This window comes from Pseudoliparis swirei, chromosome 24, assembly GCF_029220125.1.
Source record: "Pseudoliparis swirei isolate HS2019 ecotype Mariana Trench chromosome 24, NWPU_hadal_v1, whole genome shotgun sequence".
Lineage (NCBI taxonomy): Eukaryota > Metazoa > Chordata > Actinopteri > Perciformes > Liparidae > Pseudoliparis > Pseudoliparis swirei.
The window spans coordinates 22707080-22828081 of NC_079411.1; the positions used below are offsets into that span (position 1 = coordinate 22707080).

Genomic DNA, 121002 nt, shown 5'->3' on the forward strand with positions numbered 1-121002 from the left:
TGGATCACAGCAGACAACACGCCTACCCGGCTGCTCTCTCCTCTGCCTTCTCCTTAGCCACACACCCAGACCCTCTGGTCGGGGTGGAGGTACAGGTTTACTCATCTCACCCACATGGTGTTTCTGTCCCTACCCGCTTCCACTCTTTATCCCACTGACTTTTGAGTTTCATGCGGTGACCGTTACTCATCCGGTCCAACTTCACATTGTTGTTCTCTACCGTCCCCGTGGTTCTGTGAGAGCTTTGTTTGACGAGCTAGACGTCCTCCTATCGAACCGGAACACGGCCCCCCGCTCATCCTTCTGGGTGACTTTAACATCCAGACAGAGAAGTCATGTGATCTCTTACTCTTATTGTCTTCCTTTAACCTCTCACTCAGTCCCTCCCCTCCTACTCACAAAGCCGGCAACCACCTTGACTACATTTTCACAAGAAACTGCTCTACCTCTAACCTCACTGTGACTCCTCTCCATGTCTCTGACCACTTCTTCATCTCTTACTCTCTCTCGCTCTCTGGTACTGACAACCCACCCATATCTACAGACTCTGCACCTGTACGCCGCAACATTCGCACCCTCTGTCCCTCCTCTCTTGCCTCCTCTGTCCTATCTGCTCTCCCCTCAACTGACTGCTTCTCACTCATGCAGCCTAACTCTGCCGCAGACACTCTCCTCTCTTCCCTGTCTTCATCTCTTGATTCTCTTTGTCCTTTTAAGACACGACCGGTTGAAATCCTCTCCGGCTCCGTGGTTGTCGGACTCGGTCGGCCGAGAGCCACCCTGCGGCGGAAAGAAAATGGCGGAAATCGAATCAAGCGGAAGACTTGCTCTTCTATCAATCATCAATCTCCTCTCCTTCTCTTCCTCTATCTCTGCAGCCAAAAGCTCGTTCTACCTGACCAAAATTCAGTCTTCCTTCTCTAACCCCAAAAACTATTCTCTATCTTTTCCAACCTCCTTGATCCCCTGTCCCCTCCTCCTTCCACCTTTTGCCGAGCCACTTTGTCGACTACTTTACAAACAAGATAGACGACATACGCTCCTCCTTTACAAATCCATCTTCTATCATCTCACCAACACTAACTTCTTCATCCCCTCTTCCTTTTCCCCTTGTCTCCCAATCAAGTTCTTAGCTTGGTGACCTCCGCCCGACCGACCACCTGCGCCTTGACCCCGGACCCCGTCTCCCATTCTCCAGGCTATTGCTCCTGACCTTCTGACCTTCCTCACCCATCTTATTAACAGCTCCTCTCAACTGGCTGTTTCCTAACTCTCTGAAGGAGGCGAGAGTCAACCCTCTCCTGAAGAAACCCACGCTCGACCGTCTGAAGTCAGCAACTACAGACAGTCTCTCTTCTTCCTTTTCTCTCCAAAACTCTGAGCGAGCTATCTTGAGCCAAGTGTCCTCCTATCTCCACAGTAACAACCTTCTTGACCCTCACCAGTCTGGATTCAAGGCCGGCCACTCGACAGAGACGGCCCTCCTTGCTGTCTCTGAGCAGCTTCACACTGCTAGAGCAGCCTCTCTCCTCTGTCCTTATCCTTCTCGACCTTTCTGCAGCATTTGACACGTGAACCACCAGATCCTGATCTCTCTCTTCAGGACCTGGGGATCTCAGGCACTGCACTCGCTCTTTTCTCTTCCTTCCTTTAAGACCGCAACTACCGGGTAACTTGGAGGATCTGTGTCTGATCCTTGTCCTCTCACTACTGGGGTTCCTCAAGGCTCCGTCCTGGGTCCTCCTCTTCTCTCTGTACACAAATTCTCTCGGCTCTGTCATTCGTTCGCATGGCTTCTCCTACCATAGCTATGCTGATGACACCCAACTGATCTTCTCGTTTCCACCGTCCGAAACACGGGTGGCACGAATCTCTGCCTGTCTGACTGACATCTCTCAGTGGATGTCTGCTCACCACCTGAAGATCAACCCTGACAAGACTGAGCTACTATTCCTTCCAGGGAAAGGCTCCCCACCCACGACCTGACTATCACCTTCAACAGCTCTGTGTTGGCCCCCCGGACTGCCAGGAACCTCGGGTGACACTCGACAGTCAACTCTCCTGACGGCCAACATCGCTGCGACGACGTTCTGTACATGCTGCACAACATCAGGAGAATACGTCCTCTTCTGACTCAGAAGGCGGGGCAGGTTCTGATCCAGGCTCTGGTCATTTCACGCCTCGACTACTGCAACTCCCTCCTGGCTGGTCTACCTGCTAAGGCCATCCGACCCCTGCAGCTCATCCAGAATGCAGCAGCTCGACTGGTCTTCAGCCTCCCGAAATTCACCCACACCACTCCGCCTCCGCTCTCTCCACTGGTTACCGTGGCTGCTCGCATCCGCTTCAAAACACTGGTCCTGGCACGTGCTCTAGACGGATCGGCCCGTCTACATCCGGGATATGGTCACACCGTACACCCGCACGCTTCCGCCGGCAACAGCCAATCGACTTGTGCCTCCTGCACCTCGAGCTAATCACTCAACCAGACTGTTTGCTGTCCTGGCTCCTCAGTGGTGGAACGAGCTCCCCACTGACATCAGGACAGCAGAAAGTCTCTACATCTTCCGTCGGAGACTGAAAACACACCTTTTCCGACTATATCTGGATTAAAACACAGATTAGCACTTCAGTGGCACTTAGATAGCACTTACTTATGGTACTTTTGTAGTTCGACTATGTTGAGGAAATGTTACTTCCTGTATTCTTGTTGTTCTTAGTTTGTACTCTAGGTTGAAATGCACTTATTGTAAGTCGCTTTGGATAAAAGCGTCTGCTAAATGACATGTAATGTAATGTAATAAAGGCCACTCCCTCTGTGTGTGGTGCTTTATCATCCGGATGTCCAGAATAGAGTATGGACTCGCCGCTGGCCAGTTTCACCTCTCCTGTCTGGAGCCATCTGGTTTCGCACAGACCGAGGATAGAGATCTTGTATCTCCTCATCTCACTTGCTATGACTGACGTTTTTCCTGCTGTGTACATGGTCCTGATGTTCCAGGTTGCAATGTTAGTGGGTTGCCTGGGAGATAGAAGATTCTGACGCACCCTCTCCGTATGGTTTTCGAAATGCATCTTCATTTCCTCTTCAGCCTGTATGGTTGGAGAGTCTTCATCTCCCAGGTTGGGGGGTTTCTTTTTCTTCATCAATGTTTCAGTAATCATTTTTATCCACTTCACAGGGGACTGGCCTATGAGCTTCACCAGTGCCCTATTAGCCAGCATTACCTGTTTCCACCTCTCACGACAAGGACGTTAGGGTGGACTTTGAGAGGCAAATGTGAACAGAGAATAGGGCAATGACGATCTCCATCAGTGACAACAAAGCCATCATCATATAGTTGAACAGCTGCAAGAAAATGTCTGTTTTTGTGATGATGCTATAATATTCAATGTAAAGCCAATAAACATGTAAACCAGTGATGAAATAATAAATGTGTCAAACAAAACATCGAAGCTTTGGGTTTTCAGTTTTCTGTTTGCAATGTGAAATGTGTGTAAGTTGTAAGTTGTGTGTAGTGGGAGTTTAAAATGTGCTGAATAAATAAATGTATATACCATCACTTTTATAATTACTGCAGTTATTTTGTTCAGGTATGAGGCACGCTGGTTCACTGTCACACTGTCATGACTGTCATGACCAACATTAGTTAGAATAGCTCAACCTTTGAGAGCTGCAATTTTTAAATGATGAACCAATCATGACCATTATAAACCAATAATATGATAAATATGTTTCTGAAATGAGCCATTTTGCCTAATTAGTACTTTTACTATTCATACAATAAGTAGATTTAGATGTTATTGCATTTGTACTTTTACAAACATTTGTAATGCAGGACTTGCATAAGTCTACGCTGTTGTATTGGTACTTTTACTGTTGAAGGATCGAAGTGCTTGATCATAAATAGCCCATTCATCGCGTTACCAAATGATGCATATGCGTCCAATATGAGGAGTGTCACCTTGAAACGTCCTTATTAGTGAGGCGGAAGGTGGAGGATGTAGTTGTGATCTATGAGAGACATCTGCTTTGTTCACAAAGTACTCAGTCGTTGGATAAATGCTCAGTTTAAAGTGAGAGGACATCGTGATGACGTGATGTTTTATTGGGGAACGGGGGATTTGTTTGGCTGCCAGGAAGAAGGCCACAGAAGCAAAGACTCCAGGAGTCACCTGACCCTCAATGTCACGGTAAGATGACGGTAGAGTACTGGCAACAGACGCCAATAATGTAGTTATTTTACTGTGCAGCTACTGTAATTGATTGGAACAGTATATTATCATATGGAATATAGTATGTTATAGTAGAATAACTCGGTTCACCAACGTGTTAGCATGTATTTACACAGGGTAATTAAGTCTGCTACTTTTGCGTTTAATTCCCCAAAACAAAAATACATTACAATATTGCTGAAGAATATTTTTAAGTATATGTTTATTCCTTATTTTTAAGTTTACAGATCTTCTGAAATGAATTTCTCCTTACATAACTAACACTCATTAAATAATATTAACTAACTTATAACTAAGTTGATACATTTATAAAAGGTTACGGTTAATATATATTATTTTATTTGTATACATTTTATTTATTCAAATCAATAATACATGTATGGTTTTCTTTGTCATTGGTGTAAACAATATTTGTAAAAAGATGTTTTACCTAAGACTATTCTATTACCTACATATTCAATAAAACTGCACACGTTTCAACAACATTTGAATGATTTATTTTATTTACACGATAATCTACTTCTGCCAAACATGCGGTGACAAAAGCGATGCAACACAACAACTATGACATTCTTAAAATGAGACATGTGACAAGGACACAGCGACACAGAGAGGACACAGCGTCCTGGCCGGCGGGGGGACCTCTCCCGATGCAGAAGCTGCAGTACAAACTTTGGCCAGTTTGGCGGACAGTTTGCCGGCCGTGCTCCGGTCTCTCTTTCGCTTTACTCCCTACACAAAAACAAACACGTTAGACTTTCCATCCGACGTGTGCCGATCAGAACAAGACTCTTCCAGTGACTTAGCTTCACACGCTCTAGTATTCTGGCGTTAACATGAGTTGTACATACGTAATTGTTGCAGGAGGTCCAGCCAGGGTGGCGCTGAGCGTGGAGGCGCTTCTCACCATCCGCCTGTTTGTAATATTTAGCCTGCTCCTCGTTGGACAGAGACTTCCACTGTGGCGAGAGGACAACATTAATGAGAGCGAACTCCACAAACTCCCACGATGCATTTGTGTCCTAACAGTTTGCATTAAGTGATCAAAAGTTGCTGTCAAGATGTGAAGATTTAGAGTCGGAGAAAAGAGTTTTCAAGCACATCTGCCGAGTCTTTTACCAAACTGTCATGACGGTCGTGTAGCATTGAGAGTCTCACAGAGCAAACACACGTACCTTCTGTCCGAGAATTCGGTTGATGCCGGCACTCCCGCTAGTCTTCATTTGGCCCGCGTAATTGGGCCTCTGCTCTCTCATAAACAACATGAAGGCGTTGGGTGGCTTCTTCACATAGGGCCCAGCGTCGTGCAGCTCCACACGCTTCCTCTTTCTGTGGGAATACAGAACAAAAGCAGAAGCACTTTAGGAAGAGACACTAAAGTGAGCAGAATGATACAAGACATGAGCGAAATGCATCTTTGTATGTGCCGTTGTTCCTTTAGACAGACGGATTGTATTATTCATGCAGGAATCTTGGTAGACAAATAACTGACACTTTAATCTAACAACAGCTGCAGAGAAATTAAATAAAAGGTGAACGTGGCCAAAACAGCAGAGCTCGCTTACTTTGTCGTCATGGAGGTCGGTGCAGCCAGTGAGGCGGTCGGTGCAGGAAGCATGTGCACCGTCTGTCCATCTGGCCTAGTTCATCGAAAGATTGTGTTTAAAGAAATAAGCACAAGCTCAATATCTGTGTACATGTGTGTGTGTGTGTGTGTATTCACGATGTGTGTTACTTACAGGTATCCCCAAAAGGGCAGGGTCTGGATCTGCTGTGCTGTCAGATAACTGTTATGCTAGAGACACAAACAACAGAGTAGCTGGTTAGAGAAGCTGCCACAGTGTCACCCGTCGATCAGAAGACGCCACTAAGGACGATCTTACTGGTCCTCCAGAGTATCTTACCTGTCCCTGCCTACCGAGCGCTGCCTGGTTGTACAGTGGACCCGACTGCACGACGGTCAGGGGTTCGAGGTCGACTGACTGGACGGACCCTGGATGCGACGGAGGTGAAGGTGGTGGTGGAGATGTAGGTGGTGATAGATCACCGATCATACCATGAAAGATCTCCAAAAGGTCGTCCAGGTCATCATTGTAGTCCCGAGTTGATAAACTCTGCAATTCAATTCATTGATTATACAAATAGTTCTAGATCGACATTTCATTTACGGAGGAATGCTTTCAGCTCTAAATGATATCTCTCCCTAACCTCTTCTCAGTATCTTACCTGTCCCTGGCTAGAGGGCTGGCTATAGGTCAGGGGGTCTAGGTCGACTGACTGTGGAGGTGGAGGTCGTGTTGGGTCACTAACCACATGCTCAATGGTGGTAAACATTGAGGGTCTGGCCAGTCTCAAACAGTCCATGTCGGAAGTCGTTTTTAATGTATTGTCCTAAAACTGTTGATCCTGTGGCAAATATTGAGAAGACTAATATTTACTTATTGCTATAATAATTATATAAATACATAAATAAATCACTATTTCTGGAGGGAAAGTTCCCAATGTAAAATACAATTATGTTTGCTCTACTTCCACTGTACTACAGTTTAAGGAAAGTACTGTACACTTGACTTCACTTCACAGCTACAGTTTCTACTAACTTTGCAGAGAAACGTTTTACACAACTTATTTAATTCTTGTATAAAACATGAAGCATTTTTAAAGAGTGAACAAAGATACACAACAATACATGGGAAGTTGTACATGTTTTTACCTGCACAGGAAGCTACATTTAAATACAGCTCACTTGTTTTATTCATAAACCATCAGTATAAAATATGATATAGAAGTTATTTTATAGTTATTGTACTGATAATACGTCTGAACATGAGTTTCTTTACTTGATGAAACAATTATTTGAGGTGAACAATTTGAGAACAAACTAGAGGAAATATGTTTCAGTCAAGTTTAAAAGATAATAAAAGCTAGCTAGCGACTTCGTGAGTGTTTAACTTGGACTCTGGGTGAAAACACACGCGAGCAACGAGCTAATCAGCAGTTTGATTTCTTACCTTATTGTTCGCTGAGTCTTCAGGTTGCTAGCTCGCTTCGTAGAGATGATTTTCTCCGAGGATAAAAATCGTTGTTCACAGCTGAAAGCCGGAGAAGCGAGTGAGACGTGTCACTTATTGGAACATCCATGATCTCTGAGGAGCTCTCAGAATGTTCCATTGGAACGTGTAGACTTGAACGGTCGCGAGGACACGCCTCGAGGCCACGCCTCTTTGTTGCCGGAAGTCACCTGACGGCGGCACGTAATTAGTATGAGATATGTTTAATATTATCATTATGAAATGGGTAACTGTTAGATGTTTGTAATATTAGGCTATGTATGGATTGCAACTATGACAATGCAGCATTCATTCATGTAAATCACAACCACAGCACTGTGTATATATATTAATAGAAAAGGTAACAAAATAGACCTTCAGTGTCTACAACTAAATCCATGAATCGTAAATCTGACAAAGTTGGCCTATGTTACTGGAGAACACATGAATGAGTTAATCTTTCCTCCTGTCTGCGAACTTAAAATTAAACAGCAATCACATGGACACCAGAATATTTCCAGGTTTACTCAAGATATTTTTATTTTCATTTCATCTCCACAACGGACTAGTCCGATGCATTATAATGAATATAACACAATATACACCTCCCCTGTGAACCTGCAAAAGCCACACAATAGTTATATTATAAACACAGATGTTATCCATGACCAAATGATAGGAACCTTCTGCATGAATTATATGTATTCAACATCTTATAATACAGAAAATACCACAGGATGCTATGGTATGGATTCTAGGCACCATTTAAGAACAGCAGATTGACTGTGATCTGAATATTTCCCTCAGCTGCTGCCAGACAGAGGGAAGGATAGTGCAGGACTGATGTATCGCAGGAATTACAGGAGATCTGTGGGCAGAGAGCCCAATGAACCTTCAAATGGAGAAACACCTGTGGCAGAGGAAGAGAGTGAGTCGGGTGAGCGTTCCAAGAAGTTGTATTTGAATCGGCAACACAACGTATGGCGGACTCCAGATCCTGATTCGCTCTCTCGTCTCTCCATTAGTCTGTAGATGGAAACCAGACGACAGATTGACAGTAGCTCCCAGAGCGAGGCAGAATGGTTTTTCAAACTTGTGAGATGAACCTTCTCTATGTGAACCTGGACTACCTGTCCGGCATCACAGAGGGGTTCTCCGGAGCTGACCTGACCGAGATCTGCCAGCGGGCCTGTAAGATGGCCATCCGTGAGGTCATCAAGGCCGAGCTCAAGGCTGAGCGTCAGAGGCAGAACAGACCAGACATCCTCATGGTCAGAATGCCAGGCTGTTACAGCGCTGCATACTTGCTTATTAACACCATGCTTTAATGTATTAAACACACACACACACACACACACACACACACACAGTGGACTGTTGCCACATGAGGTCCTCATAATGTTTGTCTATGCCTGCAGGATGAAGACATTGATCCAGTCACAGAGATCAGGAAGGACCACTTTGAAGAAGCGATGCAATTTGCTCATCGCTCTGTCAACATCATTTTTTCCGCCTCCTAGGTTCCCCTCTGCTACTGGTACCCGGTCTGAAGGTCAGGGGTCAGGCTCTGGGTCAGGGAGGCCAAATGTGAACAGTTAGTTAGGCCTTTGTATTCCTCTCGGAACATAGGCCATTGATGCATTGTTTCCACCCTCGTCGGTCCTGAGCCATCCTCTCCAGCTGTTTCCACGTCAGCCCCTTCTTCTTGAATTCCTGCTCTGTGCTCCTTCTCCAGGTGTTTTGGGGTCGTCCTCTACCCCGTTTGCCTTGTGGGTTCCATGTCAGTGCCTGTTTTGTTATTGCTGTTGTGTTTCTTCGTAGTGTGTGTCCAATCCAGCTCCATTTTCTCCTTAACAGCTGTATATCTACTGTTTCTTGTTTTGTGCATTCCCATAGGTTGATGTTGCTGATTGTGTTTGGCCAGAAGACTCCAAGGATGCGTCTTAGACAGTGGTTTATGAAGGTTTGTAGTTTGTTTGTGATGTTAGTGGTAGTTCTCCAGGTTTCGGAGCCATAGAGCAGCACGGTTTTAACATTGGAGTTGAAGATTTAAAGCTTCGTCTTGAGGGAGATGTTTTTACTTTTCCAAATTTTGTTTAAGATATTAAATGCTGTTCTTGCTTTCCCAATTCTCGTCTTCACGTCATCCTCTGTCCCACCATCAACAGCTATCACACTTCCCAGGTAGGTGAATTTGTCGACATCTTCCAGCGTCTGGTCCCCGATGGTTATTGGGTCCGTGTTCTTGGTGTTTATCCGCATTACTTTGGTTTTTGGTCCATTTATTTTGAGTCCAAGTCCAGCTGCCGTTTTTTCTAGCAGTTCGGATTTGTCCTGCATCTGTTGGTGGCTATGGGAGAGTAGTGCGATGTCATCCGCAAAGTCGAGGTCCTCCAGATGTTCTGTTAGACTCCACTGGATGCCAGTCTTTTTATTGTGGGTTGATTGTTGTGATTGATCTCTTGGACCCCATCCCGACGCGGCTGCTTAAAGACGTTTTGCCTTTAATTGGCAGCTCTCTATTAGATATTATCAATGTGTCTCTGCTAACAGGCCACGTACCACACTCCTTCAAAGTGGCTGTTATTAAACCTCTCCTGAAGAAGCCCACTCTGGATCCAGAGGTGTTGGCTAACTACAGACCGATCTCTAACCTCCCTTTCCTCTCCAAGATCCTTGAGAAAGTGGTCGCAAATCAGTTGTGTGACTTTCTACATCATAATTGTTTATTTGAGGAGTTTCAGTCAGGATTTAGAAAACACCACAGCACCGAGACAGCACTGGTGAAAATTACAAATGACCTCTTAATGGCAGCAGATAAAGGACTCCTCTCTGTCCTGGTCTTGTTAGACCTTAGTGCTGCATTCGACACCATTGACCATGACATCCTGTTACAGAGACTGGAGCAGTCGATTGGCATTTCAGGCACGGCACTAATTTGGTTTAAATCCTATTTTTCAGATCGATCTCAGTTTGTATTTGTAAACGATGACGCCTCGATAACCACTAACGTTAATCACGGAGTTCCACAAGGTTCTGTGCTTGGACCAATTTTATTTACCTTATACATGCTTCCTTTGGGCAATATTATCAGGAAACACTCCATAAACTTTCATTGCTATGCAGATGATACTCAACTATATCTTTCGATAAAACCAGAGGAAACCAACCAACTAAGTAAAATTCAAGGACGTCTTAAAGACATAAAAACATGGATGACCTGCAACTTCTTGATGTTAAACTCAGACAAAACCGAAGTAATTCTACTCGGCCCTGAGCACCTCAGAGATCAATTATCTGGTGATGTGGATTCTGTAGACGGCATTGCCCTGGCATCCAACACCACTGTAAAGAATCTTGGCGTTATCTTTGATCGGGACTTGTCCTTTAACTCCCACGTAAAGCAAATCTCAAGGACTGCATTCTTTCATCTACGTAATATTTCAAAAATCAGGCACATCTTGTCTCAAAAAGATGCAGACAAATTGGTTCACGCGTTCGTTACTTCGAGACTGGATTACTGCAACTCCTTATTATCAGGCTGCTCTAATAAGTCTCTTAGGTTCCTCCAGTTGATCCAGAATGCTGCAGCTCATGTTCTCACTAAAACTAAGAAAAGAGATAACATCACTCCTGCACTAGCTGCTCTGCACTGGCTCCCAGTAAAATCAAGAATCACTTTTAAAATTCTTCTCTTAACGTACAAAGCCTTGATTGGTGATGCACCATCATATCTTAAGGAGCTTGTAGTACCATATTGCCCCACTAGAGAGCTGCGCTCACTAAATGCGGGACTACTTGTTGTTCCTAGAGTCTTAAAAAGTAGAATGGGAGCCAGAGCCTTTAGTTATCAAGCTCCTCTTTTATGGAACCAGCTTCCACCTTCAGTCCGGGAGGCAGACACAGTCACCTCGTTTAAGAGTAGACTTAAGACTTTCCTCTTTGACAGAGCTTATAGTTAGGGCTGAATCAGGTTCACCTGGTCCAGCCCCTTGATATGCTGCTATAGGCTTATAGCTGCCGGGGGACGTTTTAGGATGCACTGAGCACTTATCTCCTCTTTTTATTTTTTATTTTTTATTTCCCCCCCCCCCCCTCTCCTTAGGGATGAATTTTCATCTCTCAATCACACGTTACTAACTCTGCTTTCTCCCCGGAGTCCTTTTGACTTCACGTCTCATGGGGTCATTGGACCCTATGAGATGACATAGATCCTATCTGCTGATGGATCATCGAGGTCTGGGTCGTGGAATTCCTGCTACCGACCACGCCACTGCCCTGTTGAGACTCCGCCCACTCCTCCTCTCTACCTCTATCTGCCTGATGGATCGTGGAGGTCTCCATCGTGGAATATGCCTACTATGAACTATTCATACACTCTGTCATATTCATTGAATGTATTTTAACTCTAAATCTGTCCTTCTGTACACATGACATCTATTGCATCTGTCCATCCTGGAGAGGGATCCTCCTCTGTTGCTCTCCTGAAGGTTTCTTCCCTTTTTTCCCCCCTGAAGGGTTATTTGAGAGTTTTTCCTGATCCGATGTGAGGTTTTGGGGCAGGGATGTCTATGTGTACAGATTGTAAAGCACTCCGAGACAAATTTGTAATTTGTGAAATTGGGCTATACAAATAAACTGAATTGAATTGAATTGTACCATGATCCAGTCAATGCACAGAAGGAAGAGGAAAGGGGAAAGCAGGCAGCCCTGTTTCACGCCAGTGAGTACTTTGAATTTTTCTTGTGCGCATCCCTGGAAGAGTACGTTGCATTGCATGTCCCAGTACATGTTCTTCATGATGTTGGTATACTTTGGGGGGATTCCATAGTGTGCCATGAGTTTCCATAGCATTTCACGGTCTACACTGTCCAATGCCTTTGCAAAGTCTATGAAATTGACATGAACAGGTGTTCGCCATTCTATAGACTGCTCAATGATGATCCTGAGGCTAGCAATTTGGTCGGTGCACGATCTTTTATTTCTGAAACCAGCTTGGTTTTCTCTCAGTTCATCATCAATCTCCTTACGCAGTCTCTCCAAGATTATGCGGCTGAACACTTTGCCTGGTGTTGATAGCAACATGATCCCTCGGTAGCTGTTGCAATCCCTGAGGTTTCCTTTCTTTGGTATGACAGCAATGAGCCCGTCCTTCCAGTCTGTTGGTATGTTTCCTTCTTCCAACCATATGGTCTTTATTAGCTGGTGGAGCATGGTGGTTGAGGCGTCGAGATCTGCTTGGAGAGCCTCTGATGGGATGTCATCAGGCCCTGCTGCTTTACCACGTCGCAATTCCTTGATGGCCTTCCTCACCTCAGATCTTGTTGGGGGGCCGCAGTTGATGTCCAGCGTGTGTGTGGCTGGTGGGATCTCTGTTGAGCAGCTCCTAAAAGTGTTCTGTCCACCTTCGATGTTGTTCTTCTTTGGTGGTGAGGAGTCGTCCCTGTTTGTCCCTGATCTGGGTGTTTGTCTGTCTAAACTTACCAGCTAGTTTCTTGGTGGTCATGTAGAGTTCTTTGATGTTGTTTTTTCCAGCTGCTTCCTCTGCTTCCCGTGCCAAATTCTCAATGTAATTCCGCTTGTCACATTTTGCACTTTTCTTCTCTTCTTTATTTGCTGTTTCATATTCTTTGTGAGCTGCTGCCTGTTTTGCTCGGGTTTTGCTTTTGTTTAGTGTGTCTTTTTTTGTCCTCCTTTCTTCAATTTTCTTCAGTGTGATTGTTGACAACCAAGGTTTATGGTTTGTTGCTTTTCTCACCACTACTTCTAGGCACGCCTCCTTCCATATGTTTTTCAGGTTGCTCCAGTGCTCTTCCACTGATTTGTGCTGTTCTTCTTGCAGGGCTTGGAACCTGTTCTGTAAGGTGGTTTGGTACAGTTCAGTTATTCCTATGTCCTGGAAGAGCTGGGTGTTGAACTTTGTTCTTGTGTTGGTGGGGTTGTTGCATCGCTTCAGCTTGAGCTGGAGTTTTGCAGCCAGTAGGTGGTGGTCTGACCCAGCGTCTGCCCCCCTCTTCACACGGACATCTAGGAGAGAGCGCCTGAACTTCCTGTTTATGCATATGTGGTCGATTTGATTTTCGGTAGTGTGATCAGGTGACATCCAGGTGGCTTTGTGGAAGGGTTTATGTGGAAAGACTGTCCCTCCTATGACCAGATTGTAGTCAGCACAGGTGTCTGCAAATCTCTCGCCGTTTTCATTCATGCAGCCGATTCCATGTTTCCCCATCACCAGTTGGTGTCCACCGTTGTTGTTTCCCACCTTTGCGTTCATGTCGCCCATGAGTATAGTGATGTCTTTTTCTTTCCTGGCCTGGAGTAGCTGTTGTAGTTGGTTATAGAAAATGTCTTTCGTTTCCTCCTCTGTGTTGTTGGTGGGTGCATAACACTGTATGAGTTGTAGGTTGATTCTTTTATGGGTAGTTTTGAATCTTGCTGTAATAAGCCTGGAATTAATGGGCTCCCAGCTGATGAGGGCCCTCTGTGCTTCTTTGGAGAGCATAAAGGCCACTCCCTCTGTGTGTGGTGCTTTATCATCCGGATGTCCAGAATAGAGTATGGACTCGCCGCTGGCCAGTTTCACCTCTCCTGTCTGGAGCCATCTGGTTTCGCACAGACCGAGGATAGAGATCTTGTATCTCCTCATCTCACTTGCTATGACTGACGTTTTTCCTGCTGTGTACATGGTCCTGATGTTCCAGGTTGCAATGTTAGTGGGTTGCCTGGGAGATAGAAGATTCTGACGCACCCTCTCCGTATGGTTTTCGAAATGCATCTTCATTTCCTCTTCAGCCTGTATGGTTGGAGAGTCTTCATCTCCCAGGTTGTGGGGTTTCTTTTTCTTCATCAATGTTTCAGTAATCATTTTTATCCACTTCACAGGGGATTGGCCTATGAGCTTCACCAGTGCCCTATTAGCCAGCATTACCTGTTTCCACCTCTCACGACAAGGACGTTAGGGTTGGACTTTGAGAGGCAAATGTGAACAGAGAGGAGGGCAATGATGATCTCTATCAGTGACAACAAAGCCATCATCATATAGTTGAACAGCTGCAAGAACATGTCTGTTTTTTGTGATGATGCTATAATATTCAATGTAAAGCCAATAAACATGTAAACCAGTGATGAAATAATAAATGTGTCAAACAAAACATCGAAGCTTTGGGTTTTCAGTTTTCTGTTTGCAATGTGAAATGTGTGTAAGTTGTAAGTTGTGTGTAGTGGGAGTTTAAAATGTGCTGAATAAATAAATGTATATACCATCACTTTTATAATTACTGCAGTTATTTTGTTCAGGTATGAGGCACGCTGGTTCACTGTCACACTGTCATGACTGTCATGACCAACATTAGTTAGAATAGCTCAACCTTTGACAGCTGCAATTTTTAAATGATGAACCAATCATGACCAATATTTATAAACCAATAATATGATAAATATGTTTCTGAAATGAGCCATTTTGCCTAATTAGTACTTTTACTATTCATACAATAAGTAGATTTAGATTTGATTGCATTTGTACTTTTACAAACATTTGTAATGCAGGACTTGCATAAGTCTACGCTGTTGTATTGGTACTTTTACTGTTGAAGGATCGAAGTGCTTGATCATAAATAGCCCATTCATCCCGTTACCAAATGATGCATATGCGTCCAATATGAGGAGTGTCACCTTGAAACGTCCTTATAAGTGAGGCGGAAGGTGGAGGATGTAGTTGTGATCTATGAGAGACATCTGCTTTGTTCACAAAGTACTCAGTCGTTGGATAAATGCTCAGTTTAAAGTGAGAGGACATCGTGATGACGTGATGTTTTATTGGGGAACGGGGGATTTGTTTGGCTGCCAGGAAGAAGGCCACAGAAGCAAAGACTCCAGGAGTCACCTGACCCTCAATGTCACGGTAAGATGACGGTAGAGTACTGGCAACAGACGCCAATAATGTAGTTATTTTACTGTGCAGCTACTGTAATTGATTGGAACAGTATATTATCATATGGAATATAGTATGTTATAGTAGAATAACTCGGTTCACCAACGTGTTAGCATGTATTTACACAGGGTAATTAAGTCTGCTACTTTTGCGTTTAATTCCCCAAAACAAAAATACATTACAATATTGCTGAAGAATATTTTTAAGTATATGTTTATTCCTTATTTTTAAGTTTACAGATCTTCTGAAATGAATTTCTCCTTACATAACTAACACTCATTAAATAATATTAACTAACTTATAACTAAGTTGATACATTTATAAAAGGTTACGGTTAATATATATTATTTTATTTGTATACATTTTATTTATTCAAATCAATAATACATGTATGGTTTTCTTTGTCATTGGTGTAAACAATATTTGTAAAAAGATGTTTTACCTAAGACTATTCTATTACCTACATATTCAATAAAACTGCACACGTTTCAACAACATTTGAATGATTTATTTTATTTACACGATAATCTACTTCTGCCAAACATGCGGTGACAAAAGTGATGCAACACAACAACTATGATATTCTTAAAATGAGACATGTGACAAGGACACAGCGACACAGAGAGGACACAGCGTCCTGGCAGTAAGGGGACCTCTCCCGATGCAGAAGCTGCAGTACAAACTTTGGCCAGTTTGGCGGACAGTTTGCCGGCCGTGCTCCGGTCTCTCTTTCGCTTTACTCCCTACACAAAAACAAACACGTTAGACTTTCCATCCGACGTGTGCCGATCAGAACAAGACTCTTCCAGTGACTTAGCTTCACACGCTCTAGTATTCTGGCGTTAACATGAGTTGTACATACGTAATTGTTGCAGGAGGTCCAGCCAGGGTGGCGCTGAGCGTGGAGGCGCTTCTCACCATCCGCCTGTTTGTAATATTTAGCCTGCTCCTCGTTGGACAGAGACTTCCACTGTGGCGAGAGGACAACATTAATGAGAGCGAACTCCACAAACTCCCACGATGCATTTGTGTCCTAACAGTTTGCATTAAGTGATCAAAAGTTGCTGTCAAGATGTGAAGATTTAGAGTCAGAGGAAAGAGTTTTCAAGCACATCTGCCGAGTCTTTTACCAAACTGTCACGACGGTCGTGTAGCATTGAGAGTCTCACAGAGCAAACACACGTACCTTCTGTCCGAGAATTCGGTTGATGCCGGCACTCCCGCTAGTCTTCATTTGGCCCGCGTAATTGGGCCTCTGCTCTCTCATAAACAACATGAAGGCGTTGGGTGGCTTCTTCACATAGGGCCCAGCGTCGTGCAGCTCCACACGCTTCCTCTTTCTGTGGGAATACAGAACAAAAGCAGAAGCACTTTAGGAAGAGACACTAAAGTGAGCAGAATGATACAAGACATGAGCGAAATGCATCTTTGTCTGTGCCGTTGTTCATTTAGACAGACGGATTGTATTATTCATGCAGGAATCTTGGTAGACAAATAACTGACACTTTAATCTAACAACAGCTGCAGAGAAATTAAATAAAAGGTGAACGTGGCCAAAACAGCAGAGCTCGCTTACTTTGTCGTCATGGAGGTCGGTGCAGTCAGTGAGGCGGTCGGTGCATGAAGCATGTGCACCGTCTGTCCATCTGGCCTAGTTCATCGAAAGATTGTGTTTAAAGAAATAAGCACAAGCTCAATATCTGTGTACATGTGTGTGTGTGTGTGTGTATTCACGATGTGTGTTACTTACAGGTATCCCCAAAAGGGCAGGGTCTGGATCTGCTGTGCTGTCAGATAACTGTTATGCTAGAGACACAAACAACAGAGTAGCTGGTTAGAGAAGCTGCCACAGTGTCACCCGTCGATCAGAAGACGCCACTAAGGACGATCTTACTGGTCCTCCAGAGTATCTTACCTGTCCCTGGCTACCGAGCGCTGCCTGGTTGTACAGTGGACCCGACTGCACGACGGTCAGGGGTTCGAGGTCGACTGATTGGACGGACCCTGGATGCGACGGAGGTGAAGGTGGTGGTGGAGATGTAGGTGGTGATAGATCACCGATCATACCATGAAAGATCTCCAAAAGGTCGTCCAGGTCATCATTGTAGTCCCGAGTTGATAAACTCTGCAATTCAATTCATTGATTATACAAATAGTTCTAGATCGACATTTCATTTACGGAGCAATGCTTTCAGCTCTAAATGATATCTCTCCTAACCTCTTCTCAGTATCTTACCTGTCCCTGGCTAGAGGGCTGGCTATAGGTCAGGGGGTCTAGGTCGACTGACTGTGGAGGTGGAGGTCGTGTTGGGTCACTAACCACATGCTCAATGGTGGTAAACATTGAGGGTCTGGCCAGTCTCAAACAGTCCATGTCGGAAGTCGTATTTAATGTATTGTCCTAAAACTGTTGATCCTGTGGCAAATATTGAGAAGACTAATATTTACTTATTGCTATAATAATTATATAAATACATAAATAAATCACTATTTCTGGAGGGAAAGTTCCCAATGTAAAATACAATTATGTTTGCTCTACTTCCACTATACTACAGTTTAAGGAAAGTACTGTACACTTGACTTCACTTCACAGCTACAGTTTCTACTAACTTTGCAGAGAAACGTTTTACACAACTTATTTAATTCTTGTATAAAACATGAAGCATTTTTAAAGAGTGAACAAAGATACACAACAATACATGGGAAGTTGTACATGTTTTTACCTGCACAGGAAGCTACATTTAAATACAGCTCACTTGATTTATTCATAAACCATCAGTATAAAATATGATATAGAAGTTATTTTATAGTTATTGTACTGATAATACGTCTGAACATGAGTTTCTTTACTTGATGAAACAATTATTTGAGGTGAACAATTTGAGAACAAACTAGAGGAAATATGTTTCAGTCAAGTTTAAAAGATAATAAAAGCTAGCTAGCGACTTCGTGAGTGTTTAACTTGGACTCTGGGTGAAAACACACGCGAGCAACGAGCTAATCAGCAGTTTGATTTCTTACCTTATTGTTCGCTGAGTCTTCAGGTTGCTAGCTCGTAGAGATGATTTTCTCCGAGGATAAAAATCGTTGTTCACAGCTGAAAGCCGGAGAAGCGAGTGAGACGTGTCACTTATTGGAACATCCATGATCTCTTAGGAGCTCTCAGAATGTTCCATTGGAACGTGTAGACTTGAACGGTCGCGAGGACACGCCTCGAGGCCACGCCTCTTTGTTGCCGGAAGTCACCTGACGGCGGCACGTAATTAGTATGAGATATGTTTAATATTCTCATTATGAAATGGGTAACTGTTAGATGTTTGTAATATTAGGCTATGTATGGATTGCAACTATGACAATGCAGCATTCATTCATGTAAATCACAACCACAGCACTGTGTATATATATTAATAGAAAAGGTAACAAAATAGATCTTCAGTGTCTACAACTAAATCCATGAATCGTAAATCTGACAAAGTTGGCCTATGTTACTGGAGAACACATGAATGAGTTAATCTTTCCTCCTGTCTGCGAACTTAAAATTAAACAGCAATCACATGGACACCAGAATATTTCCAGGTTTACTCAAGATATTTTTATTTTCATTTCATCTCCACAACGGACTAGTCCGATGCATTATAATGAATATAACACAATATACACCTCCACTGTGAACCTGCAAAAGCCACACAATAGTTATATTATAAACACAGATGTTATCCATGACCAAATGATAGGAACCTTCTGCATGAATTATATGTATTCAACATCTTATAATACAGAAAATACCACAGGATGCTATGGTATGGATTCTAGGCACCATTTAAGAACAGCAGATTGACTGTGATCTGAATATTTCCCTCAGCTGCTGCCAGACAGAGGGAGGGATAGTGCAGGACTGATGTATCGCAGGAGTTACAGGAGATCTGTGGGCAGAGAGCCCAATGAACCTTCAAATGGAGAAACACCTGTGGCAGAGGAAGAGAGTGAGTCGGGTGAGCGTTCCAAGAAGTTGTATTTGAATCGGCAACACAACGTATGGCGGACTCCAGATCCTGATTCGCTCTCTCGTCTCTCCATTAGTCTGTAGATGGAAACCAGACGACAGATTGACAGTAGCTCCCAGAGCGAGGCAGAATGGTTTTTCAAACTTGTGAGATGAACCTTCTCTATGTGAACCTGGACTACCTGTCCGGCATCACAGAGGGGTTCTCCGGAGCTGACCTGACCGAGATCTGCCAGCGGGCCTGTAAGATGGCCATCCGTGAGGTCATCAAGGCCGAGCTCAAGGCTGAGCGTCAGAGGCAGAACAGACCAGACATCCTCATGGTCAGAATACCAGGCTGTTACAGCGCTGCATACTTGCTTATTAACACCATGCTTTAATGTATTAACCACACACACACACACACACACACACACACACACACACAGTGGACTGTTGCCACATGAGGTCCTCATAATGTTTGTCTATGCCTGCAGGATGAAGACATTGATCCAGTCACAGAGCTCAGGAAGGACCACTTTGAAGAAGCGATGCAATTTTCTCATCGCTCTGTCAGTGACGCCAACATCATTTTTCCCGCCTCCTAGGTTCCCCTCTGCTACTGGTACCCGGTCTGAAGGTCAAGGGTCAGGCTCTGGGTCAGGGAAGCCAAATGTGAACAGAGAATAGGACAATGACGATCTCTATCAGTGACAACAAAACCATCATCATATAGTTGAAGAGCTGCAAGAACATGTCTGTTTTTGTGATGATGCTATAATATTCAATGTAAAGCCAATAAACATGTAAACCAGTGATGAAATAATAAATGTGTCAAACAAAACATCGAAGCTTTGGGTTTTCAGTTTTCTGTTTGCAATGTGAAATGTGTGTAAGTTGTAAGTTGTGTGTAGTGGGAGTTTAAAATGTGCTGAATAAATAAATGTATATACCATCACTTTTATAATTACTGCAGTTATTTTGTTCAGGTATGAGGCACGCTGGTTCACTGTCACACTGTCATGACTCACTGGGACATTTACATATAACCATTGTTGATGTTATTTAACACAACTAGAACTTGACCGAGTCTCAATTTGAGGTACTAATACACCCCAACACAATACATCTAAAATAGGATCCCAATGCATCACAAATTTGATCTTTTAGTATTGTGAAAGCAATGCATCCTTTTTGTGATTTAACTGTGGAACTTCTTTTGTTTACTAAAAGACAATTGAGGCAAAGCACATCTGATACCTTCATGGCCACGTAGGGTTTGGGGCTTTGGTGCAGTTTCCCAATTGAATATATAGCTAAACACTCGTGCTTTTGTATAGTTAAAATGATTCAATATTTTCAACTGAATAAGTATGTTTAGTAAACACTTAATTATCGGAAACAACACTCGCGGAACCTTTGTCATTTGGCCATATGGGAGGTGTTTCCCTCAAGGACCGCCAGGCTGTTTATTTCCGGTGAAAGGCGGAAGTGGCATCAAGGGTTTTGTGGAGGTGACCGAATGGCAGGCAGCAGATTCCCCTTGGAAATATCAGATTCGAGCCGCAGACTAAACATATTCATTTCTCCGTAACAGAGTCTCAACATCGTCGCTGCCATGGGAGCTCACCTGGTCAGACGGTACATCACCGAGTCGGACACCGAGCCGGACCCGAAGAGGAAATACGAGTTCGACCCTCACTTTGGGTTCCCGGAGAGGAACGAGCGAGGTCTGTCAACCTGCAGAGTGTTTGTCACCAGCTCGAGTGGAGCACGTTTCGCTTTCAGCCCCGCTGTGTTTGAACTGTCAAACGTCCGCAGCTGTAATGCAGCGGCTGGTTAGCTCACGAGCTAACGTCAGCTGACGCTAGCTGTCAGGAGGAGTTAGTCTGCGGCCGACCTGCTCTGTATATTTACCTTTTGCACCTTATTTAAACCGAGGGCTCTAACTGGTTCTTGTATAGCCAACATTGTTGTAATGTCATGTTGTTAAAAGAGTTGTTGGTGCCTCTTCAGTCGCTGTTAACGTGTGGCCTTTTGAGACTTTACAGCTATTTACAATCTGCCTCCAGACATTCGCAATTATTTATATTTATTAGAGAGGAAACAACCTGATTTGTAGCACATTTTGCAGAAAAACAACCATGTGTTTGTAGTTAGTAATACACGCTATATGTGTATATAACAGTGATGGCTTGTGTCATATTGAACTGTAAGGCGTATTGCTGTAGTATATTGAGGCATTGTGCAGAATAAATGTCAAGGTTAAAGTTGAACTCTACCTGAAAACCACTATTCACATTCATTATATCTTCATCTCTAAATCATCGGCAATGAAGAAAAGCTGTCGTACATAAATATTTTCCTTTATCGTCCCATAGGAATCTGTAGGCCAGTGGCTCAACCGTCTCCTTCTGTGATAGGGACTTAACAGACATTTAATTAAATTCTAAAATCTTAAATATTGCCACTTTAAACACAAATTACCTTATATATAGGATTGAATAGATAGGCGCCATTGTCACAATACCCAATTCAGCTATTTGATTCAGTATTGGCCAGATATCGGTATTGATGCATCCCTCACAAGTTACTTGTGGATATCATAATATAGTATTTATTTTTCAGAGATGGTAGCTAGCCAGGAGCAGATGAACTTGGCCCAGCTGCCTTTGGAGCAGAGGGACTACTGTGCCCAGCACCTCCTGAAGTTCATGAAGTGCAAGAGGGACAACTGGCCCAACTTCCTGTCCTGCAAGCATGAGAGACACGACTGGGACTTCTGCGAACACCAGGAGTGAGTATTTACATGAGATATATCTTATGTTGGATGAACTCTCCTAGACCATAAACCAGCGTCGCATAGAAATTAAATGGGCGGCGAATAGAAATAGACGCTTACCGGCGAAGAGACGCCCAGCGCCTCCTCGCGCTGCCAGTGTTTGTAGCATCGTATTTACGGCGCTCCAATTGCAAATAATATCCAAAAAGTGAACGTGGCGTTTGACTTGGCGGTTATTGCAACACTCCTTTGTAGGAAATATGACCCTAAATACATTCAATTAGGAGTCATGTATATTAGCCATTACAGCTCACTGGCATTAGGCATGTTTACCCGCCCAGTTTATTTTATATCGTTATTCATTTGGGACGATGTTTCTAAAAATGTAGAACCAAAGATTGTGATGCTTTCAGCAGACCCACTTCATTGGTTTAAATGTTCGTACGGTCACATGTGCAGTTGCTAATTCAAGACCTGCAACATCTGACATGTAACCCACACACTGTTTGTAATTAGTGTATTTGTCACTATATCTTTAAAAAAGCTACCCTTAAATCTAGTGGCCAAAAGAAAAGCTCAAGCTCGTTAACTGGCTGGTTTACTCTGTATCGTAGGTTTTTGTCGGTTACAGTATGTTTCAATATTCTCCCACGGTCCAGTCAGTAGTTCTCTAGCTCACACAACCTCACCCAGCAGATGGATTTGTTGTAGGCATTTCAAAAGTACCCATCTTTGTGGGGTTAAGATATTCTACGTGTGCATAAACTGAGTAGCTAGATGGTTATTTTTTTATGTTAATACTCCATATAAACCTCCAAAGGAACATCGATGTACCTCATAACATTGTTTCTCACAATGTAATCACTGTTGACTTGCTCAAGATCGTTAATTTCATATCTGACAACTTCACTTTAATCCTGTGATAATAAATATATATATCCACCTGTGTTTTTCTGCCTCCAGCTACGTGATGCGTATGAAGGAGTACGAGAGAGAGAGGAGGCTCCAGCTGAGGAAAAAGAGAATTGAGAATCAGGCTGAAGCTGCATAATCGTTGCATCCTCTGATATGACTTCTCTGTATATATGTGCTGCTGTTCACATTAAACAATATTGTTTAAGCTCTACATCAGTCAGTCTTATTAATGGAAAATCCTCTGGGTAACTTCACCGAAAATATTTCTGTGATCTTCATTTTGAATGTTTGGTCAAAGACTTCTACCCTGCGACAAAATATTGTATAATTGTATGAGTCTGAAATGTGTTTCGGGTTATTTTTTTCAATGGTTGCTGAATTATTGTCTCACAAACTGCCCCCAAATTCTATAAATGTGTAGTTTGCTAACACATTTAGATGAAGTGCTCATTTAAACATTCAAGCCTGTAATATTTAATGTCATGATTGGTGACACAAAACAATACATCCTCGTACAAAGCTGCAATATTTCCGGGCAGGAGAGGTGGCCACAAAGTCTTTCAACACACACACACACACGGATGAAATCAACAACAGAGGGCACCGACAGTCTGGTTGACCTTTTATTGATAAATGACTCCAGGCATTAACACAATGACATGCTGTCAGGATTTCAAATTAAGTTGCAGATTCAGCTTTAAAAAACAATAGTATGTTTATACTCATAGTATCGCATCACCCAGCAACTTCTGATTGAAAGGAGCCATTTATCCAACTAGTCTAATCTCTAGTCTTCAAATGGAGACACTGAGATACGTGTGCATTCATTCTAAATGCTCATAAGCCATTGTCTTCACACACATTCTCCACACACTAAATGCAACAAACGGTCAGTTTCCTGTGGAGATCAACCACTTCAGCTAACAAAAGGTATGCATGGCTCCTAAAAATAACTTGAGCAGGTACTCAACCAAAGCAAAATCCAAATGTTAAATAGCAAAGGCGCTTTAATCTTTACTACTGACCAGCACTTTCTCAATTTAGTGCCAATGAACCACATGGTCACTAACGAGATGGTCATGACAATAATTAGGCATCCTTTGTCACACGTGCTAGATTTAACCAGACTAGATTCCCCTGTCACAAAGTGTCTCAGAGAACATGGCAAGGAGGAAGTCCACTCAAGTTATACTTAAAACCAACACGATTTAATAAACTACAGATCAGCGGTGGATGTAGAGCATGAACGCGTGTCGGTAGGCTGCAGCACAGAGAAGATGCCGCAGTGTGGATGTTGGGAACTGGGGGAGAGGGGGAGACAACGAGGATGTGGATCAGCTTTTATAGCCCGGGAGGCTCAGCTGAGCCTCATCGAGCTAACGAGGAGTCGTCAGCTTGATGAAGCTCAGCTGAGCCTCATCGAGACGACTACTCGTCAGCCAACCGCTGCCTGTTGGCCAGCAGCCTCCGAGACAGTGGGAGGGGCTTCACGTAGTTCAATATGTCCAGATAAGTCATGATATAGTATGTTAAAAAAAGTATGTTGACAAAAGCCATCGTTCTGTAGGTCATAAATTTTTTTTTAAAGACACAAAAGCTATAAAGTCATATTGTAGTTGGAAAAAAAAAAACATTTATTAGAGAATTTCCATGTGGCTAATTACTAAAGTTAAAAGTCTGAACAGTAGACTGAGCACTTCCGTCGGCCCTTTGTAGGATGGGCTCTTTTGAAGAATAAAACTTCAATAACAGATATTGTTTTAGCTCTACAACCCTCAGTCCCATTAATGTCAGACAAACCTGATGCCTGATGGATCATCGAGGTCAGGATCGTGGAATATTTCTACCACCAACTATGCCATTGCCCTATTGAGACTCCGCCCACTCCTCCTCTCTACCTCCATCTGCCTGATGGATCGTGGAGGTCTCCATTGTGGAATATGCCTACTATGAACTATTCATACACTCTCATATTCATTGAATGTGTTTTAACTCTAATCTGTCCTTCTGTACACATGACATCTATTGCATCTGTCCATCCTGGAGAGGGATCCTCCTCTGTTGCTCTCCTGAAGGTTTCTTCCCTTTTTTCCTAGCTGAAACCAATATCTTCATTTCAACCCTGGATGAGCTTGTAAAGTATCATGTCATTTCCCCCCATTGTTCTTGTACAAATCTCACATATTTCTGGAGTGGTGGTCACAAAGTCTGACAATTAACAATACCGGAGCACGTTTGGTTTACCTTTTTATTTCATTATAAATTACTTCAGACATCAACAAAATGACATGCTGTCACTATTTCAAATTTAGATGAATGGATATAAAAACTAAACCATTGAAACGGTCAGATGCAGATTCAGCCTCAAAACCACAGTATTCGATGGCAGAGTGGTGGGACATCTTAACCTTTATGTACAATTTGTCATTCAGTAGTTTGAAGGGGCAGCTCAAGCACACACAAGTCGATTAATATATGGGAGATGAAAAAAAAGATATGGGAGATGAAAAAAAAGAAAGAACTTGCACTCAATTTGATCAATATTAAAGGGATCGCAGACAGGAGGACAGGAGGGGAAAGGGGACACGGTTAGCTTCAGCCAGCCAGATTCTGTGTCGAGTTTGGAGGGTCGAAAAACAACAAACTCATTTAGGGGGGGGGGGGGTCCTACGAGCAGGGAGAGCTGAATGGGCGAGGGAGGGAGCATTCGAGTTCTTTAAAGGATGAAGGGCAGGATGGGCGAGCGGAGTGGAGGGTAGTCGCGGAACTCCTTCAGGTAGCTGCGGTGCTTCCCCTTCGCCCACACGGTCATCTGGATGAAACCCACCAAGAAGAAGAAGGCCACTGGCAGGCACTGGGTCATCAGTGTGAAGCCAAACCAGGCGCCCAGCTGGGGGAGGGGGGAGAGGAGGAGGGGCATTACATACAAATTCAGACCACAAGAGGGCAGCAGCTGGGAGTTTAACTCACAACAAAGTACAACACATTTTTAAGAGACCTGTGAAATACTTTTTTTTCTTTCTTCTAATTCTGTGTTAAAGATTTAACTTTTTTTATTTTTATTCTAGGTTTTAAGCACATTGTCAAAAGAAAAAGGGTCTTATCATGTGGTGGATACATAACATGTCATCAATTCATACGGAAATATTCAGAATTAAATGAATACTAATGAATTTGTTCAAAAACAAAAACTTTCAATTATTTTGAAAAATATGTATGCATGTATGTCATCAAAAAGTCATAAAAATATTATTAAATAAGTATTGAGTCAAATTATACTATGTAAGGAAGTATGTCATTAACAGTCAAACTATAGTTTGTCTTACAAACATACTGTATTATGACACAAAATTCATAATACAGTATTTTTTTAAAGTAATTAAAGTGTATATAGTGTTTTATAAAAAATCCTATTCGAGTATGTCTTAAAAGAATCACAAAAGTCCTAGTGTGGTGTTCTCTTATTAATAGTTATGAAGGAGCACTAATAAAATTGTAGTTTAGTACGTCGTAAACTACAACTACCGCCTTGCGGTCAGTTTTGATCTATTTCTGTCCAAAGTGTCATCACTTCATAGATGCATCATTTAAGACATTTGTTCAAAAATTATATATAGTATATAAGTTCTTCATGTCACCTCATAGGTGTAGTTGGGGCAGGAGACCAGCAGGAAGATCCAGGTGAAGGGGTTCTTGGTTGGATAGGGAATCTTTCTGGTCTTAGACCCTGGATGAAGGAAGAAAGAGAAAGGGGCGTGTCAAAGACATTTTATTTACTTTAAACCATCTACTCCCTACGTTTACATGTCGGACTCATTACCAAACCAAACAATTCCAAATTAACCTTAAATGCGAAGCAAACCAATGAAATAAATCCGAATGTAGCTCCTTTAGTCGCAAATATTTACCGTTTGTGGTTCACGAGTCATGTGCAGACCACCCGAGAACTACATTACCACATCAAATATAGTGTATACTCTATGTATGTGTGTGTGCGTGTGTGTTTACCTGGTGGACGGAGGTTCCGAAGAGCAATGTGGATGGAAAAGTTGCCGATCTGACAGAACTAAGAAAGAAAAGAGAGTGTAGCGCAAAAGAAAATGGACATTTTAAATCAGGGCTCGTCTCTGAAAAAATATAATCTTATTGTACACTTCTGAGGATGACAAAGAGTTATACAAAATACAATACAAATTATGAAAATTACGTGTTTCTCTCTTATTTATGAATCAAATCAAGTGATGCACGATAATTGACAGCGTCGAGTGACACGGTGGAGCTATTCTTACCAGGAATATGACGAGGGCGAGTCGGATCTGCTGCTCGCCGTAGGCTGCAACGAGAAACAAGCAACACGAGCGATGATGAACAAGAGCTCCACGGACACGCTGGTAAACGAGAGGATGGAGCATGCACACTCACCGGGCGGCGTGTACAGTGGGTGGTTGACGTAATAGGCCATCCACGCTGCAAAGCCCCAGTAGTAGGTGCAGTTCTGCAACAGGAACAGTGTCACTTCATACCATTCAAAGGTTTGGGGTCACCCCGACAATTTAGTGTTTTTCCATTAAAACTGACTCTTTTATTTATCAAATGAATAGAAAATATAGTCAAGATGTTGACAAGGTTAGAAATAATGAATTTTATTTGAAATATTACATTTGTTCTTCAAACTTGCCGCTCAAAGGAAGACCAGTTGTGTAGCTTCTCTCACCAGCATAACTGTTTTCAGCTGTGCTAACATAGACCCTCCGTTAGTCTTCTAAGGCGATCAACACAATGTACCTTTAGAACATTGGAGATGGGCCTCTATACACCTATGTAGATATTTCATTAAAAACCAGACGTTGCCACCTAGAATAGTCATTTACCACATTAACAGTGCTTAGAGAGTATTTGGATTAATTTAATGTTATGTTCATTGAAAAAAAAGGGAGATTTCCAAGTGACAGAAAGTCATTGGACACAGGTACAATCACTGCAGTTAAAAAGTCACTTCGGGAAAACATACAAACACAAGAAAAACAGCTCGTATCGCTCCGTGTTGGCTCAGTTAAGGCTTTTATAATTACATTTAATCAACATTTTAATTTATAATAAAAATTCCTCAACACGGCATGGAAAGTGGGAACATCACGAGTCACGCACACACATATGACTTGCACTCGTTTATCTGGGAAGCTTGAGCAAGATTATTTTTCATCTTTGCTTTTTTACTATAACTGCACCCCGGCTGGGCTGCAGAGACGAGTACAGTAGCTCGAGGGAGAGAAGTTTTTACATATTCTGTACATATAGAATTCCCGTGCCACTTTGAGACACACTTCTTTAAATCACAAACTGAACAGTTAGTCGTTCATCTTTTACTCCATGAAAAAAACGACATGGCGCCTTAATGCGAGGAAGAATAGTCCAGCGCTTGAGCGGTGGAGTGCGTCTCACCTTGAAGATGTTGCGTAGCGGCATGGTGCCGTGAGAGAAGCGATGGACGAACAGCGTCTCCAGCAGCCTCTTCAGGAAGTGGAACGAGTGACACATGCAGGCGAGGCTGGAGGGAAAAAGCACAAACGCTCGCGTCAGCGCTTCTGTAGGTACAAAGCAGCGGCTCATCATCTCGCCCAAAAGCCACGGCGAGATATTCAGGGTCAGGTCCACATTGAAATGGAACGAGCAGCGTTAAAGGAGAAAACGAGAGAGTTAAGATGAGAAGAACTTCCCTCATCCGGTGTCTGTAACTGGAAGCAGGCGATTTGCTTCGCTGAGCTTCAGACTGGAAACCTTTGTTTTCCACTACTTTATAGTTCTACACCACGACATTTATTTGAAAATCATAGATACTCATTACTTTGCATATTCAGACTTTTCATTGAAAAACAAAACATCTACTTCTTATCAAGTCATTTTTATTCATTTCCCTAAATAAAACAAAAAGAGCTCGTGCAGCAACTTGCCTCAGCCTCATGTGTGCGGTGACATCTTGTGATTAAGTACCATTAGAAGCGGCTGTAGAGGAGACAAGTCGACTTTAACACATTTAATATGTAACTGCTAAGTTTCTAAAAGGGCTGCAAATAGGAATCACACAAGTTAACAGAAGCAAAGGTTTTTTGTGTGTGAATTAATGCATTCCTTTAATGAAACCGGTCTGGTAGCAAGAGCCTTGCTGATGTCTGTTTGACAGTGAGAGAGAAGAGCAGGAAGAGGATGGACCTCAGTGGCTTCAAAGACATTCAGTCCAGGGGCTCTGCTGGTTGCCACGTGGTCAGGTCCCCAGAGCGGTATCCATCTTCTATCATCCCACACGTCACAACGTGTCGCGCTATTCCTCAAAGTCGAGGCGTGTCTGACTTCGAGAGGACACGCCGGCCGTCTCGAGAAGGCTCGAACTAGCGCAACGAGTGTGACGGCGTGTTGGAGACACTCACTGTACGACCCAGTGTTTACTGGTGGTGAAGTCATATTTGGGCGCGTAGATGAAGGGAACTCGGAAGTAGAACATCAGATAGAGGACGAGTGGACCCATATACTCGGTCAGGAAGACCTGAAGAAGTAGGACAGGGAAAATTAGAGCCTCGACAGCCACACTAGAGCCATGTTGTTCTTTTGCTCTGATATATATAGATATATATACATATATTGATACATATATATATACACATATATATATATACATATACACACACATATATACATATATATATACACATATGTATATATATACATATATATATATATACATATATATAAACATACACACACATATAGATATATACATATATATATATACATATGTATATATATATATGTATATACATATATATATGTATACATACACACACATGTATGTATATATATACATACACACATAATATATACATATACAAATCGTCCCTCGCCTTGTGCCGTCTCTCTCCTACCTGCCCCACCCTCACACACACTTTTTACCCAGTGGGAAATCTCAATATAGCTGCTCTTGATCCCACTTGTAATCTCGTCTGGACTGTTGGACTGACCGCTCGTCGGCGTACTCACTGTGACCCAGCTGATCTGGGCTCCGAGGTCCCTGAAGTAGAAGGTTGCCGTGGTTCCCACAGGGAGATGCTGCAGGACATCCTCATCCTTCAGGGACTTCCCCTCTGAAACACACGTGCGTTTACTTCATGAGATGTGCAGTCCATTACGAGTTGCTTGGCGAGGGAAGCAGTACAACGGTCACTTCATATGTATGCTGATAGACACACTGTGGGTGACTTACTGGGGTCGAGGCGAATGGACTGTCTGGCTGGGTACCACTGAGGGTCTGAAAGGGATAAATACGTCACGGACTTCTCAGGACAGGACATGAAGTTTGTGTTTGAGTGTGCAGCTTGAAGAGAGACGGTACTCACGGCTCCTGTGGAACATGGACTTGATCTCTCCGATAGTGGCATTTGGCTCGACCTACAAAAAATGACACCACAATATATGAGCGGCGAGACACACACACACACACACAGTGTTACATTCATGATGGTGATTAGCGGTAAATTTAGCTCACATACCCATTGGACGTGGTTTAATAACAGCTGGTACAAGGGGTTTAAGAAGCGCGCGCGCGCACACACACACACACACACACACACACACACACACGCACGCACGCACGCACGCACGCACGCACGCACGCACGCACGCACGCACGCACACACACACACACACACACACACACACGAGCAGTGAAAGCGAGTCGAGTAACTTAAAGTCATCGAATATCTGATGACACGGCTTCATCTGCTTGAGTGGCAGCAGTTTACTCACACATACTTCTCTTGTAGTCTAAGAACGGTTTAAAAAGGACCTCTTCTTGATTTATTTGAACTGTTGTGCATCTGAGCTGTTCGTCTACAGGCAGGAGGAAGTTAAATAGTTTGTCGTTCACCTCTGAGGATTCAGCTCAGTGTTTTTAGGGATGCATGTGTGAGGCTACTGACCTTGCGCATGATGTGATTGATCCACATTCAAATGTATTTGTCATTAGAAGATTCAGTTTATGAATAAATCAGTCACAGCAGGCTTGATTAGGTTTTTTTGTACCTTACTTAAAAAATATATATTCCAATGCGGTTCATGCCGTGAGGGACGCAGATCGTTCATTGAGAAAATCAAATAAACAGCGGGATTGCATCAGTCTGATACTGGTTCAGATGTTGGAACAGGACAAGTTGAAATGATGCAACCTTAATTAGTCATTAATCATGCGTTTGTACCTTTAATATGATCATTTACTTTATAATACGACTAAAACTGCCTGTCTCTACACTTTCACTGTTTAAAGTAAATTTCAGCATTTCTTTTAAAGTATGTTGGACTTCCATAAAAAATAAACTGTTTTAGTTTAGTTTTGCTCGTCATGCGTTTGTTGCGCTCCAACAGAATTTGAATTATTGAATTATCCCTGATGACTCAGAGACCGTGTCTTAAACACTGATGTTTAGATTTGTGAATGCAATTCATTAAGCTTAAAAGAAGCGACTATTATCCCTTCCTTCGGTATTTTTTAAGTGACTGTCACTCATATAAACGTTTGAAGTCGCTGCAAATTATTGAACTATAATTAATGGAAAACGAAAAGTCCTTTTCTGGAAGGAAAACAAACTCATTCCTACCATCTGCACACAACGCAGTTAAAGCATCTCAGCCAGACACATCAACTTCCTCTCTGACATTTAAGACGTTGGTGACGGGCTTCCCCAAACATTTTTGCAGTAAGCCGAGATTTCCCCGCTGGCCTGGAATGGCAGAGCCGAGACGCTTTCGTGAAATGTCCACCTGTGTGATGTCACACCGTCCAGGCAAAGGTGTGACAGAGGAGGAGAGTGACGGGCACACAAAAGCATATTCTTACTCGTTTGGCCGTGTGAAAGCCAAGACGGCTCTGAACAAACTAATAAAGGCCGTTAACCTTCGGCCAGTTCGTGTCCATAACGTGAATTTGCAAATTACGACCGGGTGCTTAAACCTTTGAACTGCACTTAGGAACGTGAGTCACAAGGCGAGACGCAGGACATTTTTCAAGTTGCATGTTTGGTGGACAGCGCTGGGTTTGTCCGTCATAAACTAAAGCCAAGAGATATATCACTGTTGAGTATTAAGGCCGAGGCAGTGCTGGACTATTTTAGCAACTCTGGCAGGGTTCTTACACATTTTGACCGATGGATTTCTAGGACTTTTCCATGACTTTAAACCAAATGTCCATGACCAAACTAAAATCTCGGTAAAAACATGACAAATTTAGAACATTTTGTGTATTGAGAACGTACGCCGGCTTATATTTTGAGCGTCTTTCTTTAAAAAACATATTCATTATTTCAAACTCGGTGTAAATGAACATGTGATCAGAACACATTTCCATGACTTTTCCAAAACTTTTACGATGTAAGTTTTTTCCATGACTTTTCCAGGCCTGGAAATGACCATTTAAAAATTCCATGACTTTTCCAGGTTTTCCATGACCGTACGAACCCCGTCTGGTACATTCTGTGAGGAAAAGTTGCTCAGACATCACGTGACCCCTCTGAAGCGGCCTGCAGAGGTCTACTGCTGCTGCTGTAATAGACATGGCGTCTATTCACGGGGTCCAGAGGACCACAGGCCATTTTCAGCAGGGTGACATCACTGAGAAACAACCCTCTGCTGCTGCCCCCTCTTTGCACAGGCTTTATTCGGATGGAGATCACTGAGTCTGTCCTTTAAACTCTGACATGATGCAGGACTTGAGTTATATATCCAACTCAGTCTGTTAGTTCAGCTCCGTCAGCCTAATTAATAAATTAGTCCCCCAAAGGGGCCCCTCTCCAGATCCAGACCTATATCTGGCGAACCTGTGAAACTTCCTCTCCATCAGGTCGTCTGCCTGCTATCGCCATGGAAACTCTGTAAATATACCTGACCAATGAGCTTAAACGTCAAAATACAACAGGGATACTCTTAAATTCCAACTGACAGCACGACCAAAATCCATTGTTCAGTTTCATGCTGGCTTTTTCTAACTGGGATGGAAAAGTTGTTGTCGTATCACATCGGTAAAAATACAACATTTAAGCGTCACATTATACAAAAGATTGGTTCAACCGAGATGAGAATACATCTAGTGATGTTAAATATCCTGAAACCATCACGGGGAAAGGGAAAAAAGGAAAGGTCTCTTCTGTTATTTCCAAAACAGATAATTAAATATCATTTACATAAAGAGGAATTAGAGTAGTGCTACGAGGGACTCCGACAAAAACATACAGGCTGTATGTTGCATTCATACAAGCAGTGTATACATTAAAGTGAAATTAATTGAACTTCAGAGATGGAAGTACCTCATATCGGTTTCTACAACAACCTTATTGATTCTAGGCACATGAGCTCCTCCTCTTCCTCCTCATCATCATCAAACTCAAACACACTCAGAACAATCCAATAAATCAAAGGACGGCTGACAAGGGATTTGAAATGACTCCAAATCAAAAATAAACTACACGCGACACACTAATCCGCCGCAGATGTATGATGTATCCGACCTATTCTGCTCCGATAGATCTCGTTTCACAATATCGATATATTATCGATATACGGCCCTGATGTAAAGTGAAGCACCAGGAACATCGCGGGGGACTTTTCATCGCCACACACACCGGCGAGGCCGGAGGTTACGTCTGTGTCGTTATGCCTTGCGCAAGGTGAACTTCAGTAGACTAACGTTGATTATATTGTCTATGTGTGCGCTCCAAAAACCCTTCACGACCCAGAATAGAGAGCACAGCGGCGTCGTCTCCAGTGTGTGCGTCTCATGTACACGCCCACTGACCGACGGCGAGCGATACAGCAGCTCCACGATGTTCTGGAAAACTCAAATACACACAGGCTTTATTTATTTTTTTACTGTAAAATAGGACCGGACACACTGCACCTGCTGCATTTAGTAAACAAGACAGATGCCACACTTACATGTTCTCGTACTGGAATTCTAAAAAAACGTTTGCAGATGTAAAAAAAACATTAAAAAAAAAAGAAAACTGAAACTAAAATGTAAACTGATACAAACGCATGAAAATAAAATGAAGAGTTCTCACCTTGTCCAGGAAGCAGAGCTTGTCCTTGGTCTTGGCGTCCAGTATCTCCACCTCAAAGAAAACAACAGCCTTTTTAGCTTTTTTAGCAGGTTTGCGTTTGACCGGGGCTTGAGCCGGCCCCGGGGCCACCGCCTCTCCCGCCGCGTTTGCCGGCTTCTTGGTGCTGGTGGCCTCCAGTGCGAGGGCATCCATGTCCACAGTCCGCCTCCTGCACTCCGTTTATCTTTTTCTCCCCCACCTTAACTCTTCCTCTCAGTTCTCTCGTCACTCGTCACCTCTCAGCTGTCGATCCGAGATCCCCAGAGAGGAGAGGAGAAGCACTCAGCTGTGGAAATAAATCCGTCTCTCCCCTGCTCCTCCACCCCTCCCTCCTGTATCTCATTCTCTCGTTCTCACCTCCCTCTTCGCCCCTCTCATTCCTTCACTTCTGGTGCGTCGCTTTATTTAACTGGGAGCGTGGACATGTCCCACACGCGTGTGCACAGTTGCATACACAGGAATGCCAATAGCCGACGGTCTGGTGTTACATCTCTTGGATTTGAAACACAACTCCTCCATAGATTTTTTAAAAAAGGGCACTCGATGACCCGAGACACCTCTCAACCCCGGGCTAAGTGGAAAGACGGAAAAGAGGTATTGTGAAAGTAGAAACCCCCCTTTCAGAGTGTGTCCCCCCGTCTTGCTCTCCACAGCTAAATATAAATGTCTACTGCTAATTCTGCACGACCAACCCTTTCCCGACAGACCCCACCGGTCTACGCCTATGTGATGATGTCACCGGCTCACTTTTTAAGACACTTTGCCGTACTGTCCAGACCCAATGTACATCACACACCTTGAATCAGACCCTTAAATGGACCAGTTCAGGGTCTCGCGCACAAACACCAAACCCCACGTTTTACAGAGTGTGGACCTTACATCCAAACTGAGAAGGCAGATTTCTCAGTCACTCACGCGGGGAGTCACCTTTTCCTGCCTCCAAGGGGAGACAACACTCCGGATTCAGAGGGCTTAGTCGGGGGCATTCCCCTCGGTGAAGCCCACCCACGCTTCCGCTCTCTGATGACACTCGACGGAATCAAGTTTCCATCATGAAAGACACATCGTCACAAGTGGCAACATGGAAGTTTAGGCTAGTTTGGGATATTATTTTAGACACATCTCACAAATCGGAGACGAAAAGTCAGATTGGAGCTCTGCGGGGATTTGGTTTTTGATGCCCACAGATTCAGCATATTTCTTTATTTGTGCATTTACATTTTTACACAGGGCAACTTGCCTTTCTACAACTTGAATCAGAGCTTTTTAAATGAATGAATTGAGCCGCCTTGCTACTGTACAAACTAAACAGTCATGTGTGTTTAAACTAAGTAAGACACATGACACTGCAGTGGAGACTTCGGGGGAATAGCCCCATTATAGCCTTCCCTCTGGCAAGCATACCCTCAGCCACTGTACCTCCCCCCACCTCATCTATATAGAGCTTCTGTCTGGCAGTGACTTTCTGTCCTGGCAGGGCACTCTGGGGTGAGGGCGAAGCGGGGAGAAATACACTTTAATCATGGTGGACTTCTGCTTTTATTTGCCCGTACCTCCTTTCGCAAGGTAAGAGACCATTTCAAGTCCAGATAGTGATGGACAGTCAGCTCTCTGGTGACTGACCACCTGATTAATGACACACATGGAAAACATTTAAAGTTTGATGCATGTCCCAGGATACTGTGGATAACAAACAACTCTTAATGTTCGTTAAAATATTTCTGACTTTAGATTGATATTTGGTGTCAATAATCAAATCCACTGTGAGTGAATCTATAAACTTAACACCTGTGTGAATGAAAACACGACACACCGTTGTCATTAAAGTAAACATGTGTAATGACGACAGTGTTTTCCACCCTTCACAGCTTGCAACAGCCTCATCTGTGACGACAGGAGGAAGGAGAACCAGAGCAGCCACTGGTCGGGTCAGTTTCTGCCACTTCAGATCCTGTCTGGTGGGTTTTGGTGCATTTAGAGAAGATTTCAGTGGCTTTGGACACCTGCCTCGTGACTGTTAAACGACTGAAACAGACCTGTCTTAAGAGTATGGATGTTTCTGAAGTTAAACAAAAAGAATATTTATGAATTTGCATTCCAAGTAAGTTTAACAGTTCGTGCACGCTTGACTGTTCTCCTGCATTATTGGGTAATAAGATAAGAAGCGCCATGCCTCATTCCAGCCACAGATGGCGGTGATGGCAAACATTATCCTGAACAGACGACTCTGTGTTCAGCGTACATCGAAAACTCAACGAATACAGAGCCCACGTCTCCTTCGTCGTAAACGCGGCGGCAGCTTGACCTTCATGTAAGATATCAACCGGCAGCACCGCTAACGTCCGTGCAGGAGAGGCCGCAACCCCCCGGGCATGGCAACCCGCGCATGACAGGCGGCGTCGCTACAGTATGCGACCCTCGCCGCTCATGTTTAAAGCTCAAACGTGTGAGTTCATCCTGACGGAAAGCACAGAACAGTTCCGAATTGGTCTGATTAATGAAACTCCGGACCCATGAATCGCTCCATTGATGTTTTAGAGGTTCACGCACACTACTTACCTCGTAGTGCTTCATCTTGGCAGTTAGCACCCTCTTCCTTAATACCCCGGATGAGTAGGTCCGTTTTGCAGCCAATCAAAACTGGCGACACTATCAGGGACGTAGCCAATGAGATTTGAGCAGATGGAGCGGTCGCAGCTACCCAACCTTCTTATGGAGAGGCTATGATGCTAAGTTAATTAGATGTATTGCTCTTTGAGTAGCAGCTCCAAGCGTGTGTATGCAGGTTTATTAATCCAACCAGCAACGGCAGAGCGAGGCACACTTCTCCTAAACTGTAGAGAAAATATGTTCTCAATCTGCTGACTTTTCACAATTTAATTAGCAGACTAAATGCTATTATTTTTCCAATTTATTTTTGCAGTCTTACTTTTGCAGTCACTGCACAATATCTAATCTCTTTATTTTGCTTTTTCTTGTGTACATGCATGTATGTGTAGATTATGTTTTCCTTGTGTAATAAAGTGTATTTCAAAAATACAGTTTGCCATTTATTTATTTTTAACTTATTTATTTATTTTTGGATTGTTTCTAGTTTCACTAAACCAAAAAAACGCGCCAAAACATCGTAAATGACAAAAAGGGGAAGAAAGAAAAGAAAGACATAAGTAAAAGATTTAAAGTAAATGTATGTTAATTAATAGTATGGTGTCACTTTTAATCTCAAACCAAAGGCAACAGTTATTCTCGGGGAAACGTTCATGCTTGTATATTAGTCAGGCACACTTACCCGTCATTTTCTTATGTCATTATTGTCTCAAGTCTTGTGGTCCAATATACTTGTATTGGGACATGTGTCAGAAAATAATTTTCATTGATGATTGCAAATGCAAGGGGCATGATTAGGAATTATGGCTTTTCCAAATGAATATCATGGAAGCTACACCTTAAAAAGCCACTGTTTCTGTAGGTTTGTGGAAGTGTTCCTACCTGCAGAGATCATTTGGCAACGCCTCTCACCTCCCTGAAAAGCCGGTTTTGCTTTACTTGTCAAGCAGAGACTGAGCTGCACTTTTTTTTAAATGTGAACACTGATAATGACGGCACATTGTTACCTGCCCCAACAAATCTCAAAGTCAGAGCATATCTAAGTACGTTGTACATTGAATCTGAAATGCTGCCTTCAAGTGCCACTCGTACTCTTGTCACGCAAAATCGTGTTTCATGAAATGAAGCAAATCAATGGGAATGTAGTCCAATAAAACCATTTTCAACATGTCTGAACGTATTAGCCATTTTGAGCTGTCAATGTGTTATCTCCTGTCTTGAGTGTTCATTTGGTGATGTTATGTCTGACTAGTTGCATTAATTAGATGAGCGCATGCAATACAAGTGTCCAAATATGCTCAAATATGTTGAAAAATCTAGAGATGCACACACAGGGACTCCAAGACTACATAGACCTACATAGCACAGCAGTGTCAGATTTAGCATACTCAGCTGTTTGTAATTCCATCAGATATGGCAGCTACTTGTTCTGTACATCCTGTTGTGAGCAGGTAAGATAAGGTAAAGTGCCACAATATAACATGTTCTTATGACAGGGATCCATGATGGGGATATGTTTTAATTATTATTATTTATTTATTTTCTATTGTTGTGGTGTATCCATTGGTTACAGGGCTGCTTGTGATATAGTCTGTCATCTCGGTAAAGTCCGTGGAACATGGAATTGTTGATGTACTTGTACTTTACTTGAGTATTTTCAATTTAGGTTACTACTGTTTATTTTTTCTTATTTTCAGGGAGAAATATTGTACATTTTCACATTTATATAGTTCTGAATTACTTTAAACTATAAATTAATAATTTACAATAATAAACACATGATCAATTTAGAATACAAATTAAAGTTTGAAGTTTAAAACAGTCACTTCCAACCTGTTTGAACTTGTAACTCAATAAAGGTGGGGCAGTCCCGAGAGGGATTTAAACTCTAAACTTTGCAAATAGTTAAACTACCAAACTGTGTTTGAACAGTTACAACTAGCTAAAACTCCATCAGCTATAACGGTATTAATCTATTTATGTCCTATTAAAAATAAAATATTAAGCAGAGGGGCGTAACAGTATATCTATACGTTTACTCAAGTAGAATTTTGACTGATTAGTTTTTTACGTGTAATGGAGTATTTTCACACTGTAGTATTGGTACTTTTACAAGATCTGAAAACTTCTTCCACCAATGTTCATAGTCATAGAGCCTTAAATAGGCAAGCGAGTTTTGGGAGACTGATAAGGCATGGTATGTTACTGTGCATGATAATGTCCGACAGTCCCTGAAGGCAGCCCGACGTACCGTCCTGGTGGGCGTGTCGCAGCTTTACTGTCACAGCTGAGCTTGTTCTGGTTGTTTATGGAAAACTCTGGAAGTTTCCACGCAGTTTATAAAGAAACTACTCGAGTCCATCGCTTGAGTCGATCCAGAGGACTGAGGACGCGCTGCCGGAGTTCACGAACAGCCTTCGCGTTTACTAAACAAGCCACTAGATGGTGAAAATGGGGAGAAACTACTACGACATTTTGGGCATTAAGAAAGGAGCGTCCGAGGACGACATTAAGAAAGCTTATCGTAAACAGGCGCTGCGCTTTCATCCCGACAAAAACAAGTCAGCGGGAGCCGAGGACAAATTCAAAGAAATCGCCGAGGCTTACGACGTGCTGAGCGACGAAAAGAAAAAGGACATTTACGACCGTTTTGGAGAAGAAGGTAAGATTTTTTTTTTTTTGACGATTCATTTGACAGCGCCGTTAAAGGCTCGACTCTGCCAGTCAAGCGTATGTCAAGGTGCGCACGCAGAACAGGCAACAGCGTCTTTACGCACGGACCAAGCAGTCACCCTCGGTGTAATCGTGTCATGGCGCCTGGTTTCTGAGCCAGGGGAGAAAGGCGTTGCTCTGCCCGCGGGAGTTCCACATTTCATGTTTGCACAAGAACTGACGCAGTGTAACGTCAGTTGAGCATAAAAAAAACATGAAGTCGGGAGAGGACTTTGACTGTTGGAGTGTGACGTCAGAAAGGGGGCGTGGATTAGCGCGCAGTGCAGCCCGTAGGAATGTTTCTATGGTGTTGTCAGTGTTGCTTTTGGTCCGTGGAAACTAGAGAGGTCGGGCAGTGTGACAGAAATACTTTATCTTTATAGTTCTTACCTGATTAGTAACCTTGGTAACTTTAGGGATGACGTAGGCTCCTATATTAATGTAAGAAACCCTGTTGTATCAATGTCCGACAAACTGCAATAGAGTATTGATCTTGATCATCATTTACAACTTGAGATAATAAGGTCTGGGTTCATTGTTATTTTTAGTGTATGTTTACTATATGTGGGTGCACATATTGTTGGCAAAAATCCTTATTCACAAACAAAGACCTGTAAATATCCAGTGGTGGACTCTGGCTAATATGTACAATATCTACTTGATGTAGATGAATTTACAGAGCACCTCACAGAACACTCTGCTGCCTGTGTTGTCAGTCTTTCAGTTTGCAGATAAAAACTGAGAAATAAATCTGAATATCTAATGAGCAATTTCTGAAAAAATAATCCCCCCTTGTGCTTGTTATGAGTGTTTCGTTACTTTGGTTGTGATCTCACGCTTTATGTTGTAATAAATGTATTAATTGAGTTTTTCTCACTCAGGTCTGAAAGGCGGAGGAGGCCCCCCAGGTAACAATGGTGGTTGTCCTGGCAACTTCAGCTACAGCTTCCAGGGCGACCCTCATGTCATTTTCTCACAGTTCTTCGGTGGACGTAACCCCTTCGAACAGTTATTTGGAGGCCGCAATGGAGGCATGGATGAGCAGATGGACACCGACGACCCTTTTGCTCGCTTCGGGATGGGGGGAATGGGTGGGTTCCCTCGTGCCTTCAGCTCCGGTATGGGAGGAATGGGCCCTCACAGTAGCGTCGTGAAGAAGCCGCAAGACCCCCCCGTGGTTCACGACCTCCACGTGACCTTGGAGGAAGTTCTGTCCGGTTGCTTAAAGAAGATGAAGATCTCGCGCAAGAGGTTGAACCCCGATGGGCGAACAATAAAGATGGAGGATAAGATCCTGGAGGTGCAGATCAAGAAAGGGTGGAAAGAGGGCACGAAGATCACGTTTCCCAAAGAGGGCGACGAGACTCCCACCAACATTCCGGCGGACGTGGTCTTTGTGTTGAAGGACAAGTCTCATCATAAATTCAAACGCGACGGCTCGAACATCGTTTACACTGCCACCGTTTCACTCAGAGATGTAAGTTAAGATTACACGTAAGAACAATTTAGTCAACTATTGTTCTTAAACACTTTACGCAGTCAAATAAAGTTCCGATAATGATCTTAATTCCATCATTTTTCTCTTTTCTCTGTTATTCCCCCCCCCCCCCCCCTCCTGTCCCATCAGGCCTTGTGTGGCTGTACGATCAACGCGCCCACCCTGGACGGCAGAACGGTGACCGTGTCAACGACGGACGTCGTGCAGCCGGGCATGAAGAGGCGCATCAATGGCGAGGGGCTGCCTTACCCGAAACGCCCCGATCGCCGAGGCGACCTGCTGGTGGAGTTTGAGGTCCGGTTCCCAGAGCGGCTCAGCCAGAGCGCCCGGGACACCATCGCTCAGGTGCTGCCGCGATACTAAACGAGGCCAACGGACATCCCGGACCGACGAATTGACTCTAAGCTGCCAACGTCTTCAGTCATCGCGTCGCCGTTCACGTGGCCTTATAAACCAACGACAGAGGATAGACTTGTGAGACGGATGAATGTCAACTATAATAATAGTGTAAAGATTTTTGAGAATGACTGTAGCATTTCATAGGGTAAAATGTAAATACGACCAATGGTGTTTGATACTGAATATGATTATATTTTGATGGAAATAAGTACAAATCGCACTGTATTATATTGTATAAAATGTATGCATATATTCTTTTGTTGGTATTAAAGAATTTTATGAATACATAATGATTACATTGTTGATAAACTTAAGATGGAACGCTTAAGTAGTAGGATGGAGGAGAAGATTCATTAAAAATAAAAATAAATACTACTTTACGTTTAAGTAAAAATGTGTTTGGTAACAGATGTTCCATAAACAGGTGGCACTTACCTGGAAAGCGTAACCTAACGTGTGCCTCCTGGGCCGTGACTCCCAAACTGACACAGACAAAGGCCTCTCATATCTAAACTAAAAGGAACAAGATCTCCTGTATTAATTTTGTGAGCTCTAAAGCTCCTCAAAGGCGGATTATTTAAATCTTTAGCCCTGCTCGCTGTGTCCCGCTCCATTTAGTCTGAATGCAAAGCCAACATGTCTGTAACGGTCCGATGTGAGAGTGGTATCACTTCTATCGTCTAAATCTCTGACAAAGGATTTGTGGAACTAGTGCTGTCACCTGGCTTGAAGGTGTATTCATAGAGAGGGGGTTGCCTCAAGTTTTGATAAAACAATCTAAAATTCAGTCCTCACGTAAAACGATTCCCATCCAGACTGTGAGGACAAAACGGTCTCTTGGTATATGTTTGTGAGTTCAAGCTCAACACTACCGCCAGGATGGCTGCATTTCCATGGCAGCTGAGAGCAAACTCAATCATTCTGTTCTGAAAATAACCCTAATTTTCTGAAATTGCCCTGGCGCTGTGATCCCCAAGACACAGTCAATAGACATGCAGCTTGTTGAGTTTGATGCCTTTCAGCTTCATGCGGCTTTGCACGCATCATGCTGCAAGAGCACAAAACATGTAAACACATACATTTAAGAAGAAAAAAAGAGACTTAGTTGAAAGGTTCAGCTCAGCTGCACAATCACAGCTTTGTATCTTTCCTGGATCTTTAAGGCACTCACGTTGCATTTTATCAGATGATCAATTTGGAGAAAACTGCTGCATTTTCATCCCCCCCGGCACCGCTGGACGAAACCTTTTCATTCACTTGGTTATTAACCTGGATGCAAAAATGAGGATTCTTCATGTCGTCGTGTTTTGCTGCTTCTCCGGTGAGTTTTGGCGTATCTTTAAAAAAATGTTCAATTCATATCGACAGGTTTTATTTGTCAAATTGACATTATTCATTTATTATTAAGTTAGATGTGAAGGAGAGAAAAATCTTTGACTTCACAATCAGTTTATTAGTTAAATAACTAAGTGTAATTTGAATTGATGAGGTGCACAATATATTACAATAGGTCTTTCTAATAATAATGATAATAATGCATTTCATTTATTTTGTGCTTTTCAAGGTACTCAAAGACACTTTACATTACATATTCAAAACATCCTAAAATCTATACAATAAAAATAACTAAATTACAATAAATACAATAACAGGGATGTGTTTTTAGGCAAATGCAAATATAGATGCACGTTGGTGTATACAAGTAAAATATATCGTTAAAGGGGTGCCGGGGCTGTTTTTATTTCTGTTTTATTTTGTCCTTTTGGGTTTATATGTATATATATATATATATGTGTCATTTTGCCCCATTTTATTATATTTGTATTTTATTTGTATGTCGGACATTTTTGTAATTGTTTTATGTGAATACATCTAAACGAATAAAACAATGTAAGTGATAAAAAAAAACAATAAAAAAACAATAGCAGAGCACACACTTATGGTGTTTGTCACCAACAAATGTTTGACTGACAGAAAACAACAAGTTTATTGAATTATACAAGTAGGCTGTGATGTTGTTTCAGAATGTACTTAACCCTTGTGTTGCCTTAGGGTCATTTTGACCCGAATCAATATTACATCCTCCCCCCGCCTTTGGGTCATTTTGACCCGATTCAATGTTTCACCCTCCTGTTACCTTTATATTTACTAACATATTTTACCCTTTGGGTTCAATTTGACGCCAGCAATTAAAACCTCCAGAAAATTATTAGAATTAATATTGTTTTCCAAGTTTAAGTGTGAGGCACTTTATGTTTGTTTGTTGACTACCGAAAGAACACCGACATTAATCCTAAGGCGGGGGGAGGGTGTAATATTGATTCGGGTCAAAATGACCCTAAGGCAACACAAGGGTTAAAGTGCCTTTTCTTTGCGTTGTATATTAGTGGCTGCCCTCATTGTTGTATTTCTATGTTGAGTTGTCGCCTCACAAAAACATTGAACAGATTGTAAAGCCCTCTGTGACAAATTTGTAATTTGTGAGAATGGGCTATCCAAAATGAACTGAATTGAATTGAATTGAATTGTATTGAAATGTTATTGGGCGACTCCGACTCCGGCTTATAGCGTGTCATCCTCCTCCCCCCGCCTTTCACGTCTATCTCTACTATTCTAAATCAAGGCAAATTGCCAAATATATATATATATATATATTTTTAAACACATATGAGACTATTTTAAAAAACGAACAAAGGCACATACTTAGAGGATTGAACAACATTGCACATAAATTAGGTCAAATAAAATAAGTCGAGAATATCAGGTGGAACGCCCCAATCCAAATCAACCATAAAGACTGAACAGTGTGCGCACAGGAGATACGATGTGTGTACCGTGTGCATCGCTTCACAGAATCATACGTAATTAATTTACAGGAGTAATATGTTAATTCATTTTCATGTGCTTCCCAGTCAAACAATTCATCCACATTTCAACATTAATTTCAGTAGATGCTGGGGTCCACCAGGGGTCACCAGGTGTAACTTTATGCTGCAGGTGTGTGTGCAGAGGCTTCAGCAGTGCTGGAGGTGAGCGGCCAAGTTGGAGCGGAGGTCTCCATCCACTGTTCTGGACGCTGGACCGCAGACAACAGCTCCGAACGCCACCACAACGTGTTCTTCTGCAACGGCGTCTGCTCCAAAGAAAATATTCTCATTCAAACGGCGGGCAAGAGGTCGGAGGTCACGCGGCACGGGAGATACAGCATGGAGGTCAACGAATGACACGACGCCTTCAGCGTGACCATAAAGAGCCTGAAGAGGACAGACGCAGGGACGTATCACTGCAGCGTGGAGGGAACTCTTCGTGGGTGGCACCAGGAGGTCACCCTTATAGTTTTAAATGGTAAGTTTAGGCCTCGATGCATTCAAGTTCCAAGCAGGTAATGGGACGTTTTGGCATAACGATGAACAATATACCTTCTATTTCATTGAATGTGTTTATCTAACTATGTCATGCTTCCTTCTGGTCACATGACATCTATTGCTTCTGTCCATCCTGGAGAGGGATCCTCCTCTGTTGCTCTCCTGAAGGTTTCTTCCCTTTTTTTTTTACCAGTGAAAGTTTTTTTTCCTATTTTTTCGGAGTTTTTCCTGATCCGATGTGAGGTCAAAGGTCAGGGATGTCGTATGTGTACAGATTGTAAGGCCCTCTGAGGCAAATTCGTAATTTGTGATATTGGGCTATATAACATTGTGCCTGTCCCCAAACACCCCAAGGTAACCTGCCTGAATGACTGGAGACCCGTAGCCCTCACCTCGATTGTCAGTAAATGCTTCGAGAGGTTGGTCAAGGACTTCATTTGTTCCATGTTGCCTGCCACGCTGGACCCATGGCAATTTGCATATCGTCAAAACAGATCCACCGACGACGCAATTGCCATGGCACTTCACACCGCCCTTTCCCACCTGGAGGGGAGGAACTGTTGTGTGCGAATGCTGGTTGTGGACTACAGCTCAGCGTTCAACACTATTGTTCCCGCCAAGCTCGACACCAAGCTCAGAGGTCTAGGCCTGCACTCTACCATGTGCAGCTGGATACTGGACTTCCTGTCGGGCTGCCGCCAGGTGGTGAGGATGGGCGGTACCACCTCAGAGCCGCTGACCCTCAACACGGGAGCCCCTCAGGGATGCGTGTTGAGCCCTCTCCTCTACTCCCTGTACACCCACGACTGCACGGCCATGCACAGCTCCAACGTCATCATCAAGTTTGCTGACGACACAACAGTGTTGGGGCTGATCACCGACGACGAGGAGACAGCCTACAGGGAGGAGGTTGGATCACTGGTACAGTGGTGCCAGGAGAACAGCCTCGTCCTCAACGCCAAGAAGACCAAGGAGCTGATCGTGGACTACAGGAAGCGGAGAGGAGAGCACACGCGCATCTCCATAGACGGAGTCGCAGTAGAGGGTCAGCAGCTTCAAGTTCCTCGTGCACATCTCCGAGGACCTCACATGGACCACGCACACCACTCACGTGGTGAAAAGGGCCCAACAACGCCTGTATTTCCTTAGGCGACTGAGGAAATTCAACATGGCCCCCGCATCCTCAGAACATTCTACACCAGTACCATCGAGAGTGTTCTGACAGGTTGCATCACCGTCTGGTACGGTCGAACTGCACCGCCCTGGTGCGTAGGGCACTACAGCGGGTGGTGCGGTCGGCACAGTACATCGTTGGAGGTGAGCTTCCTCCATCCTGGACATATACACCAAGCGGCGCGTGCGGGCCAAACGGATGATGAAAGACAATAACCACCCCGCCACAAACTGTTCACCCTTCTACCGTCAGGCAGGCGATACCGCAGTATCAAGTGCCGCACAAACAGACTGAGGGACAGCTTCTTCAGGCAGGCCATCAGGCTGCTGAACAAGGACTGAGACCCTCATTAACACTACACACCAGAACATATTCTGTGAATATCTATGGCCATGGTGTATATCTTATTACATTGTTTATATATATATATATTGTATGTATATACATATATATATATATATAGTCTCAAAAAAAGTGTATATTTTATTACATTGTTTTATATATATATATTGCCATGATGTATATTCTATTACATTGTTTTATATATATATTGTTAATACTTTCTTCTTTTTTTGTGTGTGGATATTGTATAGTTTATTCTCATTCTTATTCTTTTTTTAGTCTGCTACTGCTGTCGGGTGTTTTGCACATAAGAATTTCACGAACCGATTATATTTGTATAAAAGGGGATGTGACAATAAAAACTTGAAACTTGGTTGATAAAATAAACTGAATGTGTATTAAATTATTTAGGATTTTGTATGAAACTCATCTCAAAGTGTTGATGGCAGGTTACCCTGAGAGTATCTTCAGGATAAAACCAAACCACAATGCTTGAAGCTTGGCAATCTGGTCTTGTTTCGCGTGGAATTTCAGAAAAATACTTTATTTATAGTGTCTCTTGTGATTCAGTAATGTCACATGAGCACAAAGAGTAATTGCCACTCAAGTTTGCCCTTTCACTCTAAAGCATCCATTGTTCCTCTGGGATGGCCTCCTTCCACCACCCCCATTCAGACTGGAGCGGGAACTCTGCCCCAAGCCAGCGTTGCTTCTATCACTGAACCCTCACCGGCAGCATGGACCCGACCCGCTGCAGAGGACAAGAGCAACCAGGCGGCAACACCCTACCTCAAAGGTATTTAGAGCCACTGGCAGCAGCTGTTCTCTTCTAGCAAGCCATTGTTAATTATTAGTTATAATTATGCTGCAATAGGACGGTACAATAAATCACCTCTGGCCAGATCCTCCTCAAAATTAACAACATCAATAACCCTTGCACCGCTTCACTTTATATATACTTTGATAAACACTTTTTATTTCTTAATTAATTCATTTTCTTTATTATTAAAATGTTCCAATGTAATATGCCCTGCTATTTAATTTAATTTAAATATAATTTAATTTTATTTTATTTATTGTAAACATGCTTGCTGCTGCAACAACGCAATTTCCCCTGGAGATGAATACAGTATATTTAATCTAATCTAATTAATAATGACTTGATCAGTTTGAGAAATAACCTAAACAACCCCTCCCCCACCCCCAAATGTGTTTTACTTATTGTTACTTTACTTTGATGTTTGACCTTCACTGTGCGTGACAATAGAGGGCTGTTTTAAATCGATCTGCTGATGTGGAATCTTACATTTGAGTGTTGATGCCAATATGTCAATATGTGAGGTGGAAACTTCACACACCACATTTCCATTTGTAGAAGAGTTCCAGTTCAGTTTAAGTGAAAAGTCGCTTTATGTTTAGTTCTGAGGGCAAACATGTTTTTTTCTTCTTCACATAACTGGAAACAAATGCAGAAAACAAACAAAAAAAGAGTCAAAAACTAGGAATATAAATACCAAGGTCTATTTAGTCCTTGTGTTTTGTGTCGTCACAAAAGTCTCCCCGACTTGTTTGCAGACTCCACACTGGTCATCATTGTTGCGGTGAGCCTGGCTCTTCTGGTGTGTGCCATCATACCTCTTATATTATACAGACACTTGTGGAGAAACACAGGTGAGGCGACACATACAAACACACACACACACACACACACACACTGCTCTCATTCCATTGTGTGATCTGAAGCCCCAAAAAAAGAGTGTTCACGTGTTTTAATGAATCCCGTGGCTTGTTTGTTTTAGAAGACCAGAACAAGGGGGAGGTGAGTGACCATGTTCTCATTTTAATATGTTCATCTCTTATGACTGTTGATGCAATACCGTTACTGCTCAGATGAAATCATTAATGACTATTCTTATATATTTACAGCCTGAATGCTGTGAGTAAATGCAGATAGTGCCTCGACTCTGCAGGCTGCAGAGAGGCTGCAGTCTATCCCCCCAGTATGCTGCAGTCCACCAGGCTGCTACTCAATCCCAAACCTCTGGAATGAACAGGGTTTCTTCTGTCTCGGAGAATTATGAATCAAATAAAGGACACATATTTATATATCTTTGCATTTTCTTCCTTTAGATGCTTCCTTTAGATCCTTAACGAAGCCAGTAGATTTGCAGGATGAGGATGACATGTGGCACATGCAGGTATGGAAGATTTAGAATGCTCTATATTAAAACAAATTATAAAAAATATAGTGAAATACAATATATGCATTCAATGTATCATAGTTGGATGAACAGCACGCGAAAAATGACAATAACGTTGTTTTTTATCCATATAAATGTCTTTCATTGTGTCTTTCATTTACTCTGTCTATATTTAATATTTTTTGTATTTGATTTGTCAGTGTTGTTGTGTGTTGTGTATGCATGTGTGTTGTATATTTACATATATATTTTGTTTTGTATTTTACTTTTATTTTACTTGTATACTTCTATATCTTTCATCCCTGTTTCTTATATTTTGTGTTTTGTTTTTATTCTTGTGTGTTGCTGCTACTGTCACGACAAATTTCCCCTTGGGGATTAATAAAGTATATATCTATCTATCTATCTATCTATCTATCTAATTGAAGAGGTGTGATGCATTTGACCAGCAGAGGTCAGCTTTAATTAAACGTATCGAACTATATTTAAATGTGTCACCTCTAAGAAGGGCTTGAATCAATTTTTGAGTGCTGTAACTGGAACAATATCACTGTATCAAAAAAGTTATAAAAAGAAGAAAAGTAAAAAATAATAAAAAGTAATCACATATTAATCAAAAATAAAAAAGTAATTAAAAGTTAAAAAAATAATTAAAAAGTACAAAAGTAATAAAAAGTACAAAATTAATAAAAAGTATAAAAGTTATGAAAAAGTACAAAAGTTTAAAAAAAGTACAAAAGTAATTAAAAATTCATTACAAAGTTATTAAAAAGTTATAAAAAATGTTAAAAAGTAATACAAAAGTTATAAAAAATAATAAAAAGTTATTAAAACATTTTGTAAGTTAAAAAGTTATAAAAAGTAAAAAAGTTATAAAAAACTTTTAAAATGTTAAGTAATTCAAAAGTTTAAAAGTAATAAAAAGGTTATAAAAAGTTTATAATAAATGTTAAAAAGTTATATAAAAGTTATAAAAAATTATACAGTTATTAAAAAAATGTTTAAGTTAAAAAGTTATAATAGTAAAAAAGTTATAAAAAAGTTATAAAAAAGTTATAAAAAGTTATTAAAAAATGTTTAAGTTAAAAAGTTATAAAAAGTTAAAAAGTTATACAAAACTTTTAAAATGTTAAAAAGTAATTCAAAAGTTTAAAAAAGTTTAAATGTAATAAAAAGGTTATAAAAAGTTATAAAAAACTTAAAAAAACTTAAAACGTTATTAAAAAGTTACAAAGTTTTAAAAAGTAATAAATCTTTTTTTAAAGTTATTAAAAACTTTTAAAAACTTAAAATGTTATAAAAGTAATACAAAATGTAAAAAATAATGAAAAAGTTTAAAAAAGTTTAAAAAAGTAATACATTTTTTTAAAGTAATGAAAAACTTATAACAAGTTATAAAAAAGTTAAGTTTTAAAAAGTTAAAAATTGGCAAAAAGTAATAAAGTAATTAAAAGAAGGGAACAAAGTTATACAGTAGTGAGGTTCATTCTAAACTACTATGAAAAACAAATACAGTTACTTATCAAGTAATTTAGTTGGTATGAGTCTGTGTTAATCTTGCTGCATCTGGTCAGGTCATAGTCAGATGAAAAGGCGGAAAGACAACAAAGCGCGAGATCTTTATTTTTGCATTGATATTCACACCATCTAACCTAAATAAATCTAATAAATGAAAGTATTCGTATATTTGGTGTTACACCCATTAAATAAAAATATATTCATTTGTGTAATTGATTTACGGTGCAAGGGACCTTTTTCTTTTGGAAAATGAAATCCTTATAACAATGTATATTCTAAGAATAGAAATTTAACAAAGTAAATCATTCTGAACAGAAAGCACTTGCTAGAAAGGGACTTGCTACATTTGTACGTTTCTGCTTTTTGTTTTTTGAACTCTGTAAAATTCAAAGTAGTGGTGCAGTTAGACCTGCAGAGGGTGCTACACACATTTGATCTCACTTTGGAATTGGACCCCTGAGGAGACAATTATTAAAAGCAACCATAAATACGGAATTAATTGTTTTAAAATATATCATAAGATCCACCAGTGTCTGTTTAGAGATTATCATGTTTAAATAAAGGTTGTTAGTTTACGCAGAGACCATATTAATAATTGTTGATCACACTTCCAGTGTTGTTGTTTGTGTCGTGTCATTCGGAGTCACTCACTTTCCAGAAGGGTGTAAGAAAGTTAAGACACATTCTATCGTCACATTTACAGCATATAGTTTAACACCTCCAGCCAACAGTGGACACCCAGAGACAATGAAGTCTCATAATCACGCACTTTGTGAAAGTCTCCATGTCGGCCACTTGTTCTTAAAATAACAATAGAGTCATCTTCTGTGTATTTACACACTCGGTGAGTTTAAGTTGCAAACATTTATAGACACGGCATCAAAAAACATGAATGACTCAGTTTTAGATGTCATCAGATGTTACTGAAATATAACATTGTAATGTTATGGCATACTTTTGTTTTCATGAGGATCAAACCTGTGCTTAGAATTGCTTGTAGGTGTTTGTATATTAACAATAAATCTGTAGTTTAGGATATATGCTTTATTGCAGAGAGTTAATATGTGTAGTATATGTGTAATAACCTGTTATCTTAGCATATCGAAAGTAAGCAGGGAGCCCCAGTTTACCACCTCGGTTAAAAAGTAACAAAATCCACCGAACAGCACCTCCAAAGTGAGAAACTAAAGTTACTTTCAGAGGGAGGCGTGCCAGCAGTTCCCCCGTGTTTACAGTCTTTAGGCTAAATAAAACTAACCAGCTGCTGACTATAACGATGCTTAGCAAAATGTATGATTCCTTGCCAAATAATGTGACTTTTCTTGTCGAATACAAAATATATAATTTCCAGTCTTTCACAAATTGTGCATGCTTAAAGAAGCAGTGTGTAGGATTAGGTGGCGTCGTCAAGTAAACATTTCTCCGTTCTCTCCTCCCGTGTTAAGACTGTAGTAACGGGACCCGCCTAACACCACTCGCCTCTCTTAAAGACCCCGTTTACACGATGGGAAAACGCATATATTTTCATGCGTTTTGGCCTTTCATTTACACAAAAACGGAGGTTTTATCACGGAAAACGATCATTTCTAAAAACTCCGGCTAAAGTGGAGATTTCTGAAAACTCAGTTTTTGTGTTTGCGTGTGAACTAGTGTGAGAGTGATGCAAAACAGTTTTGGGCTGGACAGCTGAGCAACGAGCTGAAACTCTAAAACTAAAGCTGAGAGGAGCTGCGGCTCCAGGCGATAACTCTCTCATCGTCATTTAATACATTCTTATTATATAAATACAGCTTACAGTCACTTTAAAACAGCTGCGCCAAAGCAACTTGAGCAGGCCTACTACCGTACCAAAGTGAACCGAGTTTTCTTTTTATTTACATATGCTTAATTTGAATTATTCATCAACATTTTATTCGTAGATATGAAGAAAAGCATCTGTATTTTGTTCCAGTTCTTTGCTTTTAATTCCTTTGCTGTATTGTAAAGCAGGCTACACACACTGACACCACACATTGAAACTAAGTGCACCTTGCATCAGAGACGAGGGTCTTCTTGTGGGGGCGAGTGTAGCTCATCGGGACGGTCGTAGTCCTGCAACCACAAGGTGCCCGGTTTGATCCCCGCTCTCTCCATATAGTTGCATGTTGAAGTGCCCTTGAGCAAGAAACTGAACCCCCAGTTGCTTCACTGCTCCTTAATAACTAAGGATGGGGATCGATAAAAGCGTACATTTCTTTTCTTACTTCCCCTTGGCCCACGCAAAGCCTTCCGCTCTCATACAGTCAAAACCACAAGAAGAAGCTGAGAACTGAGAGATAACCTCGATGGTATTTCCTTTGCACCAGGTTGTGCATAGAGCATGAGCACGATGAAACAGTGAACTACTTTGTAGATTTTTTCAAAGAGATAGATTTTGAATCAAAGTACAGTCTGGAGGGACAACGAAGAAACTTTATTAATCAGAATGAAAACCATTTCCGTCTTATTCTCTCTTCTCTATGGTAAGTTTGATCTTTAAATACGTAGTATACAATCTAAACAACTCAAAGATGCTGTAACTCTTTTCTCGTGATTATATTTGGGCAGTTGCTGGGACAGAGGCTGCAGGCATCAACGTAGAGGGACTCGAGGGGGGCGAAGTGTCGTTCCGCTGTTCACACGGAAATGCGTGGAGTAACCGAAAATACCTCTGCAAGGATCCATGTAAAGACAGTCAAGATGTACTGGCGACAGCACAGAATGGTGGGAGGATATCTCTGGCGGACTGCGGGAACGGAGTCTTCTTTGTGACCTTCAGTCACCTCCAGCTGTCCGACATGGGGAGATACTGGTGTGCAGTGGAAAGATTCGGTTTTGATACATTCACTGAAGTACATGTTAGTGTACAGAAAGGTACGTGTATGGTCCTATCACTCCGACCTTGATGTCTCTTTACAATGACTGCTTTTATTTTGGTCTCTCCATCAGTGGTGGAATGTAAATAAGTACATTTATTTAAAAAACATTGGAGTTTTTACTCAACAGCTTTTAACTAACAGCTGGAATTCTTTAGGGTGTTTTGTTGGGGCCCCTTGTCGCGTGTTTCACATCCAAGACTTGCATCAAAGAATGATTTCCTCTTTAAATTTCTCGTAAGACGTTATTGAAATAACAAAAAGAATGTATAGAAATGTGTGTATCTTTTTCTTCTTCTCTCCATCGCCATTATTGATCTCATGAATCTAACATTCATCTTGTGACCCCCATGGGTTTGAATCTACTGCACTCAACTCACTGTATACAAAGTAATTTAAAGCTCCACCTCGACCTGCTACAATATACTCTATACACACTGACATATGAAAACGTAATAATCTAATAATATTATTTAATAATATATCCATGATAGGGGGGACATTTTTTACTTCAGAAGGAAACATTTAGTTGATCATACTTTTACTTAAAAAGACTAGTGTGTAGGACTTAGTGACATCTAGTGGTGAGATTGCAGATTGCAAACACCTGAATACGGCTGCACTCGCCTTGCGTAGCTGTTTGAGGCAAGGTTGATGAGTTAAGGTTAGATATTTTTACCTCAAGTATAAGAGTCAGCTCACTGGTCAGAGCATAGGACCTGAATACATCAGCAGGAGGCACAGAGAAGGGGGCAGGGCCATTGGCAAGGAGGCCAGGTCTAGGCCAGAGGCTGGATACAGGAAGCAGGGAGAAAGACCCAGGACCAGCTTGAGACCCAGCCAGGTCCAATGGACCCGATGAGACGTGAAGTCACAAAGACTCCGGAGAGGAAGCAGAGTTAGTAATGTGCAATGGAGGGAAGTAAATTCATCCATAAGGAGAGAGAGAAGAAGAGATAGGAGATCAGTGTATCCTAGAAAACACCCCCAGCAGCCTATAATATAAGCCTAAAGCTGCATATCTAGGTATTCACAGTGACAGAGTATTTTTGGATAGTTTTATTGGTACTTTTATTTACAGAACGGCTCTAAATACTTCTTCCACCACTGTTTTCTTAAAGCAGTTGTAATAGAGACCACAACGGCCACACTTCCCACATGGACGTCTCCTAATATCTCAACAGAATCAACACCTGGAACCAGTACGCCTGCAAACCTTTGGACAGGTAGGAGGAAAATATAACCACATTTTAATCATTAAAGATATAAATGGTAGATAAAATGTTTTAGTTTGTAGGTAATATTTTATCCTACCTCACAGCTTCAATCAACACCAATGGCGGAGAAAAGATCAGCAGCAGAGGTGAGTTTGTATCTTATCATTTGGTGAATGAATATCCGCCGCTTGTGGATAAGTCACGTTGTTGAGCCATATCTCTTGTTTTTTGGTCAGGCGCCGCGTTGTACGCCACAGTCGGGGCTGTTGCCACGCTCGCTATTCTGATGCTGGCGATAATCGTCGGGAAACGTGGAGTAAAGTTAAAACCTCAACCACGAGTTTGCTCCAACGGCGAAGACCTCGACAGAGCCGATGAAAGCGAGGTATGAGCTTGAGTCCCGATGTCTCTCCACAACACAGCAACTGTCTTCCCCAGAGACACATGACGATGGTCTCGGCAGCGAATCAAATGAAGCTGACGACGATTAAGTTTTCTTTCCTGGTTTCAGAGGTCAACAGTGTTTTTTCCAAAAGGCCTTCAGTTCATATTTGCATTTGTAATTTTAGGAAATATGTTTATTTGCATACCTGCTGAGAGTTAGATGAGAAGATAGATACCAGTCTCATTTATCTGTGTTAAATGTGGCACCTCGTGAGATTTAAATGTAGGGTTGGAAAGATTTTTATTTATTGATGTTTGAGTCCGTATAGTACATCATATTTACAATGCACATTTTGAATGAGGCTAATCATATTGAACTACTTCAGTAGACTTCACGTGGTATCTATTTATGCATCGCTGAGTAGATTCACACTTACATTCAGTGAAACAAAGAACACACGAATAAATGCTGATTTGTTTTTCCACTTTTCAACAGGATGCCTGCGAGTACGATGACATCGGCGAGGTCGTGCAGTCGATGAAGAAAACGTCTGAGTTTTTCTCTTGTTGTCACTACCCGAAGCACGATGTCGAACGGAGCGCACCCCTTCACATTTATGAAGACGCCTGTGGCTCCAAAGGCACCGAGCGTCCAAGACACTCGGGCCTAAATGTCCAAGAGGAACGTGACATCAGCGCTGGGATCTACATCCAACCTTTGCCGCCTGCATCTGAAAGAGCAGGTGAAGGCGGTCTTGGAAGACACTCAAATAAATCTGAAGCAACTACAAATACAAAAAGCAAACCCACAGAGAGCTGTACACGCAATGCACCCGCCTGTCACAGAAGATCCCTTTGGTTTGGTTTGGATGTCTCGGATACCGTGTGAGGTGGTGGGACTTGTGTGGGTACCGCCGACGGTGCTTCTTCAGTTAAACCAACGTCTATCATTCACTTTAATGTGCATCCTTTACAAAAAGATATGCTGAGTGTTGGAGACTTTATGTGTGTACCAAAAGAGAGACAATTTGACCTTTAACTGTGAAAAGAAATCAAAGGAACGTGTTTTTTTACTTTAAAAAAAAAAAAAATGTTTTATTGATTTTCACAGTTTTTATCCCACCAGGGAAGAGGATTCACACATGTCTCAGGGCAATTACAGATTTAAATTTAAAACCTCATTCCCGACCCCACCCCACCCACCCCACCCACCAATAGGGTTACAGGCTACGGAACTTATTCAATACATTCAGGTAATTTCAGGTACATTCAGGAGACGAAAATGTAAACAGTCAAATAATTACATTAATCCATCAGGTAATGTAAAGCAATTTGGAAATGAAAATTAACAAAGTGAGAAGTTGCATGTAAAAAAGAGAATGAGTAATGGCTAAAGGACAAAACAAAAACAGAAAAAACAACAACAAAAAAGATAAAAAAACAACAACAAGGGGAGGGGAGGGAGGGAGGGAGAGAGGGAGGGATGCTCACTGTTGCTATGGAGCGGATCCACCCTAGACTATGTCGAGAGGTTCTTGTAAGGAGTCGTAGTATTCTAGAAAAGGTCTCCATACTTTACTAAAGGTTTGGGAGGACACTCTGAGGGTATATTTGATTTTTTCAAGTGTCAGGAAATACAGTTTTTTTACTTTTTAATATGTTTTTGAGTTTATACTCCAGTCGTAGAATTTATTAAGCTGAAATGGCTATTGTCGAAAGATTTGAGTGTCTTATACGATTTTAACTGGAACACGGCAGTGTTTTATTTTGTATTTGTGTCTCCGTGTATAGGAAACCTCTAGGACAGTGTCAACAATAAGTTATCCTTATAAACTTTACAGGAGTGCAACTTAGCGCTGCTATTCCACATTCCAGAGAGCAGTAATTACGGAAACAGTGATGTTGAGAGAAAAGGGGATTAAAGTCTGAGGGCTCGGGAACCAAACTGTGTAACGTTTATGTGGTAACACCTTTGTGTCTTTTTAGACTTAAGATAAAAAGAGAATACCAAACAATTTAAAGGGCGCAAGGAAACACAGAATGTACAAACAAAATATCCTTGTTTCTTCAGCTTTCATGTTCATTTGAGTTGACAAGCTAGGCATAAAATAACTGCACTAAAATACATTAGTGATTAAAACTCTCCACCAGAAACCGCTGCTCTGCTATGCAAGGCTTATTTTTCTTTTAGCAAGACAGGTTTATCTTTTATTTCGTTATGATTACATTTAAATGATATCTTACCAAAAACTGTGTTTTTCAATCACAAGGAACAGTGTGTAAATTACATTTATCTAAGGTTATCTCCCCAGCTAGTCCTGGCTAGCCAGAGTGTGGTGCCTGCAGACACTGCATTTTTCTACTTTCTATTTTTTTGTAAACAAAATTATCAGAAAGTCAGATCTACATTTCTTAAAACAATAAAATAAATATATGGCATAGAAATGCTAATTTAGATTTTTTGTACTTTTTTCTAACCGATATCAGACTCACAGTTAACTGACCAGATTAGTGTTGTGCATGCAATGTTCTTGTGGTTGAATGTCTAACAAACCGCAGTCTCACTCGATCTCCACCACATCAATTAATTTATCTACGGTGTTGTGTGTGTCTGGCATAATGTGTCAGTGTTTCCACCAGTGTAATGCAAGCCCAGCGGTGTGTGTGTGTGTGTGTGTGTGTGTGTGTGTGTGTGTGTGTGTGTGTGTGTGTGTGTGTGTGTGTGTGTGTGTGTGTGTGTGTGTGTGTGTGTGTGTGTGTGTGTGTGTGTGTGTGTGTGTGTGTGTGTGTGTGTGTGTGTGTGTGTGTGTGTGTGTAAGAAACCCACTTACTTCCTAACTGAGGACTAAAAGCTGGTCCACACAAGGTCAACTTATGACCATTATAAGGTTAACACTTGGTTTTTGGTTCATTCAAGATTCAAGATGTTTTATTTGTCACATACACACACAGGGTGTGCAGTGAAATGAAAGTGGCAATGCTCAGCAGGAAATGTAAAACAACAACAACACACACACTATTTAAAAACAACACACACACAATGTGTGTGTGTGTGTGTGTGTGTGTGTGGTGTGTGTGTGTGTGTGTGGGAGGGGTGGGGGTCTATGTGGGGGTCTGGTGGTCCTGGTGAGTTCAGGTGTCAAACCCTGGAAAAAAGAGCTCCGTCTCAGTTCTCTGTTCTTGCAAGCGTGACTACGGGCGCGCTGCCCTGAGGCAGTGAAACAGTCTGTTGTGGTTGGTTGGGGTGGTGAGCCGGCTGTGGTTCTGCTGGCTCCTGTACAAGTCCTGCAGGGTGAGTGTAGTGGAAATAGTGCGTTCAGCGACTCTCTGCTCTGCCTTCCCTCTCTGAGCGCTTCCTGTCCTGGTAGACACCAGGCTGTGATGCTGTGATCAGGGCTCTACCAGGGGCCCTCTCTACAGCTCAGGGAGAAGGACTGAAGGATCTTCCTTTTAACTTTTCCTCAGCTGCTGAGGGTGGTAGGCGCTTCCTTTCTTGTCTGTGTCTGTGTTCTGTGTTAGTTGATGTGACGATGTGACTCAGGGTGTTATACTAAGGTGTGCCTCTCAGCACACTCTCCACAGTGGTCCGTTCGTCTGAGTCGTCCTCTGTTGTCCCCTCCTGTGCAGTCCACAATCAAGTCTTAGTTTTGGGTCCCATTCGGATGATGAGCTGTTGTCCTGGCACCAGTGACAGATCTGGATTCAACTTCCTCCAGGTAGGCCGGTCGTGGTGGTAGGCGAATCAGGCCACCATCGGTCATCCATGAACTGGATGCTGTTGTTGGTGGTGGCCCTGAACCTGATCATGTGGGTGGGGGGGAGGGGGCACAGTAGGGGGGCTGAGGGCGGGGGGCCCTGGTGGGGGAGTGTGGGGGTGTGGGTGGTGTGTTGGCCCATAATCTGACCACCTGTGCTGCAAGGACACAGGTCCAGGATCCAGGTCTAGTCTCAGCCAGGGTCCCAGCCAGCTCAGCACGGAGTCCGGAGGGAGGGGGACTATAGTGCTGACTTCTCTACCAGACCATGGTCAGCAGCCCCATCTGGCTGTCCTCTGTCCAGATGAGAGTCCAGATGGCATCTGGATGACAGACAGATGGAGGATAAGTGCGTTGCAGTGCACTGTGGCGAAGCATAATGGACAGGGAGAAGGAGGCAGCGTAGAGTTAGTCATTCTCCAGCACCATCCTCCATGACCACGGGTGAGGGGCAACGTCAGAGTACACATGCATATGCTTGATCTGGGGCACAGGTGAGGGCACATGGAGGCAGGGGGACACAGGGGTGGCACAAGAGCTCAGCCGGCAAGCGGGACTAATGAGGAGCTCAGGGTTGGGTTCAGCTGGAGCCACAGCAGCTTCAGTACTTGGCCAGCTCTGGTGACTCCTGTGTTAGCTGGTGGTGTTCACCCTGTTCCCTCCCCTCCTCACTCTCTTCTGCTCACAGAGTACTGCTGTGTTGGGCAGTGTCAGGAACTCACGCCCTGCGAGCTAGCAGTCGTTGTTGTTGGTGTTGTTCCGTGCATAAATTGACAACCTCGCTCAGCGCTAGGTGATAAGTCGGCACTCAATGCGGCCTTCGTCGGCACTCACCCCAGTCTACATAAAACCTGCTCCGAGGTCTGGATGATGTCAGTGCCTGCCATAGGTAGCCTCCATCAGTGCCTCCATCTGTCCTTGACTTCTCTCAGTCCGTAGCCTTGGCATAGCACTTCGAGCTCTCACCTGCCCTTTCACCCCATTGACTCGGAGTTGCGGTACCTCTTCGTTTACTTCATTCACAGCTCAAGATCAAACTTCTGCATGGATCCTCACGCCACGACTTTTTTGGATTTTTCAACTGGAGCGATGATGTCCGGGTCATGTTGTTGCTAAGCGTTGCTCTGAGTGGGCCAACCCTTCCATAAACCGCCTGATTGACTGGCATAAACACGACCGGTGGCGCAGGAACTCGCTTGGAGACTGAAGGAGCTCAGCCCGCCCACGGTCAGACCTGGGTCGCGATCGTCACTCACCTTTCCTTCCAATGGTTCCATGGCGGTCGGCGGAAAAATCACGCACCAGCCCTGTGATTTGTCAGCGGAGGAGAGAGACGGCAGCAGCCTCCTCTGGTCTATTTTGTAACTGTATCCATGAAAGTTCTTTGATTTTTTTAGTCTGGTTTGTGAAGTGGCAGCGGTTCAAGTCAGCTGTGCTGATTGCCCAGCCCACCACCCCAGCCAGCACGGGAGCACCCGGGATACTTGTTCACTCGCACATCATGTTGGGTGAATGTAGACGGTTGTAGTATGGGTCGATGTGGACCTGTGGGGTAGAATGGACGGTGTGTGATGGGGGAGCTGTGGGTTGGACAAGCAGGAATGGGTGAGAAGAGAGATCGTCTGGGGTGGGAGGTTAAGTTGTGTGGGCTGAAAAGAGAGCGTGACCCATAATAACCGGCATTTCCAGTTACGCTCCATCCAAGATGGACCACCCTGGCATTTTAAAACAGACTTCGTTCTGTCTGCAGGAAAACAGAAGGAGACCGGTTGGGCATGACAGCGGTCCAGTCCCCGCGTCAGATTAAAATTCGTCCCAGATCATCACTTCATCTGATCCCTCATATCCCTTTGTTCATCTGTCAAGGCCGATAACATCCCCCGGTGGCTTTTGGCTTGACTGGACGTTAAATAGGACTCGTTTCAGCTTTCCCTCGATGTTTCGCTCTCGCAGTGTTCTGCATCGTGATGTGTTTGTGGGTTTCCCTAGCGGATCTCGGCCGCCACCGCTGGGCGTAGCTGCGGGATTGTGAAGTTTGGTGTATGGTCTTGTTTCAACGCAAAAGTTTGCTGCTGGAAATGTAAAAAAAAGTGTGCGCCCTTGTTTGTTCGAGCTTAAACGTCGTAAAAAAAAAAAAATAAACCCCCCTTGTCATGTTCGGCGGAGTGTTGTCGGAAGGTTATGATCAGGGTACGTTGAGCAGTGGACCGTAGTTTATGCACATGTTGTGTTCACTATGACACAAAACAAGTGTGTGTGTTTGTGTGACTGTTTGTGGCTGATTATGTCAGGACACAAATACATACATGAATGTGTTTGCAGTTGGTGAGACCTTGTATAAGTCAGTGTTCCCTTAAAATCAACATGAAGGCCTCTACGTGTAATATGTTAACCCTTGTGTTGCCTTCGGGTCATTTTGACCCGATTCAATATTTAACCCTCCTGTCGCCTTCGGGTCAATTTGACCCGATTCAATGTTTAATGTCGGTGTTCTTTCGGGAGTCAACAAACAAACATAAAGTACCTCACACTTAAACTTGGAAAACAATATTAATTCTAATAATTTTCTGGAGATTTTAATAGCTGGGGTCATATTGACCTCAAGGGTAAAATATGTTAGTAAATATAAAGGTAACAGGAGGGTGAAATATTGAATCGGGTCAAATTGACCCGAAGGCAACACAAGGGTTAAAGCTCCTGACCTTGGCGACCTCTAGTGGTCATATTAATAAAGACACTCTGGCCTGAAAACTGACACAATCCAGCAAATGATCATTTCCAGCACATTACTGCCAAACTTTTAAACTTATTTTTTGTTGTGCTCGGTGGGGGGATATCAAATGGATGAATAATTCATAACGAAGTTAAAAGAAAGGATCTTTAAGGCTTACTTGCATAAATAATGTAAGAGACTTGCTTCCTGTATTTTCATCAGGGAGAAAGTAGGACATTTGTCAATGGATACATACACATTTTGTTTCATGGCATCAGCCTTGAACTTATCTTTCATGTTTAAATGTTAAACATATTGTAATTTATTATCACTCTTCATGACCTTTCCAGTGGAAGGTTAAAACCAGCATTGCAGCCTTTTGTTGTTACACAGATCAATGCTATTCATATTAATATGTCATGCTATAGACGGCAGCAAAGAATAACAGCTGGCACTTTTTAATAAAGCATACTTCATAAATGATTTGTACAATGCAAGTGTTATTGTTCTTTTTTGGGTCACTTGAGGGAACAATCTGTATGGCGGTATCGGCTGTTTATTTACACATCCAGCAAACACACAGCAACACTATCCTTCAGTTGTAGTTATGTTTGTGTCTACCAGACACATATAGGTCCAATATTCACTTTATTTCAGCTCTTTTTTTGTCATCTTCCCCATCTCCTGATGATATGTCTGGCTATTTAGCTGCTTTATGCTCCACTATGTTCACCAGATAGTCAATAACTGTCTGTTTGCTTGATGAGTGTTCAGCAGTTGTGTTATTAAAGAGAACTGAAACGGCTTCCTGCGGCTGCTGGAAACAAATCTCATGAGAGCAGTTCAAATAATTGTCAAAAGTTATGGGCCGTAAAACCAAAACAATCCGCTCAGACGCTCCAGTGTTGCTGTGAACCTCCGTCTGGTGATACTTCTCTGTGGGTCCATCACTGTGAGTGAAACTATTCACATTATAATTAATCATTGGATCCATTATTAATTAAAAAAACTATTGATTGTTGCAGATTTCATTTTCATAATTAATTAATGAATCCTTCATACAGGAATAACATTATCTGGGTTAGTAAATTGTGAACAATCTAATAAACTGGGGTTGAACATCATCACACCTACTTCTAGGATGAGGTACAGTAGCAGATAGCAATGCTGGAGTCCAGCACAAGGAAGAGGACTCAAGAGGATCACAGAGGACTAGAAGGATGCCGTGAATTGAACCTGAATTCATTGAACTCTGGATGCGCTGGTATAAAATGGTGAATACATATAAAGGGGACTTTTTGAGTCACCTAAGCCGCAATGATTTCACTTTCATAGGTTGAAGGTTACGTGTGGACTGGTGTGTTCATGAAAGAGGAAGAGGTTGAAACTCTTTCGTCCTGGTCGCTGCCTCATTGTGCAGCTGGAGAGGAATCGGCCTGTTGCAAACTGAAGGTGGACTGGGAGTGATGGAATTAACGTTGATCTCATTGAGAACCGTCATCATTACTATACTACAAATGCAAGGTGGGCCGCATAACGAAATATTTATTAAAACACATGATTACGTGATTACGCAACTAATACATCTTGTTTTTTTCCTGAGCGACAGCTCGGATCAGTGTCAAAACCACGACTGTGGCCGTTGTGGAAGGCCAGAGGTTTGACTTCAGATGTGAATATGAAGATGGCCAGCAGAACAACACTAAGTACTTCTGCTATGACAATGATGAGAATGATGACAAAATGTGCTCCGTCTACCTGATACGGACACAAAACCACGACCAGTGGCAGGAAGACGGGCGTTTCTCTCTGTACGACAACACCACCGGGGCCTTCTTCATCGTCAGGTTGGAGAACCTCACGTCAGGGGACAGCGGGACGTACCGGTGTGGGGTGGACGTCGACTTGCACGCTGACCACGTCCGTTTCAAAGAACCGAATGTTTCCCGAGGTACAGTATGTCATGTCAAAGCCCAGGATCACGGTGTGACTGCTTATTTGCTGCTGGTTGGTGCCATAAGGCTAAATAAGAAGCTTACAAGACAAATGCTGAATAGTTTCTGTCTACCTGGTGATTTCCATCTAAACACATCAGCTACCTTTTACTTTACTATACCGTGTTGGAAGAGTTTTCTTATACACATTCCTCTTTTCTGAACTTTCAATTTGTAAGAAAATGAAAGAACAATGCTAGTATCTAGCACACAGTGTCTGTGTACATTTTTGTGAACTAATAATATTTTGCTTCACCAACAACAAACCCTCCAGAAAACCTCACACATCCCAGTAATTAAGATCTGTGTAACTACGAAATTAATCAGGGAGCTGGGTGTGTTTATTCTATTTCTCTGTATAAATACTTTGGGGATTTCTTTTGTAACTGTCATTTCCAGTTACTGCATCACCCATCTCTCCGGTGGACGTCCCACTGAACAGTGAGTGATATGTGTGTGTGTTTGTGTTTTCACTGGTATTCATGATTCTATGTGTGTGTGAGTGAATCCTCAGCTAGGGGAACTTCACGTGTTGTTCTCTCCTGCAGAGCTCCACCTGTCGCTGTTTGTGACTGCGGCGATGTTCACGTCAGCGATGCTGTTCACATGCCTGTTCACGCTTTGTCTTCGGCTGGCTGTTCACCGCCGCAGACCTGGCCCACGCCAGAATAGAGAGGTTGGTCTAAACTCGCAGCCACACGATAGCAGCGAGGCCACGGCGATGTCGGTCGCTCCCCCCACTGGGATCAAGACATGAATATAAGACTCTGTTCTGTGTCTCCTCTGTGTCTCCTGATTGTTTCATTCCCCTCACCTGCCCTCAGCCACGCTCGTCTCGTTACTGTCTCATGTCTTGCCCCTCGCTAGCCGTGGCGCTAGCCGTGACAGTATCTCAGCAACTAACGGCTGGATTGACAAACACTTTGGTACAGATATTTATGTTATCAGGATGAATTGCAATACGTTTGGTGATTCTATAACTTTTTAGCAATTAACCGAAACATGTTTTATAAAGCCAATACTTTGGTTCTTGAAAAAACACCTGTATCATTAAAGACATTCCCATCAGACTCAGCTGCACTCATATTTAGAGCTAAATGTTGAGCCGGATTCATAATCGATAACATGAGTTCATGGGTTTAGATTGATAGTTGAGCGTCAGATGTCACCCATTGATGGTCACCGAGTGATCTTAGAGTCAACAGGATACATGCTAAACATCAGCATATTGTTGTCACATGTGAGCATGTTAGCATGCTGATTTTAGCATTTGGCTCATCGTGCTTTAGTCACTGTGATGCTAACTTGTCTGTAAACTCTGTTAGCCGATTGTGAGCAACACTTTTTACAGTAAACACGAACAAATTTGCATTCAGAGAATAGTATGACGTAATACTATGATAAGAAGCATTTCACTGTGAGCATGTTAGCATTCTAATGTTAGCATTTGGCTCATTGTGCTCATGTCGGTGAACTCTGTTAGCCGACTGTGAGAAACCCTTTTATGATATGATATGATATTCCTTTATTCGTTCCACAGTGGGGACATTTCAAAAATCACAGCAGCGGTGCACATCAGAGCATCAATGAAAATAAATATAAAACACAAAACAAAATACTAATACTAATACTAAATATACCACCAGCTCCTTGGTCTTACTGGAGTTGATGTGGAGGTGGTTCCGCTGGCACCATTCCAAAAAGTCCTGGTTCAGTTCTCTTTTACAGGAAACATAAACATATTTGCAGTCAGAGAATAGTATGACGTGTACGATAAGGAGCAGTTCACTCATGTTTCTGTTCCTCCCACAGACATCATCTGATTATGAGACAATGAGGCCTGGTGTGAGACCTGAACCTGACCGCCGCTGCAGCTCTTTGGCTTCAGACTGCGCCGATCTGTCTGCTTTGCCACCGCCACCTGACTCCAGCTCCCACTTCACATCAAAGCATCAGGTGTCCACCGTCACTTTCGGCCTCAATGAATACGACGAAGTGGATGCACCAAAGCACAACGGCCAGTACCAAGATCTGGAGCTGAGCCAGCTGGAGGATCATGTCTACCACAGCCTTAATAGACTCCGCGGTCCTAAAGATGGACCTCTGGTTTTAAAGAGCAGATCAACAGTTGAAGGATAATTTCACGTTTATTACATCCGACAGAAAGTCAGTAACTTCCTTGTTAACCTTTGTTTTCTTGTTGCTGTGTTGCCAGATCTTGAGATACATTTGAATTGTATTGAAAAGAATTACCAAAATGGCAACATCAAAATTGTAATAAACCAAAATGATATAAACTAAAATGATACTTCATTGTGAGTTGAAGGGGCGTTGGCCAATTTGAAAGTTAGCGATAATGGATCTTTATTAAGTCAAGTCATTATTGTGTTAATCATTACTGTGTTCAGTTATTTCTAGAGGAACGGCGCAAAAGCAGCTATAAGAAGGCTGTAAAGAAGCAGCAGTTTGAGTAGGACTCTCAACTCAAGCCGTCGAGAATTGCGAAACATCCACGAAGAGGAGCATGCTGGAAGCTTTAAGCTCCGTTTCTCGCTTTGCTTTCTGATATAATTCCCCAAAATAAACTAAGTGGTAATATCTGAAGATGTCTCTGTGTACGTTATTTACTGGCCTAATTGATCGGAAACATTCACGTTGGGACGACCAGGAGATGGGAAGGGATGTTTTGGTGCTTCTCACAAGTGGTTTTGTTAAATACAGTAGATGAGGAAGCTGGCTCAAGGAAGTGCAACGACAAAGAGGAACATGTGACAAATGCACAGTTGTTACTCATTTGGAGAAAACTACAAAGACGTGAAATCAGGGCCAGATAAGAAAAGGCAAAGGAGAGAGACAGACTTACACAATGTGTGTGAGGATGATTTTACTCATTTTGGTCTTTCTTCTGGGAGGTAAGTGTACAAAGGTTAATCTGTCTGTCTGTCTGTCTCTGTCTCTCTCTGTCTTTCTCTTTGTCTCTCTCTCTCCTCTATCTGAAAGTGTAATGTCTTTTCTTTGAGGTTGTACGTTTTCACAGGTGGATTTTTCTTTTCTTATTTGCGTTTCTGATTTTCTTAGATGGCGCAGCTGCTCCAAGTCTTTCCCGACTGTTGTTTTTGGGTCTATACCATAAACCTTGATGACTTTTGAAACATTTTGAGAAAGCTGGACGACGTTTTTTGAAACAAGTTTAGGGAGTGCACTTTTTGAGCACTATTTCTAGGGGCTTCTGAAATGATTGATAGAGTTACAAATATACAACTTCTCTAATATCTGCTCTTGTTCTTGTGAGGTACGGCGTAGTTTCACCTCTCCAGGGCTCTAATAATATTTTAAATTAAACTATTAGAGCAGAATAAACAGCCTATAACTGACTGTAAGTATAGAATAAAGATCTGATTTTGTTGTTGTCTGTGTGTTTTGTGCAGGGTGCTGGAAGACGGAAGCTATGTCAGTGACAGGAGAGTTGGGAAAGGATGTCACAATAAAATGCTCTCACTCGTATGCATTTACCAACGTCAAATACTTTTGCAAGGGAGCGTGCCTAAACAAAGTCCTAATCAGTAGCGGAGCCAAAAAGAAGAATTCAAATGATAAATACAGTATTACAGATGAAGGAAACACATTCATCGTGACCATCTTCCATCTGACGGCGGATGACTCAGGAACTTACTGGTGTGGAATAGAAAGAATTGGTCTGGACACATACAAAGAAGTAGTCCTCACAGTCATAGAGGGTGAGTTGATTCAGCAGTGTTCACGAGTTATTAATAAAGATTGAGAAGATTGGATCAGTTGTACTTTTTTAGCTTTCATGACGTTGTTACTCTTCGTCACTTCAACGATAACATTTTTTGTCTTATTTCCTTTTCACTAGAATATGTCCAATATGTTTTACAACAATCTCAAACTGATATTCTTCTTTTATTGTTGCAACCAACACAGCAAACCAAATGTGACTGAGAGACAAAGATTACAGTTAAAATATGTATTTCTTTTTTTCCCCAGGAAACCCACAGGATCCGGACAATGACTTGACAACTACTTTGTCCTCTAGTAAGCAACTGTCTGTCTGTGTGTGTGTGTGTGTGTGTGTGTGTGTGTGTGTCTCTGTGTGTATTTGTGTGTGTGTGTGTTAGTTAACTGGGTTTATTTAATAAGGGACACTGCACATTGATAAAAACATTTCAGTAAATGTGCCAGAGTTTGCCAAGAGGCTATTTTTCATCTGTAGTCCCAATGATGTGTGTGTGTGTGTGTGTGTGTGTGTGTGTGTGTGTGTGTGTGTGTGTGTGTGTGTGTGTGTGTGTGTGTGTGTGTGTGTGTGTGTGTGTGTGTGTGTGAGAGAGAGAGAGAGACAAAGGTGTGATGTGTCATCACTGAGATGTGATGTTGTCCCTTTTTCCAGATAATCTGGTGTACATTGGAGCGGGTCTCGGGGTGGCCGTGCTGACTCTAGCGATGGTCCTTATTATATTCTTCAGGCATCGAAACAAAGACCTCCACGCATCTTCTGGTATAAAACTAACAGACTCGGAAAGTTTCAGAACAATGATGGCAGTTGGACAAATTGCCAGCTATTTATTGTACTTTTAAATTGTTCATATGTGAAAATTATGAGTTTTTAGCCATTACAAAAAAATTAATCTGGTGTGCTTATTTTTATATACAATCAAAGATATATTTCAAAGCAGATCAACAGTTGAAGGATAATTTCACGTTTATTACATCCGACAGAAAGTCAGTAACTTCCTTGTTACCTTCGCATTGAAAATGCGGAAGGTTATGTTTTGATCGCCGTGTATTTATTTATTTATTTATTTGTATGCGTGTTACTCCCATAACTCAAAAGGTATTAAACCGAATCGCATGAAATTTGGTGGGATGATTGGGTATTATCCGGGGACCATTTGATTAGATTTTGGGATCGCTCGGATCAAAGGTCAAGGTCAAGGTCACAAAAACGTCAAAATCTTCTTTTTACCTATAGTGCGGTCAATTTATATCCAATTGGCATGCAACTAATGCCAACATGTTCATAATTCAATGCCCAATCTTGTGATATGCGAAGGTATGCGCTCTACCGAGTGCCCATTCTAGTTAACCTTTGTTTTCTTGTTGCTGTGTCGCTAGATCTTGAGATACATTTTAATCGGATTGATAAGAATGACCAAAATGGCAATATCAAGAGTGAAAGTTCTAAACATTTATTTTGGATTTCTCAGGAAAGAACCGTGACATGGTCTGTGCAACAGTTTCCAGAAAGAAACAAGTTGAACAACACTTCACTACTTCCTCTTCCACATCCAATGAGTATCAAGAAGCAGAAGACAGGACTAACAGCAGCTTAATGCCGTCGACTGTTCAACACAGAGGGTTCAAAGGAGATCACTCGGACGACATCTATTCCAACATCTCTGGTTCAACCGTCTCTCAGATCCAATCAGATGGCCTCTTCTACACCACAGTGAGCTTCAAGGCACACAGAGACAGCAGCACTGAGGCACCTGGCACTGCAGCGCTCACAGACTCCACCCTAAAACACAACGCAACACACACGTCTGCAGTCTATGACAACGTCTGATCTGTGATGCTACACTGAAAATACCAAACATTCACATTTTGCTGTAAAACTGTTGTAAATTAATTATTCAAATAATTCAGAATGTATTTATTGTGTAACAGTCATGCAGGACAGATACTACCGTAATAAATATGGACATTTTAGTAATTCTCAGTTGTTGTTTTTTCGCCTGAAAGAAATAAAATTGTTGAATTAATATAGATAGATTTTCTTTTGTGTGTTTTTTCTTCTTCTGTAAGGCGCCTACCACCAACACGCACGCGCGCACACACAAACGCACTCACACATACACACAAGCACACACACACACTTAACATAATAGAAACTTAGATGGTGATGTGAGCAAAGGAAGAGGCTATAACTTAATGTACCCACGCTTTGTATAAGCTCAAAACTTCCTGGTTCATATTGGGACTAAAGTCGTCTTTATAGAAAAGGAGGACAGCCTCAGATTGAAATTAAACTCAGTGGAGTGGTCTGAGAGCTGGTGATGGGCAGAGAGCCCATGAGTCTGAGGAAAACAAAAGCAGAGAGAGAGAATGTTTGCAAAAGATGATGCAGGAAGGAGTTCTAAAACCAGGAGATTAGTTGGTATTTTTGCACCACAGAGTTTATTTTCTGCAATAAACCAAAATCCATGATTCTCATTCAAACCAACGTTAAAATGTTTTATGAGAGGACCCAAAGAGGGAAATATTGTCCCTATGCTGATACCGAAAGAAAGATCCTGCATGTAACTATCAATAAACTGACTGTAGTAGCCACACCATCTAAAATGATTGCAACATTGTCTAGTTATTGTTATTATCCTCTTCCTTTTGTTTGTAGCCAATCACATTTTAAGAGCTGTACACAAGTTTTATACGAGGTCTTACATTCTGAAGAAATTTGTTTCATCTGTGTGCAGCTTGCTGCGATGATGTTCGTATGCGACCACCAGCAGGAAAACAGCTGCACTTGGTTGTGGTTGCTGTTGCGCTGCTGCTGAGTGTGTCGTTGTTTCTGTACCTCAGACGGAGGAAACACAGACATAATAGTGACTTGCAAGTCTTTGCAACATTATTATGTAACCGATGATTTTCTGACCACAAACCAGATTGTCAAGGTTGACACCTTGAACACAAAGGCAGCCGCCCCGGCCCTGAAACAGGAATAAAAGTAATAAAAAAGTAAAAAGAAAGTAATGAAAGTACAAAAGTAATAAAAGATGCAGATGCAGCCAGATTAACGGAAACTGATACCAACTAAATTACTTGGTTAGTAGCTGTATTTGTTTTTCATAGTAGTTTAGAATGAACCTCGCTACTGTAGAACTTTGTTCCCTTCTTTTTATAACTTTTTTACACAATTTTTTGTACACAATTTGTCATAACCTTTTCATTCATTTTTTACATTTTTTATTACTTTTTAAAACTTAAGTTTTTAAAAGTTTGAAAAAACTTTTTATAACTTACGTTTTTCAAACTTTTTAATTATTTATTTTTTAGTTATTTAATTATTATTATTATAAGTTTGTATTACTTTATCACTTTTTTGTAACTTTTTATAACTTGTATTACTTTGTAACTTTTTATTACTTTTCAATTTTTAAATTACTTTTATAACTTTTGTACAACTTTTTATAACTTTTGTAACTTTTCAATTTTTTAAGATATTTTTAACTTTTTAATTACTTTGTTATAACTTTTTAAAACTTTTGTATTACTTTTTTAGTTTTTATTACTTTATTACTTTTTTATTACTTTTGTACTCTTTATTACTTTTGTACTTTTGATTACTTTATTACTTTTTATTACTTTTGTACTTTTTCATTACTTTTGTACTTTTGATTACTTTTGTACTTTTTCATTACTTTTGTACTTTTTAATTACTTTTGTACTTTTTGATTACTTTTTAGTACTTTTTATTACCTTTAAACTTTTTAATTACTATTTTATTTGTAATTACTTTTTTATTTTGTATTACTTTTTAATTACTTTTTTTACCTTTTTTCTTCTTTCTATTACTTTATTATATTGTATAACTTTATTAAATTGTATTACTTTACAGTGATATTGATCCAATAACAGTTATATTGTTCCAGTTACAGCACTCAAAATACGATTCAAGCCCTTATTAAAGGAGACACATTTAATAGCTTTGCTTAGTAACACTTCCTTCTTGTGGGGTTCACCAGAGTGTTATGTACATTATATATACCTTGAACGTTCTGCTATACCAAATTGTGAGAAAAACTGAAAAAAGTATTTCCTATATTTTAAATAAAAAATACATGTATTCTATTTTGTTACATTTTCTGGCACCAGTATTTTGTATTTTATTTAAATACATTTATTATCCATAAACCATTTAAAAATCTTGTCCAGAACTTGCCAGCGAATCAACTTGCAACTGTCTAATATTTCTATTTATTTAACAATACATGTTATTATATTATTGAATTTAATAAACTTAGAAAGCATCAGATTAATGTTGTCATGAGCCACCTTTGTATATATGTTACTCATTGATTTACATGATGGTGGACATGAATAAGTGAAAATGAATGTATTCATATTTAGAAGGTAAACAGTGTTTCTCCTGCTGTCCTTGTGTCATGTATCACTCTGTCAGCCGGCAGCTTTGATGTCATAACTTGACATTCATTGGTTAGTTTGAGTCTTCCAAGTTACTAGTTCTGAATCCACATTTAAAACAGTGCATATTAATTGGCTAAGACTACATTACAACTACGCCTGTGTCTGAGTGGGTTAATTTAAAGAGTTGTTACAGTTGGTTTAGATCAGAGGGACACTGTGGACAAGAAAGACAGAAAAGTAGCTCAATATTTGATGAAGTGGTATTTAAACTATAAACTCTGAAAACAAATGGACTGAGACAATGAGATTATCACTGAAAGTCATAATTTATTTAATGACAGGTAATTATCTATGTACAGGTAATTCACTTGTTTTTATTAGGGAAGTGAAAAACATATTTTTGTCAACAAAAAAACAAACAGCTGATAGACACATCGAAATCAAAAGATCCGAAACCCTCCAGTTCTGCAGGCATCCGAGTCGTCGACAACCCGTAGAGTTCTCCATTCAGGTGACCCCGTGACCTCCGATGGCCTCTTGCTACTGCGAACAAACAGCTGCTGTTCACACCTCCCTAAATACGCATCGCACACTTCTCCTGAACAAACAAACACCGTACACAAGCTCTCCCTTCACGCTGACAGCATGTATTCTTTACCGGCTCGTCTCTCGGTTGCAGATCTCATTGCCGTTGTGGCTCTGGCCTTGTTACTGATACGTGTGATGGTATTTAAACTGTACAGACACCGACTGCCCAGGACACACGGGGAGGGTTATGCTGAATAACTGAATTTAAGAGGCAAACCTGCATGGAAAGTCAACATGAATTTGACAATCAATGAACACGACACAGAGGTGTGTGTGCGCGTGTGCCTGTGTGTGTGTGTGTGTATGTGTGTGTTTGTGAGTTTGTGAGTTTGCATATGGGCATAACAATTGCATCTATCACATTGCTCCTCGTCTTCCTCTGCAGGAAATTCATGTTGATCACCACTGTGACGAGATACAGATGCTGAACCAGCAGGCGAGGTCAGGAGCTGATGTCGCCGCTGCCGCTGACCAGTTCCACGATGAGCGGAGGGGCCTCTTCATTCATTATAAGCTGTGTAGCTAATGATGTGACTTATTATATTATATAAATGTGCTCTGAATATGAGGATATATATTTGGTGTGTGAGTCTTCACACACAGTAGTGTTTGCTACTGTTTTTAACTTTTTCTGTGAACAAACATAATTTTCTTAATATGTCCCCTTTAAATCCAGTGCATCTCGTGCACGTGAACACGTGTCACCTCGACCTTGTGTTGCTCTGCAGCGCTCTCCTCTGGTTGGTCAGGGGATCCGCAGGTGGTTGGACACTCCAGCCTCAGATGTCACAAATATATTCAATATATCCACAATGGAGAGAGGGCGAGTGCAATCACTGGCACCGACAACTCAGTGGCAACTCAGTGGCAAGTCTGTGGCAAGTGCCGCTCGGTGCCAGTACTCAGCGACAACTCACTGGCAACTCAGTGGCAACTCTGTGGCAAGTCTGTGGCAAGTCTGTGGCAAGTCTGTGGCAAGTGTCACAGACTTGCATAGATAATGTATTTTTTTAGACTTACTTAGCCTACAATATTTAATACGATATTGCTGTACAATACTGCTGTACTATATTGAATATTGTTTTGCTACTACTACGTTTCACTTCGTAATATATAACACTTATATACCATGATATGTATAATGTACCTGCCTTTCTTTAATAAGAAAAAAATATAGAATTAATTTTTTTACCATGTCATACTGTTATACCTCCATGAAATTCTACTTTGAGGAGATGCCACTGTTAGTCTAAAGTTTAAGCACTGGCACTCAGTGGCACTTTTTGACTAGCTGCGGCATCTGCTGGCAAGTGCTGGCAAGTGTCACTGAGTGCCAGTGCTTAAACTTTAGACTAACAGTGGCATCTCCTCAAAGGAGAATTTCATGGCGGTATAACAGTATGACAAGGTAAAACAATAAATTATATATATATATATTTTTAACAATTATTATGAAAGAAAGGCGGGTACATTATACATATTGTAGCGACCCTGTGAAGTGGCTGTCGATCACAGGTGGCACCGTGCGTGCTGGTCGAGGGGGCGTGCCTGTGATTGGCGGAGTAGAGGGGAGGCGGGGTTAACCTGTCGGAAAACGGGAGTTAAGGGTGGTTGACGGGAACCGTTGTTGTTGACGTTCAAGCTGCTAAACTGAGAGGAACACGCTGTCTGTGTTGGTGGATGCCCAATAAAGGGAGGATTAATAACGTTGTCCCGTCTCCGTGTCATCAGTGCCATAACGTCCGAGACGTTACAATATCATGGTATATAAGTGTAATAGATTACGAAGTGAAACGTAGTAGTAGCAAAACAATATTAAATATAGTACAGCAGTAATGTACAGCACTATCTTATTGCATATTGTAAGTAAGTGTCTACAAAAAGACACTAATTATATATATATATATATTAGTGCTGTGAAAAATAACGCGTTAACTCAGTTAATTCAATTACAGGTTTAACTAGTTTTTTTTTTTAACGCATTTAACGCATGCGCAGAATGAGCTTCCAATCCGTCTGTTGTTGGTCGTCGGGACGAAAAAAAGTCACTTGCAAAATGAGCTTCCAATACACCACTTCAATCTGAACTCTGTCCGCTCTCATGCAGACGGTCTGTTCATCGGTAATGATCCTTCCGCAGGTTCACCTCCGGAAACCTTGTTACGACTTCTACTTCCTGTAGATCAGGGTCTCAACACGTCGATCGCGACCTGCCAGTCGATCGCGGCGTAGTGTCGGTAGATCGCATGACATTAAAAAGATTGGCCCGCCCCCCTGACATGTTCGCTATAGCACGTCTTTGTTCTTTTATTAAACTAAACGTCTGTTGTTGATCGTATCTCCACAGCAGCATGTCATTTCTGTCTCTTCGCGTTGCGTTAACACTTATCGATCTCCGTCTCGCGCGCCACAGAGCTCCGTGCGCGCGCATCGGGACCGAGCAAAAAAAAAGTCACTTGTCAATCTGTCCACCTGTCCGTGTCCGGGTCGGTGAGGTTTCACCTTTGCAGCGGTGTCCCCGCCGTCCCTTTCATCACGGCCCAGTTCATGAAGAAAACCCACACAGTCAGTTTGCCTCAGCAGCTGCTAGAGGAAGACTAGAGGCCTTTAGATTGTATCATGGTGGAGTTAATGGTTGACAAACAAGAGAAAATGTTCTGTTTAACCCTCCTGTTACCTTTACATTTACTAACATATTTTACCCTCGGGGTCAATTTGACCCCAGCAATTAAAACCTCCAGAAAATTATTATAATTAATATTGCTTCCCAAGTTTAAGTGTGAGGTACTTTATGTTTGTTTGTTGACTACCTAAATAGCCCTTTAAATAAATAAAAAAGTTGATATTTCTGATATGTTTGACACAGTGAAAAACAGCCTGGGGTCAAATTGACCCCAAAGAACACCAACATTAAACATTGAATGGGATCAAATTGACCCGAAAGGTAACAGGAGGGTTAAACATTCTGTTTAGGATGAAGATGTATTAATGTTCCATATGGAAGAAAACTGCTAAATAACTGCTGAGTTGCAGCACCATTGTATAGATTCTATACTATAGAAGAATGTATAAATGTATATATCTGTCTTTTGTCATAAATCTCTATGTTCTCACAAAATATACCGAGAATATCGGTAATATGTGATTAATCATGATTAATCCACAAAAACCTGTGATTAACCCGATTAAAAATTGTAATAGTTTCACAGCCCTAATATATATATATATATATACACACACACATCCATCTGTGTATCTAGCTATTTTAGCTATCTATCTATCTATCTAGCTAAACCGCAGCTTCTCCATTCTGTGATCATGAAAGTGATTTCTTCCGCTGTCCGGGCACTTTAATGGAGCTTGTCACTGAGTCGTCGCAGACTCGTCACTGCGCAGACATGCCGCAGACGCGCCTGGCCGACCCTCCGTCTGCTGGCACTTTTTGACTAGCTGTGGCACTTTTTGACTAGTCGTGGCATCTGCTGGCAAGTGCCGGCAAGTGCCACTGAGTAGCTGCGGCACCTGCTGGCAAGTGCCACTGAGTAACTGTGGCAACTACTGGCAAGTGCCACTGAGTGCCAGCGTCGCTAGGGGGATCTCGCCCCTACTGCCACAATGACCTCCACCTGTGACAGATAAAAACGTGATTGTCTCTTATATTCACACCTGAGTGGTGTTTTTTAGGCTCATTTATGGACTTTGTCAGATATTATATATATTTTCTGTTCGCTTCATACAATGTTCTACATTATTGCATCCCCCATCAGTTACAGTGAAAGTGCATTTGACAGACATCTTGGTGACACTTTCTATAACGGGCATATCCATAATGCATTATAACATACTTATAATGTGCTATCGTGTTCTTAAAGCACTCACACATATACACAATGCTGTATAACAATAATCATAACACTTTGTTACGCCCCCTAACTTAACTCCACCCTCTCCCAGTGGGCTGTTTATCTGTTTCAGATCTTGCACGCACCTGGAGCAACACCACCTGAGACTCATCACTTAATCAGTGGGCTGGAGATGTACACTCCCACATCCGCTGCCTCGCGCTCTCTCTTCTTCACCTCCCAGCTGCGGACAGTCGGACAATTTGTGGTATGGTGCCTCACTAAAGTCCACCATTTGTGTCATTTTGGGGGAAGCTGTGTAGCAGTTCTGTGCAATTTTTATTTGTTGTGTTGGCCTTAGAGACCCTGATGCCTTTTTGCTTCAGTTTTAGTTTTAAATGTGTTAATCCTTAAAGCTGTCAATAAATATTCCTTATTGCTGCTTAAGTATTTCACCTGACTAATTGTTTGCTTCCTTTGTTCCACCCTTGTCAAGGCTGTCCCTCTTATATATATATATGTTATGTTACAAGTGTGTTTCGGCCTCTCTCTTGGGCCTTGGCCCTCGGCCCAGGTACCCCTAGGGCCTATAGGGTACACACACTTGTATGATGACACGGTCAAACAACGACCACTTAGATATTATATCATATTATAACTGATAAAAAAGGCATTACAAAAATTAATATAATATACTTTACTTAAGTAATTATGATGCTTATTAATGTGATTGATGTGTGTGATTATTGTTATGAAGCATTATGAATATATATGTATACGTACTTATAACGCAGTATAAGTGTGGTGATAATATATGGACGTCATGACACCTTTTAAAGGCTGTTGCATGACGAATTATTTTAACAAGAAAAAAAACTGTTTATATATTCATGTTATTTTTTATGACGCACATTTAAGGAAAGAGTTAATTTGCAAAAACAGCTAGACACAATTATAGAAAAAACTACATTGTAAAGCTGACGTTTGTATATTGACGTCCCAGCTGACCAATGAGAGAGGAACGTGACGCTGGAGGCGGAGCCACAATCTCCGGCGGAGGCTGGGTTTCGCCTGACCGGATGATGACAGAAGTTTTTCGGTTTATTGTTGCTATACTTTCATCATGCACTCACTTAGATAATAAGCTCGCCGGCGCTCTGAACACAGTCGGGGCTGTTGACTCTTTAACCTCTTTGTGTTTACAGTAAATAAACTCCGAGAGGCGGCGGCAGACTGCGGTGACAGCTGGGAACTTTTGTTTTGAGGGGCGACCCCTCGGCTCTTATTTGTACCGGGGAGCAGAGCAGCCTAGAGCCCGCTGGGCTGACCGCGGTGCCGCGATGGGAAACCGGGGGATGGAAGACTTAATTCCCCTCATCAACAAACTCCAGGACGCCTTCAGCTCCATCGGCCAGAGCTGCAACTTGGACCTGCCGCAGATAGCGGTCGTCGGCGGCCAGAGCGCAGGGAAGAGCTCCGTGTTGGAGAATTTCGTCGGGAGGTTGTACCGTTAATATGGATTCATCTGACGTGATGTGAATGTGATTTGTTTACCTTCTGGGGAATGCAGTTTGTGCCCCTTATTGTTATTTTAAGACAAACTACGACGAGTTTTTCTTTGCGTAAAAGTCGCCAACTAAGCACTTGGTTACGCGCTCTGCTTGTCGGTGCCTCCCAGTTCCTCACGTTTTTGTTCTCTTTCCATTTTGGAGCCGAGCTATTTATTCCCTGTCCACAATAAGGCACGTTACGCTGCAGCAGACATCTGTTGATTGAGAGATACAAACGCGAAATTGGTTTTAAAATAGTGGTGGTATAGTCTCGAGCTCCTCATCCTAGATTTATAAGAATACCACTTTCTATTCGCACTGATCTGTTCAGTTGGTGATTAATATCTGGCCCTTTCTGTCAAACATTGACAACGGTTGTTTTTCCACGAGACTGCTTGCAGGCGGTTGTAAATACATCTTTATAGACCTCAAATGAGGTCAATGTTTTACCCTCAAGGGTGAGGTAGGCTGCTCAAAGATTGTTGGCAGGTATCATGAGGTCACTGCCAAATAAATAAAGAATGGAAGGAGACTCATCCCTGCACTGCAGAATGTCTTCCTGAGGTCGATAAATGAGTATAAAGGAATTTGAATGAGTTGCGTGGAAAATGGAGGCAGTAAACCAACAATTGCATTAATGCCACACGTTAGGCTCACTTTGCTTAGCTTATATAAATATAGAAAATAATTACTGAGACAGTTTGTCTGGCAGTTGACACGAGACTCAAGGAACATGTATTTGTTAGGAAGGGGAAGGGGAAGAAGCCGGGCCTAATCTAGTGAAGATATCCGGAGCAGCTTTGTGTTTGTATCTCCTTAGGAAGATGGACACAAAAAAAGGGAACACTATCTCCTAGGAAAGGTGACCAGAAAAGGGAACACTATCTCCTAGGAAAGGTGGCCAGAAAAGGGAACACTATCTCATAGGGAAGGTGGACCAGAAAAGGGTACACTTGATGATTTCACTTGTTGTCCAAAGAGATAAGGAATGTTGATTAGCCCACCGCCATGTCTCCTTTTTCTTTTCCTGTTGCCTTTTGTCTCCAAGTCCCAAGCAGTGGCTGGGGGAGACAGTAGGGGCATTGATGCGTTTGTGCTGGGGTCATCAGTGATGTCACCAGCTGCACTGTCATGTGTGTATGACACACTGGGCACAGATACCCACAGAAGGCTACTTAGCCCTTTGCGTGTTTGTTCATAATCTGGCTCGTGAGCTCAGTTTCTTCTCTTATTTTTTACTCGTGTGGGTTTTAGTCGGTCAGTGCTGCATCTCGTTATTTTTCTCCAATGGAGCACGGCATTAATCTGAGGGAGTCAGAAAATGATAAATGAGATGTAAAGAAAAAAAAGACAAATATAATTTAAAAAATTGTTTGGGAAATATTGGATGTTTTTCAGTCTTTAGGACTTATGTGAACAATTTAAGTAGTTTTGAGTGGTAAAATCCCTCTTTGTGCTCATGTGCTGGGACAAGGGTTGGCCAGCAGCCATGCTTCATTTCCAAAAACACACATGTTGGGAAGAGGATTATTTGTATTACTGATTTTTTGGGGGGGGTTTCATTCATTCAGATGTCTTTGATTTCAAATGTCCAGGAGTCCACATTGGAAAGTGTCGCCGCATGTGCAATGAAAGAAAACACAGACAATCATCAAATTCTACCAATCCAGAAGCTAAAACTCAAAACATTTGGTATTTTTGACTGAAACAATGAATCAATATGTAAAACAGCTGTAGATGGATTTTAAATATCAATCGATTAATCAAATAGTTGTTTCAGCTCTAGATGGAAGCAATGGGTTACACTATAAAGTGTGGAATATATATATATATATATATATATTCATGTGTTTATAATTAAATCACAAAAAGAGCCCACATCCACACATTAAAGGAGCTGTAACTAGTGTCTGTTAAGTTAGGATGTTTACTGGCTAAATGACACAATGATTTTATTGTTTAACTTTCTAGTTGGTAAACATATTATTCCTGTTGTGCTTTTATAAGGGACAGGAAGAGATGAGGAAATAGGAAGGGAATCAGTGTTGTGTAACATCCTGACTGCGCTGTCAGCAGTGGACAACGGGCACAGTGTGTGTGTGTGTGTGTGTGGGTGTGTGTCTGTGTGTCTGTGGCCTGCTTAAATTATAATGAAACTCAACTCAGTCGTTGCTGCTGACCCGGCAAACACACAGACAGGACAGACAGCTACAGACATATCCTCATCATAGCCTGGAGAGATGTGTGTAGTCAGTGACCTGGAAATGATCACAACTCTATTGAACGCGAGTTTCCATTCCAATGAACACATATAGAATAGAATAGAATATACACTTTTATTAATCCCCAAGGGGAAATTAGTTCTCTGCATTTAACCCATCCTTAGTTATTAAGGAGCAGTGGGCTGCGGTGAAGCGCCCGGGAAGCAACTGGGGGTTCAGTGCCTTGCTCAAGGACACTTTGACTTGCAACTAATGGGGAGAGCGGGGATCGAACCCACAACCTTGGGGTTGCAGGACGGCCCTCTTACCCCACTGAGCTAAAGCCGCCCCAAAATGTGATGTGATGAGAAGGGGAAACTGAGACATGTTTCTTTCTCCTTGCACCATTTATAATGAACAGGGTTGCAAGTCGATCTTTTCCTTGCATCAATAATGCACCCGTCTGCCGAGGATCAATTTGAGAGCTTGTGCTCTTATTTTGGTAGTCGCTGACACACGTTCAGTACTTTGACATGAAGTATCAAAATAAAGTGTGGAGGAGATTTTTTTTCTTCCCCCAGTTCATATTTATTTGCTAAAAAAAGAGTATCAAGTTGCTAAATAATTAATCAGGGATTGATGTAAGTGAGCACTTGATTTGTTTTGCTCTTATTTTAATATTTAATCTGACCGGTTGTGATAATATTCTTGTCCCAAAGTGAACCTTTCCTCTCATTTTCTCTCAGGGACTTCCTGCCCAGAGGATCTGGCATCGTAACCCGTCGTCCTCTCATCCTCCAGCTGGTTAACAGTAAAGTAGGCAAGTTGACACTTGTGTGCGCTCTTAAATGCAACGCTTAGATTGTGAGCACAACGTAGAGACCATGTAGTCGAATAACCATCCAAGTGCACACAACATGTATCGCAAGCTTTTTCAACAATGTAAACTAAAATCCAGATCATTAAGAGCTAACTGCAACATGATTTATGACATCATTTCACTCCCTCAAAGTTCCTGCACTGCCCCTCTTTGCCCCATCGTCATCTGTCCCTAAATGTAACCGTCACCATTTAATCTGTTTCTATATTCATCTCCCATCCATCACTCGCCCTCACTCCTCCTTCTCACACTCTTAACTTCACTCCATGTAGAGTATGCCGAGTTCCTGCACTGTAAGGGACGGAAATTTGTGGACTTTGACGAGGTCCGTCTGGAGATCGAAGCAGAGACTGACCGGATCACCGGATCCAACAAGGGCATCTCCTCCATGCCCATCAACCTCCGTGTCTACTCTCCTAATGGTAACACACACGCACACACACACACACACACACACACCACCTTCTCGATGCACAACCTCTAATTGATTCCTCTCCGACTGCCCCCCCCCCCCCACATCTCTCAGTGCTGAATCTGACCCTGATCGACCTGCCCGGGATGACCAAAGTGGCCGTGGGGGACCAGCCTTTGGACATCGAGCACCAGATCAGGGAGATGCTGATGCAGTTCATCACCAAGGATACCTGTCTGATTCTGGCCGTCACCCCGGCCAACATGGACCTGGCCAACTCCGACGCCCTCAAGATCTCCAAGGAGGTGGACCCTCAAGGTAAGGGGACCGTGTGAGACTTTGAGGCCTCAAGTTAATCTGTATCTCTTTTTATACCTTATCTCTGGATTTCTTTTTTCTTCTTTCTAATGTGGAACAAAGCTAATTACCTTTAGCAGTCTCTCGCGGCCATTGTCACTCTTCTTTCTATTAATATTTGCCTTAGTGCAGAGGCCGGCTCGTCAGAATAATTATCACTGACATTATTAAAAGACTTCATGGCAGCATAGATGTAATAAAAAAGATTAGTAGATATATATTTAAACGTAATCACCTGGCCTTCTTTCATTGAATCCTGAAGATGTTATTAAAAGTACAGGTGTGTAATTCTAGAATATATCATAACTACAGCTTAGCAGCACATTTTCAAATCTAATTCCTTCATCAGATATACATATATAAATGCGTCTAATACTTTGGTTGATGACCAAATACGTGATGTTTCTCAACCAGTCTCAGCTGTACATTGTGTTTATTGCTAATGTGAGATTTTTAATGAAATAAGGTGGTGAACAAACATGATGATTCACACCTTTTTCAGCATGCAAACATTGAAGTGTTTATATAATACATGAACTCAAAGGGGATTTAGACAATTATTGAAATATATTAAGGTACAAAACAAAAAATGAACATGCTCCCTCGAAGCCACCCGACCCTCGTCAGACATCAGTAATAACCTCACTGATGGTGAAACACATTTCATCCAAACTACAAGATGAAACTCATCAAATCAAATGTTCACAAACGAGAATGAATAATGAGTAGCAGACGTTTACAGATGTGAAACAGATGTCAAACATGTTCACTGACTACTAACTCTGCTTCTGGCCGGCCGGAGACATCAAACATGACAAGACAGAAAAAAAACAGAAAGGCATTCTCGCCCACGGGCAACGAGGAAAGAGTCCAACTATTTTTAGAGTGTTTTCCTGTGTATCAAAAGTTTGTATGTAAACGTGCTAGTATTTGTGGAAAAAGACTACAAATTACTGCTAACACACTGTTGTTCTGTGGGTTAGTATAATTTAACTACCTAAATAATATCATCAAATTATCTGTTAATCCTAAAATCCCTGTTTGACGTTTGAATATAAAAACTTCAGCATCATCAATGAATCAAAATCATCAATATCGTCTTCAGGTCTCCGGACCATCGGTGTGATCACCAAGCTGGACCTGATGGACGAGGGGACGGACGCACGGGACATCCTGGAAAACAAACTGCTGCCGCTCCGCAGAGGTGAGAGCACACGCACACACACACACACACACACACACACACACAGACGCACACTTTAAATTCTCAACATGGCGACGGCTAGAAGCTAATAGTGCTAATGCTGCAAACAGTGCTAACGCTCCTTCCAGTGCTAATGCTGCTAACAGTGCTAATGCTGCTAACAGTGCTAACACTTCTAACAGTGCTGACGCGGCTAACAGTGCTAACACTGCAAACAGTGCTAACGCTGCAAACAGTGAAAAACAACAGTTCCGACGTCGCTAACAGTGTCTGTATTTGTCTTGAGGTTACATCGGCGTGGTGAACCGCAGTCAGAAGGACATCGATGGAAAGAAAGACATTGGCGCTGCTTTGGCTGCTGAGAGGAAGTTCTTCCTGTCCCACCCTGCGTACCGACACATTGCCGAACGCATGGGCACGCCACACCTGCAGAAGACCCTCAATCAGGTGGGACACAGCGGTTTAAGGCTGTTAAATTGTGTTCAATTGTGCGTCAAAGTTGCTTTGTGTATCGGTGCAGCCCTGAACTGAAATGACACTTGTTTGTGTGTTAACTTTTTTTATTTCTCTGTCATATTGGTATTTTTTTTAGCGCTTCCCTAAAAAAGCACCCATTATTAAACTTGAAGTCATATCAACAACAAAAAAAGCAGCAATACTTATTGTATAACTATTGTGTCTTTCTTTCCAGCAACTTACCAACCACATTCGTGACACGTTGCCAGGGTTACGCAGTAAGCTGCAAAGCCAGCTGTTATCGCTGGAGAAGGAGGTGGAGGAGTTCAAGAACTTCCGACCCGATGACCCCACGCGCAAGACCAAGGCCTTGCTCCAGTCAGTACACACACGCACCGACACACACAGTCACGCAAACACGTTAGAACAAGAAGTTATGACATTATTTTCTGTTTACTTCCTTCCTGCAATGTGTAGGATGGTGCAGCAGTTTGGAGTGGACTTTGAGAAGTGCATCGAGGGATCTGGGGATCAGGTGGACACCTCCAACTTGTCAGGTGGAGCAAAGATCAACCGCATCTTCCATGAGCGCTTTCCCTTCGAGCTTGTGAAGGTGACCTTTTTCTATTTTTTTTCATTTATAAAAAATATATATAATTTGAGTGTTATTAATGTAAGCAGGTTTTGAAGTCTCATCGTGTTTACCTTTGTATTTTCATTTTCTGAGGAATTGCTCTCTTTTGTTTACTTGGGAATGAAAAAACCAACTGTGTCAAAGGATTGTTTGTTTCTAACAAGTGGTTTCATAAGTTAATAATGCGTTCTGACTGTTTTGTATTCACAGTACTGATGTCGCAATATTTATGTTGCCTAAGTTCTCATAAATCCAACGCTATCAAAGGCAACACAAACCACAGACCTGTCTGGCCTCATGTGTGTCAGTGTATGCTCTCAATAAGTAAACTTCGTTTTGCACAGAACAAATCAGATCTAAGCGTTTTTCTTTGTCGCCCTGTGTCTTAGATGGAGTTTGATGAGAAGGAGCTGAGGAGAGAGATCAGTTACGCCATCAAGAACATTCACGGAGTCAGGCAAGCTGGCCCACGTTGCATCACATTCTGCTCACATTTGTCTTCGCTGTCTTTAAGTCTGCCACCTTCTCCTCTTTTTACTCATTCAGCTCGATAAAGAGTCTTCTCTGTTTTCAGGTGTTAATGTATTGTTCATCCTATTTTCCTATGTTTTTTGTGTTCAAGTGACTAATGGGACAAACACTTTTTTTAATGATCGGGTATTGTGCTCGACAGCGCTGCAATGTAACTCAACTGTTCACGGTCAATGTGCGTTTACAACGGGTATTTCTAGTTGTCTGACAACATTATGGAAAGGAACCCACTCTTAGTGGCCGTACACTCTTAGCGGCCGTACACTCTTAGAGGCCGTACACTCTTAGTGGCCGTGCACTCTTAGTGGCCGTGCACTCTTAGTGGCCGTGCACTCTTAGTGGCCGTACGCTCTTAGTGGCCGTACACTCTTAGTGGCCGAACACTCTCAGTGGCTGTACACTGATGGTGAGAAATCTCCCCGGGTGATAACATCGCAGTCCATTTACTGGCTGCCGTCTCCAGCGCCGTCACTCAATACGGGATCAAATAAAATAATTGGTTGTCCCCATTAGTTATCCAGACACAACAAACGTGGGATACAGGGTCCAGGTTGAAACATACCATAGATACCCTTAAGTGTGTTGTCTCTTGTCTTTGTTCTCTTTCATCCGTTTAAAGGTGTTTCTCTCGTCTCCCTGGCTGCTTGTTAGCCTTATCGTCTTCCACTCTATTGGTTCCAGTTTTCTTTCACTACTCCTCACTTGGTCCTCGTCAGTGCGTGCCTGTCTCTTTCTCCTCCCGTCTCTCTACTCCCCTCTCCTGCTCCGAGTCTCCATGTCAGTCTTGTCTGTATGTCCTTCAGGACAGGCCTGTTCACCCCAGACTTGGCATTTGAGGCCATAGTGAAAAAGCAGATCATTAAGCTGAAAGAGCCCTGTCTGAAATGCATCGACCTGGTCATCCAGGAGCTCATCAACACATTCAGACAGTGCACTAATAAGGTATCACTGCACGGTCTCCACGCCCCGTACTCCATACGCACCACAGAGACCAGCCGACTGTCGAGCGTTGACGTTCACGTGCATGAACGTCAGTGGATGCACGGGAACGTCCTGGCTGTACTGCGGTGCGCTTGAGCTGCGTCTCTGAGCGGATGTGTGTTTCGAGACAGACGGGCTGCTACATGTTCCTGTGCAGCTGCAAAACAAAACAAGCTGCAGGTTTTTAGGCTACAACTGAAACGCAACCAGTGCCACCGTAGTGGTGCTTTGAGCTAAATGCTGAGGTCATCACGCTGACGTGACGATGTTGAGCAGGTATAATGTTTACAATGTTCACCATTTCATGTTAATTTCAAGTAATTTCTACACATAAATAAAAAGTGGGTGCGTCAAAATGTTGACCAGGTGGTGGCGCTGTACAAGATGATATGGCAATCCATCCAATAGATGTTGAGGTATTTTATTCTGGTGCCATCCATACAATCCTGATGCTGGCATGACATATAAGCTGTAACACACACATGGAAAGGAGGCTGAACATGTGATGAACACCTGCAGCTTGTTTCTGTTCTGTACATGAAGTAGAACTAACTAAATACCTGTTTTATTGTTTTCTCACATTCCTCAATCTCCATCATCATTCTTTTCCTTTTTTTAAACTCCTTTTTCCCCCAAACTATTTTTTCTGCCACCGCTCCCTTTTATTCCCTCATTATGACCCCACGCTACACCACGTCCTCCTCCTCCACCTGGCATTAAACCTCTAACTCCCATGATGCCGCACCACAGGACAGGCCTGTTCACCCCAGACTTGGCATTTGAGGCCATAGTGAAAAAGCAGGTCATTAAGCTGAAAGACCCCTGTCTGAAATGTGTCGACCTCGTCGTCACCGAGCTTGCCACCCTGATCAGGAAGTGCACTGAAAAGGTAAACAGGAACAGCGGAGCGACAGTTGAGTACAGAGAGAGAGAGAGGGGAAGAAAGAAAGAAATGTGAGTGTGAGAGCAGCCAAAGAAAGAAAAGAGGACTCGCTCAAATGTAATCAACTAACTTGTTGTCACTGTCTCCGATTGTTAGTCGCTCCCCCTCACCGCTGCTTCAAGGCTTCACTGCCCACCCACCTTACCCCGTGGCTCCCTAACGACCAATCCATTCTGATCCTGGATCCCCAACCAGCCCACTCACCCAATCAGCGCTGTAATTGGGGATTTATGTAACAACCCCTCACCCTGCCGCACTTATTAAATCAGATCCCTGCGCTCACAGGAAGACGTTTGGCTGCTTACAAATGGCACACCTGTGGCTGTTTCCCAACCCTGTCCTGTCAAGGGAGAATGTAATGCATCTATCCTGTGATACACCCGTTTCTGCCCCACTGACACCAACAATATAACTCCCCCCCCCACCCTCTGGAGGTCAACTCCAGCAGACCCAATCCCAATCCCTCATCTCTTTCTGCTCTTTTTTTCCCTCCATTTCCTCCCTGATTTGTTGGGACTCTGTATCAGCTTGAGATGACACTGTGCTGGTGCTCACTGTTTTCTTTCATTTCATAACCGCGTGATTGCGATCACAACATCCATGTTGGAGTCTCAAGCTGATGCGGAGCTCATTAGTGCATGCCTCCACAGTGTTAATGGGTGCAAATGTCCCGCCTCATGGTGTGTTTATGCTGTATGTTTGCCGTCAGTGGGTGGGTGTAGCTGCTTATGAGGATACTTTGTGTTTACGGTGTTGCGTAAGTCTATACATGTGTGTCCTGTCATCACGGTGCCTGCAGCAGTGCGTGTGTGTGTGTTGTCATCTACAGCTGGGATCCTACCCTCGACTGAGAGAAGAGACGGAGAGGATCGTCACCACCTATGTCAGAGAGAGAGACGGCAAGACCAAAGACCAGGTGTGTGTGTGTGTGTGTGATGCAGCCCAACTTCCCCTTTATGTGTGCATAACATGTTTATTAATGTGTGTCTCAGGTGCTGCTGTTGATTGACATTGAGCTTTCCTACATCAACACTAATCACGAGGACTTCATTGGATTTGCCAAGTAAGATATTTACTCAAGATACTTATCCGAAAAGAGTTTCTTTAGGATCAGAGAAAGACTCTTTTCAAATGATCTAGAGCTGAATCAAGTGGTTTTCTTTTAATTATTTCATGTAAAGATTTGTTGTTTCATCTCCTGAAAGTGAGATTTTGGAGCTTTTCTTTGCCAAGTCACACAAAATATTTATGTTTTACACTGTCAGCTGTATAACATAAGAAGTTTTACTAATGGATCTAATGATGGATACGTTTAACTTTTGTCAAATATTTGTGTTGATTAAAAAAAATGAATCGGCAGAATAATTGATAAATGTATCAAAGAAGAAAATCATTATTAGGCGCTGCCTTATTCTCTTCAACATCCAGCCAGTCAAAGCGTAGAGATGTATTTATCAATGTGTTGGAAGAAATTAATTTATTAGTCTTAGTATTTATAGAGACAAAAAAGGTTAAACCGCCGTTACTACAGCCCAATCATAAAGACTTTTGAGGCAATAATATTGTTGATATTTGAGTAATTTTTTATTTAGATAAAACATAATTCATTAATAATCTCACAATAATACCTAACCACAAATTGTATGTAAAAATGCAGTCAACATGAATCAGAATCACTGTAGAGCTGCTCTACTCCTCCTTTAGAGGCGTAGTTCTGTGTTTCACTCTTGTGTTACTGAACGTGAGCTGTGCCCATAACTTCTGGGAGCAGCTCTTCTCAAAAAGATGTCATAAAACATAAATTTTTCTCATAGTTTTTGCTGATTAACCTACAAAAAAATTATTTAAAAAAAAGATTGCTTTCTAACAACTATTCTGCATCTGTGACTTAAAAAAACACACAAAAAGGCAATTAAATACTTGATAACGTGTATTGTATATTCTTAAATAAATTATATTTATATTAATTGCTGTAAAGATGACTTTAATTGTTAAAAGACATTATCTTCCGATAGAGATTTGCCCCCCATTTCTGTAATCATATTATAGACCAAACAAACTAAGAACATGAATAATTAATGAATTGTAACTGGTGCTATCAGAAATATAAAAAATAATAATTGAGTGTTTCTCTTGCAGTGCTCAGCAAAGGACGACCGCTAACGCCACCAAGAAGAGAGTGATGCCCAATCAGGTATCTCGCCTCACACACACACACACACACGAGGCCCTCGCACTGCAGCATCCCGCCCTCGTTCCCTCCGTCGATGTCTCCGCCCGTCTCTCCTGTCATCGTTTCCCTTTTGTTGTTCCACATTTTTCACACTTGTCTGTGCCCCTTGTTGTCGTCTCTCTTTATTTCCCTTTCCTCTCCTCCTCTGTTCTTGCTTTTTGTCTTTTGGCCCAGGGAGAGATTCTTGTAAGTACCGTACCCCCCCACCCCCATCATGCACTCGAAACACTCCCTCTTTGTCAACGGTCACTCAGGCCATGCCGAGGAAAAAAAACTCCTTGATGAAGGGGGAAGCGAAAGTGTTCCAGTCAGGATGAATCACGAGAACTGGACACCATGTACCAAGATGGCAGCCATGCCTTCCAGTTTTAAAGTTTCTCACCCAGCGACAGGTCGCTCTCCTCCTACTGTTTTGATCCGGTATTTTTATTATGAAGGATATGGTGGAACATAAGTAGCCTGTCTTGTTGTGGCTCTGATTCTACAGAACAAATAACCTGCGTGGGTCACAGTCAGCCGCAGCCAGCCGTTTGAATTCATGATGGGACTGACCGCGTCAGCCCTCATTACACTCAGCCTCCTCTCCAAATCATCTGTATATTGATCTACAACCATTGAGTTGATATGACTATCAAATACATGCGCATAGACGTAGGCGGGACCTGGTTGTGTCCACTCTGACGTGGAGCTCCGCCCTCTTGCAGACACGCCTGCAGCTGATGATTTACCTACTTCCAGTTTATCTTTTGTCTGCGCTATAAACGGGGAATGTAGCAAAGTACAATAGTTATCACCGAATAAATAAAAAAAAATACTCAAAAAGGAGGACTGCAAATGCACATAAAGCAAAACATTAAGCTACAGTAACAAAACAAGAACAAGCAGTATGTTACCTCCACCTGTGACTGTCCCTGTGTGTCTTTGTCTTCTCGTCCGCCAGTCTGACATACCGTGGGATGCGGAGAAGGTGATTTTCATTGCAGCCTGTCATGTATTTCCAGTCTCTACGTGTGTGTGTGTGGTGTGTTTATGGGTTGATCTGACTGCACTGTGCTCTTTTTTCATTTTTTTCATGAAGAATACTGCTGCACCCGCATGGCTGTTGTGCTGTATATTGATGTACATACACTACACTCTGCCTTCCATGTGTTTCTGCTCTCTGGAGATCTGTGTTGTATCCCTCTTGTGGGGTTTGTAGTTTCTTCAACTGTTGGGCTCTCGCGTACAGGTGATCCGCAGAGGCTGGCTCACGATCAACATCAGTATCATGAAGGGGGGGTCCAAGGACTACTGGTTCGTCCTGACCGCCGAGTCTTTATCCTGGTACAAAGACGAGGAGGTGAGGCCGCGTACGGGGCTGCGAATTCAGGGAAATGTGTTGTGTTGTGTTGACCTTATTTTATGTGAAAGAGAAGAATGGGCCTATTACTATGAAGCAGTGGTTCTCAAACGGTGGGGCGCGCCCCTCTGGTGGAGCGCAGTGGTACTACAGGTGGGGCGCAGGAGGAAATGCAGAAAGACCTTTATTGAGAACTTTACATATTACTACACAAGTTCAAAGTACACAGACATACAACTAAATCATTAATACATACATGTTGAAATGCCTGTACCTTCGTTTACATGTTTCCGTTACGGTTACGCCGTAAACGGGATACGCCGTAAACTGGTTACGCCTGCGCGACGGCTAAATCTTGGCGTTTTTGCCACAAAAAAACAATCTGTAAGGTCGGTTTTTCTGCTGTTGCCCTTCAAAACAAAAGTGCAACATTGAGCATGAATTGAGAGTGGCCGTATCAAGCCCGTTTCAAAAAGATTTGGAGTGGAAAGACGGCTCATTGCAGTCACTAATACAAATACAATTTGACACGCATATCTGCACTAATTTTGCGCGTTACTGTTTTGAAAATGTATGCGGTTTAAAGTCTTTATTGCCAAATATTTGAACTTGTTTAGTTTTTCACAGGTTGCACTTATTGTTATTCTCTTGAAAATATATTCAGTGTAAAACAGGCTAATTGTATTCCCAGTAAGCTATTTCTTTGCCAGTGTGCTTTTTTTTCACACGTATAATTATATTTGCATTGTTTTAACAAAGTGATTGCATATTTGGTTGACTTGAAAGTCATTGCAATTTTCTTTATTCTATTCTTTGTAACTGACAGTAAGTCTGTCGTCGTCTCGTCTCACTGGATTTCGTCACTTGAGGTCGCTGCGCTGAGTTGAAGGTGTCATTTGTTCTCGTCTGCCTTCTTTAATATTTGTCATGGCATCATGTTTCATCAGGAGAAAGAGAAGAAGTACATGCTGCCTCTCGACAACCTGAAGCTGAGAGACGTGGAGAAGGGCTTCATGTCCAGCAAACAAGTCTTTGCCATCTTCAATACCGAACAGCGGTGCGGACGCCACGACCCTCTAAAACAATCGTGTTTACGGTGTTCGTCTCTTCTGATATACGAGTGACGTGCGTGTGTGTTTTACAGAAATGTGTATAAAGACCTGCGTCAGATTGAGCTGGCATGTGACACCCAGGAGGATGTTGACAGCTGGAAGGCGTCGTTCCTCAGAGCCGGTGTTTACCCAGAGAAAGACCAGGTACACAAGATTTAAACATGTTGTCTTTATAAAGGGTTCCAGTATTTAAGTAAGTGTGCTGTGAGGATATTTAAAGATACACAGCACACTTTGGCTAATGTTTACCAGAGACATCAATCAGCTGTTTGCATATATACAGGTAAGATTAGTTTGTGAACATATTTTAGGACTCAAGTATCTTTTTTAAATAATTTTTCTTTCAATTTAAATGTTTTTGGGATATTTTTATTTAGCAACATTTAGTCCCACAACCAGCTGTTATTCATGATCAAAAGTACTGGCTAAATCCAAGAAAATACATAATTAAAGTTTGCATTGCTGTGGCCTCGACCACTGCTGCAGAGCTTATGTATTAATACAGCAAATGGCATATCAGTCCAATATTTAAAGTAAAATAAATGTTATTTGTTTTAATTAAAACAACTCTGCTCATCTGCTTAATCAGCACCGTGCATTCATTCTCAATTCCAACCAGAACAAAGTGCACAGACAAAAAACTTTTCTCACATGTGAAAAAATAAAATAAAATAGTGTCTAATGTGAGGAGACAACAGTGTTCATGGAGGAACTCACCCTTCAAATGAATCCGAGGGTGAACATACATTTGAAGGGATCTGCGTCTGCATCCCTCACATCTTCTTCTCTGCTCTCGACCTCCTCGCAGCCTGAGAGCGAGGACGCGTTGAACCCCAGCGACACCGTGTCCATGGACCCGCAGCTGGAGCGGCAGGTGGAGACCATCCGCAACCTGGTGGACTCGTACATCGGCATCGTCAACAAGTCCATCCGAGACCTCATGCCCAAGACCATCATGCACCTCATGATCAACAGTGTACGTGTTCTGTCTCTTTTTTACCGCCAATCACACTCTAGACCTAGAGCGGTATGAGATGGAAGGTCATCTCTCAATAACGCTCTCTCTCTCGCCTTGCCGTCTTCGATCTGTATTAACTTCCCTTCTCGCCTCCAGGCGAAGGACTTCATCCACTCTGAGCTGCTGGCCTACCTGTACTCGGCCGTGGACCAGGGCAGTCTGATGGAGGAGTCGCCAGAGCAGGCTCAGAGGAGGGATGAGATGCTGAGGATGTATCACGCTTTGAAAGAGGCGCTGGTCCTCATCGGAGACATCACCACCACCACTATTTCTACCCCAGTGCCTCCACCAGTCGAGGACAAGATGCCCAAGGACCCAAGGTGAGGAACCCGATTCAACATGAATGCATCGGCCGATAGTCGATCTATCGGCGCCAAACTGGGTTTGAGGTGTTGTGGGAACAGTCACCATTATATACTTTGGCCACAAGAGGCCACTGATTGGGCGTGGATTTTTCTAGCATCCAATGTCCTGATTGTTATGTATCCTGGTAAATTGTTATTATGTGTTAACAGAAAAAACAAAATCGCCATTGGCCTAAAAAAACAAATCTAGAAACAGTCGATCTGTCTCATTCAGTCAACAGCTTGCAGACTTCTGGCTCTTAATCATCTCCATCACGTCATTTCTCCACATATTTACACAAAATAACTTCAGGTTCATGCTCTCAAACTACTCTCAAAGAATATGTACTTCTATTTAATAATTCATCTCAAAATAGAATCATCTTTGCATAAGCCGCCAATCCAAAAATCTGGACACATCATCAACAGACGATATGAGATCATTACAAAATGTGACTCTTTACTCAAAAGCGTTCTGTCTCTCTGTGCCAGTCCCCCGCCGGCGTCCCGCCCCGCCGCAGCGACAGCGGCCCCTCCCAGCCGGCCCCCGGGGGTGAGGGGCCCCACCCCGGGCCCTCCGCCCCCTCTCAACCCCTCGCCGGCATTCGGAGCGCCGCCCGTGCCTTCGCGACCGCCGGGCCAAGCGGCCTACGCAGGCGATCCTAACTCTAGTATTATGCCTCTTGTCCCTTCCAGGCCGGCCCGCGTGCCTCCTGCACTGCCGCCCGGGATCCCCAGGTACGATAGACACACACACACACACACACACACACACTCACACACGATGTGATGGCTTTTGTTGGGACTGTTGGTAAAGGGTTGTCCTGTAAGCTCTGGCTTTTTGGTGCTTTTTGGGGAATCTTTGGTGCATGACTTTCTAAATGCTTTTATTCCCTGCATGTTTCTTCCCCCCCTCCCCATCTCGTCCTCTCTCTTCCTGCAACAGAAGACCTCCGGCTGCTCCCCACCGACCCACTGTCATACGTCCGTCAGAGCCCTCCCTGCTTGACTAGAAACCTCTCTTTGTTTACACGTTTATATTTCTTTACATAGAAATCATCATTTTTCATGAATATTCCTATAACTAGAAACTGTGTCATACTGTAACTGTAATCTGATGCTGTTTCCGTCTGTGCATTTCAAAAACATTATACATGTACTTTTGACTTCATGTGTAGGTAGCTTTTTTTAACAAAGAATATTATGTTTTCTGCATTCAGCATTATGAAAAGGGATCTCTTTGATGATGTTATGATTATGAACCAGAAAGTCATCTTTGGCCGTTTCATTTAAAATGAAATGTGTCTTAAAACGAATTAGAACTTTTATATGATGGTAAGAAAACTATTATAGTGTTTTTGTGAGTCGTATACTTGCTAACGTTTTGTCCGTAACCTTACACACTAAGCACCTCATTGAGTAAGCAGCACTTTTCGATAGTCTTTTCTTTCGTCCTCGTTGGTTGATTTTGCCAAAGCTTTCAAATGAGCATATTAAATTCACACTGACCAATGGAATTTGTATTTCAGTGTTTCTCTCGTGGACCAATTAAAATGAGCCAGAGGAGGAGGAGGAGGAGGGGTGCACAAGTGTCTTACTGATAATGATGCAGTAGTTCAGGACAATGACCTCCAACCACTGCTCATTCTTAAAGAAACATTACATATATTTTTCGTAATTAGTCCACCTTTAAAAAAAAAAACTTTCAAAAAAGACGCCATAATGAAAGAAAAGGCTCATGCTCAGACGGTGTATGAAGTGATGGACTCAATAAAGGGATAGAAAAAGGTGTGGTGGCGGGAGCTTGTTCTTGCTTTTCAACAGTCTTGGCTTCATTTCTTTTTCCTCACATTCTCATGCACCTCCGGCCGTTCTTTCTTTGTCTGTTTTGTCGTTGGATCCGTCGTCGTCGTCGTCCATGCACACGACGGTGAACACGCGTGTAGCACACGCAGTAGTACACGGACCTGCTGTGACCGTCGGCGTACAGTTCAGTGAGTATCCCACAACCGAGTCCAGGCCACGACCTTCTGACAGCCGTGCAGAACAAGAACGTTTCACTAGTCTGTGCAGCCTGGCATGACTCCCCCCCCCCCCCCCCCCTCCCCTACTCACTTTATTAAGATGGAGAGCTTTGGGTTACCATGGTAACAGCGGTTGCCAATGGCAACACCCGGTAAAGACCGTGTAGCTCATTCCTTCTCGTAGAGCCGAGCTGGAACGACTGCAGGGATGCAATCTCACGCCGGTCCTCGAGAGACCTTCCTTTTCCTTCTTCTCCGTGTCTGTCAGCCACTTAGGAGCACAAGCCGAGCAGAGACATCTTCACATGGTTTTCTCACACAGGCGACCTCCACACGTCCCGTCTCGTCCCAACCACTGGTGAAGGAAACTCTGACGTCGAGCACTCGGAGCTGGAAGAGTCTGGCTTCAGAAGCTCAGGTGTACCAACGCGTTCATGTTGTCCAGAGCTGTTCCCATGACATCATTCTGAAACTGTTGATGCTTTGTTTTTTATTAAGACATTTAAGGAAGGGAAAGATACAGGATTATGATAATGGATGTGGCTGGATCATCTGTTAGGCGTGTAACCGATAGCCTCTGTACATACAGGCGTGTTATTAAGCTTACACTGCATTTCTAGTTACTTTAGATCAATAATCATCCGTTTTTCTCTTTTTAAATAAGTAAAACTGCAATTTCTCATAATTCCTCACTTGAAATGTCTGCCAAATCCGAGGGTGGGTGAGTTAACGAGGAAATGGTAGAAACCCTTTGTCAAATTAAAACATGAGATGTTTTTTCTTTAGGCTCGTTATTGTTGTACATTACAATGTTATTAAAACTCCTACAATTGTTTTCTTATATTGCTAGATCGTGTATAATCTGTTAATTCTTGCTATGAACTACACATTTAACTCCTGAGCTCCTTCCTCGCAGCCATACGTGTCACTTTCCACTTCAACATAAAGCAGAAATACATAAATGCCCCGATACCTGGTATTTAACCTCTGTGCCAACTTGATTTTAATGAAAGTGTTTTTGTAGGTTTTCAAGGTCAGACATTAGGGGGAGCTCCTCCAGCACAATACAGTGTGTCTAAACATTTAGTCTCGGACTCCTGATTCCTCCAAGTGGCTCTGGGAAAAATATAATTAATATATCATACCAAATACAGTTTATTGTGGTTTAAAGCTGCATATGCTGTCATTACATCATCCGTGTTAGCAGCACTCAGGTTGCTCATGATGTACATGCAGTCATAAAGAACACACTTAAAAAGATGAATCTGTCACCTTTTTTTATTTGTCGAAAACATCAAAACCAAGTATTTCCTGTGTAAAAAATGCATTTATTAATATGAATGATTTTCATGTAAACCTGATTTATTTAAAAATTATTCTCATATTATATATACACTATATATATATATTAGGGCTGTGAAACGATTACAAATTTTAATCAGGTTAATCACAGGTTTCTGTGGATTAATCATGATTAATCACATTACCGATATTCTCGGTATGTTTTTGTGAGAACATAAAGATCTATGCAAGTGACTTTCTTTCGTCCCGATGTGCGCGCAAACGCTGGATCCGAGCTCTGCGGCGCGCGAGACGGAGATCGGAGTCGTGTTAACGGGACACGTAGACAGAGTGACATGCTGCTGTAGACGACCAACAACAGACGGATTGGAAGCTCATTCTGCGCATGCGTTAAATGCGTTTAAAAAAAACTAATTAATCCTGTAATTTAATCATAACGCGTTAACGTGTTCTTTTTCACAGCACTAATATATATACATATATATATATATTGAAAGCCTGTTTTTATTTATTCATTTTAAAAACACTCAATGGCGGTCCGAGCCGAATGATAAAGTCACATTATGTTGAAACAAACATACATCTGAGAAAAAAGAGAATTTGATAATCTAGAAGCCAGGGACACAAAAACACACATCAGTATGTTCCCACTGAGTTACCTGATACATGCCTGAACTGACACACACACGCACACACACACGCACACACACACACTACAGTGTGGAGGCGTGCGGACAACATCTTACATTATTGCCAATCGCACTGCAAACCATCCCTCTTTCTTGTTCTACATGCTCACAGGTCAACAGGTCAGCGTGGACTTGAGCCGACATGAGAACAGAAATCAGCGACATCTCAAAAAGACCTAATCTTCAACACGGCTGTAACCAAGGCAACGCCCGGTCAGATGGACACTTCGCTAATATGACGAGAGAGATCATTAACTTTCAGGAAGAACAAATACGCCAACGACACTATTGCACATTGTTATCACTTGTAAACCGACCTTTAACCTTTAGCAGAAGACGATTTCACCTTTTCGCGAAATATTCCAAAACCCTCTCACCAGTTTCACAAACGTACGCTACAACATTTACTGTTCCGTCTTTGCAGGCAGTGCCTTTTTTTAAAATGCATTTCCTCTGTGGTTTGTGGTCAAAATTTGACATTAAAAAAAGGCACTGAATGAAAATCAGTGGCCTTCTTCAACTTCCTCATCCGGTTACCCTTCATGATCAAATAATATAGAATTCTTGCTCACGAGCAAGATTTTAAATGTAAGATCCGTTAAAACTGACGTTGAATGCTGGACTAAATAAAAATAACAAAACAGCGCATCGTCTGAACATCTTGTACGTGATTGCTCCATCATCACTGCAAACTAGTCCCACTATGTGCAGACCCTCCGCTTATCGTCGAACAGTTTACGGACCGTGTAGACCTGGAAATGGACACACACACACGCACACACACACAAAGACAGCATGAGGTTGGAGCGCGACAGATTGAATATTAGAAGTGATGTGTGTGTCGTGCTCCGTTTACCTGAGTGAGGGCCACACACAGCATCACCAGCACACAGGAGCAGGACCAGAAGGAAACCCTCCACAGGTTGTCTTCCAGAAGGTTCCGGTCCCGCGCCTCGAAAGCCCGCAACACCGTCTGCATCTGCCGACAGCGCTCCAAGCGTTTGTGCAGAGAGTCCATGGACTGCTGAGGAACACGGGAGGAAGAGAGAAGAGACTCAAAAGTAGTCGACACGCTCTGTGTAGAACTTAGATTTGGATTGCGTGTTAAATCCTCTTGTCGGGTCATGGGCCGAACCCTCACGGGGGTTTGGTCCAGCTGGTCTGACCCCCGGCTCATGTTTCCAGCTGGTTTAGAGGAACAAAAACTATTTTTGCGAACATTGAAATGCACAATTCTGTATAAAACACACATGCGGTTTTGTATCGTCTAGTAGACACGTATCACTTTCAGGCTGACGTTATCCTTCATTTTCCATATCGTCAGCAGCTAAGGAGACCGAAACCACAATTGCATCTTTCGATATTTTCCCACTTCCCCAGTCCGTCCTCCATTAGTTTCGCGAAGAAGAGAGGCTTAATATGTTGATTTAATTGATTGATTAAATACGGCATTTGTCGGGGACTATTTTCAGGCGAGGATTAATATACTCTCGGGAGTATTTACAGAAACTGGGCGGAGTGTGTGTGTAGGGTTGACTCAAAATAAACGACAGTAGGTGTGTTCATCATCATGAAGGAAGAGATCACCCAGAGGAACAATGTGGCTCACGCAGAACTACAGGAGCAAGGGGACATGTCTAAACCTAAACAAACTAAGCTTTATTAAAACATGTTTACACTCTGAACTGTGTTGCACCTACACAAAAAAAACCTGTTACAAGGATCTCTCCTTGTAATCCTAAGAGGTTGTGCAGGCATTGGTTGAGCACATACAACAGCAGGGGTGTATTTAGAGGTTAGCTGCAGAGTGAACTAGATCTCCTCTAAGGATTCACTTCTAAACCCCAAAACAAACATCTCACCCGAATGTCATCCAGCTTGTACTCCAGAAGGCCTCCATCAGGCTCCACCAACACCGGCCAGTCTTCATCTCCACCCACATCTCCTCCTGGACCCTCGATGATGATCTCAAAGAACACCATCTTCTCTGAGAAGTGACTGAAGCTGTTGTCAAAGCAGATTTGATAGTCTCCCTCCACCGTCGGCTCCACCCTGGAATAACAAAGGGAATAATGTCAAATATAAAAGTGACAGATCCAACAACACATAATGAAATATGACAAAACATCCAGGGCCAACGGTGAAGGAAGCACTAACACGTGGACTCCGTCAGAGCGTCGAGACTCCATGATGAGCTGCACGCCTTCTGGAGAGATGACGGTGAAGTCTACATCCATACCAGCACCCGCGATCACCTGGATGTGCACACACACACACACACACACACACACACACACTCAGCAACTAGATATGATTTTTGGAAGTCACACAATATTTTTTCTTGAAGATTATGATTGTCTTTATGAGATAGAGACAGTAGAGATACACACAGAACGTGTGTATCTCCCCCCCCCCCCCTCCCCCCACAAAGACAAACATTTCCAAGAGAGATTACAGTTGCCGTTTAAGAGAGGGTGTAATGCCGTCTCTTTGATTAGGACTCACCCATAAAACAAACACACTGGATAAGAATAGCACTTTACATTAGGCGACGTGTTCATGTGTTGCTATGTGTTTGAACAAAAAAATGATTTACGTGGTTTAGGACAGAAGTAGAGCTGAAACAGTTCATCAATCAATTGAAAAAATCCCCAAATTCACTCATTCTAGCATCTCTAATGTGAATGTGTGATAATCTCCGATGACCTCTGTGATAATAAACTGATAATATTTTGGATTTCTTTGAATATTTAGGTGAAATAACCAGCAATCTGAAGTGTCCCGGGCTCTAGAACTTTGTGATGAAGATGTTTCAATATTGTCTAACATTTGACATGATTAATGGAGAAAATAAATAATAATTGTTAGCTTAAACCGTAGATTGGAGATTGCATGGTGCACACACAGATACAGATATGGAGACTTCCTTTAATCAGAATCAACTCTAATGTCCAAGTAAGTGTGAACACATACAATTAATTTTGACTTTGGCATTTTGCTGCTCTCAATGTACACGCACAGAAATAGACAGACAGCTCAAAACAGGGACAACAAGACTGGCTTGGTGTGTCAGGGCCCTCAGGCGGCCAACATGTAGGCCACAGAACACCAACTGTGAGCTATCTATATATATATATATATACAACACAATTCAATGTGTAAATGGTTTAATGGTACATTGTGACTGATAAGTTTCAATTATTATTATTATTATTATTTATTATCATTATACCTTGGCCTTTCTTCTCACTCAACACTGGTCTGGTAGCTGTTCCTGGGACTGGGACTAGGACCAGGACTAGGACCTCTCTTGAATAACCTGCTGGATAACCAGGGGCTACTAGTATCTAAACCTTTCAGACAGACTCGCACTGCCTCTCGTTCACATAGTATCTAATTCCTCCTCTGAACAGTGTATGTTTTATCTCATTTCCTGGACAGTATTTTGTTATCTCGTATCTTCCTCAGTTGAAGCACGTGAGCACGTCTCGTTTTTCTTCTTCTTGCAATCTTGCACAAACGGTGCGATGAATAGTTTGATTGGCTCATTAAAAACGTGCACGGCGTGTAACACGCCGAACGCGTCCAGCGAGCCAGCTAGCTAACAGGAGTCACGTCAACGCGCAGCGCCTGCTAGCCATCAACATCGGACTCCTGGCTCTCGCTCGTGCACGCCTATAGCAGCTGGCTCGTACACGTGGACACACGCACACACAGTTACCTGATATTCGACCTCCATCGTACCATTCTTTAACGCCGTTTGAAAGAAACACTCGGATCTTCCGGCTGGCAGCTGGAACGTGAACTCGCTGTCGAGGTTCTGCCCGAAGCAGCTCGCACCACCCAAACACCACCCGAACACCACTGCGAGGACGAGCAGCCGTCCTCCGCACCCCTCTTTCTTCCGGAGAAGGTCCATGGTGGAGGTTTTTCCCAAACACAGGGCTATCTAAATTCAGCCATCTCCTTCTCATCCGTCTTCCGCAGCACAACTTTTGGATGCTGTGATTGGATGGAGCCCCCAGAACGAAGGCGATGCTGCGGACCAATCAGAGGAGGAAGAGTAGCAGTATTCCCTCCAATCACTGCAGGGCTGAGGTCTTCGCTCAGAACCGTGTTGAGATGCTCCTGGAGGAGGCTGTGAGAAAATGAGCTGTTCCTCCTGTTGAAGTAAATAACACCGTGGCATCACTTTATATAAGAGGTATAGGTTATAACTTATAACTGTATTTAACCCTCCTGTTACCTTCGAATACTAACATATTTTTCACTTGGGGTCAATTTCACTCCAGCAATTAAAACCTTCAGAACATTATTATAATTAATATTTGTAGTGTCCTTCAACTTCAAACAAAACTATAAATCAAACCGCCGCTGATGCACCGTGGGTTTCGGTGTTGACGCATGCAAAAGAAAGTAATGTCCATTTCCGCCTGTTATTATTCTGATAATTTATTTCTTAAACCAACAAAAAAGAACAAACAAAATGTTGACACTTCCTCTCTGTGCTGTGGTAAAAAAACATAGGCCACCCTGGTGCATGCTGGTCCTGTGCCTACCCACCTCTACATATAACCACAGGTGCCCAGTGTTACCCAATCAGTGAACCTACAACTAAATATATTAAACTAAACTACAACTATCATAAGAAACAACTAACATATCAAAATATAACCTAAATAAGCAATAAATAATCAATTTTACTTTACAATAAAACCTAAATACAAATGTCAAATTAAATAGCTCCAACAATATTGTTTCCCAAGTTTAAGTGTCAGGTACTTTATGTTTGTTTGTTGATTACCTAAATAGCCCTTTAAATAAATTAAAAAGGGTAAATATCTTCTGATGTATGTTCTTCGCAGAAAATGAGCCACGGCTAATGAGTCTGAGTTTAAAAAAATAATTAATTGTATTATTTTTCTTTTGATAAAAAATGAAAAAGTGTCCCACAAACCCGAACACCACACACGGTTTATGTGAGGTTAGGGCCCTAAAACGTTCTGAAGATTAATAACCACAAGCTCTGGTATAGGGCACACGCATACTGGAGATTTTCTCTAGTTGGATCTTTTGTGGTTATGGAGCAGCTGCTCAGAAACAATAAAAACATCTCAAATACGCTTTAATGACTACGATATTTCACGTCTTATAGCGTTCTTGCCATTTGCTCTTTCCAAGGTTAAAATGAACTAAACCGGATGAGGACATAAAACAAATTATCTTATTTTATTCAACTTTATTGAAAGACAAAAGCAGTTGTGTGATGTCATTGACATTGTAAAAAAAAAGAGGGAGTTCCAGAATGGGTCAGCTGGGTCAGGCCCATTAATACCATTTGTAACGATTAGTATGAACATCATCTCTGTGCCATTATTGCTGCTATGTTTCAAATATTATATATATATATTTTTCTTTCTGTAGATTGTGACTGATACTGATTCAGCTTTGTGTCACTCCCAGAGTCTTATAGGGGCGTAGCTGGCCCACTGTGGGCTTGGTCACTTCCTAACCTTCTCTCAGGCCTTAACCAGGGGTTGTTTATTAGGACCTCAGATCAGGTTGAGGTTGAGGGGAGGAACAAGGTGACCAGGCTTTCCTTTACCTTTCATCCTTGTCTCGATAGTTCTTTCTTGATTTACTCCCTATAGACACACACTCTGGGTGGATGCAAACACTCACGAGAGTTCATTTAGCACATTTAATTGTTGTTTGTCAGACACAAGCCGTAGCCACCATCACACTCTATCTATTAAAGATCCATTATATCACAGCAGGGCAGACACAGCTGCGAGTAATAGACTTAACGATGGGTGGCAAGCGTTGACATTAGACGTAAATATTCCCGATGCTTGTTGATTAGCACACCTGAAACCAATCCAAGACATATTTTCATAGAGGCAGCTCTGAAAAAGATCTGTCAGAAATGATACATCTCGACTGAGGATTTTTTTATTGATATGATGATTATTAATAATAATAATAATACATTAATTTTATAAGGCGCCTTTCAAGGCACTCAAGGTCGCCGTACAACATATTTAAAAATGGACACAATTAAAAAGCAGAACAGTTAAAAAGCAAAACAGTTAAAAAGCAGAACAGGCTGCAGCAGAGCAACCAAGAGGGGAACAGGTCAGCCATAGGTCTGCCTGAAAAGGTGAGTTTTGAGGTGAGTTTTGAATAAAGTGATAGAGTCAATGTTTCTGATGTCAGGGGGGAGAGAGTTCCATAGGCGAGGGGCAGAGCGGCTGAAGGCTCGTGACCCCATGGTGGACAAACGAGCTGGGGGGACAGTCAGGTTGATGGAGGAGGCAGACCTGAGGGACCGGGTGGGGATGTTGATTTGGAGGAGGAGAGACAGGTATGGAGGGGCGAGGTTGTGGATGGCCTTGAATGCATGGAGCAGGATCTTAAAGTCAATGCGGTGTTTGATGGGAAGCCAGTGGAGTTGTTGTAGAACAGGGGCGATGTGACAGATCGAAGGGGTTTTGGTGATGATGCGGGCAGCAGCGTTCTGGACTTATTGACTTATGTTTATGTAATCAGTAGACTCGTGCATTACCTCGATTATGTGACAGTAACAGGGCAGCTACGACAGTTGTTGTGGTCAGTTTTATAGTAAAAAAAATAAAAAAATCTAAGTACTTAGTTGGACAATTATTTTGTTTCCCTATCTGTGTCTGAAATCTCTCATTTGCAATAACCTCAATAAACAGACACTCATCAGGCCTTTTACTCAAAAGTCTGACCTCTGATAGGAATTATGGATATGAATAATGGAACGGGTTTTAACTGTTCTTCCTGTTCATACTGTCCAATAAAATTGTCCATAATAGTTTATTTTATGTACCACTATGAATTTACTGTGATGTGTCATAAATATTAATATTATTACGTGTTATCATTAGCCGGTCGCACAGTAATTGCGCCATCTATTTATTGTGACGTAAGCACTTTCTGATTGATTGTTGGGTATATTTGAGGCCCCTATAAAACACTATGAGAGGGTAAACATGGTGCAAGTATACAGAGTGTTTAGGCAGCACATTTGGAAATTGACTTCCAGACAATAGGTGTGACATTAGTAATAGCTTCATATAATGTAAGTGATCCAGAGCCCTGGTGTTGTGCCTGCTGGTTCACTTTAAAGGCTTTCTGGGACCCTTAGATGTAATTTAATGCTCAAGCAGCCGCATCGCTGCAGATTCAGATTAGAGCAAATATGGGAAATGTTGTTCTGCAGGAATAGGAAATGGATCATTATTCAACATGTGCTAGAGAGGAGATGAAAAAGTAGGCTAAAAGTAAATTATTGTTGTTTTTTATTTCTGATAAATCTCCATTTTATTAGTTATTGAATACATAATTTAAGTAATCAGTGACACAACCTTACATCTGGGGCTCCACGCATGTTCTCTTAATAACTGCATTTACCAAGCAACAACAACAGCGGCCAACCACGTGTGTAGATTTCCGTGTGTCCTCCCACAGTCTTTATCTCAACTGAACACAATGTGCATGCGTGTGTGTGTGTGTGTGTGTGTGTGTGTAAGTGTGTTATCGTGTATAGAAAGTGAGTCAAAGAGAGTGTCATAGTTTCAACATGTGGAGTCAGTCATGTCAAACTGCCCCCTCCCACAACCAAGAAAATAAAACTGATTGAGTGATTCCCACTCGAAGGCTGAAAAGTCAAATACTTCATGGACACACAGTCACACAGCAGAGAAACAGAAGAAAACATGCAATATCAACCGCATACAGAATGTGTGAAAAGATGAAGAAAGTATTCATCAGAACACTCGGTTATATCATTAAGAAAGGAATAAGAGGAAGAACAAAAGAGAAAGAAAAATATTAAATAACCAGCTCAGATTTTGGCAATTTATGCACTTCTGCTCAGCTGTCCATGTACACGCAATAGGAGGAATTACATTGATGGCATGTCACATATGGACAAAGCCGGCAAAAGCACGCTGTACCTCCAAACAGAAAACAAGTATCTATAAATCACCCGTGATAAAAGATATGAGGAGAAAAAGGAAGAATAAAAAGTGAAGCAACTCTTGAACTTGAACAATGACAGTAAACATAAAGAAAGTGTTGCCACATGAGGTCTTTGCACACGAGGGAGTTGCTTCACGGTCCTTAAAACCTCTGCAACACTTTAGGCATCTTCAATCACTGCAGGTTGCTCAGCGGGAACGAGAGAGACCCACGACTAACTCACGTCTTGTGAATATGTGAAAACACGAGACAGTGTGGGGGACATGCTCTGCTGCATTAACGCGCTTATAATAGGACTGAGTGGGGGACGTAGTGCAAGGCCGGGGTATAGCCGGGGGTAGGGGTCAAAAGTACACTTTAACGACTTGACCCCCCCTCAACTCACCCTCCACATCCTACTCTGCTGTTTCAAAGGCGTCACTCATCCGACGAACAGAAAATGTCGACAGACAAACTGAAACAAACGAACCAAAAGTGTTCAAGAGATCATGACACACTGAAAAAAACGAAAAGTGAGAAAAGGAAGTGTCAGTTTAGGAACGATAACTATATTGGTGGGGAGTGTCCTGCATGCACACACTCACACTCTCGCTCTCTCTCTTTCTCTCTCTCTGTCATCTTCATTTCCTCCTTACATTAGTTGCTTGGAAAGCATTATTAGTGCTAGTTGGCAGCAGGCGAGCCAACACAAGAGGTGCAGACAGAGGATTTTCTTCTTCTCAGAAGGTGAGACATCTAAAAAAAAAAAAAGAAGTCATGATACACAGTGACATATAAGAGAATGATTGTAATGTTATTTTAATTTCAACATGTATTTTAAGATTCTTTTGGGGCAACTTTATGTCCCTAAGAAGTTTTAGAGGTGTGTGTGAAGACTGCCATCTCTTGAACTACCTGTAGAAAAAAGTATTTTTAATCAGTATGACAATGTCTCTTCTTGTGTGCCTGCAGTAGTAAGGGTATGAAGACCATGTCTTTCTGTCTCATGTCTCCCTCTCGGGTCTGTTTGTGTCTTTTCTTTGTTATCGCCCCTGTTTCTTTGCTTTTCCTAACCCCGATCCTGTCTTTTTTCCCTTTCTCGCCGCATCGGGCCCTTTGACCTTGATCCCTAACATCCCAGCTGGAGTGTAATCTGGTTGGATGGCAGAGGGCGGTGTAGGTGCATGCCCCCAGTTGTTTGTGGTGGACACGCAGACGAGCTACATCTCCGTGCCCAGCGGGAAGGGGTCGAGATGGGCCGGAGTTGGCCAAAAGTTCCTTCTGCTGCTCGTGGGACTCACTCTATTGGGACTTGTTGTTGAGGGATTTTTCCTCTACAGACTATACAAAAAAACGGAGGTGAGGCTGACGCTTGCATGTAATTGTGTGCGTGTGGATGTGCATGTGTGATAGTCTTAGTGTCAGGAGAAGTGTTTGAACCACATGGAAATTCCTATTCTCAAAAAAATCTCCCTATTTCTCCCTCTACGTCATAACCGGACACACACACTCACACACACACACACACACACTACAGCGGACAGCTGAACGCGTGGGCTGTGATTTGCTCTTTTACTTAAAGGTCTATCATGACAAACGTGTCAACTGGACTCTTTCTCTAGTTCTACTTCCCTTTCTTTTCTCTCTCAAGTGAAAACCCGCAGCATATCTTCACTCTACAAAGATAGTTTTGTAATGCTTTATACACTTATCTCATGTTATTTAATTCAAAAACGTGTTCACTATCCTCTCCTCGCTTTATCAGCCACTGTTCTTCTCAGTAACTCTTATCCTCCACAGTACGTTGGCACTTTATTACGTTGTCTCACGTAAAGGCTGAGAACAAAAAAACAGTGTTGGAGTGAAACGACAAAATAACTTTGAATACAAAATATATTTTCAAAATGTATCTTCTGTTGTTTCTAATAAGGGCCTCAATGTTTCTCGTGTCAAATGACGATATGCCATTCATGTTGGTGTACTTTTCTATTGGTTTCCCCGAGACAAGACACTTCCTGTTACTACGTGTTGAACTTCTGACATATTGCTTTCAAACACACACACACACACACACACACACACACACACAGTATATTACTCACCCATGTGTTACATTACATTACATTACATGTCATTTAGCAGACGCTTTTATCCAAAGCGACTTACAATAAGTGCATTTCAACCTAGAGTACAAACTAAGAACAACAAGAATACAGGAAGTAACATTTCCTCAACATAGTCGAACTACAAAAGTACCATAAGTAAGTGCTATTTAAGTGCAACTGAAGTGCTAATCTGTGTTTTAATCCAGATATAGTCGGAAAAGGTGCGTTTTCAGTCTCCGACGGAAGATGTAGAGACTTTCTGCTGTCCTGATGTCAGTGGGGAGCTCGTTCCACCACTGAGGAGACAGGACAGCAGACAGTCTGGATTTCGAGTGATTAGCTCGAGGTGCAGGAGTCACAAATTGGTTGGCTGTTGCCGAGCGGAGCGAACGTGCCGGGGTGTACGGTGTGACCATATCCCGGATGTAGACGGGGCCCGATCCGTCTAGAGCACGGTACGCCAGGACCAGTGTTTTGAAGCGGATGCGAGCAGCCACCGGTAACCAGTGGAGAGAGCGGAGGAGCGGAGTGGTGTGGGTGAATTTCGGGAGGCTGAAGACCAGTCGAGCTGCTGCATTCTGGATGAGCTGCAGAGGTCGGATGGCCTTAGCAGGTAGACCAGCCAGGAGGGAGTTGCAGTAGTCAAGGCGTGAAATGACAAGAGCCTGGATCAGAACCTGCGCCGCCTTCTGAGTAAGAAGAGGACGTATTCTCCTGATGTTGTGCAGCATGTACCTACAGGAACGCGTTGTCGCAGCGATGTTGGCCGTCAGGGAGAGTTGACTGTCGAGTGTCACCCCGAGGTTCCTGGCAGTCAGGGTAGGGGCCAACACAGAGCTGTTGAAGGTGGTAGTCAGGTCATGGGTGGGGGAGCCTTTCCCTGGAAGGAATAGTAGCTGGGTCTTGTCAGGGTTGATTTTCAGATGGTGAGCAGACATCCACTGAGAGATGTCGGTCAGACAGGCAGAGATTCGTGCCGCCACCTGTGTTTCGGACGGTGGAAACGAGAAGATCAGTTGGGTGTCGTCAGCATAGCTATGGTAGGAGAAGCCATGCGAACGAATGACAGAGCAGAGAGAATTTGTGTACAGAGAGAAGAGGAGGGGACCCAGGACGGAGCCTTGAGGAACCCCAGTAGTGAGAGGACAAGGATCAGACACAGATCCTCCAAGTTACCGTAGGTGCGGTCTTTAAGGTAGGAAGAGAAAGAGCGAGTGCAGTGCCTGAGATCCCCAGGTCCTGAAGAGAAGAGATCAGGATCTGGTGGTTCACGGTGTCAAATGCTGCAGAAAGGTCGAGAAGGATAAGGACAGAGGAGAGAGGCTGCTCTAGCAGTGTGAAGCTGCTCAGAGACAGCAAGGAGGGCAGTCTCTGTTGAGTGGCTGGCCTTGAATCCAGACTGGTGAGGGTCAAGAAGGCTGTTACTGTGGAGATAGGAGGACACTTGGTTAAAGATAGCTCGCTCCAGAGTTTTGGAGAGAAAAGGAAGAAGAGAGACCGGTCTGTAGTTGCTGACTTCAGACGGGTCGAGCGTGGGTTTCTTCAGGAGAGGGTTGACTCTCGCCTCCTTCAGAGAGTTGGGGAAACAACCAGTTGAGAGTGAGCTGTTAATAAGATGGGTGAGAAAGGACAGAAGATCAGAATCAGAATCAGAAACAGGTTTATTGCCAAAGAATGAATGTTTTCACAAACAAACGAGGAATTTTTTTTGGTGGAAGGTGCAACATTTGGACATCAAGGAGGAGGAGGGAGGAAGAGGGAGGAGGAGGAAGGAAGAAGGAGGAGAGAGGAAGGTGGAAGAAGAGGTAGTGGGGTGACAGTCAGTCAGTAAAGCTATTGGTGTGGCGGTCATGATGGACGAACTGTACCATCATCTTGGATGATGGAATTGAAGTCCACAAACAGGATCCGCCAGATGCTGGAGGAGATGGTCTTGAGGTGTGAGGATGATGGTGGAGGCCTTGAGGTGTTGAAGATCTCCAGGATGGATGGTCTGTGGCTTGTTGGTGGGGCTGTGGGTTGTCTCAGGACTGCTCCATTGTCTTTCAAAGCGTACTCATCCAGGCTAGATGAACCATGGGGTCAGTCTCTCTGGTAGGGCATTTAATTAACTGTCTATATTTAAATGGCCTGGAGAATGGGAGACGGGACGGGGTCAAGGGCGCAGGTGTTCATTCTGTAAGTCTCACACTCTCTTTTAACTTCCTCTCCCTGCAGGAGTTGTCCCTCTGTAAATATCATCCTCTCTGCCAGAACCTGTCCCATCCCCAAACATCTGGCCAGGAGGTGAGAGTCGGCGTTTTAATAAGGTGTCTTGCCTGCCAGATGTGTGCCGGCGTTTTCCAATTCAACATCCTTTATTTTCCATTTCAGGGTGGCACCATATTGAGTCTAGTGGGACATAAAGGTATTGAGTGACTCTCTGTTTTCATGATTGATACAAATGAGCCACACACATTTGATGTCTGAATTAATCAGCGAAAAGTCTATTTTTTTTAAACTTGCAAAACCTGTCATGTGAATGCATGTGAAGTTTTGTCATTGATTGATTGTTGTTCTGAACCTGCTTTCTTGAACAGAATCAAATGATATTCCCACAGTGCCACAACATCAGGATGAGGTCCAACAGAGGCCGTTTGCTCAACTGATAGGTCAGAGCCTTCTCACCAGTCAAACCAAAACACTGAATTAATCAAAACTATCCGCCCGAATTCTCTCTGCTCACAACTGGTTTCTCTCTCTTCTATCTCATCTTCATCTCAGGCGCCATCACTCCTGTGGGGGAGAACAACATGGTACTGTGGGAAAATATCGATGGCGAAACCGTCACCCACCACATGGGCTACGCCAAGGGTCAGTTGTTGGTGGAGGAGGATGGTTACTACTACCTCTACTCCAAAGTGACGATACATGCTGATAAGCCGCGTTTGCTCATCCAGCACAAGGTCATGAAAGACACCAGTTCCTACGACAATTCTATAGAACTGATGAGATCAAAAAGGTTAGTCGGCGTCACCGCTCCTTACTTCCTTCCTCTGTCGGACCACATGTGCTCACAGACGCTCACTTGAGTGCAACCAGTTTGCAGCTTTTTGTCATCTGTGTATTTAAAGGAAAACTGAAATCAATGCTGTCTTTATTGTGTTGCCGTGAGTTTGCGTTCTGACATCTCGGGTTTCATTTGACCTCCAGTTCCCGCCACCAGACCAGTACAAAGGCTTCAGACAAGGGGGATCTGTGGAGCAGTTTTCTGGCTGGGATCTTCCACCTGCAGAGTGGAGATAAAATCTTTGTCACGTTGGAGAGTATAGACAACATGCGTCCAGGACCTACTGACAATCTCATGGGGGCCTTTATGATATTTCCAGGCAAAATTCTGCAGCATCACCTCTCTCCAACATTGTGATCAGATTGTAAACGTCTCTGTGTTATGTAATTTACACTATTTGTTGTTGTGGATTTTGCATATCTAATATATACACTATATATATAATATAAAGTATGCCATCCTCAATTAATGTATTTGAATCCCTTATGAAAAAGCATATTACAAAAAAGGTATCTGATATTCAGATGATATACTCCGACAATGTTGCATATTGTGTTGTTGTGTGAATAAAATACGGTTTTCTGAGGTGACTTGAGCTTCGAGTAAAGACATTGCTTGGAAAGGTAACAACATCATTAAAGAAATGTTTTGTGGGTGATTATGGACAGATGTATATATGGGGTCAGATCTGTCTCAATAATTGCACATGCACACGCAGAATGATTCACAAATACATTACAATGCATTCCTACTCCGCCACGATAAGCCCCGCCCCTCTAAGGCGGGACAACATCTGATTGGTCTCGAAAAATCTGTGCGTAATTGTGTAGCGATTCACAAATAAATACATAGAAATCCACAAACAGACTAATCCACATAGAAATACAGAAATATATTTGTCATTTTTCTTTTACATTGATATAAAGTGTAATTTATTTCCGTGTAGCCTACATTAAAATGTATTTGTGAATTTGTAAATTGAATATACTTGTGAATTGTCCTGTGCGCATTGTGAATCTTTGCGTTTTCATTTGTGAGTCTCTCTGTGTGCATTTGCTATTATTGAGACTGATCTGACCCCATATGTATTTGCCGCCCACGTCATAACGAGTGCAAAACAAACTAGAATGGGCACTCGGTAGAGCGCATACCTTCGCATATCACAAGATTGGGCATTGAATTATGAACATTTTGGCATTAGTTGCATGCCAATTGGATACAAATTGACCGTGCTATGGTAAAAATCATCACACCAAATTTCATGCGATTCGGTTTAAAACTTTTTTTGGCATGCGAATAACACGCATACAAATAAATAAATAAATACACGGCGATCAAAACATAACCTTCCGCATTTTCAATGCGCAGGTAAAAAGCTTGTTAAGCACACGGAGTCTAACCACATAACACAGTTGCGTACGCCAACGCCTCTCTCACTGTGTTGGTGTGTGTTTGACAAGAGCAGGATGCGGTTGAGTAAGGATGCACCGAGGAGAGGATGGAGGGGAAGAGTTGCTGAGGTGCTAGAGTCGGTGTTGCTGACTCAGCTCTTCTCACAGTACAGGGGAACGTTTCGCATACAGTACAGCAGTGGTTCTCAAATGGAGGTGTGTGGACCCCTGGGGGTACGTGAAGGCACTCCAGGGGGGACTTGAGATTTTTGTATTCGGCTGTACACATATTTTACAGGGGGTACATCGCTGAAAAAAAAAGGTTGAGAACCACTGCATATGACACACATATGGTGCAGACAAATAAAGTAAAGGAGAATTTGACAACCAACGACCAACAAAGGGTCATGGTTTAAAAAGCAGAAAGCAAAACAAACACATGAGAATATAGCGTGAAGTCACAGGAAACCATCGAGACAGGTAGACAGATAGGTAACCATGTGAGTGAAGAGACTGACCTCAGAAGCTGCTCAAATATGTGGGTCATTTCCTGCTCTGAGATGCAGATAAACATGTGAAACTAACACACAACAAGAGGATTCTCTTGTAGCGTGGAAACTTTGCGGGTTATTTTCCTTGCAGCTTTGGAAGATTTCTAGTGAATTTGCTCAAATGCTGTAACCGTTGTACAATGTGTCAGGTACTTCTTTTTTTTACTTACTTGATTTTGCATACGTATATTCAGCTTAGGTGGAAAGAAAGTGGCCTGGGAGTTACTGTCAGACCGGCCCACTCAATACACAGCACGTTGCCCACTCAATGCATCGCCAGTCGGTGCCTACTTGGCCTACTTTCATGGAAAAATACCCATACACTGAGCATTGTTTTGGATGATTACAAAGAAATGACATCATACTGTATATGTTTTTTTCATAACAATTGTATCCACCAATTTGCCTGGCTGGACGCATGGAATAAAATGATACTGGCAGTGACTATTCAAAGTAGGAATAGTTTGCTAGATGAATATGCTTAACTCTGGGCCAGTATCAGATGGTTATACGTATAACTACGGAGTCTTAAGGAATTAATGTCAGCAAAGAAAGACCACACAATAAAGAAACTGGAATCAGAGGGTAGAATTAGTATGAACTATATTGTAGAAATGAATAGAACAGAACATACAATGGTGGTGTGAACATCAGTGGTATCAGTAGTGTTGCATGCTGGGTGTGTGGTTGTGATTGTGTGCGTGTGTGTTTGTGTGTGTGTGTGGCTGGGGTGGGGGGGGGTGGCAAGGTGCATAACAAAACAATAAGTTAAGGAACAGAATCTAAACTAACTCCGCCGGCCCAGGTGCATTACAGTCCTACATGGTAAAAAAAACAAAATCAGGATACTCATGTGTTATTATTAGCTCACTACATGAGTAGTTTTTGCAGTCGCTCAGTCTTTTCCTGCTGTTGGGAGTAAACACCTGAGCCTGTTTTTCAAATATGTCACCGTTGAACAGCTTCGCCCACATACCTGTGTGACAGGGAGGGTGAGCAGGAACCTGTATGCAAGGCCTGATGGGGTAAGCACCTGTCAGGAGTTTGTGCTGCTTCCGAACTCGGTAGCAACACATTGGCTGACTTTAGCTTTTACACAAGTTATTAGACATAGCCTAAGTTATTCGAAATTATTCGATTGCCCTCTTTACAACAACCACCATGGATAGCTTGCTTATCGATTGTAAGCCAGTGACGACGGCTAGCATTTTAAATGCGATAATCTCAACGACGATAGCTTGCTTATTTGACCAGATCATAACGGTCTGCATTTTGGACATTTAACTAGCTAACGTTAGCTAGGCTAGCTTGTAGGGAACGTTACCTCATCTGTGAAAAGCAAGCTAACATTGGCCAAGTCAACGCCACAACTCACCATCATATCACTGTCACCAGTTGGTGAAGTCAGAGATTTGTAAATATGTTTGATGCACCTTCCTCCAGACATCTCTTATTTTTCTCCCTGAGCTTTTCAGCTCCACCTTTAAAGGATTTACGTTTTGGTGCCGGTGCCATGCTGCTGGCTCGCGCTCAAAAACATCTTTGTATGCGAGTGAGTGACGCACGTGTTGATTCGGCTAGAGCGGTTGACATTTAATTACACCTAAAACAAAGTTAGACTGACGGAAAAGATTAGAGGAGTACAACAAATGAAAACCATGAGTGTGAATACAGATCGCGAGGAGTACATGTCAGTCATTGATTATTCACTTTAGGTATTAAAGTCAATTGAACATGTCCTGTGAAGTATAGAATACAGTCGGGGCCGGCGATGTCAGAGGGAGGGGCCGGTTGGTGATGGAGGTGGGCCGGTATTGGACCAGCCCAACCCCGTCGGCCTACTGGAGCTTGCAACATATGATTAATAAACTACTGAAGGGTATTTTTTACTGAAGTAAATACCAAAGGTGTCACACAGACATAAACAGAGAACAATAATAAAGCCAGAAGTTAACATAGATGAAAGCAGTGCAGGAGTTTAAATATGTTTAAAAAACTGGTTTTGCAAATGTTTTATGCACCTTTACTTTGTAAATGACCCTTTAGTGGAGATTAATTACAAATATTCAGTTTAAATTCAGCATTACTCACCAAAACACACTGTGATGCCCTTGAAGTCAAACACATGGGTTGAATGCATTCACTTCCTTATAAAGCATCTGCAAAGACGATATTGTTGGTATTTTCATTGAAAATACCAACAATATCGTAGTAAGTGTTGTGTCTTCCCTTTGGGGTTCCGCCGGCGCAGTTTGAATGAGGACTTGTTGAAAAAGAAGTTTCGAGAGACCCAGCACTCCAAGAATACGAAGTTTATTCTTTAAGAGTACAAAGTAAAAACAGACGCTTCGTTTGAACGGCTGGGAATCCCCGGGTCCGTGTACAAGGAGATTCAACGGATCTATGTGTGTTTACAGCTTATATACACAAGAGAAAGTGGGAGGTCTTATGTTCGATTCTATAGGTTGCCCAAGGTTCCCTATAGCTCCCCTTCCTCCAAAGATGATCTCCACCGTGTAGACCACCAAATATGGATATATAGGGCAGTCCCCTGCTGTGGACTTTCGCGCCAACTTGAGACAAAGGAACTCTTCACTCCAAACCCTCGTGTGGCCTTCTAGGCTCAGATCTATAAAATAGCTGTATCTTTAAGAGTAATATGCAAAATACACGACATAAGTAAATATGGATGTTACTAATGTATCATTTAACATTTTTCAATGATACATTAGCAGTGTTGGGAGTAACGCGTTACTGTAATTCCACTACTTTTAGCGGTAACGAGCATGTAACGAAGTATTTTTTTTAATCAACTAACGCAGTTACAATTACTGAAATTTAAATGAGTTCGTTACTCTCTTTTGTGAAAAATGAACACTTGCAGACAAGAAGACAAGCTAGGCCTACTTTAGCTGCTTCTGATCTGACATCGCAGCACCTTGGTGGCGCAATGATATTGTAACGTCTCGGACGTTATGGACTGATGACACGGAGACGGGACGACGTTATTACTCCTCACTTTATTGGGCATCCACCAACACAGACAGCTGCTCCTCTCGGCTCAGCAGCTCGAATGTCAACAACAAAGGTTCCCGTCAACCACCCTTAACTCCCGTTTTCCGACAGGTTAACCCCGCCTCCCCTCTACTCCGCCAATCACAGGCACGCCAGCACGCACGGTGCCACAATGTGATTGACAGCCACTTCCAGTGTTGCCAGGTCCGCGGTTTTCCCGCGGAATTGGGCTACTTTTGAAGTGTTGCCGCTGGTTGAATTTTTTGTCCGCTGGTTCGGGTAGACCTATTTTGCATGCAAATTACATGAATATCTTGAAATAAAAATCCATATTTTAAATGAAATAATTTATTTATACCCAAATCCTACCAAACTGACTCCAGATCAGCACGTACACGCCGACACATCCGCGCACACAGGTGAGCACACTCACTAGAACCCCCCCAATTATATGCAGCACCTCAATGCACCTTTGTTTTATCTTTTAATTAGTGTTAATACTGTAGGCCAATCACTTTTATTTCATTGGGCCTAATGTGGTAAAAAAAAACACTGTTAAATGACTGAGACAGTTATTTTGTATTAAGTTAAGTATTAAAAGGGACTTTTGTACTACTGCTTGATTTGAAGGCCTGTTGCCCTGTTGATTGCAATAAATAGGTCTACAACATATGTTTATTGTGTTTGACTGTTCAGTACTGTTCATTACATTAAAAAAGCAGACATAAAAGTAACTTAAAAGTTACTTTCCCTAGTAACTAATTACTTTTGATATACAGTAACTAGTAAAGTAATTAAATTACTTTTAAAAGAAGTAACTAGTAACTGTAACTAATTACTAATTTTCAGTAACTTGCCCAACACTGTACATTAGTAACATCCATATTTACTTGCTTGGTGTCTTCAAAGTGTTGCTGTGTTTCTTGGTGCATTGTCACCACCGGTAGATTAGTTGAATAGTGGGAAACCCATGTTGACTGGGAATAGTGTCACCTGTGTGTATGTGCGTGCACGATATAGACAAAACAGGGACCCACTTATATACATATATATATATGTGTATGTGGGTATATACATTACATACATATAAATTAAAAAAACGGCTCCATCACTATTAGAGGGGAACAATTCCACAGGGAACCTTTACACCAGCAATCACTGTTTTAGCCACTAGGGGGCAGTGGAAACAAGATGTGAACAAAACAGACATATCCTTTTACATCGATATGGAAAACATGTTTGAAAATAGTTCATTTTTTTACATATCCAGCTGTGATAGAGCAACATTATCATTGATTTTTATGTCATGTCAATATGATAAATAAATCATCTCTTTCATACTTGTTTTGGTCTCTACCAACTCAAGACATGTTTTTTTTTTTTAGCTGCTTAATGCCCCACGATAATAATAATCAAAACTTTATTTATGTTTACTATGTTTATCAGCTGTGTCTTTTGCAGTTTGGTGAAGAATATAAATGGAGGAGAATGATCAGAAATGTTCATAATTCTTCAAATCCCATTCAGTATTTCTTCTTAGATATTTGAGCCTTTGTGTGTGTGCTCTGACAAACTAAAAGCCAAAACTCATAATTCGTAATAGCAGGTCCTTTTGGTTTTTCTCTCGAGTTTATATCCCACAAGACGTGTAATCATATTTGTTTGCTGGCCCACATAAGTTTTTTTCCTAACCCACAATGTTTGGTAAATAAACAGGAAGTGACGTCTGTGCATTTCCTGTTATGCGCTGGGTGACAAGGAGGGAACTTTCCCTTACATACAAAATGTTCTTATATTCCACTTTAAACTTTTTTACAATAACTTTCACGCTCATCATTTTCTACTGTACACAGAAAAATGTTTAATATGGATTACAATCAAATACAATGTGTAATTAGTCCATAGGACTTACATATCTGTCAAATACACAACTTTTATTCAATTCATGTGTCCACATATTAAATATATATTAGTCACAATTAAAGAAGGATATTTTCCATGGGACCGTGTTTCTGTAAAAGTTATTGTAAGTGCAGAGCATTACTCATCATTGAGTTTAAATGACTTCACTTCAACTACACAAGATCTAAATGAGGCCTGTGAGGAGCCTGTTGGAGTTTTGTAGCAGAATCATTTTTGTAAGCCTTTTGTCTTTATGCCCCGATCCATTTATAAAATGTAAAAAGGGACTATAAAATCACATTTGACTGAATGTAGGCTGAATAAACTTGCTGTATGTATTGCACATCAACATTAATGAAGTGATATCTACATCAAAATAAATGTCAATAAATAAACATATACATACATAGGTACTGTACATAAATAGTTATATATTATTAAATAAATATAAAATATACACAGTAACATACTGTACATGATATGGTGAGTGGATTTTCCACATGCTGTTAATATTAGCATTGTCATAAATGCAATACAGCATTGGCCCCCCGTCCAGCTTCCTCTACTTGGACTTTAAGAAAACTCAAACTGGCGTTGTTCTTAAGTTACGACCCCGGAGGTCAACGGGCACATCTGTAACTTCCTGACAGCGACGTGTGTGCACATCAGTCCACGAGGAACATCCCAAATCCTGAGCCGCTCAGCTCCAGTCTCCAGTTCTCCAGCCCCTCCTTGGGTACGGTCATCTGAGTGAGCAGCTTGTGTCCCTCCAGCCGGCTCACTGTCCAGCACTTCCTGCTCACAGGTGTGGAATCGGTCACTTCCGGAAGTTGCACCTCGCAGGTGAGCTGATCGCTCACGCGCACGCTGAGCAGGCCGGCGCTGCAGCGGTAGGTGCACGTGAGGTTCAGGTCGATGTACATGAAGTAGGTCCCCGCCCGCTCCGCCTTCAGCGAGTGCTGCTCGGCGTCGAACACGTAGTTGCTCCCCACAGAACTGTGAGCAGCAAAGAGGACCGGAGCCCAGCGCATGGTGGAGGTCCTCAACTCGCCTGCAGGAGGAGACGAGAGCATCGAAGTTTAGGTGATGTTTACAGAGTTCAAGAACATGGCCTGATAGCTTTAAGTATAAGTAGGTAAGTAAGTAAGTAAGTGAGTAATAAGTAAGTAAGTAAGTAATAAGTAAGTAAGTAATTAAGTGAGTAAGTGAGTTAGTTAGTTTGTAGTAAGTAAGTAAAGTTTATTTATTTTGCACTTATCACAGACAAAGTGTCACAATGTGCAGTACAGTAGTTAATTAAAACAATTTGGCAATAACAGGGGCCAAAACATTTAAACAGTTAAAAGAGCAAAGTAAAAATATACAGTTAAAGATGGTGCAATAAAAACAAAATGGCCTAAAACAAGCAAGCCATAGAATATTTAGTTTAACCAAATGCCAGCAAACAGGTGTTTTGAGATGGAGTTTTCTATTGAATGTGAAAAGCTTAGGGGTCGAGCATTCCACAGCTTTGGTGCTATACTGCCTCAAAAGCTCGATCACCACGGGTGTTAAGGTGAGTATGTTGACAGAAGTATTGTTATATAAGTCTGAAAAGATTGTGAAATGTCAGGTAAACTCACTTGAGGCGGCTTCCAGGTACACAAAGTTCTGCATCTGTTGAAAGAAAAGAGAATATATGAAGTGGATTAAAATGTGCAGAGGACATGTGGCTCAGAGGAGGGAATAAACAAACAGCCATCAGTTAAACATAACACGAGTGAATAGTTTACCTTGTACGTGTGCTCAGGTACGTCTCCTGACAGCTTTGACGCCTCCATCACAAAGGACGGACGCTCCAGTTTGGACCGCAGCTCCATCACAACCATCACTCCCCCCGCAGCTCCAGCTGTCACCGCCACGAACAGAACCATGACAGACAGGACGAGGCACGCGTCCAGGCAGCGTCCACGACGGCGGCCGCTCCTCCGGAGAGACTCCACGTCCATTTGTTTATTGTGGTGCCCCATCAAGTGGCAGTCCTGAGCTTCAGGGAAACTGTGCATGCCGTCCAGATGTTTCTAAAGCTTCAACTCCAGGTGATCTGCGGTAAACCTGCTCAGAGAAAGTCGAGCTCTTAGTTCTCACACAGCCCAGTGCGCGTCCTAATGTGAATGTCACGATGAGCACCATGATGGCGTTTTTATAGTCCACTGGACTTTAGCAACAAAGTTTCAGGCACCGAGGAAAAACAACGCGGAAGTCGTGGATTCCCCTCTCGCAGTCTCACGCACGCCCCCGCGAGAAGTGGAAGACGTGCAAACTTTCCACGGCTCTCCCTTGACGTTGCGCAATTCAACCTCAGCCTGCGCGATGGAAAACGAAAGGGAGAGAACATGCGCATCCTGCGGCATCGATACACTCAAAGAAATGACTCATTGGATGAACTCAATTAAATTGTTGGCAGGTTTTCCATCCAATAATTATATGCAACCCCAACTCAAATTTAGCACATCAGTGCAATAAAATGTAATTAAGTTAGTCCAACTCATTTGTATCAAATACATCTAAAATAAAATAACGATATTCATTAAATTAAATTAATTTGTGTTTGTCCAACTCAAAATATAAACTAACTAACGAACAAAATATGCAAACTCCACACAGAAGGAACACCCCGACAGGGAATTGAACCCACGGACCTCTGGCTTTGAAGCGACAGTGCTAGCCACTACACCACCGTACAATCCTGAAAGTGTCTTCACCTCATATAAACAACTGATTTTCAACTGGCGCATGCGCAAAGAGTAGTTCTCAATGAAACACATTTATTTTGAGTTGAATGTGTCACCTCTAAGAAGGGCTTGAATCGTTTTTTTGAGTGTACACACTTCTCACACTCTGAACCTCATACGGCGGGCAAAAAGTAGCACAGCGGAGATGATGAAACCCTTATTTGCGCATTAGAAAAAGCCGCTTATTTTTTTCTTCTGTCAACTATAGTCAATAAACATCTGGCTGCGCGCGCACACGTGTGTTGAATGGAATAGGGTGGGGCATTTGTCAGGAGTCGGTATTTCATCATCGTGCCAAAAAAGTTCACATCGTGATTCGTCAAGGTTTACCGGTCATTATTCAGGCACAAGCACGTGTCAAAACAAACGGGAATTCCCCAAGGTGTTGCGTGTGTGTGTGTGTGTGTGCGTGTGTATGTGTGTGTGTGTGTGAGTGTGAGTGTGTGTGTGATCAAGAGAGAGAGAGAGCATTTAATCATTTATTTATCAGTAATTTCTGGAAATTGCTCTTGTTTTATTTATATACACACACACACATATATATATATATAGATATATATATATTTCTCTCACTCTCACTGATATATATCCCTCTTCTCTCTCTCTCTCTCTCTCTCTCTCTCTCTAACCTCACATTGCTTTTGCTGCCCTATAGCAGATAGTTTAAATATAAAAGATTCCCATAAACACAAATAGAGGAACTTACAGTTATTTGATGCAATTTTCGTTTTTCTTTGAGTGAAACTGTTTTGTTTTGTTTCTCACATTATTGGACACTTTAGGCTTAGAAAAACAAAAACATTATCTTGATATGTCATTCCCAATCAACCGCTCGCCATGCCCAAAAAAAAGAATAGAAAATTAATATTTCTGGGACAGCGTCATAACAAAGTGAGTTTGAGTATAATGATTCTTACTTAATAGTCTTTGTCCCATGTTCATTGTGTTGATAACATTTTGATCCTCACCTAAAGTGCATAGGTCATACGGTAACACAATGAAACAGGGCATTATTCAGGCACAAGCACGTGCCAAAACAATTGCTCCTCTTTTATATATATACACACAGGGTATATTTGCACTATGCCAATTTTAAAAGTATATTGGTTTTCTTTGGAAATGCACAAAACATCATATGAATACAGTATTTTAGCCTATAGTATGTTTGGATTGAATGTAAATGTGATGAAAGTGCATTGTTTAGTTACATAATGTGGAGAAATGTTTGTAGTTTTCAGGAACCAGTGCAGCAATGCTTCTGCAAAGCGGGAACTCCCTAGAAATATGCTGAGATTGCATTATTCACAGCTGTGGTTTAATCAAAGGTCTTAAAATTTGAAAACTCCTACCAAGTAGAAAACATTTGATTGTCTGTTTTTAAAGGAGAACACCACATATGAAGAATTCCAATATGTTATTTCCATGGCTAGAAGGTTGAATCGATAGCTGATGGGAACATGAGCTCCTCCCTCTCTCTCAAAGCCGGAAACCAGTGAATTAGTGCTGCAATCAATTACAAGTCGGAAGTTGATACTTCCAAGTCTGTATTCCTGACTTAAAACCGAAATGCATCCCAGTGCATCTGCGTGGGACATTAAGGACTCCCGTAGGACACACTCAAAGAAATGACTCATTGGATGAACTCAATTAAATTGTTGGCAGGTTTTCCATCCAATAAGTATATGCAACTCCAACTCAAATTTAGCACATCAGTGCAATACAATTTAATTAAGTTAGTCCAACTCATTTGTATCAAATACATCTAAAATCAAATAACGATATTAATTAAATTAAATTAATTTATGTTTGTCCAACTCAAAATATAAACTAACTAACTAACAAAATATGCAAACTCCACACAGAAGGAACTCCCCGACTGGGAATTGAACCCACGGACCTCTGGCTGTGAGGCGACAGTGCTAGCCACTACACCACCATACAGCCTTGAATATGTGTTCACCTCATGCAAACAACAGATTTTCAGAAGGCGCATGCGCAAAGGGTAGTCCTCAATGAAACACATTTATTCTGAGTTGATACGCACACCATCTAACCTAAATAAATCTAATAAATGAAAGTATTCATACATTTTGTGTTACACCCATGAAATATAAATATCTATTTTTGTAATTGATTTATTTAAATGTATCAAACAATATTTAAATGTGTCACCTCGAAGAAGGGCTTGAATCGTTTTTGTGAGTGTAACCTAAATAAATCTAATAAATGAAAGTATTCATACATTTTGTGTTACACCCATTCAATATAAATATCTTCGTTTTGTAATTGATTTATTCAAATGTATCAAACAATATTTAAATGTGTCACCTCTAAGAAGGGCTTGAATCGTTTTTTTGAGTGCACCGATGGATCTCACCTGACTTGAATTAGTGTTTATTTCACTCTACTGCGTCCGTGTGTTTTTTTATTTCCGAGTATGAATTGCAACATTAGTCTCAAACTTGTGATGTCGTCGAATATAAAGTGTGGCGCTGCTCCAAAGATAATGCATGAAAGATTATGTGGACGCATATAATGCATTTTTACTTTCTTTTTTTTAATGCAAAAATGATTTTTATTTAGTTGTATGGACACAGTAAATGTACCCAGACAGTGAGCA

At 42.1% G+C, this 121002-nt stretch overlaps 9 protein-coding genes and 1 long non-coding RNA gene across 19 annotated transcripts; 6 read left to right on the top strand and 4 right to left on the bottom strand.

Annotated features, from left to right (window-relative positions):
- Positions 1–15744: 15744 nt before the first annotated feature.
- LOC130190271 (transcription factor 7-like 2) lies at positions 15745–17369 on the bottom strand. Its single transcript, XM_056409592.1, has 7 exons — positions 17132–17369; positions 16967–17022; positions 16793–16867; positions 16403–16556; positions 16079–16186; positions 15870–15959; positions 15745–15750 (listed from the first exon to the last, which is right to left on the bottom strand). Exons 1-7 carry the CDS (start codon positions 17279–17281, stop codon positions 15745–15747), a joined length of 639 nt encoding a protein of 212 aa, XP_056265567.1. The 5' UTR covers positions 17282–17369.
- A 3293-nt stretch (positions 17370–20662) lies between these two features.
- On the top strand, positions 20663–23106 carry ndufb7 (NADH:ubiquinone oxidoreductase subunit B7). Its single transcript, XM_056409428.1, has 4 exons — positions 20663–20712; positions 20796–20928; positions 21827–21995; positions 22944–23106. The coding sequence occupies exons 2-4, from the start codon at positions 20817–20819 to the stop codon at positions 23029–23031; spliced, it is 369 nt and encodes a 122-aa protein (XP_056265403.1). The 5' UTR covers positions 20663–20712; positions 20796–20816; the 3' UTR covers positions 23032–23106.
- Positions 23107–25125: 2019 nt separating this feature from the next.
- tecrb (trans-2,3-enoyl-CoA reductase b) lies at positions 25126–38816 on the bottom strand. 2 transcript variants are annotated; one of them, XM_056408898.1, is made up of 12 exons: positions 36593–38816; positions 33995–34045; positions 30284–30335; positions 30151–30195; positions 29928–30031; positions 29321–29436; positions 28338–28443; positions 27318–27390; positions 27185–27228; positions 26904–26961; positions 26534–26622; positions 25126–25785 (listed from the first exon to the last, which is right to left on the bottom strand). In XM_056408898.1, the coding sequence occupies exons 1-12, from the start codon at positions 36605–36607 to the stop codon at positions 25612–25614; spliced, it is 927 nt and encodes a 308-aa protein (XP_056264873.1). In that variant the 5' UTR covers positions 36608–38816; the 3' UTR covers positions 25126–25611. The 2 variants fall into 2 exon arrangements, with proteins under 2 accessions (XP_056264873.1, XP_056264872.1); XM_056408897.1 differs by lacking the exon at positions 36593–38816 and having other exon boundaries at positions 33995–34310.
- LOC130189904 (uncharacterized) lies at positions 34782–36068 on the top strand. The gene is made up of 2 exons (XR_008830875.1): positions 34782–35599; positions 35902–36068. It is a non-coding gene; the product is annotated as an uncharacterized LOC130189904 (long non-coding RNA).
- Positions 38817–38980: 164 nt separating the features above from the next.
- dnajb1b (DnaJ heat shock protein family (Hsp40) member B1b) lies at positions 38981–41539 on the top strand. The gene is made up of 3 exons (XM_056408899.1): positions 38981–39302; positions 40234–40829; positions 40980–41539. Exons 1-3 carry the CDS (start codon positions 39083–39085, stop codon positions 41211–41213), a joined length of 1050 nt encoding a protein of 349 aa, XP_056264874.1. The 5' UTR covers positions 38981–39082; the 3' UTR covers positions 41214–41539.
- A 24134-nt stretch (positions 41540–65673) lies between these two features.
- Positions 65674–68592, top strand: LOC130190358 (transmembrane domain-containing protein TMIGD3-like). Its single transcript, XM_056409722.1, has 5 exons — positions 65674–65718; positions 66235–66543; positions 66815–66862; positions 67215–67322; positions 68032–68592. Exons 1-5 carry the CDS (start codon positions 65685–65687, stop codon positions 68388–68390), a joined length of 858 nt encoding a protein of 285 aa, XP_056265697.1. The 5' UTR covers positions 65674–65684; the 3' UTR covers positions 68391–68592.
- Positions 68593–76504: 7912 nt separating this feature from the next.
- On the top strand, positions 76505–94461 carry dnm2b (dynamin 2b). Of its 8 annotated transcripts, XM_056408275.1 has the most exons (21): positions 76505–76900; positions 79897–79970; positions 80303–80452; positions 80557–80760; positions 81905–82003; positions 82290–82450; positions 82695–82837; positions 82937–83072; positions 83483–83550; positions 84428–84566; positions 86378–86464; positions 86541–86611; positions 87688–87742; positions 88722–88748; positions 89010–89120; positions 90068–90177; positions 90265–90376; positions 91041–91208; positions 91347–91570; positions 92087–92332; positions 92541–93383. In XM_056408275.1, the coding sequence occupies exons 1-21, from the start codon at positions 76740–76742 to the stop codon at positions 92605–92607; spliced, it is 2613 nt and encodes an 870-aa protein (XP_056264250.1). In that variant the 5' UTR covers positions 76505–76739; the 3' UTR covers positions 92608–93383. The 8 variants fall into 8 exon arrangements, with proteins under 8 accessions (XP_056264250.1, XP_056264249.1, XP_056264254.1 ...); XM_056408274.1 differs by lacking the exon at positions 92541–93383 and adding an exon at positions 93941–94461 and having other exon boundaries at positions 82695–83072; XM_056408279.1 differs by lacking the exon at positions 92541–93383 and adding an exon at positions 93941–94461 and having other exon boundaries at positions 82695–83072; positions 92291–92332.
- A 417-nt stretch (positions 94462–94878) lies between these two features.
- Positions 94879–99593, bottom strand: LOC130189485 (transmembrane emp24 domain-containing protein 1-like). Its single transcript, XM_056408297.1, has 5 exons — positions 99331–99593; positions 97767–97864; positions 97472–97661; positions 96466–96633; positions 94879–96361 (listed from the first exon to the last, which is right to left on the bottom strand). Exons 1-5 carry the CDS (start codon positions 99526–99528, stop codon positions 96311–96313), a joined length of 705 nt encoding a protein of 234 aa, XP_056264272.1. The 5' UTR covers positions 99529–99593; the 3' UTR covers positions 94879–96310.
- A 4689-nt stretch (positions 99594–104282) lies between these two features.
- LOC130189484 (tumor necrosis factor ligand superfamily member 14) lies at positions 104283–109339 on the top strand. 2 transcript variants are annotated; one of them, XM_056408295.1, is made up of 7 exons: positions 104283–104342; positions 104737–104954; positions 107918–107986; positions 108074–108107; positions 108280–108351; positions 108464–108701; positions 108893–109339. In XM_056408295.1, exons 2-7 carry the CDS (start codon positions 104757–104759, stop codon positions 109104–109106), a joined length of 825 nt encoding a protein of 274 aa, XP_056264270.1. In that variant the 5' UTR covers positions 104283–104342; positions 104737–104756; the 3' UTR covers positions 109107–109339. The 2 variants fall into 2 exon arrangements, with proteins under 2 accessions (XP_056264270.1, XP_056264271.1); XM_056408296.1 differs by having other exon boundaries at positions 108301–108351.
- Positions 109340–115593: 6254 nt separating this feature from the next.
- Positions 115594–118806, bottom strand: LOC130189488 (uncharacterized). Its single transcript, XM_056408301.1, has 3 exons — positions 117381–118806; positions 117231–117264; positions 115594–116659 (listed from the first exon to the last, which is right to left on the bottom strand). Exons 1-3 carry the CDS (start codon positions 117651–117653, stop codon positions 116274–116276), a joined length of 693 nt encoding a protein of 230 aa, XP_056264276.1. The 5' UTR covers positions 117654–118806; the 3' UTR covers positions 115594–116273.
- Positions 118807–121002: the final 2196 nt, after the last annotated feature.

Coding starts and splice junctions, on each gene's coding strand:
- dnm2b (XM_056408272.1), top strand. CDS start 76,740: ATGGGAAACCGGGGGATGGAAGACTTAATTCCCCTCATCAACAAACTC. Junction 86,612..87,687: donor GACTTCATTGGATTTGCCAA/GTAAGATATTTA, acceptor TTTCTCTTGCAG/TGCTCAGCAAAGGACGACCG. Junction 91,571..92,086: donor AAGATGCCCAAGGACCCAAG/GTGAGGAACCCG, acceptor TCTCTGTGCCAG/TCCCCCGCCGGCGTCCCGCC.
- LOC130189488 (XM_056408301.1), bottom strand. CDS start 117,653: ATGCACAGTTTCCCTGAAGCTCAGGACTGCCACTTGATGGGGCACCAC. Junction 117,265..117,380: donor TACCTGAGCACACGTACAAG/GTAAACTATTCA, acceptor TTCTTTCAACAG/ATGCAGAACTTTGTGTACCT. Junction 116,660..117,230: donor GTACCTGGAAGCCGCCTCAA/GTGAGTTTACCT, acceptor CTCCTCCTGCAG/GCGAGTTGAGGACCTCCACC.
- LOC130189484 (XM_056408295.1), top strand. CDS start 104,757: ATGGCAGAGGGCGGTGTAGGTGCATGCCCCCAGTTGTTTGTGGTGGAC. Junction 108,108..108,279: donor GAGTCTAGTGGGACATAAAG/GTATTGAGTGAC, acceptor TTTCTTGAACAG/AATCAAATGATATTCCCACA. Junction 108,702..108,892: donor GAACTGATGAGATCAAAAAG/GTTAGTCGGCGT, acceptor TTTGACCTCCAG/TTCCCGCCACCAGACCAGTA.
- LOC130190358 (XM_056409722.1), top strand. CDS start 65,685: ATGATTTTACTCATTTTGGTCTTTCTTCTGGGAG. Junction 66,863..67,214: donor GACAACTACTTTGTCCTCTA/GTAAGCAACTGT, acceptor CCCTTTTTCCAG/ATAATCTGGTGTACATTGGA. Junction 67,323..68,031: donor AGACCTCCACGCATCTTCTG/GTATAAAACTAA, acceptor TGGATTTCTCAG/GAAAGAACCGTGACATGGTC.
- tecrb (XM_056408897.1), bottom strand. CDS start 34,186: ATGGATGCCCTCGCACTGGAGGCCACCAGCACCAAGAAGCCGGCAAAC. Junction 26,962..27,184: donor TCGCCCTCGTCATATTCCTG/GTAAGAATAGCT, acceptor TTTCTTTCTTAG/TTCTGTCAGATCGGCAACTT. Junction 26,623..26,903: donor TCGGAACCTCCGTCCACCAG/GTAAACACACAC, acceptor TCCTTCATCCAG/GGTCTAAGACCAGAAAGATT.
- ndufb7 (XM_056409428.1), top strand. CDS start 20,817: ATGGGAGCTCACCTGGTCAGACGGTACATCACCGAGTCGGACACCGAG. Junction 20,929..21,826: donor CCCGGAGAGGAACGAGCGAG/GTCTGTCAACCT, acceptor TTTATTTTTCAG/AGATGGTAGCTAGCCAGGAG. Junction 21,996..22,943: donor GACTTCTGCGAACACCAGGA/GTGAGTATTTAC, acceptor TTCTGCCTCCAG/CTACGTGATGCGTATGAAGG.
- LOC130190271 (XM_056409592.1), bottom strand. CDS start 17,281: ATGATCGGTGATCTATCACCACCTACATCTCCACCACCACCTTCACCT. Junction 16,868..16,966: donor CTGCCCTTTTGGGGATACCT/GTAAGTAACACA, acceptor TCGATGAACTAG/GCCAGATGGACAGACGGTGC. Junction 16,557..16,792: donor CCGACCTCCATGACGACAAA/GTAAGCGAGCTC, acceptor GTATTCCCACAG/AAAGAGGAAGCGTGTGGAGC.
- dnajb1b (XM_056408899.1), top strand. CDS start 39,083: ATGGTGAAAATGGGGAGAAACTACTACGACATTTTGGGCATTAAGAAA. Junction 39,303..40,233: donor CGACCGTTTTGGAGAAGAAG/GTAAGATTTTTT, acceptor TTTCTCACTCAG/GTCTGAAAGGCGGAGGAGGC. Junction 40,830..40,979: donor CCACCGTTTCACTCAGAGAT/GTAAGTTAAGAT, acceptor CTGTCCCATCAG/GCCTTGTGTGGCTGTACGAT.
- LOC130189485 (XM_056408297.1), bottom strand. CDS start 99,528: ATGGACCTTCTCCGGAAGAAAGAGGGGTGCGGAGGACGGCTGCTCGTC. Junction 97,662..97,766: donor CGCTCTGACGGAGTCCACGT/GTTAGTGCTTCC, acceptor TTGTTATTCCAG/GGTGGAGCCGACGGTGGAGG. Junction 96,634..97,471: donor ACAAGCTGGATGACATTCGG/GTGAGATGTTTG, acceptor CGTGTTCCTCAG/CAGTCCATGGACTCTCTGCA.